Consider the following 142196-nt stretch of genomic DNA (forward strand, 5'->3'; position numbering starts at 1 on the left):
CTGGGTGACCTTGGACAACCCTTTCTGAGTCTCAGCTGGTCCTTGGCAAAAAATGGGTTGGAGGCCAGGCATGGTGGCTTACGCCTGTAATCCCAGCACTTTAGGAGGCCAAGGCAGGAAGATCACTTGAGCCCAGGAGTTTGAGACCAGCCGGGGCAACACTGCAAGACCCTGTCTCTACTAAAAAAAATTTTTTTTTTTTGAGACTCAGTCTCGCTCAGTCACCCAGGCTGCAGTGCAGTGGCGTGATCTCTGCTCACTGCAAGCTCGCCTCCCGGGTTCACGCCATTCTCCTGCCTCAGCCTCCCAAGTAGCTGGGACTACAGGCGCCCACCACCACGTCCGGCTAATTTAAAAAAAAAAATTTTTTTTAATTGGCCAGTGGCCTGCACCTGTAGTCCCAGCTACTCAGGAGGCTGAGGCAGGAGGATTGCTTGAGGAGGAGGTTGAGGCTGCAATGAGACTTGATCATGCCACTGCACCCCAGCCTGGGTGACAGAGTGAGACCCTGTCTCTAAATGATGAAATAATTAGTTGGGCGTGGTGGCGCCCACTTGTAGTCCCAGCTACCCGGGAGGCTGAGGAAGGAGAATCGCTTGAGGCCAGGAGTTGGAGGCTGCAGTGACCCGTGATCGCATCACTGCACTCCAGCCTGGGCGACAAGAGACCCTGTCGCAAAAAAAAAAAAAAAAAAGAAAGAAAGAAAGAAAGAAAAAGGGTTGGAAGCGCACTGGGGGAAAAAGCTTGCCCACTCCGCTTTGGGAGCCTCCAGCAGGCTCCCGCTGTGCCAAAGGCACACACCCAGATGCCTGGTGGTCCACCCCTGCCCCGGCGGTCACGCCTGTCCCCTCCTCCAGCCCCAGCCTCGGGTCGGCTGAGAGATGACGCGTGGCCCGGCCCAGCCGGAGCGTTGGTCCCTAGAGCGCTAGCGCCCTCTGCTGGCCCAGGGCGGGCGTGCAGGCCCGAGCCGGAACGGGGAAGCCGGGCGCCAGGAGAGCGGGGAGCTTCACTCTTCTGGTCGGTGAGATGGGGAAGAGCAATAGCGAATACATAAGCAGAATATACCGAAAGGAAAGGAAAGAACAATAGCGAAATAACATTTACGGAGGGGTGCTCCGTGCCGAGGACTGCAAGAAGCCCACACCATGTAAAACCACACGTAATCCTTAGAATAACCCGGCGAAATGGCAACGGAAACGCACAGAGAGGTTAAGGAGCCCTCCCGGGGCCACACAGCTGGTAGTGGAAACGGCTGACTCCTGGGCCTGCACTGGTATCCACCGAGGCGGAGAGAGGATGTGAAGGTGTCACCTCCGCTCATTCACTCACGCATGGCCTTCCAGCCAGCCACTCACCCATTCACAAGTATTCACTGAGCACCTACTGTATGCCCGACATTGTGTGAGATGGCAGGAACACAGCCGTGAACACAATTGGCCTCATCCCTACCCTCTTGAAGCTGACATTTTAGTGGGGGTGGGAGGGGGCAGATAATAAACATGAATATATCATTAACAGCTGGGCCAGAGGCCAAAGGATAAACCTGTATGCGCTCGCTGATGTTACTCAGGCTCCTACCCCAACATGATTTTTTGCTGCATCTGAGCCCTACCTGTACTTTTACTTGACATTTGCTCCTAGATAATTGGTTTTTACTTAAGTGTATATATATATGTGTATATCTATATCTATATATATGTATATGTTTATTTATTTATTGAGACAGAGTCTCGCCGTGTTGCCCAGGCTGGAGTGCAGTGGCACAATCACGGCCCACTGCAACCTCCACCTCTTGAGCTCAAGCGATCCTCCCACCTCAGCCTCCCGAGTAGCTGGGACTACAGGTGTGCAACACCATGCCCAGCTAATTTTTGTATTTTTTGTAGAGAGGGGGTTTTGCCGTGTTGCCCAGGCTGGTCTCAAACTCCTGGACTCAAGTGATCTGCCCACCTTGGCTTCCCAGAGTGCTGGGATTACAGGCATGAACCACTGTGCCAGGACAAAGTTGCTGGGTTTTTTTTGTTGTTTGTTTGTTTTTTGAGATGCAGTCTCACTCTGTCTCCCAGGCTGGAGTGCAGTGGCACAATCTCGGCTCACTGCAACCTCCGTCTTCCGGATTCAAGTGATTCTCCTGCCTCAGCCTCCCTAGTAGCTGGGATTACAGGCACGCACCACCATGGCCAGCTAATTTTTGTATTTTTAGTAGAGTCGGGGTTTCACCATGTTGGCCAGGCTGGTCTCAAACTCCTTGACCTCAAATGATCTGCCCACCTGGGCCTCCCTAAGTGCTGGGATTACAGGCATGAGCCACCGTGCCCGCCTGCCGAAGGGTATTTTTAAAAGGGAATTTTGGCATGGTGAAACTCTGTCTCTACTAAAAATATAAAAATTAGCCGGGCATGGTGTTGCGCACCTGTAGTCCCAGCTACTTGGGAGGCTGAGGTGGGAGAATCGCTTGAACATGGGAGGCAGAGGCTGCAGTGAGCCGAGATCGCGCCACTGCACTCTGGCCTGGGCCACAGAGCGAGACTCCATCTCAAAAAAAAAAAGGGGGGGTGGGAAATCTCATATCACCACACCTAGCCAACCAGTATCAGTTGTCACCTATCAGACAGCATCCTGGACTGAGGGTGAGGTATTGACATCATTGTTATATTAATCAATGTCCTTGGCATGCCACATCAGTTCCCCTGGTTCCTGGCAGGGGCACTAGAATCTCCCACTGGGAACCCCAAGATGAAGCCAGCCCCAGGGCCAGGCCTAGGGAATGAAGGTGCCATCAGCTTCTGAAGAAGGTGGGTGGCCTCTCCAGGATCCTCCAAGCCACTGTGGCCTGCACTTTCTCTGGATTCTGCTGGTGACCCTGAAGAATCTGAGGCTCAGGCCTTCCCTGGCCAATCAGAAAGCAGTGGCTTCCATCTTAGCTTCCTGCCCACCATGGACAACCCTGGGTCGTGGAACCCCCATCTGCTCCCTTTCATGGCTGGCAATGGGTGTAAGGGGGACTTGCTCAGATCTGATTCTCAAAATTCCTGCCAGGGAAGGCCAGGCTTCTGAGCCAGTCCATCTGTTGCCCCCTGACCCAGCCACCCAGCTTCCCTGCATGCAGGGCAGAGGGAACAGGAGGCCCCACGGGGCCACTGGGACCCCCTCCCTTGTCACTGCCAATGGCCTCACAGGTCCATGTGACCCACCAAGAGAGGAAGGCCAGGCCCAGCCCTGAGGAGTGATTCATTCATTCAGTTTACACAGTCAGACTTTGTGCTGGACACTGTTTTTTGTTGTTGTTTTTTTGTTCTTTGAGACAGGGTCTCACTCTGTCACCCAGGCTGGAGTGCAATGGTGTGATCTTGGCTCCCTGCAAACTCCGCCTCCCGAGTTCAAGTGATTCTCCTGCCTCAGCCTCCGGAGTAGCTGGTATTACAGGTGTGCACCACCACGCCTGGCTAATTTTTGTATTTTTAGTAGAGACGGGGTTTCACTATGTTGGCCAGGCTGGTCATGAACTCCTGGCTTCAGTGATCCTCCCACCTCACCTCCCAAAGTGTTGGGATTACGGACTTAAGCCACCGTGCCCGGCCTAGACACCATTTTTTATTTTATTTACTTATTTATTTATTATTATTATTATTATTTTGAGACAGAGTTTTGCTCTTGTCTCCCAGGCTGGAGTGCAATGGCGCGATCTCGGTTCACTGCAACGTCCGCCTCCTGTGTTCAAGTCATTCTCCTGCCTCAGCCTCCTGAGTAGCTGGGATTACAGGCACCTACCACCACACCCAGCTAATTTTTTGTATTTTTAGTAGAGACAGGGTTTCACCATGATGATCAGGCTGGTCTTGAACTCCTGACCTCAAGTGATGCACCCGCCTCTGCCTCCCAAAGTGCTGGGATTATAGGCGTAAGCCACCACGCCAGGCCTATTATTATTATATTTTGAGACAGAGTCTGGCTCTGTCACGCAGGCTGGTACAATGGCTTGATCTTGGCTCACTGCAACCTCCACTACCCAGGTTCAAGTGATTCTCCTGTCTCAGCCTCCCGAGTTGCTGGGATTACAAGCACGTGCCACTACGCCCAGCTAATTTTTGTATTGTTAGTAGAGATGGGGTTTCACCATGTTGGCCAGGCTGGTCTCGAACTCCTGATCTCAGGTGATCCACCCACCTTGGCCTCCCAAAATGCTGGGATTACAGGCGTGAGCCACTGTGCCCAGCCTTCAACACTATTTTTAACACTGGGTTCATGGCAGTGAAGAAGCCAGATGAGGCGCCCACCTGCAAGAGGGACAAAGGAATAACTACTGCAATGAATGAGATAGTTAAAATATACTGGGCATGGGAGTCCAAGGCGGGTGGATCATTTGAGGTCAGGAGTTCGAGACCAGCCTGGCCAACATGGTGAAACCCCGTCTACCAAAAATACAAAAATTAGCCGGGCGTGGTGGTGCACGCCTGTAATCCCCAGCTACTCGGTAGGCTGAGGCAGGAGAATCGCTTGAACCAGGGATGCAGAAGCTGCAGTGAGCTAGGATCACACCACTGCACTCCAGCCTGGGTGACAGAGTGAGATTCTATCTAAAAAAAGAAAAGAAAAAGAAAAAAAAAAGAGGCCAGCTGCAGTGGTTCACGTCTGTCATCCCAGCACTTTAGGAGTCCAAGGCAGGCAGATCGCCTGAGTTCAGGAATTTGAGACCAGTCTGACCAACATGATGAAACTCCATCTCTACTAAAAATACAAAAATTAGTCGGGCATGGTGGCAGGCGCCTGTAATCCCAGCTACTCGGGAGGCTGAGGCAGGAGAATCACTTGAACCCAGGAGGCGTAGGTTGCAGTGAGCCAGGATAGTGCCATTGCACTCCAGTCTGGGCAACAGAGTGAGACTCTGTCTCAAAAATAAAATAAATAAAATAAAATAATAAAATAAAATAAAATATAAAATAAATAAATAAAATTAAAATAAATAAAATAAAATAAAATAAAATATGCCTGTATCCTTGGATGGAGAAACCTGCTCCTAGAACCTCTACAGAGGTATGCAAATGCACACACATGCCCTGAGGCCAGCGGGCAGCAGAGCAGCGGAGACCACCTCAGGCCCAGCAGTCCAGGCCTGGCCACCGTGGTGGTGGCCCTTCATGTGCTGGGTGTGCTGCGCTTAACTACGGAGCGGATCCCCAAGGCTGCTCTGCAGGGCGCTGGGAAGAATATCCCGGGGAGGAGCTAAGTGGAGATCACATTCCCATTTGCGTAAAAAAGTGGGGGAAAGTGCATGAGGGGAGGGGGAAAGAATGCGGAGTGGTGCTGGCTGCACATGCGTTTGCTCGCGTGCTGCCTGTGCCATCTCAGAGGCTCACACACTGGTGCTTGCCTTGGGAGAACGGGGTCAGAGGTGAGACTTTGCCCTGCACTCTATTCCCTTTATTTTCTTTTTGAGACGGAGTCTCACTGTGTCACCCAGGCTGGAGTGCGGTGGTGCAAGCCCAGTTCACTGCAGCCTCCATCTCCCAGGTTCAAGCGATTCTCCTGCCTCAGCCTCCCGAGTAGCTGGGATTACAGGCGTCTGCCACCATGCCTGGCTAATTTTTGTATTTTTAGTAGAGACGGAGTTTCATCATATTGGTCAGACTGGTCTCGAACTCCTGAACTCAGGTGATCTGCCCGCCTCGGCCTCCTAAAGTGCTGGGATGACAGACGTGAACCACTGCACCCGGCCTCTTTTTTTGTTTGTTTTTCTTTTCTTTGTTTAGACGGAATCTCACTCTGTCACCCAGGCTGGAGTGCAGTGGTGTGATCCCAGCTCACTGCAGCTTCTGCATCCCTGGTTCAAGCAATTCTCCTGCCTCAGCCTACCGAGTAGCTGGGATTACAGGCGTGCACCACCATGCCCGGCTAATTTTTATATTTTTGGTAGATGGGGTTTCACCATGTTGCCCAGCCTGGTCTCAAACTTGTTGGCTCAACGGATCTGCCAGCCTTGGCCTCCGAAAGTGCTAAGATTATAGGCATGAGACACTGCCTCTGGCCAACTCTGTTAATTGACACATAAATGTAGGGAGACTTCATGTAAAAATCTGCCTTCACAGCTTCCTTGGAAAATCAGAAAGATCTGGCATTCACTCAGCCCATGTGCCCAGTACTTAGTAACACCTTCACACTCACCTGTCCCCACCCAGCTGCATAACATCAGACACATATCAGAACCCCAAGGATGTGGCCCGTGTCTTCTTCTCACAGTGACAGGGCCACCAGCAGCAATGAGGTGGCTCTAGCCTAAGGTCTCCTCTCTCCCAAGGTCACCTTGGCCTGTGTGTGACAGCTGACTGCATCTAGAAGGTGACCTTGCCCAGGTCTCACAAGGAAGTCTTTGAGGTTGATCTGTTATCTTCTGGAGCTCAGAGCTCTGTACAATCCACCCAACCCAGCAGCTTGTTTCTTGCAAACTGGAAAGAATGAAGCTTTCACAAGCTGCCTTTTTTTTTTTTTTTTGAGACTGAGTTTCACTCTTGTTGCCCAGACTGGAGTACAATGGCGTGATCTCGGCTTGCCACAACCTCCACCTCCTGGGTTCAAGTGATTCTCCTGCCTCAGCTTCCTGAGTAGCTGGGATTACAGGCATGTGCCACCACACCCAGCTAATTTTGTATTTTTAGTAGAGATGGGATTTCTCCGTGTTGGTCAGGCTGGTCTCAAACTCCCGACCTCAGGTGATCTGCCTGCCTTGGCCTCCCAAAGTGCTGGGATTACAGGCGTGAGCCACTGCGCCCAGCCAAGCTGCCTCTTCTTAAAGGAATTTCCTCCTCTGCCAAGTAAGGAAATCCCTAATGCTGTATCTTGAACTTTGTCATGAGGCTCCGTGATGAGGGAGTGACGTCAAGAAGGGACAGGCCAAGAGAGGGAATGTGACTGTCCCTGGGCTCCCTAAGGTCCTCTGAGGGGAGGTGCAAGAGGCCAGGCAGGGGCCGGGTGCGGTGGCTCATGCCTGCAATCCCAGCACTTTGGGAGGCCGAGGCGGGCGGATCACCTAAGGTTGGGAGTTCGAGACCAGCCTGACCAACATGGAGAAACCCCGTCTCTAATAAAAATACAAAATTAGCCAGGCATGGTGGTGCATGCCTGTAATCTCAGCTACTCGGGAGGCTGAGGCAGGAGAATATCTTGAACCCCGGAGGCTGAGGTTGCAGTGAGCCGAGATCATGCCATTGTACTCCAGCCTGGGCAACAAGATTGAAACTCCATCTAAAAAAAAAGGCCAAGCAGGGATCCACAGGCAGGGTGGAAAGGGGCACAGAGGCAGGGGCCGCTCCGTTTATGTGACACCATCCACATCGTTATGCAACACCACAGCTAAAGGTGCAGTACAGCCAACAGTGCTCCCACCCAGAGGGCCGGAGAACTTTCTCCAGTGGAGATGCAGTCCAATAAACTGGCTCTTGCCCCAAGACCAGAGTCAGTCAGAGATCCAGGGCAGTGGGGCCCCATGGCTGGCTTGCTGTTGGTCAGCCAGAAGGGGTGCTTTCTACACCCGCTGTCTCCCCGACCTTTGTCAGGTAACGACAGATGTTTCCCCACACCACAAGGTTCCACACAGTGAAAATTACCAGTGGATGCATCCCCTCCGGTACACAAACCTGGCAGGGGCTGGAGACCAGAGGTGTGACCCAGGGAAACCACCTGGCAAAAGTGGCAACATCTGGCCGGGCGCGGTGGCTCACAGCACTTTGGGAGGCTGAGGTGGGCAGATCATCTGAGGTCAGGAGTTCAAGACCAGCCTGGCCAACATGGTGAAACCCTGTCTCTACTAAAAATACAAAAAATTAGTTTGGCGTGGTGGCGCATGCCTGTAGTCCCAGCTACTCGGAAAGCTGAGGCAGAATTGCTTGAACCCAAGAGGTGGAGGTTGCAGTGAGCCAAGACCACTCCACTGCACTCCAACTTGGGCGACAGAGAGATTCCGTCTCGGAAAAAAACAAAAACAAAAACGTGGCAACATCTGAACCTCAGACAAGCACTTCCTGTGTGCCCTAGGCTTAAACTCTGTCCATAAACTTTAGACCATCTGTAAACCCACCACCAAGGAAGAGCAAATTACACAAACGTGGGACACAGTGCCCACAAGATCACATATCCAAACAACTGTCTCAGAGGGTTTTGAGTGTTGTTTCACAGGCCTTAAGCCCAGGTCCACCCAGCCCGCATCCCCTCTGGTATATAAACCTGGCAGGGGCTGGGGACCGGAGGTGTGACCCAGGGAAGCCAGGTAAAGTGCACACTCTAGGATTTGAGACAGGATTTGTTTTCCTCTTGGGGGTAACTCAGCACAAAAGAGGCCACCTTTAGATTTAACCACGAATTTGTTCTGGGGTTTTCCAGCAGCATTTTATTATTTATTTATTTTTTGAGACAGAGTCTCACTCTGTCGCCCAGGCTGGAGTGCAGTGGCGCGATCTTGGCTCACTGCAAGCTCCACCTCCCGGGTTCACGTCATTCTCCTGCCTCAGCCTCCCAAGTAGCTGGGACTACAGGTGCCCGCCACCACGCCCGGCTAATTTTTTGTATTTTTAGTAGAGATGGGGTTTCACTGTGTTAGCCAGGATGGTCTCGATCTCCTGACCTCGTGATCCACCCGCTTCAGCCTCCCAAAGTGCTGGGATTACAGGTGTGAGCCACCGCGCCCGGCCATTTTATTTTTTAGAGACAGGGTTTCCGTCTGTCGCCCAGGCTGGATGCAGTGGCACCATCATGGCTCACTGCAGCCTCGACCTCTCAGATTCAAGTGATCCTCCCACCTCAGCCTCCTGACTAGCAGGGACTACAGGCGTGCACTACTACCCTTTTTTTTTTTTTTTTTTTTGAGACAGAGTCTCGCTCTGTCGCCCAGGCTGGAGTGCAGTGGCGCAATCTCGGCTCACTGCAAACTCTGCCTCCCGGGTTCATGCCATTCTCCTGCCTCAGCACCTGCCACCACGCCCGGCTAATCTTTTATATTGTTAGTAGAGACAGGGTTTCACCGTGTTAGCCAAGATGGTCTCGATCTCCTGACCTCGTGATCTGCCCGCCTCGGCCTCCCAACATGCTGTGATTACAGGCATAAGCCACCGCGCCCGGCTACACTGGCTTATTTTTTAACTGTTTATAGCGACAGGGGTCTCACTATGTTGCTCAGGCTGGTCTCAAACTCCTGGGCTCAAGTGATCCTCCTGCCTTGGCCTCCCAGTGTTAGGATTACAGGTGTGGGCCACCATATCTGGCCTGAAATAATTTTGGAACCTCTCCTCTCCTCCCTTGGGAGGGCTGACTGAGGATGAAGAACCCACAGCTTTCCCTGGCCCAATGTATGTACTTTCAGAACTGAAGGGCACCAGTCCCTGCAGAGGACTCCAAAGACCATCCAAAGAAATCTGGGCAGGGCTTTCTGGAGGGTGGCCTGTTGGGAAGAACCTGGCCCTTTCCTTACAGCCAGCTCTTCTCACACCTGAGCTGGCCCCAACAGCCAGAGGGAATAGCCTGCTCCTGCCACAGGGCACCAAGATCGTACCTGTGTGTAGTTGGGACTACAGCAGGAAGTTCAAACTCTGGGTAAAAACTAGACACGTTCCCACTGCATATGCAGTAGATGGTAGACAAATAGTTAATCATCAGATCAAAAAAAATTTTTTTTAAACATCAGAAATACATGTGACAATCTGATGATTTTTTTTTTCTCTGAATAGACTACTAAGTCCAGCCAATAAATGGCTTCTAGTGAAGGCTTAATAGCTCAATACCTGTGAGGCTACTTAAATCAAAGGAAGAACGCTTTTTTAAACTACCATCTTGGGCTGGGCACGGTGGCTCACGCCTGTAATTCCAGCACTTTGGGAAGCCAAGGTGGGTGGATCACCTGAGGTCAGGAGTTCAAGACCAGCCTGGGCACCATAGTGAAACCCCATCTCTACCAAAACCACAAAAAATTAGCTGGGTGTGGTGGCGGGTGCCTGTAATCCCAGCTATTCGGGAGGCTAAAGCAGGAGAATTGCTTGAATCTGGGAAGTGGAGGTTGCAGTGAGCTGAGATCGCGCCATTGCACTCCAGCCTGGGCAACAAGAGCAAAACTCTGTCTCAAAACAAAACAAAACAAAAACCTACCATCTTTAGGACAGGGGTTGGCAAACTATGATCCATGGGCCAAATCTAGCCCACTGACTGATTCTGTATGGCTTTTAGCATGAAGAATTATTTTTACAGATGAACGTTTGCAAGAGGCTTGATGACAGGGAACACTAATGAGTCCCAATTAAACAACATGTTATCTCCTAAAAGAACTCCAGTCCTCACGTTAGTGGGCCAGTAGCATTATAAATAAACTGAATTCCACTTTGAATTTCACAATTAAAAATTTGGGAAATCTGTTTTCTCTCAGAATATAAGTACTTACACAATGTCCTTAGATTTTGCCTCTTGGCCTGCAAAGTCTATATATTTACTAATTTAGGCCCTTTTAGAAAGTTTGCCGACCCCTGCTTTAGGATGTCAATTTGAATCCCAAAGCATCTAAAACATTAAATTCTGTCCCTAATATGCCAAGAGGAAGAAAAGTACAGCCTGTTAAATATTAATGCACACTTTTTATTATATTAAAATCAGGCAATGGTCTGACAATAAAAAGGCTGCTTATGGAATACTGTTATGTTAAACTTCACTTACAGGATGTTAAATCCTTAGAACTAAGGTTTTCCCCCCAGAAAAAGATTAATGGAAACATCAGTTGCTTTTCAGACTTGATAGTTGCTGCTTCAAAAGGTGGTTTTACACAAATACTAAATTAAAAAAAAAAAAAAAAACCTTTAGTACACAATGAATTGCTTTTATTTCGGTATGCATCCACATTTCAGCATTTAGTGGTCCTGAACAGCAAGTGGAAAGACGCAGCAATTTGCCAGGAGGTCAAGCCCACCAATTTCGGGGATCTGCTGTGCACACCGGGTTCTTTCTTAATCCCTGCTGAGGATCTTGGGAAGCAGCAGCAGCACCAAAACCAAGGCATGCACCGGATTCAAGGTTCTTTTTGTTCCAGTTGTCAGATTCCAAACTAGACCCCAATGGATTGCAAGGATGACCAAATGAAAGCCCTGTTTAAAACTTCTTCAATTTTTAAAAGCAAAAGCAATTACAGGAAAGTAAAACAATTCAGAGGGATCATGTGTGCTTACAAGTATCTTCATGTGGTCTTTCTCCAAGTTCAACCACCAAGGACTCCGAGAGCTGGCAGGTCTGAGTAACCCTGGTGACTATTCGTTTCACCTTATCAAAACCTGAGCTAAAAACAATGCATCAGCTGATGACAGCAGAGGGTGGCAGGGCTGAGGACCCAATATTCATTTCCCAGGCTGGTGGAGAGTGAGTGAGTACGGTTCCAAAACTAAACAAGGGAGGTCAGAGGCTCTTTCCAACCTTACCTGATGGCTTCTGGCCAAAGCAAGGAAGTGTCATGGAAGGTGTTGGGTGGTGACGGTGCAAAAAGGAACTTGAGGAGGAGGGAGAAAAAGCAGCACCCCTCGATAAAGGTGGGGGAGAGAAGATATGGGGAAAGCCCTGAATTCCTCACCGAAGGCCAATCTCAGAGGGGAGTGGAGGGGTTACAATCTATGCTTCGGCCAAGGGCGGGAGTGGAGGAGCGTGGGGACAGGATGATGGTTTGGAAGGGGCATCACTTAAGACTTAAAGAAACCAGGGGTGCAGGCGAAACACCCCACACACCTAGCAGTAGTCCCACAGGCTGCGACCTGAAACCTTCACATCTACTCTAACAAGCCCCCCAGGCTAGAGGGCTGTTGTTGCAGGGAGGGTGGGAGGCGGGAGGGTAAGGGGAGAAGGCAGAGACCCCAGGCCGTGTAATCAGCAGCAAGGTGATTGTGTGATGTGTCTTTTCACAGTTGAGTTAGATGTGCCCCACCAGTTATGATGGGAATCAATTTAAACAGACTTTCTTGATCCCAGAAGTTCAACTACGTGGACAGTGGTTACACTTGACAGGATGATTTGTTATAGCACAACTTATATATTTCAAATGGACAAAAAATTAGTATCATTTACAGTATCTTAAGATAAATTTCCTTTGAATGGGAGCTTCCTTTCCAGTACTTTGAGGTCTACAAGACGTATCTAGAAAATTTACTACTGTGGAAAATGAAGACTGATTAAATCGAATTGGGGGGAAGGGGAAGGGCCTGTGGTTTTTCTTTTTGATTAATTGCTGTAACACTGTCCTTCGGGCGGCTGAGGGAGTTTCATATTTTCTTTAGACATCATTAGGCGCCGAAGCTCTTGCAGGACAACTTTGATGCTATATGAATTCTGCCATTTTGCTAGCACTGATATGGCTCTTGGGTCCACCTACAACAAGGCAAACAAAAGCAAATTACTCTCAGACTCTCAAACAAAATAGCTATATGCCGGGGTTAAGCTAAGGTGCAAACTGGAGTAAGATGTACTTTTTAAGCCGAACCTGCTGCTAATCCTAATACCTTACATGTGGAATACCTACCTGCTAGAGTCCCTCCCTCCAGTCGGCCTGCCTTTCCCTTTTGTGCCCTGAACCATTACTATCTGGGATAAGGAAACGGTGGTACTGACACTTGGGTGAGACTCAACCCAGCCCTACTTGGCTCTTCAATAATGGCCGCTGCTGGGCTGGCGGCTGCCGGGCTCAGGACCTGTCCTCTTCACTGCGCCCAGGTCAGGGGGACAGATGTGCATGCAGGGCAGTACGGACAGCCAAGGCAAAGGGTGGCCAGGACACCTGCTCTAGTGACAAGGGCGTGCCACAGAGCCAGCACCTCTCAGGTTAAGGCAGCATTTCCCAAAATAAATTCCCCAAAGCACAGGTTGAGCTCTGGGCTCAGGACTTTAGGTGGAACTCAGATTCAGGATTAAACACTAAACACACTGTAACAAAGCTCATCTCTTTTCAATTTTCCAGTCTTCTGAGTATCTCAAAGACGAAGGCTTGGCGTGACGTTAACATGTGTAGCATCCCTTCAACACTTGCTGATCTCCTCTTTGAACAGGAGAGCAGGCCTCAAAGGCTCAAAGCTTTTGGCAAATGACACATGGAGTCAAGATTTATTAACATTGCTCTGTTTTTGTAATATTTACTGTTGCCATTATTGCCCAGTTATGACAACTGAGACAGGTTTTTCATTTATGGTAGTAAAAATAAAAAAGCAAGGCCATTAAAGGAAAAAAATATTACATGCCAGTGGTTCACAAATAAGGCCCAGAGGGTAAAGGTGTAGCCCTGGGAAAGATCTTCCACGTCTGTGCCTCAGTTTCCTCATCTCTACCTCATCGGGGTGGCATGAGGAAAGAGCTCATATTTCAAAGCGACCAGCACAGAACTAGCCCAGGGTAAGTGCTATATGAGTGATCGCCAGATATAATTGGGAAACAGGCCCCATCCCAAATCTGTGCTCCTATGCACAGTGATACAGTTTATCAACAAATAACCAAAGAACCTAGGAATTGGGCCCAGTCTAAAAGCTCCTGATGTTAAGTACAAAGCAATTGTCAACTCCAAGGAACAAGTGGGGCAGAGAAAACAACTTACCACTCCATTAGAACTATTTACTCCATTCATATTAATTTTTGTTACAAATCTTACAAAGGGGGGTGCTTCTGGGTATTTAGGTCCACATTCTATTTTAAGGCTGTATATTCGGTTTTCATAAATTGTCTGGAAAAAAAGAGTACGGAGATGTCACACAATTACAAACAAAGCATTCAAAAAGGTAGAGCTTGTGAAACCCCATTTATCCCTGACTGTAGAACTGGTACATCTGCTTCCAGCATGGAGTCTACTTGTTCTGTGGTAGGTCACCAGTTCTATACTAGTTCCTACACTAGTTTATATGACTTCCGGGCCTTGGGGGAATACAAAGAAGATGGAGCATTTAAGCTAGTACCAGTGAAGTTTTTAGTATTAAGTCTAATCAGAGGGACCTGTTTTTATGTTAATTTCTCTACTTTGCAGTCCTTCTCTGGGGAATGGCAAGAGGCATTCTCTATTCTAGGAAGCCGAGTTAAATGTCCACTCACCAGGATCATCAGCCAATCAGTTAAATAACACTATGTGGTATTAAAGCACAGAACAGGTCACTGCTTTAGAGAACCTCAAAATTAAGACAAGACGAGGGAGGGGTGCAGACTCAGAGCTGCTTCCCCCTTCTCCATCACTCCGGGGTTAGGCACTGGGTAAGGGATTTCAACTGGGGTGTTCCATCCCTCCCTGCAGTCTTTTTTTTTTTTGGTAGTCTGACCTGAGAGATTACTGGCATTCAATGGGTGAGGCAGCACAGGGAAAAGCAGTCTTTTTTTTTTTTTTTTTTTGAGACGGAGTTTTGCTCTTGTTGCCCAGGCTGGAGTGCAATGGTGCGATCTCGGCTCACCGCAACCTCCGCCTCCCGGGTTCAAGTGACTCTCCTGTCTTCTAAGTAGCTGGGATTACAGGTATGTGCCACCATGGCCGGGTAATTTTGTATTTTTAGTAGAGACAGGGTTTCTCCATGTTGGTCAGGCTGGTCTCGAACTCCTGACCTCAGCTGATCTGCCCTCTTCGGCCTCCCAAAGTGCTGGGATTACAGGCATGAGCCACCACATGAGCACCGCAGCCAAAAACCGTCCTTCTTTAAAAGGCTAACTGTGCCTTTGTTGAGAAACACTGAAAAGTCCAACCCCTTATGCCAATAACCTCTTCACTGTACCATCTACCCCATAAGCAGGGAGATGTGCTCTGTTGCCTGGCTATTCCTTCTGCTTGGAGCGTCCTGCCCCCACCTGAAACGCCTTGCAACCCTGAAGACCCAGCTCAAACACTACCTAGTCCCTAGCTTTCTATCCCATATGAAGTCACACTGCTATCACATGTGTCTGAAGACCACACTGAAGGGTGATGTCTCCCAGTAAAGAGTAACCCCCTCAAAGGCAGGGGCTCCCCTCTCTGTGGGTTCCCCTGTCAGGCATCAGTGCCTTCTCTGGCATCAGTACCCTCTCCGGCATCCGTGCCCTCTCCTCAGGAAAGGAGTCTTGTACTGCATAATTGCTCCTGTGTAAACAGTGGCATCTAGTGGTCTTTGGGGAGAATAAATCAGAGGATGTGATTTAAACCCTTGATTCAGAAGGCATTCATAATATACCCATGGAAACTTTTCTTGTCCACAGGGATCCCAAACTACAACCAAACCAAAACTGTGAATTTCTACCTACCCTCAACCTGCCCTCTTCCTCCTCAGTGAATGACATCAGCATCTACCCAGTTAGCTAAAGCAAAAACTAGCAGGCAACCCAATTCCCCTCTCCCTTACCCTCTACCTGCCAGCGGTCAGAAGGTCCCACTGTTCTACCTCTGAAAGAGACCCCGTATCCATCCACTTTCCTCCACCCCCGTCACCTCTTCTGAACTCCCCCAAGTCTCTTTCTCTCTTGCTCCCGGCACAGCAGCCAGACCAACGTCTTAAAAACAGGAAGCTGTCTCTGCTGGCTTAACCCTCTGATGGCTCCTAGTGACCTGAAGAGGAAGCCAAAGTTCCCAGACTGACCCGGGCAGCCCTAACTGCCTCTTCTTTTACTCTTCTCCCTCCCCTGCCCACCATTCTTCTTCAACCTTGCCAAGTTCTCTCCACCTTGGGGCTCTCACCCCAGCTGCTTCCCCTTGGAAGTGCTCCCGATCCCCTCAGCCCCTCCCAACTGAGGCTCAGTTATGCATCAGACACCCTCACTAAACACAGAAAAAGGAGGGTGGGGGCCTTGACAGGGGCCCTCAACTGAATTGGTACTCAAATGTTTGTTGAATGTTTCTCTTCACACTTTTATATTATAAAATAAACACCTCATTGCAATTAAGGTGTTTCCTCAAAGAAAAAAAAAACCCAGTAAACAGAACAAGTAGGAAGCAAACAAAGGCATGACTCACATACAGATTTATGGAAAATATAACAGATCCATCCTCAGAACCTATCATAGTCTCCATCAACAACTATATACTCAGTGTTGACTGAATAGATCCTGAATGGAGCAAAAATCATGCTCCCTGGTTTTGTCACACAATTCAAGAATGAAATTCCTTACATTTTAAGGAATCAAATTTCTCACCACTGATATTCATCTGGTAATTTCACTGGAAGACAGTAAAAAAAAAGCCTCAAGTCAAGTTATCACAGACACACACCTGAAGGGTCATTTAAAAGCCCCGACCGAAGGCCGGGTGAGCTGGCTCACGCCTGTAATCCCAGCACTTCGGGAAGCCAAGACAGGCGGATCACAAGGTCAGTAGATCGAGACCATCCTGGCTAACACGGTGAAACCCTGTCTCTACTAAAAATACAAAACATTAGCCGGGTGTGGTGGTGGGCGCCTATAGTCCCAGCTACTTGTGAGGCTGAGGCAGGAGAATGGCACGAACTCGGGAGGTGGAGCTTGCAGTGAGCCGAGATTGCGCCACTGCACTCCAGCCTGGGCGACAGTGCGAGACTCCATCTCAAAAACAAAAAACAAAAAACCCCAAGCTAAGGCTGGGTGTGGTGGCTGACGCCTGTAATCTCGGCATCTGGGGGGGCCGAGGTGGGTGGATAACCTGAGGTCAGGAGTTCGAGACCCATCTGGCCAACATGATGAAACCCTGTCTCTACTAAAAATACAAAAATTAGCCAGGCATATTGGCAGGTGCCTGTAGTCCCAGCTAACCGGGGGCTGAGACAGGTGAACTGCTTAAACCTGGGAGGTGGAAGTTGCAGTGAGCCGAGACTGCACCACTGCACTCCAGCCTGGGTGACAGAGCGACACTTTGTCAAAAAAAAAAAAAAGCCCCAAGCTAGACTTTAATAGAAACCAGGGTTACAGGGTTTCTGGTTTTTTTATTTTGTTCATGAGTGCTCCAGGGACCTGCTAAAAAGGTTTCAGCAAAGGAAATGTGCCTGAAGGAGAATTGCTGGAACATTCTGTGTCTGTGAGAAATACTGCTCTTAAGATTCATTATTTGATCATGAAACAAACACTTTCCACTTTGTTGATATGGCTCATGCTTTGTGGAGCCGTTTGGCAGTGCTCATCAACATGTGAAATGGGCATGCTCAGACCAGCAGGCCCCTTCCTAGCAATTTCCTTCAGAGAGACGCAAACTTGTGCACAAAATGTGAAGCACTGTCTGCAATAGCAAAAATAACTACAATCTACATGTCTCCTTGCAAGGGACTATATGAACATGGCACATTCATATAACCCGGAGACTTCGTAGCCTTCTCAAAGGCCGAGGGACACTCCTTGGGCACACACACACATACGAAAGACTGGCAAAACATGGCACCAGGTACAGACGATACATTGTAGGATATGTATAGCCTATAAAAGCAGACATACACTTTCTTCCGATTCTGGGTATATTTGTGTGCACACAGGCTACTTTGTCCATTAGGCACTACAGGCCCAGAGCCTGGAGATTATAAATTTTTCCTGGGCCAAATGCATACATATGAGATAACTCCAGTCTAATCATTAAAAAAAAAAAAAAAAAAAAGACAAATTCCAATAGAGAGGCAGTCTACAAAATACCTGACCAGTACTCCTCAAAACAGCCAAGGACATCAAAAACAAGAAAAACCTGAGAAATGTCATTGCCACGAGGAGCCAGAGATATGATGACTAAGTGTAACGTGGTTATCTTGGATGGGATTCTGGAACAAAAACCAGATATAAGTAAAAACTAAGAACACCTAAATAAAGTATGGACTTTAGCTAATAATAATGTATCAACGTTGGTTTATTGGTTGTGACAAATGTACCATTATAACATAAGATGCTAGCAACAGGGAAAAGGTAGCACAGGAAGTACTACCTTTGCAACTTTTCTATAAGCCTGTAAGTATTAGAAAATAAAATTTGTTTTAAAAATGTATGAGCTAGGTTAGGCACGGTGGCCCACGCCTGTAATCTCAGCACTTTGGGAGGCCAAGACAGGAGGACTGCGTGAGCCCAGGAGTTCAAGACCAGCCTGGGCAACAAAGTGAGACCCTGTCTCTACAAAAAGTAAAAAAAATTAGCCAGGTGTGGTGGTGCGCCTGTGGTCTTGGCTACTTGGGAGGCTGAGGCAGGAGGATTACTTGATCCCAGGAGGTCAAGGCTACAGTGAGCTGTGATTGTGTCACTGCACTTCAGCCTGGGTGACAGAATGAGACCCTATCTCAAAAAAAAAAAAAAAAAAAAAAAGTATGAGGTATGAGAAAAGGAAAAAGGTATTAATTACAAAAATATGCAAGGAAAATTACAAAATCTAAACATACAAAAAGGAAACATTAGGTCAACCAGTCACCTGCTATTCAGTTCCAATCTTACATAGTTATATACAAATTACGTTTAATGTACAATGTGGGTACATGCTATGTTAGAATGCAGATCACAGTAACTGTTGGGGAGAAGAGTGGGGACATGGCAGTTAGGGATAAGTCAGGAAAAAAGACTCCACACTAGGTTTTATAACAGAATTTAATATAAGACATTGCTTAAACAGGCGTCAGTGGACTGAAAATTCAAAGGGAATCTAAGCTAACACAGATGTAATAACTGAAATGAAGCAGGATGGAAACTCTTAAGGGAGTGGGGGATAAGCTGGAGTTTACCAGGGTTGAGTTTACCAGGGTTGGAGGCTAAGGAAGAGGTCTGAAGAGTTGAACTCAGAACTCTGAGGAAGGGGTGCTGCCTGGCTGCTGCTAGAACCTCCAAGGAGGGGGCTTGGCGGGATGTGATGAGGCTGGTTTTGTGAATGTCCCCAGAAAGCTGGAGGCTGAAACACACTGCTGATGCCAGGATGAAGGGCTGTTACCAGGGTGGTACAGACAGAACAAACAGGCAAACTGGATACAGCAAATCCCTTTTCCCTTCCCCATGCCTTTCAGGCTCTCTCTTGTGTCCCTGACTGGTGGAACCTTCAGAGGAAGCCAGCTGACAAAGGAAAAGTGTAGTGTGCAGAGTCCCAGCCCCAGCATCCAAAGCAGAGTGGAGAGAAGTGGGCTTGGAGTTTCCTAGCCAGCAGCAGCAGGCACCTCTCTGCACAGCGACGAGACACAATTATCCTTTGTACAGAGACTCTCCCTCTTCCCACCATTCATGGCATCTTTCTGAGTGAGCACGGGGCCCATCTCTAGGCAATAGTAAGTTTTCACTTCTCTAGTTAGGTTGTAGAATATTTGGGTGGCACTCAAATATTCTTAAGGACTGAATGGTCAAATTAACCACATGATCCTAACAGAAAATAAAAAGTAGGAGGCATTTGCCCCTTCACATTTGCTTGCTGTTCCTTTAGGTATCACCCCAGTATGAGCCCCTCACCTCGGCAGCAAGAGCTGGTTCTGGGCTTCAGTGTCTTTTGCACTCCCCCAACCAGGCTTGCCCCTGCCCCGCAGGTGCCAGCAGCAGCAGAGGGGGCACCTTTTCCCCAAGTGCCAGGTTCTGACAGCCCAAGCTTCCTCTGCTGGCCTCCCAAACCCAGAGGGTGGTTACTGTTTCTGCAGCAGTATCTCTGTGTTCTCATATTGTGCCTTCTTTGATTTTTTAGTCCAACATCTATTTGATCAACTTCCTATATTAAATTATCTCTGTTGCCTAGTATTGGGTATCGATCCAAAGGAAATTAAATCAGTATCTCAAAGAGATCATCTGCACTTCCACACTCATTGCACAGTTATTCACAATAGCCAATATATGGAAACAACTTAAATGTCCTAGAGAAAATATGGCATATATCACACAATGAAATATTATTCAGCCATAAATAAGAAATCCTGCCAGTCGGAGAATTGCTTGAACCTGGGAGGCGGGGGCTGCAGTGAGCCGAGATGGCGCCACTGCACTCCAGCCTGGGCGACAGTGCGAGACTCTGTCTCAAAAAAAAAAAAAAAGAAAAAAAAAAAGAAATCTTGCTAGTCATGACAACAAGGATGAGCCTAAAGGACATTATGCTAAGTGAAATCAGCCAGACACAGAAAGACAAAAAGTGTATGATCTCAATTATACGTGGAATCTAAAAGTAGAACTCACAGAAGCAGAGAACAGAACAGTGGTTGACAGGGACCAGGGTGTAAGGGGAGACACTGGTCAAAGGGCACAAACTTTCAGTTATGAGTAAGTTCTGGGAATCTAATGTAAAGCATGGTGACTACAGTTAATAATACTGGATTGTTTACTTGAAATTTGGTAAAAGAGTAGATCTTAAGTGTCCTTACCACAGACACACAAGGTAGCTACACGTGGTGATGGATGCGTTGATTAATTTGGTTGTGGTAATCATTACACAATGTATATCAAATCATCACACTGTATACCTTGGATATATACAGCTTTTATTTATCAATTACATCTCAATAAAGCTGGGAAAAAAATTAGCTGGTATGATTTCTCTTTTCCTGACTGACACAGAGTTAAAGTGGGACTAAGTTAACTTCTTATTCTATATACTCTGTATTGTTGGAAAAAAAAATTTTTTTTTGAGACAAGAGTCTCACTCTGTCACCCAGGTTGGAGTCCAGTGGTATGATCTTGGCCCACTGAAACCTCTGCCTCCTGGGTTCAAGCGATTCTCCCCCCTCAGCCTCTTGAGTAGCTGGGACTACAGGCGCGCATCACTACGCCCAGCTAATTTTTGTATTTTTAGTAGAGATAGGGTTTCAACATGTTGGCCAGGCTGGTCTCGACTCCTGACCTCAAGTGATTCACCTGCCTCGGCCTCCCAAAGCGCTGGGATTACAGGCGTGAATCACCACACCTGGGCTTTTGTCATTAAAAATTTTTACAAGAATATATTCATATTCATTAATCAGTCATATAACTTAAGGCTTTTTTTTTTTTTTTTTTTTTGAGATGGAGTCTCGCTCTTGTTGCAAGCAGTGGCGCGATCTCGGCTTACTGCAACCTCTACCTCCCAGGTTCAAGTGATTCTCCTGCCTCAGCCTCCTGAGTCAGGCATCTGCCACCGCACCCAGCTAATTTTTATACTTTTTTAGTAGAGACCGGGTTTCGCCATATTGGCCAGGCTGGTCTTGAACTCCTGACCTCAGGTGATCTGCCCGCCTCGGCCTCCCAAAGTGCTGGAATTACAGGCGGGAGTTACCACGCCCCGCCTCAAAGCTTTTAAAAAAGAGATCAGTCAATATGCACTGATATAGAAAGATGTCCACCATCTATTAGGTGAAAAAAAATTAAGTTGTAAAACATTATGCATAGGAAGATCCCATTTTTCTTAAAAAGATATATATATTTACGTTTGCATACCCACAGCAAAAGTGGGTAGAACCACACCACACACCAACTTAAGTTTCATTCGATGGTGAGCATAATGAATCAGAGAAAGGATCACTTTTCTTTTACTTCCTACACCCCTGTAATTATGTTCAGTTCCTCTGAAGCATGGGTACCAGTACTCCAGGGTATAAACACACATCCAGGCTCTAATCCACACATAAAACACTTGGCCGGGTGTGGTGGCTCATGCCTGTAATCCCAGCACTTTGAGAGACCAAGGTGGGCGGGTCACCTGAGGTCAGGAGTCTGAGACCAGCCTGGCCAACATGGCAAAAACCTGTCTCTACTAAAAATATAAAAATTAGCCAGGTGTGGTGGTGTGTGCCTATAATCCCAGCGACTAGGGAGGCTGAGGCAGGAGAATCGCTTGAACCCGGGAGACAGAGACTGCCATGAGCTGAAATCACGCCACTGCACTCCACCCCGGGCAACAGAATAAGACTCCATCTCAAAAAAACAGAAAAAACACTATTTTGGAGAACCCCATAGGCACAACAGTGCTTCTCGATGAGGGCCATTTTTGCCCCTCTGCTGGGAAGGGGAAGGGAGGATCAAGCATTGCCTAGACACATTTATGGTTGTTGCAATGGAGACAGGGGGTACTGCTGGCATCTAGTGAGTAGAGGCCAGGGATGCTGCTAAACAGCCTACAATGCACATACCTAGCACTCTCATGACAAAGAAAAGAACCAGCCCTATATGCCGAGTCTGAGAAACTCTGCTCTATATAACTTGACTATTGTTAGTACTTCTGTGGTCAAAGTAGAAATATTCCATGTCTAATGCTGTGGACAGCTAGACATTTGCCAGAATTGTGCAAGGAGCAGTTGGCTCAGAAGCTTTGTTTTTAGGTTTGGAGGATTTGCTTTTCTTTAAATAAACAAACAAACAAAAAAGGTGGGGGCACTATTTAAACAGCACACACATATGACTAAAACATTCAAAGAGTACAGAAGGGTATATGGTAAAAAGTAAGTTTCCTTTCCACTCCAGCCCTAGCCAGCCAGCTCCCTTCTGAAGAAGACAACCACTGTCAGCAGCTTCTTTCCCATTCCTCCAGAGGTATTCTAAGCACACAGAAGCAGTGTATGCATGAGCTCTTCCTCTGCACCCAAGGCCCCCCACTCCAACTGGCAGCATACTCTGTCTCCTGTTTTATAATTTACTTTTTCACAATATCATGGAGATCATTCCATTTCAGCACACATAAATCTGTCTCATTGTTCAACAGCTAAACAGGACATAATATGGTATACTCAAAGACAATGATGTTGTTTCCAATATTTTGCTACTACTGACAATGCTGCATGAAATAATTTTGTATACTGCCTTTGGGCAATACATTCAAGAGAAATTGGAAAGTAAATTCCTAGAAGAATTCCTGGATCATATGGTATAAACCTTTGAAATTTTGATGGAAAATGTTCTTTTGAGTAAAACAATAACAAAAACCTAATAGGGAGATGAGTTACTCAAGTGCTCTATTCAGATGCTTTAATAATTATGTGGATATTCGAGTTACACAGCAAATAGCTCATGTGCTAATCATGAAAGATTGGTCACAGGAAGCATCTACACACAGATAGTTCCTTTTATGACTTAGTTTCTAACCTTGGGGAACCAGGATAATAAAAACTACAAGGGTGAAAAGACAATAACAAGTGTTGGTGAGAATGTGGAGAAATGGGAACTTTCGGGCATTGCTAGTCGGATGTAAAATGGTGCAGCCACTTTGGGAAACAGTTTGGCATTTCCTCCAAATGTTAAACACAGTTACCATATGATCCAGCAATTCCACTCCTAGGTATACACCCAGGGGAATTCAAAAATGTATCTCCGGCAGGGCGCGATGGCTCACACCTGTAATTCCAGCACTTTGGGAGGCCGAGGTGGGTAGATCATGAGGTCAGGAGTTCAAGACCAGCCTGGCTAAGATGGTGAAACCCCGTCTCTACTAAAAATACAAAATTAGCTGGGCGTGGTGGCGGGTACCTGTAATCCCAGCTACTCGGGAGGCTGAGGCAGAGAATTGCTTGAATCCGGGAGGTGGAGGTTGCAGTGAGCCAAGATTGCGCCACTGCACTCCAGCCTGGGAGACAGAGCGAGACTCCAACTCAGAAAAAAAAAAAAAAAAAAAAAAATATATATATATATATATATATATATATAAATAAAATATATTATGTATGTTATATATATATATAATATATTATGTATGTTATATATATAATATATTATGTATGTTATATATATAATATATATAGGCTTGGAGGATTTGCTTTTATTTAAATAAAAATATATTATATATTATAATTATATATCTTATAATTATATGTAATATATATTACATATCATATATGTTATATAAATATACTATATATAATATATATAACATATGCATTATATAATATATAATGCATTATATAATATATAATGCATTATATAATATATAATGCATTATATAATATATAATGCATTATATAATATATAATGCATTATATAATATATAATGCATTATATAATATATAATGCATTATATAATATATAATGCATTATATAATATATAATGCATTATATAATATATATGTCCATCTTCAAAGGAGGAAAAATTAGGTAGCCAAAAACAACTATGTCCATCTATTCCAGCAGGTGTAGGTAAAAAAATAAAAATATATGTCCACATACAAACCTGTATATAAATGTTCCTAGCAGCATTATTTATAATAGCCAAAAGGTAGAAACAACCCAAATGTTCATCAACAAATGGAAAAACAAAATATGGCATATCTGTACAATGGAATATTATTCAGCCATAAGAAGAATAAAAGTATTGATAGATGCTACAATATGCTTGAACCTTGAAAAAATTATGCTGAGTAAAGGAAGCCAGTCACAAAAGGCCACATACTGTAGAATTCCATTTATAATAGATGTTCAGAAAAGGCAAATTCATTGAGCTAGAAAGTAGACTGATGATTGTCAAAGATGGGAAATGGGGGATGTGGGAGGGAGAATGGGGGGTGCCTACCGATGGGTATGGGGTTCCTTTTTGAGGTGATGAAAACGTTCTGAAATTAGTGACGGATGCACAACTCTGAATGTAAGACCACCGAACTGTACATTTAAAAGGGTGAATTCTATCCCAATAAAGCTGTTACTAAAAACAAATACATGGAGGACTCCTGGCATACCGTAGCTACGCATTACAACTTCCAAAGCCTCTTTTGGAAAGAGATAAACTGAAATTCAGGGTAGCCCAAGCTGTTTTAGGCAGACAGAATATTTTCAGCAGAACTTACTGATTCATTGTTTTGTGTGTTTTTTTGAAAGTGTACAATTCAGTGGTATTTAGTGTATCGCAATGTTGTACATTGGTTCAATTCTCAGTATTTTAGAACCTGTAAATCAGTAAGTTGATTAACAAATCTACTGAGTACCCCATTCTGAGTCATTTCTAGGTATTCTGGGAAGTAAGGAGGGAAGCACAGTTCTCATCCTCAAGAAACCGAAATCATTCTTAGGAAGAGAAGACATGCAGTGAAGAAGACGTCAGCGTATGATGGACCTTCAGAGACAGCAAAGAAAATTATCTCCATGGAGAAACAGGATTTCTAGATTGGGTTTTCCCCGGTATTTAGCAGATGCAGAAAATTCTGGTTTTCATAGGAAAAAAAGGATAAAGAAATGAGTAAAAACAGATCAAATGTATATATTTTTAAAACTCCACAAAACTATAGGGTCACAAAATGACTTAAGAAGCAACATTAAATGGCAAAGCCAATCATTCACCATGAGTGTTGATGACCATCTGAAGTGAGCATTAGTGTCCTAACACTTAACGAACATGTCACTTGTCCCTGTTCCAGCCCGGGCCACGCCCTACATGTCTTTCTGCTCTCACAGTGCTAGTGCAGAGTCCTGCACACAATCAAAAGAATGAATGTCGTCATCATCCTTAAACACAAGCAGACACAGGACAGGTCTTGCTACATTCAGGCAGAGGCCCTTACTGCTTGTCTGAAGTGTGTGTCACAGTATGGAAACCAATTTCTTGACTCCTACATCAAGTTACTACTTGATTAGTGTCTTCTATAATGGTAACAGATGAAAACTCAAAATGTAAACAAAAGGGAGACACCACAGCACAGTGGTTAAGAGCACAGGCTCTGGAGTCAGATCTGGTTTGGGGGTTACCAGCTATGTGACTTTGGGCAAGAGACCTGACTCCTCTGAGTCTGTCTCCTCATCTGTGAAATGGAATGCAATTGCACCTAACAATAGGGTCTTGTGAGAGTTAAGAGACATTTCTTGAGGGTTTACTATGTGTCCTCAAAAAACGGTTGGCTGGCATTATGAAGACTGGGAACTCTGACAAATCAGGAAGGTCTGAAAGAGGCCACTTTTCCCCATCCTCATTGTCTTCGTCTTCTTTGCAAAGGCCTCTGGGTCTAGTAGTGCCTGGAATAGACCAGGAGCTGACAGGCTGGCCAGGGACCTTTGCTGAATGGCCCAAGGAACTAGGATACAGGTGCACGGCAGACCTGGGAGACAGTGAAGAAAAACCACAACTGGGAAGGCTTTCCAGAGTTAATTTGGAGACTGGCTTCAGGAATGCTGGCTATACCTAGGGCCTAGTTATTTGGTTAGCCCAGAGATTGTTCTGAACGACATCTGACGGTGCAATGACTTCACACCTCACTGTCTACATTGTCATATAAATTCACACTATGAGTCTAAACAGGTTTTTGCTTACCATTTAGAGGGGTTAAACAGCATCAGAGGAGGTTCAAATATATAAACTGAAACTGGTCAAAAAAGAATAGCCACATTTCAGAAAATATACCATTGGTGAGCTTTTTTTCCGTGATAAGGCTAATATTTTTTAAAAGGAGGCACAGTGAATTTAAGACATTGACATTTATAGCCGTAGCTCGACGCTTACTCTTGGAGGCCCAATTATCATCCCTGTCCATCTTGTAAGTGTCATGTCTTCGTCATCTTCTAGACCCCAGCTAACTGTGCCATCTCCTACTCCTTTCTGGCCTTCTTCGAGTTCTTCCAACAGTCGGAAATTGCGAGGGACTTTTACTCCTAAAATAAATGGAAAGAAATTCAAGATACCAGCAACTCCAGGGGAACTTGTAAGCCTAGAGCTAGCTGCTCATTATCTCTCCCTGGGAATCAAGATGCTAACATGCAAAAAAATCACGGAAAGTTATCACACCTCAAACTTGCTACTTATAAAGCTATCAGTATCAACCAGCACAACCAGAGGGAAGGGGCACATGGTTCTCTGACAGGTGAAGTGACTAGGGCTAGATAACCAAACTTAGAAAGATACCCCACCCCTACCCCTTGGACAAACCTCCTAAGGGGCTTACGTGTCTAAATGTCTATGAATTGGGGTCAACTAGTATGAGATGAAAACCATCAATATCAGGTGCTAACAAAAGTACCTTGGAAGACAAGAGGCTAAGACTATGCTTATTTGTTGGCATGACTCTCAAACAACCTTTAGGAGGAATAGTCACCATGGATATGGCAAATAAAAATGGTATCCTCTTAATCAACTAAGAGTCAACTGAAGGCACCAAGGATAAAATATTCTATTGTTTTTCAATTATTTAAGTGATAGTTTCTCTTTTAACTTACAAAAAAGCTAAAAGGGAATAGCTGGTTCTCAATTTTTTCCCAAAAATCCCAAAGCCTGGCAAGTAGCTCTTGAAAGCAACGCATGAAAACACCTCACAGGTTCAAGCCACAGTACCGGGTTCAGGCTGAGGCTTGAGCCATTTCTAGGTGTCTTCCAGAACAGAACCTAGGTACTGGTGCCAGACAAGGGATGGGGCTATGGGAGGAGAGAGAGATGGACTTTCCTTCTGTGCTTGGGGAACAAATCACCTCTCCTAGGGTTGCACTCCCAACCAATCCTGACTGTCTCTCCTTCCTCCCCCATTTTCCCTGGCATATGCACTATTTTCTCTGGAAAAAACTCAGGATCCAGTCAAGTTTCAAGTTCTCTGCCTTGAATGCTGAGCTCTCAATTGGCCAGACTCTCAGAGACAAACAGGACTAACCATGTGACTGTGAAGAGAGGCTCACTGGAGGGACCCCAGATTATGGGAGGTGTTGCCAGTATATGTATTTCCCAAAGTGTAGGACACATGCCATTAATTCAATTGGAATAAATATTTGAGCACTTAGTATACATCGGGGACTTTTCTAAGCACTGAAGAATAAGCAGTGAATAAAACAAAAATGCCTGCAGCTTACATTCTAGTAGAAGACATATAATGGACAAAAATGAATATGTAAATTATACAGTTTGACAGATCCTGGTGTTCCGGAGGAGGGAGTAATACGGGAGGGGCTATACTTTTCAATGGAGGGATAGAGGAAAAGTGTTATTGCAATCAGGTGTCATAACTAAAGACCTGAAGAAGGTGAGAGGGCATGATTTATGGATAGCTGAGGAGAAAGTCTTTGAGACAGAGCAAACAAGTGCAAAGGCCCTAAAATAGAGGCTGCTTAGGGTGTCAAAGGACAGCAAGGAGGCCAATTTAGCTCAACCCAAGTGAGGAAGATGAGAGAGCAAGAGGAGATTAAGGATGCCAACTGTTACTGAGTGACATGATCTGTCTTGTTTTTAATAGGATCCCTCAGACTGCTGTGTGAGGATGAGAGTGAAGGGAGCAAGGGCAGAAGCAGCTAGGAGGCTACTGCAATAATCCTAGCAAAAGATAATACCCGTTTGGACCAGGGTGATAGCAGGAAAGTAGTGAGGAGCGGCGTAATTCTAGGCATTTTAGAGGTCTGAGCTGTGGAGATTTGCTATCAGGTTGCCTGTGAGGTGTGAGAGACAAGAGTCAACTATAGCTCCCAGGTTTTTGGTCCAAGCAACTGAAGGACAGAGTTGGTAGTGGTATGTTAGAGGACTTTCGGTGGTATGTGATTGAACACTTCGTTTTACAGTCATGTATTTATGTTTAAGAATAACTTATTTAGGGTAAGTAATATACTAACTTCCCATTTATAATAATGGTAAAAGTTTCCTTTAAAATAAATGTAAGCAAAAGAGTCAGTTGATTACAAGAAAAATATTAAATAGTACTACATATGGTATTTGAAAGGAAACAGCAAAACCTGCAAGCATACTTGAACTGCTTGTTTGGAAAACACTGGCATTTTCATCTGCACAGCAGCCAACTGGATTATTCAGCTATACTGGATTAAGTCTCCTGTAGCAAACATAAAACTGAAAGATAGTGGTGACATTATAGGCAAAAAGCCAGACAACACAACTATTGTTCAGAAAGGGTTCAATCTAAATCTTTAATAATCCTAATTAGGCTAGAGGGAGAAAAGTCACTACATTACTACTGGTTAATTTACAAGCCTGCACTAATAAAAATGAACATCAAAAGAACCATATTGATAGGAAGGCTGATGACTGAGGTACTTGTTCACAGATCGTGCTATGGGCTGAACTGTGTTCCCCTCAAATTTATATACTTAAGTCCTAACTCCCAGTACCTCAGAATGTGACAAAACCTGCTGACACCTTGATCTTGGGCTTCTGGTCTCTAGAGCTGTGAGAAATTTGTTGTTTAAGCCCCACCCAGTCTATGGTATTTTGTTATGACAGCACTAGCAAACTCATATAGATGATAAGTGACATCTTAAGGAGCTTTATAGAGTTGGTAAGGATACAGAACAAGATGTTAACAGCTGTTATCTCTGGGTAAAAGAATTATGGATGATTCCCCCTACTTTCTCTATTTCCTGATTTTTTTACAACAATCCCATGTTATTTGCATAACAAAAAACCAATTAGGAACCATTTCAACTGCACCCCACGCAAGGACCTACCCAGGGCCTGTGCGACTGTCATTCCTGCTGTCCAGAAGGCTCCTTCCCCTAGGAATCCATAAGCCAAGCTCCCTCACCTTCTTTAGGGCTTTGGTTGTCCAGCACTTCATCTCAATAAGGATCAAGAGTTCTTCTCTGAGTAGGAATCTCACTTAACGGCATTCCTTAAGTGACTAACTTTTAATGGACAATGTTTTTAATGTTACTAAAACTTGATCAGCTGGGTATGGCGGCTCACACCTGTAATCCCAGCACTTTGAGAGGCCAAGACAATCGTCTGAGGCCAGGAGTTCGAGATCAGCCTGGGCAACATGGAGAAATCTCATGTCTACAAAAAAATACAAGAATTAGCTGGGCATGGTGGTGCCCACCTGTAGTCCTAGTTACTCAGGAGGCTGAGAGGGGAGGGTCACTTGAGGCAGGAAGGCGGGGAAGTTGCAGTGAGGCGAGACTGCACCACTGCACTCCAGCCTGGGCGACAGAGTGAGACCCTGTCTCAAAAAACAAAAATAAACAAAAAATAATAAATAAATTAGCTGGGTGTGGTGGTGCACACCTGTAGTCCCAGCTGCTTAGGAGGCTGAGACAGGAGGACTGCTTGGGCCTGGGAGGTCAAGTCTGTAGTGAGCTATGATCACGCCACTGCATTCCAGCCTGGGCAACAGAGCAAGAACCTGTCTCTATTAAAAAAAAAAAAAAAAAAAAAAGACGGGGCGCGGTGGCTCACACCTGTAATTCCAGCACTTTGGGAGGCCGAGGTGGGTGGATCATGAGGTCAAGAGTTCAAGATCAGCCTGGCTAGTATGATGAAACTCCGTCTCTACTAAAAATACAAAATTAGCCGGGCGTGGTGGTGTGCACCTGTAGTCCCAGCTACTCGGGAGGCTGAGGCAGAAAAATCGCTTGAACCCTGGAGGCAGAGGTTGCAGTGAGCTGAGGTTGCACCACTGCACTCCAGCCTGAGTGACAGAGCAAGACTCCATCTCCAAAAAAAAAAAAAGTGTTAAGACTGTCAAATAAATGGCAAAGTATAACAGCTTCTATAGTTAAGCCCTTCATTACTGAATGGAAGCTGTATTACACAAGTGACCTCTATTTTGAGTTGCTCTTTTTGGCAAGACAAAAAAATGTGTTAGTTTCTTATGTCAGGTATTTAAATGTCAGCTGGACTATTTATAGTAGGACTATTCCTCTTGTAAACTTAAGCAAAGAACTTCTCTATGGCTGAAAGGTTACCTTTTCACCTAACAATCAGATCTGATTAGGAAATCCTAACATTCAAATATCACAAGCTTGTTGCTATTAGTTTCAAAACAGTGAATTCAAGTTATAATTTTCTGATATTTAATTTTTACTTGTGAAGTAGGGCAAAATATATTAGTAATTAATCCTATACTTCCAACATACATTTCTATTGGATTAGATATTCGATTACTTAAAAACAAGTGTGCAAAGCCCACACATACAACTGAACCAAAGAAATAAGTCAGGTCAATTTATTTTAGGCTAGGATTTGGAACAGGAATTGAGACCCACAGAGGGAAAGGTCAGCTTTCTTTTGTTCCTGCATTATAGGACAATTTGATTCTGACTCAAGTTGTAAAGCCAGCACCAGAAACAGTTTAATAAATGAAAAACTTTGGACTGGCCAATATCTATCTGTATTGCAACTAGGAGTTGTGATATACATATAAATATCTATAACTGCTATCTACTGAACAATTACAATAAACATTTCATTTGAACAGCAGTTCTCAAACCTTTTGCTCTCAAGAATGCTTTATATTCTCAAAATCATTGAAGACCTCAAAGAACTTTTTTTTTTTTTTTTTTTTGAGACAAAGTCTCGCTCTTGTTCCCTAGGCTGGAGTGCAATGACGCAATCTCAGCTCACTGCAACCTCTGCCTCCTGGGTTCAAGCAATTCTCATGATGTTTAATGTGTATAGAACTGGACTTCACATTTATAAGCAAAAAAAAAAAAAAAATTTTTTTACACATTTCAGGACCACAGTGAAAAGAAGTTTGCTTGGCTTTTAACCTGCTTGTCAAAATTTCCCTATACATAAATTATCAGTAACATATAGGCACACACACCTTCTCTCAGTGTGATAGTTATTCCAATACCTATCCAGCACTTTGCTAGACAATCTAGGGGCTATGAACAAAATAAAAACTGGGGTCTCCCTAACACAGTCTAAGGTGTCAGTGTGGAAACAAGATATACACAAAGGGCAATGAAATAAAACCATATCAAAGCACGAGAAACAGAACCTACCAGAGGACACTGTTACTTAGCCTTTGAGGGCTCACAGCCTTCTCTGAAATTTGACAAAAGATGAAGAGGTTGGAGCCATGTTACTACTGGACTTTACCTTAAGGGTAATCGGGGGGAGCTGCAAAAGGCTCAGAGTAGGGCAAGAGATAAGGCATATCCAAGTCTCCTAGGTAATGATCAGCTTTGGGGTGTGCTACTGCTAATGTCTCAGGATATAGAGCCAGAAGCATTTGCCTAGAGCAAACACTGTGACCGAACATGTGGCATCAAACTTCTTATAGGCCTGCGTGATGGGAAGTAGAAGAGATGTAGAAGATAGGGTAATTAATTCAACAGCTCATATTCATTTGCATGACTGTGGTGGTAGTTCAAAAAACAACAACAACAACAAAAAACAAAAAAACTGGCCTGTACCCAGTACTTCAGATAAACACCTGTTGAAAATTTTTTAAATTGAGTAAAAAAGGACAAAAGGTCTGTAAACCTCATTTTCTAAAAAACAAACACAAAAGCAACCTTGTATGCATCCTTGCATGTTCATTGAACTCTCACCAATGATCTTGGGGTGTCATGACCCAGAATCACTAACGTAAGGATACCTGGTCTACCACTCTGTTTTTAAAAGACAGGTCAGAGTAATGGATATATTACCTCCCACATGTGCTACCATGCCTGACTAATTTTGTATTTTTAGTAGAGACGGGGTTTTTCCATGTTGGTCAGGCTGGTCTCGAACTCCCGACCTCAGGTGATCCGCTGGCCTCAGCTTCCCAAAGTGCTGGGATTACAGGTGTGAGCCACCGTGCTCGGCCGACGATCCTCTTAAAGGTAAACTAGGTGCCCTCGCTCTCCTACCAGAAGCCTACTCTTGGCCTCCCGTTGCACCCGCAATCCACCCAAACTTGTCACCTGGCCGAGAGAGCCCCACCTGCTTCGCCAACATCATTTTGTGCCACTCTGCCTTGCTCCCCCATCCTCCTCCAGCTACACCAGTCCTTCTCTAAGTTTCTGAAGAGGCATCCTTACATCCCGCCTTTGCATTTGTGAGTCCCTCACCCTGGAATTCTCTGTCCCAGAGCTGTGAATGGCTGACTGGTTCCCTTGTCCTCAACCAAGGGTCTAACTGTCCATTCCCTTATCTTGCCTTATTTTTCTTCATAGTACTCATTGCCACTCGACATTGTAAATATATTCATTTTCACTTTATTGGTTGTTTCTTGTCTGTCTCCCATCTGAACATAAGCTCCATGAGAGTAAAACTTCATCTGTTTTGTTCACTGCTGAATCTCCAATGTGTCAGGGTGTTTTGCCCTCTAGAGTAAGCACCCAAATACTTATTGAAAGAATTAACGAATGACTAGGTATTAGCTAGGAACAGTATTTCAGAATGAACAACGCTCAATGTCACAAAATTCTAATCTGGTTTATTTTTGAAAATACAAGAGAGAAACATTCACAGCACCATTATCTGGGAGTCTAACATTATAAGGATTATTAAAGGGGCTTAGTATGAATTTTAAAGCCTAAGAACAGTTATATATTAAGAGGCAGAGTCCCACTCTGTTACCCAGGCTGGAGTGCAGTGGTGTGATTTTGGCTCGCTGCAACCTCGGTCTCCTGTGTTGAAGTGTTTCTTGCACCTCAGCCTCCCAAGTAGCTGGGATTACAGGCGCCTGCCACCACGCCCAGCTAATTTTTGCATTTTCAGTAGAGACGGGGTTTTACCATGTTGGCTAGGCTGGTCTCAAACTCCTGGCCTCAAGTGATCTGCCTGCCTTGGCCTCCCAAGGTGCTGGGATTACAGGCATCAGCCATTGCACCCGGCCTGACTATAATAATTTTAAAAGCTATAAAGCTTAATTAGAAGCCAGGCAGTCAGGAGAGGCCCTCTCAGAGACCCCGGTCCCGGTCCCAAACACCTTTACTTCCACACAGGCCTGTGTGGTACGTTTTCTTTACATTTGATTTTCTTCCTTTTTTATTGTCTGACTCACTCTCTAAGTTTCTCAAGTCAGAGCTGTGACTCATTCAATCCCGCCTCCCCAGAATCTGGTATGCTGTCTGGCATATAATGATACTCAATATCAATAAATGTTTGCTGGTTGAAGAAATGGCAGTATCAGGCCAGGCGTGGTGGCTCATGCCTGTAATCCCAGCACTTTGGAAGGCTGAGACAGGCGGTTCACGAGGTCAGGAGATCGAGATCATCCTGGCCAACATGGTGAAACCCTGTCTCTACTAAAAATACAAAAATTAGCTGGGCGTGGTGGCGGGCGCCTGTAATCCCAGCTACTTGAGAGGCTGAGGCAGGAGAATTGCTTGAACCTGGGAGGCGGAGGTTACAGTGAGCCGAGATCGTGCCACTGCACTCCAGCCTGGCAATAGGGCTAGACTCCGTCTCAAAAAAAAAAAAAAAAAAAAAAAAAAAAGGCAGTATTTCCTATTGTAAACTCTAATCTACTGGGTCCAAAATATTGGACACTGTTGCCACATAATTAACATACCTGGCTGGGCGCGGTGGCTCACGCCTATAATCCCAGCACTTTGGGAGGCCGAGGCGGGCGGATCACGAGGTCAGGAGACCGAGACCATCCTGGCTAACACGGTGAAACCCCGTCTCTACTAAAAATATAAAAAATTAGCCGGGCGGATCACGAGGTCAGGAGACCGAGACCATCCTGGCTAACACGGTGAAACCCCGTCTCTACTAAAAATACAAAAAATTAGCCGGGCAAGGTGGCGGGTGCCTGTAGTCCCAGCTACTTGGGAGGCTGAGGCAAGAGAATGGCGTGAACCCCAGGGGGCGGAGCCTGCAGTGAGCAGAGATTGCACCACTGCACTCCAGCCAGGGCGACAGTGAGACTCCGGCACATAAAAAAAAATAAAAATAAAAATAAACATACCTAAGGTTTTTTATTTTGAGATAAGTAAAATTTGGTAACCATTTCTAATTTATTTTTAGAGATGGAGTCTCACTCTGTCACCCAGGCTGGAGTGCAATGGCGCAATCTCGGCTCACTTCAACCTTCACCTTCTGGGTTCAAGCGGTTCTCCTGCCTCAGCCTCCCGAGTGGCTGGGATTACAGGCACGCGCCACGACACCCAGTTAATTCTCATATGTTTAGTAGAGACGGGGTTTCACCATGTTGGCCAGGCTGGTCTCAGACTCCTGACCTCTAGTGATCCACCTGCCTCAGCCTCCCAAAGTGCTGGGATTACAGGCATGAGCCACCACACCCAGCTTAGTTTTACTTTTAATAAATGAGAATTTTAGGAAAACTTACCATTTTTTTTTTAAATAAGGGAAAACTAGTTTCTCACCCAAATCACATAAGTCAAAGAATTCTTCACTATAAAATGAACTTTGTTTCATAAAGTATGTATGAAAGCAAGTTACTAATATTTCAAACCATTTAAAAACTGCATACAAAGTTACATCAATATTTTCTACAAAACAAAAGAGCATTTAATTCCAAATGGCCTAATCACACCCTAGTTATAGAATTCAGGGTCTACTCCAGGGACATAAGTCCAAATATGGTTGGAATTCAGAGATCCTGCAGACTTCAGGATGTATCAGTGACAAGCGAAAAGCTCATCCTATCCTAAATAGAGTTTAAATTCAAAATCACGGTACATTAAACAAAACATTTTAGTGAATATATTAAAAAATTAAACGTACATATGCCAAAGAACAGAAGCACAACAGATGAGAAAACCCAAGAATACTCTAACATATGTTTTGGTCCTCTAGCACTTTAATCAATTGAATCAACATAAAATTTTAAGATTCCCAATATTTCTCTGTGAATCTGACACCAAAAAGGCAGCTGGAGAAATAGCATCAAGTGACAATATGGAAGACATAAAAATGGACTCTTATAGGCCAGGCGCAGTGGCTCACACCTGTAATCTCAGCACTTTGAGAGGCCGAGGTGGGAGTTTGAGACCAGCCTGGCCAACATGGTGAAACCCCATCTCTATTAAAAATACAAAAATTAGCCAGTTGTGGTGGCACATGCCTGCAATCCCAGCTAATTGGGAGGCTGAGGCATGACAATCACTTGAACCCGGGAGGTAGAGGTTTCAGTGAGCTGCGATCATGCCACTGCAGCCCAGCCTGGGCAACAGAGACTCGTCAAAAAAAACAAAAAACAAAAAAACAAAAAACAAACAAACAAACAAACAAACAAAAGGACTCTTATAATCTTGCAAAACCAAGAGAACTACAGGCTCTATAATAGCTAGGAAGTACACTAGGAAAATCTATAGCTAATGATAAGTATAATCAAATAGACTATGACTATTAAAAAGTGAATTATGAAAATGCTAAAAAAAAAACTTCATCAAGGTGCTAAAATATCACAGTAATCCAAGACTTTTTGAAGAAAATATTTGTTCCTATTATTTCAGAATTATTCTTTCCAGAAGGCTTTTTCCTGGATCTGTGTCAGTATCAAAAGTCAGCCGGTTATTCTCTTAGCTAAATATAAACTGAAAAGACAGCAGTTGCAGGATATTACAAAGAAAATATGGCAACCAGGTTGAAAAAGCATGAATATTTGATAGAGCTTTACACCATGCCACAGTAAAACATTTAATGCAGTAATCTGAAACACAGCAACATATTAAAATATTTGTGGTACAAAAAGGATTCTGAAGTCCTTTAAAACATCTTTTGGGAAAATCATGGCCACCAAGCAGCAGCTACCACAGCATGTCAATCTTGGAAAACCCTGGCCTAGGTCTTGAATTAAAATGGTAGAGCTGGCTGGGCGTGGTGGCTCACACCTGTAATCCCAACACTTTGGGAGGCAGAGATGGGTGGATCACCTGAGGTCGGGAGTTCGAGAACAGCCTGACCAAGATGGAGAAACCCCGTCTCCACTAAAAATACAAAATTAGCTGGGCGTGGTGGCGCATGCCTGTAATCCGAGCTACTCAGGAGGCTGAGGCAGGAGAATCACTTAAACCTGAACCTGGGAGGCAGAGGTTGCGGTGAGCCAAGACAGCACCATTGCACTCCAGCCTGGGCAACAAGAGTGAAACTCTGTTTCAAAACCAAAAACAACAACAACAACAACAACAAAAAAACAACAAAAAAAAAGGTAGAACCTCAGAGGTTTCTCCTGAAAAGAAAGCTGCTAGTTAAAAATGGTTTGGTTGCCCATTCAGGGAAGACAGTGAACTGAGCTAGGAATCTGATGCTGCTCCCACTTCAGAAAATGAGGAGGTATGGAAGGTGATGCACTGGGATTCAACGTCCCTGAAAACTGGACATAAAGCCATAAGCAAGTAACTTTTATTTCTGAGCAACCGCCCAAGTGTAGTCTGGCTGTCTAGTTAGCCTGCCCAGGAGATCTGTTCTTCTCCTTCTCTAGAGCAATGGTTCTCCAAGTTAGTCCCCAGACCTGCAGCCTGGACCTCATCGCGAACTCGCTAGAAATGTACATTCTCAGGTCTTCAGCCCAGAATTACTGAATCTGAAACTCCGAGGTTGGGCCTAAGAATCTGACAAGCCCTCCAGGACTCTGAGGTATACTAGTTTGAGATCCATTGCTCTAGGGGAATTCTAGGGAAAGAATTAGTAGCAAGCTGTCATTCTTTACAGTCCAGCCACGTGACAACAGCTAGTGACAGAATGCAAGACCCTGTGTTCTGCTGCTAGGGTCAGTGACCAAGACCAAGCATCAGATTTTCTTTGACAAAGGGGGAAACAAGATGTGGGAAATGAGTCAGGACAACTGGAGAAGGGGAGGATGGTTAATTCTACGATCAAGTACCTCTATAAATACCACCAAATAAGGATAAGAGTTTCAGTTTTTTGAAAGGCTGAATAGCCACTTTTGCGTCTGCCCTATCGGATAAATTGTTTCTCCACAAATTGTCAAATGTATCCATTTGGCTACATCAAAGAGATCCTGAATTAACTCACTGCAACATTCACAAATATTTACTGAGTACCTACTATTTTGTCCAGAACTGTGCTGGTGCTAGGGACACAACAGAAGTTGAGATAGAATCTTGCCTTAGTGAAAAGGCATAGAAAATATGCAACGAAACAACACTTCAGGTAAGGTTAAGTGCTTTAGAGAAACAGAACAAAACAAGAAGCTGTGACAATGACTAAAAAACTATTGAATGGAGTGCTCAGGGACGGCCTTTCTGGGTAGCTGCGACCTGAAGAACAGCAGTCAGGCCCATGAAGATCTGGGGACAGAGCAAGATCAGAGGTGTGTGATACCACATGAAGTCAAGGCGGCAGGGCCTTGTGGGCCATGGAAAAGGGATGGGTTATTCTGTAATAAGAGCAGTGGGAAGGGCTTGCTGAAGGGGAGTGGCAGTTTCTATTTTACGTCTGTGAAAGATCATTCTGTCTCCTGTATAGAAAATGGAAAGGGCAAGACTGAAAGCAAGAGGCTTTTTCCATCTTCCAGGCAAGAGAAAGATGGTTCTGGTTAGATTAGGATGACAAGAGTGGAGACAGAAAGGAGGATTTGGCATTTAGTTTGGGGTTACACCTACTGGACTTGTGACAGGGTGGATGTGAAGATGAGGAAAGACTACTACTTGAGAGGTCATTGCCGTCTACCCATGAATAAGCTAATCAGCCAAGGCAGAAATAACAGACATGCCAATGGCTGAAGATGCTTGCGAGGCCTACCTCAGAGAATAAGAAATGGGGGCTGGAAGAACGATCATCCGGCCAAGAGCACGTGTCCTGAAGCAACACCATCCCAGAGCACCCAGGCTCTGCACCTCAGGCTAGTCACTCCTCTCCTGGCCTGTTTCCTCACCTTCACAATCGATACCTGCCTCAATGGGCTGTTGTGACAAGTGAGATAATGTAGTTAATACAGTGTCTAGCACTTAGTAAACCCAAGAGTGCAACTTAAAAAGAAGTCTGATGGCTTGCATGTAAATAAGGATGAGGAACTACTTTGTACATGCCATGATGGGGCTCCAAGCCCAAGAGGTGTGAGTTATTCAGTATAAAATATAAGCAAGAGCTTCCTGAAAAAAGGACCTCACTCTCCTTGGACGCACATAACCCAGAAGAGGACAAACAGTGGCCAGAGATGCTATAAAAAGGGTTCCTGAAATGGGTAGCAGTAGACACTTCTTACTAAAGCCCTTTCTCTCTCCAAGATTAAACACTCCAAGACTTAGGAAGAACATATCCCTAAATCCATGCCTTTTCCATTTCCTTCCTAAGGTACTGGAGCAGGCTGGTGAGGGAACAGGAGTTAAAAATGCCTGGGCTCTAGTCCGAGCATCACCAGTCTCCCTTGGCTTTTGGCTCCTTCCTCAGTAATGTGGGTGGATACTGCCCCTGGCTGGTGACCAGGCTGTGGAGAGTTAGATGAGACAACATCACAGGTAAGTCGAAGTCTATGGGACACTCTAAAGCACTATCCACAATACAACAGTAATAGTATTCAAACATTTACTTTGCCAAATGTGCTGCTCTGAACTTCACTGTGCCCCTTCAAAATTAAGCAGAGGATTCCTGACTTCATATTTTGTATTCTACTTTTACCAAATTACTGCAGAGCTACAATTTGGGGGGAGGTGGGAGGGATAGAGATATGAAGAGAAAAGAGAATGTGGTGGGGGAAATACAGTGGTTTTCAGTTAACATGAAGGGGGAAAATCATGATCATCAAAATTAACCTTGGTAATCCCTTAAGAAAATAATAGCTTGCAGCCCGGCACGGTGACTTACGCCTGTAATCCCAGGACTTTGGGAGGCTGAGACGGGCGGATCATGAGGTCAGGAGTTTGAGACCAGACTGACCAACATGGTGAAACCCTGTCTCTACTAAAAATACAAAAATTAGCCAGGCGTGGTGGCGCGTGCCTGTGATCCCAGCTACTCAGGAGGCTGAGGCAGGAGAATCGCTTGAACCTGGGAAGCAGAGGTTACAGTGAGCCAAGATCACGCCACTGCACTCCAGCCAGGTGACAGGGCGAAACTCCGTCTCAAAAAAAAAAAAAAAAAAGCTTGCACTAGCCCAACAATGCCAGTTTCCCCTCCATCACTGGAGCAGGCTGCTATTTCTTTGGCTGAGCACAATATGAAGCTGTTCTTTGAATGTAGGGCCCATGTTGTACAAAAGGCACTTAATTACAATTGGCATAAGATGCTCACACAGTGAGACACACAGGAACTGAGAAGAACTAAGGGACTGTGAGTTTTCATCCATTTCCAGCTCTCTCTGGGGAAGACCCTTGAATGGAAGGGAACACTAATCTCTGCTGCCCACATGGTTAAGTTTTTATAAGCTGAATGTGCATATGAGGCCACTCCGATGTATGCAAATTTAAAGTCATGCCCCACCAGGGCTTATCCCTCTGGCACTCATTTTCTGATTAAATGTCAGGGAAGCTCGTGGGCTGCTGAGTGAGAGGAAGGGCCTGGCAACCAAGGGCCACTATTTGATGTGCTGCAATCCTGGCCAAGGCAGGAGGAAGTCACCCGTCATAACATGGGGATTCTGAGGATCTGTGGTGGACTTTTCACAGTTCCACCCTCTAAGACATATGTAGATATCACACATTGCAGAACCAAAGGAAGTGGGAAGGTGGTGTAGCCAAATGCTGAAAGCAGTGACCATAAAAAACTAAGTTCAGCCCTTACAGGAACTCAAAGGCTTCACAGCTGTTTCCTGGCAACCGGAGGCACAGATTAATCAAGAGCCTCACCCTAAACCTGGCTAAGGAAGGCCTCTGGGCCCTGACCACACCTGGAAGACTTCTCAGGGTTAGAAAGCAGAGAGGCCTGTACACTCATTTTAGTTTACCCCAAGTAAGGTCTGCTTTACTCTTAGCACCCTGCACTCTTTTCACTGCCTAGGGACGAAGGTCAGATCTTATCATACTCCTCTTTTTAAGACTCTTATTCATTCATTCAACAAATATTTACTGAATGCCTACTTCATACCAGACACTTGTTTGATGGCTTCCCCTCATACCATCTCAAATCCAAAGCCATGTCTCTCCAACTCATCTCCTTAACAAGCCTTGCTTGCACATGAAGGCCTTTTATCCTGTTATTTCAACATGCCAAGCAGAGTCCCACCACAGGGCCTTTGCACTCACAGCCCACTCTCTCTCCTGCCTGTGACACTGTAGGGTTGGCTCTTTCCATTATTTGACTCAGTTGAAATGTCACTTTCCTGACCACCTCTCCAGACACTATCACATCACACAATTTCCTCCATAGCACTTACTGCTATCTGAAATTGTCTTATTTACTCCTTAACAGCCTTCTCTCCCTGACTTGAATGGAAGCTCCTGAAGGACACAGACTATGTCCATTTTGTTTGCTATCCACGATGGGACATAATAGGCCCTCAGTAAATATCTGTTGAATAAACAGACAAAAGAATTTTGGGAAGTCCATTTTAGGGCACCTCAAAGCCTGTCCTATGTTATCTAAACCATGCCAAGTGCTCTTGTATTCCACTAGACAGCAGCTGACATTTTATCTGATCACCATAGCCATTTATGAAGCACTCACTTTTTAACTGTCAGGGTCTGGAGAAGTTAGAATCGGGCAGCTGTTAACCCAGATTGTAGGTAGCCAACCGAGTGACTGCAAGCAGGGCTGAGCTGCAACAGCACCTTATTGCTGGCTACCACCAGCACACTGGGCCCCTTCGTTTATTACGACCTGGTAGGAGTGTTATTCTGGTGAGAAGTTTTACCCAGCAGTCTGGCCTGACTCAGAATCTCTCTTCTGGGAGTGCCTGGGGCAGCGTCATGGTAAATGAATTGACTCAGCACTGTTCCAGCTGAAACCAAAATCGAGTAAAAGGATTCATGGTCTCCGCTATTCTGCAAGAAGACCCCACTGTTTTAAACTCAAAAGGCAGCAGCTTGTGGTGGGTCACTTCAGTCAGATCCCCCACATTCAATTTCTTTTATTCCCACCCCAACCATCAGGCAAGTATGGCTCCTTGAGACCGCAGAGTAGCAACATTTATAAAGAATTCCCCTCACCCTATTTCCCATGGATCACCAATTCCTTCCCAACACTGCCGCTGCTGTGGCCTTAAATATGCCAATGATTGCTGTACTCAGGCTGGTGTCCCTGCAGCCCCACAGTGGGGAACACTGTGGCCCCGTTTGCTTCCTCCATCAGAGAGGTAACCCATTTTCACCCCATCTGAGAGAACCTCCTTGGCCAACTTCACTGCCAGGCACCTGAGGGTGCAGCCTCACCCAAGAGTTCCCATTTCATCTATTCACCTCCCTACTCCCATCAGCCAGTGGGGAACTTCTGAGCTGAACCCACGTATCTGTCCCAATTATTAAAGGAGTCGATGAGAGTGAGCGTCTCCACAGAAGAGACACTTCTAGGATATGCTTCCCTCACTCAATTCAAAAAGAGGAGACTTTTCTCCTTTACAGGAAACATCTCCGGAACTCGACCTTTTCCACTCCCTCATTTCAGGGGCTTCCCTCAGTTGAATCCCCACTCCCAAAGAGACATCCTCGGGGCTCCCAATTCACCTGTTCTCCCTCATCCAATATCAGAGGCTTCCACCAACTGCCCCACTCGAACCTTCTCCCCTGAAACCTAACTTGAAGCAATCCATCTGTATCCTCGAACAGGTGACTGGTAATGATGGGGTCATTTCACTATCACCGCTATTAGGTCCCTCTGGCATCTGAATCCTTTTCCCTCCTCTCACTTATCATGCGGAGATCCCCTTCATTCTCCCCAAAAGCAGCTGCTCCAAGGCTCCTCCTTTCTAGTCAACATAGCTATTTCCTCAGCTAACCCCATCTCTAAAACTAACGCCGGAGCCGTTCCCTCAACCGATAGGGGATCCTCTCAAGTCACCCCCTCAGGATCCCGTTTCTTCCATCCAGCCTGAGGGGCTTCTCTGATGTCCCCTCCAGACATCCCAAGGCCCCTCTCAGCCGCACCCCTGGCACCCAATATGGGACTTCCATCCGCTGTGGGGCGCCTCCTCTAGGGGACCCCTAGATCGCCCCTTAAGAGTCGCCAGCCCCGGTATCCTCAGGAGTGCCTCGGAGCTCGCTCCTCGCCCACTCCGGCTCCCCCAGACAGCGCAGAGGGCCCTCACGCCTCCCGGGGGAGCCTCAGGGCCTCGCCGCGCCGCCCACAGGCCCCTCAGCCCCCCGCCCGTGCTTCCGGCCACCGCCTGCTCCTCCTCCCCCAGTCAGGCCGCGCCGGTGGCTGCCGCGGAGCCCAGCAGACAGAGGCGGCGCGGGGACCCTGGCTCCGCTGCAGGAGGCTTTGAGGGTCCCCGGCCCCCGGCCCAAGCCCATGCCCCCTCGGCCGGCCGGGACCGGCGCCCCCGCTCACCCGAGCCCGTGGTGGCTGCCATCTTGCGTCGCTGTTGCTTGAAGGCCGGCCCCTTCTTCACCCCGCCTTCACCCGTCCCCTGGCCCTGATGCGCAGGCGCGCGCGCACGCACATACGCCGCCGCTGACGCCCGCCCCGGAGACCTGCACGACCCGTGGCCTGGAAGGCTCTTTTCCTTCCCTTTTAGAGAAAGGAAATATCTGCGTGCTCGAGGGCCCAGCAACCTGCAAGTCCCCACACATCGGGTGCGAGGGAGGTTGTGATGTGCTTAGTGAGAAGGGCAGGGGTGATTAGGCTTGGGAAGGCGCGATTGTGAAAGAAAAAGAAAAGATAGCTTCAAACAAAAGCGCCGAATTCGCTTGGGGCTTTTTCCTGTCTAGTTCCTATCTAGATCCTCACCACATCTCCGCAAGGTCAGAATTAATGTGAAAAATGCAGCCGAGAGAGATCAAGCGATTTATCTAAACTCAGCTGTTAAGTGGCAGAGACAGGCAGAATTTTAACCTCCAGGTTCAAATTTTTTGAATCATCACCCTCCAGGTCAGATGATCTGGCTCCTAGGATTGATGCTCCCCGGCCAGAGAAGGCTTGGAGTGGGTGCAGCTAAATGATTTAGGGGCATTAAGGTGGCAGGGAAAGCATTTGCTAACCATCTACCCAATTCATTCATTCATTCATTCGTTCATTCATTCATTCAACCAAACAAACATTAAGCACCTACTATGTACCAGACACTGTGCTAGGCGCTGGGGATGGATAGACATCTCTGAAGAAGCAAATCCCTGCTTTCAGGGACTTACATTCTAGTCGTAGACAGCAAGTAAATAAACAGGAAACTATAATTCTGATAGGGTAGAGATAAACCAAGAAAAGAGCAGCAGAGGATGGTCAGGAAGGGCCTCCTAAGGTGGTCATATTTCAGCAGAGACCGTAACAATGAGGAGGTAGAGGGAACAGCTTGTGCAAAGGCCCTTGGGAAATATTTTTGCAAATAAATAAACCCAAGAAGGTACTCCTCCTTTATTATAAATTGTCTGAGAAGCCCTTATATGGATGTAGACACTGAGGCTGAGAGAGGTGAAGGGACTGGCTTAAGTTCACAGAGCAAAATACTGGCAGAAGGACCAGGACTCTAAACATAGAGGGACAAGGAAGCTGGAAGCCCTCACCCAGCACATCCAATTCATCACCTTTGTCTGACAGCAGTGCCTACTCTGCATCTCTCCACTCCATTCACTTCTCCACTCAGGGCAAGCTGCCTTTATCTCCCACTTGGAAGACCCCAGCAGCTTCCATTCTCTCCCCTATGGACCATTCTCCATATAGACCAACATCTGCTCAAAACAACCTCCAGCTAAAGCCTTCAGTGGCTCCCCATTCCCTCTGGATAAAATACAAACTTTACAAGTTGAGCGACCATAGAATTATCACCTAATGAGGACACACATCAGATTAAAAGGGGATTTATTATAATCTCACCAGGACAAGTGGAAACCAGGGCTCTCCAGGGCAAAGCAGGATGCCTGGACACCCTGTGCACAAGGCTCTGCACCCAGGGCAGGGACGAGGATGGGGTGGTCAGATTTAACGGGGCTTTCACTCAGGTCCTGACTCTGCACTTGCACAGCGCTGCAGGTGAGTGACTCCTTAAAATCTGCACCCTAGGGCAGGGCATGGTGGCTCACGCCTGTAATCCCAGCACTTTGGGAGGCCGAGGTGGGCGGATCACCTGAGGTCAGGAGTTCCAGACCAGCCTGGTCAACATGGTGAAACCTCGTCTCTACTAAAAATACAAAAATTAGCGGGGCGTGGTAGCACGCACCTGTAATCCCAGCTACTTGGGAGGCTGAGGCAGGAGAATCGAGCAAACCCGGGAGGCAGAGGTTGCAGTGAGCTGAGATTGCACCATTGCATTCCAGCCTGGGCAACAGAGAGAGATTCAGTCTCAAAAAAAAAAGAAAATCTGCACCCTAGGTACCCCACTTGCCTCACCATAGCCTTGGCACAGCCTGCGCCTCTGAGACTTTCTGTACCTCTGCGGCGACACTGGCCCTTTGCAAGCCCCCTGGAACACATGTCCTCTCCCACTTCAGGGGCTTTGCCTGTGCTGTTCCCACTCTTCAGTTCTCAGATCCAGCACCATCCCCTCAGGGAAGCCTTCCTCGATTCCTCCAACCACATCAAATTCAGCTATAATTAGCTCTCAAAGTGCCAGCACTGGCTACAGGTGAAGCAACTTGACTTTTCGTGTATCACGTGATACAAGTTTGCTTTGGGGAGCACAGAAAATACTTGCCCTGGACTTGGGGTCACTGTAAAGCATCAGTAGCAAGTGGAAGCATTTGGGTTCCTAAGGTGGACTCACCTTTGCAGTGAAATTTTCTAGGTTCAAGTCTTCCTTCATCACTCAGTTTGCTTTGTGACTTCAGGTAAGACGCTTGAACCTCTCCTGGCATCAGTTTCCCCTTCTATGAGGATAGTAGTATCAACCTCATAGGATTGCTGTGGAGATAAAATGCTTTCCTAAAACCCCTTGGCACAGGGAAGAGGAAGGGACACTAGAAGAGCTCATAATTACCAAGCCGTTACATCCAGCTTTTAATCCTCACAACTCGATGCAGCAACTCCTGTGAATATCCCCATTTTTAGAGATGAGAAAACTGAGACTCAGAGCTAACAGGTGGAGAGGATGAGGATTAAAACACAAGCCTTTTATCTATGGTGCCCGTAAATGTTTACTCGCATGGATTCCTTGGCTCTTGTAGGAAACTTCTTGCAAGTAAAATTGACAATAATAATTCCCGTGCAGAGCTCATCGCAGGAAGAGGTTAGGCGGGACAGCCCGAGGCATGCTGGTTGTTGTAGTCTAGCGTTGGCGCAGTGCCTGATGGGAGTTGTAGTACGTCCCGCGCACACGCTCCCTCGAAGAGTTTCTGCCTCATTCCTGGACGTCACAGCGGGTCCCCAGAGCAGGATTCCTTCCGGCGCCTGCGCCTGATCACCGCTCTGCGCTTGAGCTGATAAACTCAGCTGATGGGATAAGAGTCTTGTTTTATCGGATTTTGGGGAAGATTAAAATGGTTAATAGAACTAGAGAATTTAGAAGAGGGCTTGGCACTAAGTGCAATATAAGTATTAGCTGCTATTATTACCAAATCCTCAATGAACCTTGCAAAGTAGCTGTTACCATTTCCATTTGTGAGATGAGAAAACTGAGACTTAGAGGAGTTAGATGGCTTTTCCAAGGTCACACAACAAGGAAGGAGTAAAATCAGTTTTGGAATCCAGTTCTCTTTACCCTGTGTCACCCGCTGGCTCTCCCGTGATGAGGGAGGTGGAGCCTGGGAGGTTTTGAGCTAAATGTGGGCAGGTTTGCCTTTTTACAAAGGGCATCGTGCTGCCATGAGGAGACAGGGCGAGGACACCCAATTGGGCAGCAGCAATATTGGTAGCAGGGAACCCAGAGAGAAGGTGTATTGGGCATGTTTACTGCCATTCCAGTCGCCATGTCCCCACATGGCAAGGTGGGTGTTTGGAAACTTTCCCTCCCCTCATAAAAGCTGAAGAGAAGGTTGGGCGCCCTGGTTCACACCTGTAATCCCAACACTTTGGGAGGCCGAGGCGGGCGGATCACCTGAGGTCAAGAGTTCGAGACCACCCTGGCCAAAATGGCAAAACCCCGTCTCTACTGAAAATACAAAAATTAGCCGAGCTTGGTGGCTCAGGCCTGTAATACCAGCTACCCGGGAGGCTGAGGCACGAGAATCGCTTGAACCTGGGAGGCAGAGGTTGCAGTGAGCCAAGATCGTGCCATTGCACTCCAGTCTGAGCGACAGAGCGAGACTGTCTCAAACAAAAAAGCTGAAGAAAAAGCCTATTTTTGTCCCCTTTCCTCCTTCCTACAATATGAGGTTGTAATGGTTAGAATTAGAATCCTGGGTGATGTGGCTGAGCTGCTGAAGGAATTGCAGGGCTGCCCAACTGCAGACATCTGAAGACATGAGATAATGTGCCTGTTGCTTAAGTTGTTCTTAAAGGTAGGTTTTTGTTACCTACCACCAAAAAGCATACCTAATAGATACAGGAAGCTGACGCAGTGGTTTGGTTGAGAGGCATATAGACCTGACAGATCCACAATGTCTATTCGTGAACTCTCTTTTCAAGCGGGAAAACACCAGGGCTGGTTTGGAATCTCTGGGATGTAAAAGGCATGAGTAGTTTGAAAAAGTATATTCAAAAGGTGAAAAAACAAAAATTATATAATGTTATCCACAACCTTCAATTTCCTATTTATAGTTAAGGAACCCCCCCAACCTCGTGCTACAGTTTTTGTAGCATAAGCTGCAGAAAGTAAAGCTGACAAACTGTCGACAGGAAGGGCTGTGGACTTGCAGAAGACAGAGAGGAGAAGGGATGTGTGGTTAACAGAGTGTGTGATGAGGCCGGGCATGGTGGCTCACACCTGTAATCCCAGCACTTAGGGAGGCCAAGGCCAGTGGATCACCTGAGGTCAGGAATTCGAGACCAGCCTGGCCAACATGGTGAAATCCCATCTCTACTGAAAATAGAAAAATTAGCCGAGCATGGTGGCTCATGCCTGTAATCCCAGCTACCCGGGAGGCTGAGGCAGGAGAATCACTTGAACCTGGGAGGCAGAGGTTGCTGCAGCATTGCACTCCAGGCTGGGCAACAAAGCGAAACTCCATCTAAAAACAAACAAACAAACAAACAAACAAACAAACAGGATGTGTGATGCATTTGCTAGTGAAATTCTATGGCATTTATGTGGAGTCATGGCTCCCTGAGGTGTGTCTAGCCATGGCGCTGAGACATCTTATTTAATGTCTGATGTAGTTTCCGAAATATACAGTCAAAAAGCGGTGGGGATGGGTGGGCAGGGGGTCTTGGTGCACTTCATTAACTCACTCTATCAATGGACATCTAAGTTGTTTCCATTGGCTTCTTCTGATACAATTTTTGTAATGTCTTAATTTTGTATTATATGTTACTTCTGTGGTCAAGGAAAAAGGAATGAAAACCGGGGTTTGGGGCAGGGAGGTGGGGGGACAAAAAGGATGTTTCCTTAACGTATAAAGAGCCCTTGAAACTCATTAAGAAAAAATAACTCAAAGATGACAGTTACAGCAAATATTTATTGAGCATTTGCCATATTCCAGGAACATGGTATTTTGCATATAATAATGTATTTAATCTTCACACCTATCCTATGAGGTAGGTACCATTATTATTCCCATTTTGCAGGTGAGGAAACTGAGACACAGAACGGTTAAGTAACTTGCCCAAAGTCACAAGCTTGTAAGTGGCAGAACTGGGATTTGAACCCTACACTCTTAACCAATGCTACCCTCCCTTCCAAGAAAAATAGGAAAAGGACATGAACAGATGAGGAAATGCAAATGCATTTTAAACTCACAGTAAGATACCCAATCTCACAAAACATATTGTATTTCAGTGATTTGAAGCTATACGTTTTTACTTGGTTTTTTTTGTTTGTTTGTTTGTTTGTTTGAGACAGAGTCTCGCTGTGTCGCCCAGGCTGGAGTTCAGTGGCGCGATCTCAGTTCACTGCAACCTCCGCCTCCTGGATTCAAGCAATTCTCCTGCCTCAGCCTCCCAAGTAGCTGGGATTACAGGCACCCGCCACCACACCCAGCTAATTATTTTTTTTGTATTTTTGGTAGAGACGGGGTTTCGCTATGTTGGCCAGGCTGGTCTTGAATTCCTGACCTCGTGATCCACCCAAAGTGCTGGGATTACAGGCGTGAGCCACCACACCCAGCCACATTTTTACATGTGAACTTCTGAAATCAGGATGCATCTTAGAATCAGTGACATCTTAGAATCAATGAAATACAGTAAGAGGAATGCAAATTAAAACCACCTATCAGATCGGCAAAGAACAAAACATTTGATAACACGCTGTGTTGGCAAGGGTGTGAGGAAACAGGGACTCTGAAAACTTGTGAACTTAAACCGGCATGGCCTCTGGAAGACAATTTGGTATGCACTATCAAAATTTAAAACACACTCGTGGTTCAAGCCTGTAATCCCAGCACTTTGGGAGTCTGAGGCAGGAGGATTGCTTGAGCACAGGAGTTTGAGACGAGTCTGGGCAACAAAGCAAGACCCCTGTCTCTAAAAATAATAAAAAAAAATTAGCTCAGCATGGTGGCATGCACCTGTAGTCCCAACTACTTGGGATGGGAAGCTGAGAGAGGATAGCTTGAGCCCAGGAGGCAGAGGCTGTAGTGAGCTGGGATTGCACCACTGCACTCTAGCCCAGGTAATAGAGCAAGACTTTGTCTCAAAAAAAAAAAAAAAAAAAGTCAAGTCCATTCCATCCTGAAGGTGGAACACTATGCAGCTGTAAAAAATAATAACGGTTTGTGAACATTAACAATAACACTATCTCCAAAATATATTAAGTGAAAAAAGGCAAGGTGCAGAACTGTGTGCATAATATCCTATATATTGTGTGAAAAGGAGTGGGGCAGACATACCCCTCTACCTACATAAGGCATTGCAAGTGTCTTGTCAAAATGATGGCCTCTAAGGAGGGGAACTGAGTACCTGAGGGAACATGAATGGGGAGCAATTTACCCTTCATTCTAGACTAGGGAGAGGTTGGTAACTTTTCTCTGTAAAGGGCCAGATCGTAAATATTTTAGGCTGTGTGGACCACGTGGTCTCCGATGCAACGATTCAATTCTGCCGCTGCAGTGCAAAAGCAGCCTCGGACAATATGTAAATGAGGGGCATGGCTGTGTGCCAATTCAGCTTTACAAACTGGAATTTGAATTTTCTGTGTTAGGAAATATTGTTCCCCCTCCCCCAGCCATTTAAAAAATGCTCGTGGCTGACATGGTGGCTCACACCTGTAATCCCAGTGCTTCAGGAGGTTGAGGTGGGAGGATCACTTGAGGCCAGGAGTTTGAGACCACCCTGGGCAACATAGCGAGACCCCATCTCTAAAAAAAAAAAAAAAAAAAATTAGCTGGATGTGGTGGTGTCCATCTGTAGTCCTAGCTACTCAGGAGGCTGAGGTGGGAGGATCACTTGAGCCCAGGAGTTTGAGGTTACAGTGAGCTGTGATTGTGCCACTGCACTCCAGCCCGGACAACAGAGCAAGACCCTGTCTCTAAAAAACAAACAAACAAACAAACAAACATACAACCCACAAAAGCTTCTGAGCTATAGAAAAGCAAGTGGCTGGATTTGGCCCACTGTCCAGGGTCAGCTTATCCATACTCTAGCCCTGTTTATATTATTTGATATGAGCCACTGCACCCGGCGTGGTTCTTATCCTTTACCTATGCAAGCATTACCTATTGCTTATATAGCAATATATATATTGCTATATATATATATACCCATATATATATGTGGGTAGCTTGAAAAATATTTTTGGTTTATCAAAAGAGGGTTGGCTGGGCGCGGTGGTTCATGCCTGTAATCCCAACACTTAGGAAGGCTGAGGTGGGCCGATCGCTTGAGCTCAGGCGTTCGAGACCAGCCTGGGCAACATGGTGAAACCCCATCTCTACAAAAAATACAAAAAGAAACTAGCTGGGGGTGGTGGCACATGTCTGTCGTTCCCGCTATTCAAGAGGCTGAAATGGGAGGATTGCTTGAGCCTGGGAGGTTGAGTCTGCAGTGAGCGCAGATCATGCCACTGTGTTCCAGCCTGGGTGACAGAGCAAGACCCCGTCTCCAGGAAAAAAAAAAAGGCGGGGTGATGGAGTTTCAGTTGGGGGCAGGCGCCCTAAGGTATGTGCCCAGGCCCCTTCTAAAGAACAGTGAGCACACAGGGGTATGCAAGTTCACTACAGCTCCCCCGGTTGAGCTGGAAACCCATGTTTGCCCTGCATGCCACTACCCTGTGCCACCACCAGATAGCAGCACATGCCTACCCGAAACCAAGCCATCCCACAGCAGCTGGGAGGGAGGCTGCAGGCAGTTGGCCTATGCACTCATTTTGTTTTGCCCGCAGTACGTTTTAAACACGGAGCCTGCATTTTTAAATTTTAGATTTCTGGCTCCTGTTTAACCAGCTGCTGTGAGGAGCAGCTGCCCTTTAGGCCTGATGTCTCCAGGTCATCCCAGTCCCCAGCGTCAGCGGCCCTTTCTCAGGCATGCTGCAGTTGCCTCATAGTGGACACATTTCTCACGTGCCACCTGTCTCACCTCCCTCTCCACAATGGGAGCGTTAAAGCACAGGGGCTTTGGGTCAGACGCTGGCTCAAATCCTGATTCTGCCACCTACCAGCTGTGTGACCTTGGGCATATTACATGACCTCTGTGCCTCGGTTTCCCCATCTGCAAATGGTGCAAAGAGTACTCACTTCTCAGAGCTGCAGGGACTGCTTGACAGGACCCATGCCAGAGCTCTCTGCACAGTCTGGTGCAAAGTTAAGTGCTCAGTAATATTAAGTAGCATTTTTCCCTGTCTGGCCCTCATAGGCACTTGTTTGCAAGTCCCTGATCTCACAAGTGGCCCCAACACTCTCAGACCCAATGCAGCATACCTTCTGGTTTTGAGAAGGATTTTTTTCCAGCCCCCAGAATTCAGAAGTGAAATGGTCTGAGTCTGAGGCCTGCTCTACCCTTACTACCTGTGGGACCTTGGGGGAGTCACTTTACCTCTCTGGACTCAGGCTGAGGGTTTTTTTTTGTCGGCTCCAGGGGAACTGACACAGATTGGTGGGGCCTGGAAACCAACACCACAGTTGTGAGGCTACTCCTATGGCCTCTAAAGAATTTAGCTGCCTGTCCCATCCACCATTGACTTCTTTTTGTAGTAATGCCTTAGGAAGAGGTGATCACAACCCTGCAAATCCAGATGGACATTTTTCAGCCCTGGGCAACCAGAGCATTTCACCCCACTGGCCAATGTGATTGGTTTAGGGGTGGGCACGTGACCCAGTCCAGACCAATGAGAGCCTGCCCTGGGACTTCCACTGCAACTACTGGGAATGCACTTTCCACTGAGATTGCTGAGCTGGTCTAGTAAGTCTCAACTCAAAGAGAAAAACAGAGCTTAGAGAGACCACGTTTTGATGAATCATGTGAGCCCCTGGGTCCTGCCAAACCTTAATTCAGAACACCTGTAGACTTTTCCGTTTTATGAGCTAATACGATTATTTTAGCTGTTTGCTTTAAATTTCTGTCATTTATGAGTTGTCGAATTCTAACACCCTTCCTTGTGTGGTCCCCCTCAGGCATAGTCACAAATCAAAAGTCTAGTTGGCAAAGGAAAATGGCATTATGGGTCACGTTTTAAAAAATAAATGTCATGGCTGGGCGCAGTGGCTCATGCCTGTAATCCCAACACTTTGAGAGGCCAAGGTGGGTGGATCACCTGAAGTCAAGAGTTGGAGACCAGCCTGGCCAACATGCTGAAACCCCATCTCTACTAAAAATACGAAAATTAGCCGGGCATGGTGGTGGGCGCCTGTAATCCCAGCTACTCAGAAATGTCATTATCTGTGACTGCTCTGGAGTCCTTTAGGCATTTCCCTGTCCCCAACAGGCTTTCTTTTTTCTGGCTAATATTGCAGAAACTATCTAGCCTAGACTAGCTATTGACTATGTAGCGTTCACTACAGAATCGCAGTACCTAGTTCATAGGAGATGCCTTATAATTACTTATTCAACAAATAAACAAGTTACTAATTGGTCTATAATGTCCTGACCCGGTGCAGTGGCTCATACCTAAAATTCCAGCACTTTGGAAGGCCAAGGCGGATCACTTGAGGCCAGGAGTTCAAGACCAACCTGGACAACATAGTGAGACCCCATTTCTTTAAAAAAAAAAAAATAGCCAAGTCAGGTGTGGTGGCATGTGCTAGTCCCAGCCACTCATGAGGATCGTTTGTGTCCAGGAGTTCAAGGTTGCTGTGAGCTATTATACCTCTGCACTTTAGCCTGGGTGACAGAGCATGACCCTGTCTCTAAAAACATAGTAATAAATACAAATAAATAAAATGACCAGCAGGTCCCCACTCACCTCAGCCTATGAGTCTCTGTATACCAAATCCATGTTTTCCCAACCTTGTCTTCCATTTTTCCTTAGCTCACTCTAGTCCAGCCACAGTGGCTGCCTCACCATCTCTTAAAATCCCAAGTTTGTTCTTTTTTTTTTTTTTCTAAGCGAAGTCTCGCTCTTATCCCCCAGGTTTGAGTGCAATGGCTCGATCTCGGCTCACTGCAACCTTCACCTCCCGGGTTCAAATGATTCTCCTGCCTCTGCCTCCCAAGTAGCTGGGATAAAGTCGTCTGCCACCATGCCCGGCTAATTTTTGTAAATTTTAGTAGAGACAGGGTTTCACCATGTTGGCCAGGCTGGTCTAGAACTCCTGACCTCAGGTGATCTGTCTGCCTCAGCCTCCCAAAGTGCTGGGATTACTGGCGTGAGCCACTGCGTGCGGCCCCAAGCTTGTTCTTGCCTCAGGGCCTGTGTACTTGCTGTCCCATCAAGAGGCCTCTTCCCTCACTTCTTTCGTGTCTGACCTCCTCTCCTCCCCCAGGTCTCAGCTCAGAGGCCCTTCATGACCACCCTGCCAAAGCAGCACCGACCCTGCTTTTCTGCTGTGGTTCTGTCCTGTTTGATTTTCTTCACAAATCACCACCTGAATTTCCATGTGCATTTATTTGTTTATTGACTCTTTTCCCAGGAGGTCAGCTCCACCAGGATAGGTCTTTGTTGGTTCTTTCACCGCTGTACTTGTGTACAGGACAGAGCCTGGCACACACCAGGTGCCAGTGAATATTTGCTGAAGGAAGTCACAAATAGGGATCAGCCATCATTACTTTATCATCATGATCAACAGGAAAGACCACTGTCCTCACCCAATCCCCTCCAAAAGGCTTTGGAGCAGATGTCAACATTAATTCACTGTCTCAGGTGACAGCTCTCATCCTGAGGCCAGGGTTGGGGGGAGCTGGGAATGGGGCGAGAGTGGGGCCTCACGTCCCAGGCTCCTTGATACCCCCCACCCCACCCAGCCAGGAAACACCACGAGGCAGCCAAGGTTAAGTAGACTCTTGCTGCTTTGTTATAAATATATTATGTACATCCAAAACATGACATTAAAATATTACTCCGTGTTACAGAAAAGATATTAAGGCTTTCTATTATTTACATTAAACAAGCAAGCACCTTTAAAAAAAAACAAAACAAAAAAGCCCTACTCTTCCTTCTCTGACATACTCTGGCCAGAGGGGATACCGTGTCCTCTTCCAAATGACCAAGATGCTCTGCAGGGGCTGTGCCCTGTGAAGACATCCTGGTATTGGAAACATCAGCTCTGGCAGGGTGGGGGCAGCAGAGAAGTGGGGGTCTAGACTTGAGCAGGAGGTTCCAGCCTCTTCTGGCCGGCTACCCTCAGACCCCTGCTGAGCTTCACCATCCTTGGGGGACAGGCTAGGCTGAAGGTGGTGGCTGGGGCTGTCCACCTGCCCAGCCTCCCGGGGTCAGTATGCAGGGCTGTGGCAGAACAATGCTCCACGACGCTTAGGTGTGCCTGGGGGCTCCCCAGACCACTGGGGCCAGACAAGGAGGGAAAGAGGCAACTCACTGGCCCCAACGCCAGCCACACTGAAGGGCTGCCCAGCGGGGCAGGGACGGCAGGCGTGCAGGGAGTGGGTAAACCTCCTCTCTACCAGGGGAGGCTGGCAGAGTCAGGCTTGCAGAAAGAGCAGCTCAGGTGGCTGAGGAGGGGCCGAGGAAAAAAAAAAAAAAAGAAATGAAAAATCAGTGGCTCAAGTATTCTGTGTCATGAAGGGTGGGCTGGGGTACCTGGGCCCAGCCCAGGAGATGTCCTCTCCATCTGGAGGGGCCAGCTCAAAGAGGCTGGAATTTGGCAGATGGCTTCGGTTTGGGGGCTAGGGAAGGTTGGCAACCAGGTAGCAGGCTCGGAGAAGTTATTTGATCTTCTGGGCCCATTTCATGTCATCCGCCCGAGGCTTCTCGCCCGTCAGGCCCTGGATGAGGTCCTCCAGGCGTCGCCAGAAGCCTATCTTCTCCAGAGGGTAGTTGAGCCAGCCTGCAGTAGAAATGGCAGCGGGAGTTTGAATGGGAGAGAGTAGTCAAGGGGACATTGGGAGAGAGCTGACCTTCACTGGGCTGGAGGGGCCCAATGAGGAGTGAGTCAGTACAGGATAGGACACAGGGACCGGCCAAGGAACTGGAAGTGGGGGCCTCCCACCAATGGGCCTGGGGCCACTCAGGCCTCCAACCCCCATATTCCTCTACTTTCTTACTATATACCAGGCACTTACTTATATTTGAGCACTTATTATATACCAGGCACTGTGGTGGCCTTATCACTCAGCTCAAATGCTACCTCTGCCAGGAAGCCTTCCCTGATCATCCACTTAAGCAGCACCCCAGGTTTCTCACATTACCCTTTATCTATCTATTTATTTATTTTGAGACAGAGTCTCACTCTGTGGCCAGGCTGGAGTGCAGTGGGGCGATCTCAGCTCACTGCAACCTCCACCTCCTGGGTTCAAGCGACTCTCCTGCCTCAGCCTCCGAGTAGCTGAGACTACAGGTGCACACCACCATGCCCAGCTAAGTTTTGTATTTTTAGTAGAGACTGGGTTTCACCATGTTGGCCAGGATGGTCTCGATCTCTTGACCTCATGATCCACCCGCCTCGGCCTCCCAAAGTGCTGGGATTACAGGCATGAACCACTGCGCCTGGCTCTATTTACAATTTTTTTAATGCAGATGGGGTCTTATCTTATATAGGCTGGTCTTGAACTCCTGGGCTCAAGCAATCCTCTCGCCTTGGCTTCCTAAAGTGCTGGGATTACACGCGTGAACCACCATGACAGGCCACCCTCTTTCATTTCTTTATAGCCTTTATGATAACCTGTAACCATCTTCGTTAATTCTCTATTTTCCTGTTCTGTGTTTGTTTACCCCCCAATCCCCAACTGGAACATTATCCCCAAAATGCAAAACACCATGTTCTTTCACTGCTGATCCTCAGTGCTTAGAATACAGCCAGGCGCAGAGTAGGTGCTGAATAAATGTTGCTCACAATCTTACAGCCTTCCAGCTCACCATGAGGTAGATACTAATATCAGTCCCATTTTCCACATGAGCACACTGAGGCTTAGAGAAGAGTTTCCCAATTAGCAGGTGGCCAAACCAGGATTGGAACTCAGCCCTGCCTAAGTAGTTAACCCATCTCCTAAATAGCCTGAATTCTAATCCCTCCACCTGCCTTCCAAGGAGCACAAATTGAGGACATGAAAAAGAATGTTTTTTTGTGGTTCTCAGTTCTGTTTCCAGAAAGACCTAAAAAAAAAATAGTAGCTGTAATTTATCAAGTACCTACTATATGCCAAACACTGCATTTGCCATTCCCACTATGGCCCTAAGAAGGTGATATATGAAGGAGGCGGCTGCAGCCCTATTTTGTAAGGAGAAAAGCGGTCGCCAGGGAGGTTTGTGAGTTGCCTAAAGGCACATGTGGAGAAGCTGAGAGTTAGGCCTGAGTTAGACTTGACAGCACCTGATACACTTAACCTTGAAAGGAGGCCAGCTGGCTCCAGAGAAACTCCCAGTTCACCTCACCTCTTTCGCACTGGCTGCTAACTGAGCATGGCACGTGGGCCTCCTTTCCCTTCCTCCACTGCACTGGGCATGTTCCTGCCTCTGGCCTGCTGCTTCCTGTTACCTTTGCTCTAATCTGTGCTCATCTATCTTCAGGGCCCTCCCACACTTCTCTCCTCCCTCTTCAGTTGCTCTGCCCCCTTCTCTCCTCCCTCTTCCACTGCTCTGCCCGCTTCTCCCTCTTCCATTGCTCTGCCTCAACTCCAGTCAGGAGCCTCTTTGCCATTCCAGAAACACACCAAGCAAGCAAAGGCCAGCCTCAGGGCCTTCGCACCTACTGTTCCTGCTGCCTAGAGTGCCTCCCACAGAGGTCTGCACGGCTTTGTCCCTCAGCTCCTCGGGGTCTTTGTTCAAGTGTCACCTTCCCTGACCACCCGATTTAAGAGGCAAAGCCCCCACTTCCTTCTCCCACCCCTGCTTTATTTTCCTTCATAGCAGTTAGCACCATTAGCCACGCTACACATTTTATTCATTCGTTCCAGCTCCCTCACTAGATGGTGAGTGCCACAAGGGCAAGGATCCGTGTTTTCTGGTTTTTTTTGAGACAGTCTCTGTCACCTAGGCTGGAGTGCAGTGGTGCGATTTCAGCTTACTGCAACCTCCACCTCCCAGGTTCAAGCAATTCTCTTGCCTCAGCCTCCTGAGTAGCTGGGATTACAGGTGCCCGCCACCAAGCCCGATTAATTTTTTTTTGTATTTTTAGTAGAGATGGGGTTTCACCATGTTGGCCAGGCTGGTCTCCAACTCCTGACCTCAAGTGATCCACCCGCCTTGGCCTCCCAAAGTGCTGGGATTCCAGGCATGAGCCACTGCGCCCAGCTGATTCATGCTATTTTGTTTGCTGCAGGAGCCTACGCCCAAAGCACCATGGCATGTGGTAGGTGCTCAATAAATACGGGATGATGGGTGGCTGGAATCACAACGCCATGAAGTCGAGGGAGAGGGCTTTGTCTGTCTCATTTACTGTGTCCTCAGCACCTAGAATAGTGCCTGGCACACAGTAGGTGCTCAATAAATGCATGACCTGAGAGACTGTTCCCAGAGGGCAAGGACTGTGTGACCTCCTGCTGTGATCTCTGCCCTCCTGACCTCGAAGATGGTGCAGTGGCTGGGGTGGGGAAAGCCCATTCCACGCCACTGGTGGCCGCACCTGTGGTGATGCAGAAGTAGGTCTCGTGGGGTGAGACGTGGTGGATGCGATGGTGTTTACGTGGCAGGATGACATGCCAGTCCTGCAGGAGGGTGACCCAGCGTGGCAGCCCAAAGTACGTGTGCGACCACTTGTGGATCTGGTTGGTGAAGGTGCCGAAGATGATCAGGCAGAAGACGAAGCACTCCCAGGGGTATAGCTGCTCCAGGGCTTCTGCAGGTTGGGGAGATGGGGGGCCGGCACAGCTGTCACTTGGGACGGGGAACCCACCCCAACTGGCCCTCACCACCTGCTCCTGGGCGGCTCCTGAGCGGCTCCTGAGCTGGGCAAGCACCCAGGATTCTCTTCCACCCCCTGCAGGGCCGCAGGCAAGCTCAGGTGCTGCCCTGGGCTTCAGGCTTTCCTCCTGCTCAGGAAGCAGGCGTAATGGTGTAATAGGATAATGGCATAAGCATGGCAATGGCTGGGAATGTAGACCGGAGTCAGCTGGAGCTGGGTTCCGATTTCTGCCGACATTTCTTGGCAGTATGGGCTGGGTCGGTGACTCTGCCTCTTAGAAGCTTAACTTCCCCATCAGGAAAATGGGAATGATGCCTTCACCCAGGTTCCCTAGAAGCAGAGCCTGAAACAGGTTCTCGTGCATGTGACTTATCAAGGGAGCCTCTTCAGGAAAAAACCTTGAAGGGAGGGAGGGAAGCAAGACACGGCAGGGGAAGAGCAGAGCAAAGATGGGGTGGGTGGCGTCCTGTCTCAGTCTGTTCCTGCAAGGAGCTCTGAGGTGTTAACGGCTCTTTAGAATTAGACCCACTCAGAGGCAAAGGGACTAGCCTCGGAGGCGTTTCAGTCACTGGCTCCAGGCTTATCCCAAGGGGACAGGTGGGACCTCCCCTCCATCCCTGGAGAAGCTGGGAGCTGTCAGCAGCCACCACTCACAGAAGCAGGGGATGGGTGCACCCCCAGGGAAGGGGATGGGCAGGGTGCCATAGCACCCACTACACTACACGTCCTCACCACCTCTACCCACGGGAGGCTGCCTGAAGAACCAATGGGTGTTAAGGTGCTGGAACAGGACCGGGCCCCAACCTACCTCCACCGGACAGATAAGGCAACTGAGGCTCAGAGTGGTGAAATCACTTACTTTGGGACCAGTCCCTCTAAAAATAGGCAGGCCCTGTTTTCACAGCCTAGACATTTTCCACTAGGCCACGGTAGCAAAACCCCAGAAGCCCTGCCAGGCAGGTAACACAAATGAACAAGGTGGGTTGGGTGCAGGGAAGCAAGGAGTAGTGGGGACGGTGGTAAACTGGAAAGACGCGTCCTGTCAAAGGCAGTGGCTGCAGCTCAGCTCCCACCCAGTGAGGCCAGGTGGGAACATGGACCCAGGGGGGCCAGAGCAGATTGTGCAAGAGAAGCTGGAAACCTCCATCTTCATGTCAGGTTTCCTGATTTTACATGAAGACAATGAATGAAAACTCTTCTAAAATACCATAAGGAGCCAAACACATAAGCCCCAGAAGGCTCCTGGGGGTCGGCCTCTGCCCCCAAGGCCCCCTCCCAGCCCACCACTAGCTGGGTGTCTCACCAGGGCTGTGGGTGCGGAACTTGTAGGCCATGTTTAGCAGCGGCAGCAGTGTCACCAGGCAGTTGTCCCCGTTGGTCTCGATGAAGTCGTGCCGTGTGATAGCTGTCGGGTCAATGTGGTGCTCCCGGAAGGGTCGGATGAAAGCCTGGAGTTGAGGGGGACACAGCCCCAGCAGTCAGCCTAAGGTGGTCAGCTGCTCTCCACAGCCCCCTAAACACATTCACCCTGGGCTCACCTCCCGCCTTTGATCCTAAGTTCCCTCCACCCGGGATGCTTGAACATTCCCACCTGGCCCACTGCCAGACACAGACCCCATCCAGCCTTTGGGGAGATGAGCCGAAATGACCCTGGAAGGGCTTTGGGTTGGCACTGTCTGCCTCTGGGCCTCAGTCTCCCTACCTGTGCTGTAAGCGGGCTTGGAGACAACCTCCGCCCTTCCTCCCCACCCCAAGGCAGTTGAGGAGGTCCCTCTAAGTAAAAGGTGGGACCCTCCGGACCCCCTGCACCTGCTGGGGTAACAGCCTCCCCTCCTTAGTCCAGGCTCTTCTGACAAGGCTGACCTCGCCCTGGGCTGAGAAAGAACATGTGACCAGGCCTGGCCAATCATAGCATCTCCTCCCTCTGGCCAGTGACTGCCTGAGGGCCCAGCACGTGACCCAATCTGGGCCAATGGGAGTGAGCCGTGGGACTTCAGTTGGCGGAAACTACAGGGAAGGAGAAATGCTGTTCTCCTGGGAGGAGAAGGACAGTTCTCTTTTCTTGGGAGCTGGAAGGATGGATCTCTGGGCGGTGAGAAAGCACACTGGCCACCTTATGAGGGGAAAGTAGAGATAGAGATGGAAGAAGACTGGGCCTGAAGAATGTGGTCTGTCGGTCCTACTGGATGCAGCCATACCTTAATTTGGCTCTAACCCTGAAATCTTCAGTTACATGAATCAGTACCCTTGTTTGCCTAAGCCAGTTTAGATTTTCTGTCAAAACCAAAAAAGTGACTAATACAGGATAAAATGCAGTTAAAACAGCAAGAAGCAGCAGGGGAGACAATGGAAAAGCAAGACACCCCCAAATTCAGGGGTTCTGATGAGGCAGGCACATATCTAAACTCTTGGACCATCCCAAGCCTGATGCTTTTGCTTCCAAAATCCCAAGGGACTCCTGTTCTAGTCTTGCAGGACAGGGGTGAGGGACAGGCTGCAATGATGGTTCCCATCTTTCAGATAGGGAAACAGTCTTAGAGAAGAAAGGGGACTCACTCAAGGCCATACAGCCCAACCTCCTTCTTGAGGACATGGTTAGGTCAACATACTCACCTTCCCCACAATGGGCAGCTCCACAGAGCCCCATGTGTCAGCACCCCAGTGTACCAGGCCAGACAAGAAGTCAGCAATGAGAGCCCCTGCAACTGTGGACAAGAGGGTGAGTGAAGGGACATCCCTGCACCCCCCCAATCAGAATCACTCATTCATTTACTCACTTGCCCGCTCATTCATTTGTTAGGAGGGGAAGGTGTCGCTTCTTCTCTAGTTGGGATGTTTTCTTCCCTGAAGATGGAGCCTCAGGCTTAACACTCCTCCTGCCTGTTACTTGCTGTGCTCGGGAAGATGCCAAGACTCATGTGCTTGGAGAGTCTGGAGAGCATAAACTGGGCATGCTCAGATCAGCTCAACCTTTCCCTATTAGGAGCAGGCTGTGCCCTTCTCTCTGCCCCATATAAGGAAAGCCTGCTCTGCACCAGTGCTGCCTGGAACTGCAGCAATGTCCTTCTGGGTTTGGTGTTAGAAATAAAGTACCTTGGCCAGGTGCGGTGGCTCATGCTTTGTAATCCCAGCACTTTGGGAGGCTGAGGCAGGCTGATCACTTGAGGTCAGGAGTTCGAGAATAGCCTGACCAATATGGTGAAACCCCGTCTCTACTAAAATCACAAAAATTAGCCAGGTGTGGTGGCATGCGCCTGTAGTCTCAACTACTCGGGAGGCTGAGGCAGGAGAATCACTTGAACTCGGGAGGCGGAGGTTGCAGTGAGCTGAGATCGCACCACTGCACTCCAGCGTGGGCGACAGAGTGAGACTCCGTCTCAAAAAAAAAAAAAGAAAGTACCTTACCTGCAGATAGAAGCCTCGCTGCTCCACCCCCACCCCTCCAGCTTTTATCAGCAATAAACATGATTATTTGGTCTCCAGCAGCCTTTTCCTTGTTTCTGTTCTCAATCCGTTCGGAACTTGAGCAGGGTTCCCTCAGACTCCAACACCATTCACTCACTTGAGGGTTCAGTAGATTTGGACTCAAATTCCAGTGCTGGCACTCACTAGCTGTGATGCTGCACATGTTATTTAGCCTCTCTGTGCCCAGTTTCCTCTTGTAAAATGGGAATGATGCGACTGGGCGCCGTGGCTCACACCTGTAATCCCAGCACTTTGGGAGGCCGAGGTGGGCGGATCACCTGAGGTCAGGAGTTCGAGACTAGCCTGGCCAACATGGTGAAACCCCATCTGTACTAAAAATACAAAAATTAGCCAGGTGTGGTGGCACACACCTATAATCCCAGCTACTCAGGAGGCTGAAGCAGGAGAATTGCTTGAGCCCGGGAGATGGTGGTTGCAGTGAGTCGAGATCATGCACTGCACTCCTGCCTGGCCAACAGAGTGAGACTCTGTCTTGAAAAAATAAATAAATAAAAGGGAATGATGCTAACATTTATGAGCACTTTCTCAATGCCAAGCACAAATGCTTTACAGGCTAGATCTTGATGAATTCTCACCATTTGTTTTAAGTTGGTAGCTTTTTTATTCCCACTTTATAGAGGTGGAAACTGAGGCTTCCACCCCTGCTGCCTCCCATCACTCTCCTCTTTCGCTGCAGCCCAGGCCTACTTTATCTCCTTTCCCTTGTATGCCTCTGGGTCTTTGCATTTGCTGTTCCCTCTGCCTGGAACATTCTTTCCTAAGATGCAACACAGCTCACTCCCTCACCTCTTCAGATGTTTACTCAAATGTCCTCCCTGGACACCTGATGGAAAATTGCAACCACCTCATCTTCCAGCATTTCCGATCTCCTATGTATATTGTTCTCCAAGCACTCGGCACCTCTGACTGCTCTTTTGCTGGTTTATTTTCTCCCCCAACAAGGAGGTTGGCTCCACCATGGCCAGGGCTTTAGTCTCGCTTGTGGCTGCATCCCAGCTCTTGGCACCTATTCAGAACTCAGTAGAGCACTACTAAGTGCAGTGCTTGGCACATAGTAAGCCCTCAGGTCATATTACTGTTGCTGTCATTGAGTCAATCAACTAAGCCACACTCCACAAAGGCCTCCTGTGTGATAAGCTCTAGGGACAGAAACATGTCAGACACTGAACACATGTCTATGGGGAAACGCTGTAAAGTCCAGCAGAGGACAAAGGCAGCTGTGAGTGATGACACGTGCGGCCCCCTGGCTCATGGGGCTTCAGACAAACCCCTTCCCAGACTCGGTTTGTCTGTGTCAACTGGTTGTCCGAGATTCTGAGTTCTGCTGGTGCCCTCAACCCCTTGGTGACAGGGGACCAGGGTCTTGGGGGTACTGTGGAGACTGCAGAAAAGCCCCTGGATGCCTCCTGGGTGAGTGAGACTTGTGGTTGAAGGGACAAAAGTAAGCACGCAAGTCACTGTGAATGTGCAATCCTGACGTCCAGGCCCGGGGTGAGGGGCAGCCACTGGATGCAGACTTTCCAGAGGCCCTGTGGTATCCATCACAGGTGCCAAGCACAGGAGGGGTGGTGGGGGTGGGGGCAGCACAGCTTCATGCAGGCACCTGCAAGTTCCTAGGGATAAGGGCGGAAGGGCAGGTGGGGACAGGTGGCAGCTACACCTCCTGGCACACAGACGCCTAAGGACAGGCTGAAGGGTGTCACTGCACAGTGGCTGGGCTGAGGTAAAGGGGCTGGGACTCAGCAAGGCCCCAGAGCCTGTGCACCCAGTGGCCCTGCTCTGGTCTGGGCAGTCTTGCCCATTTGTGATGGGGAGGGTGGACCCAGGCCAGGGGCAGGGGTGGGGATGTAGAAGGCGAGGGAGGTGGAAGCCCGAGAAGGGCTTCTGGATTTTCTGTTCCTCTACCCAGCACCCCACCCCCACTCCAGATCCCCTGTGTTGGCTCCTCCTCGGCCTTCTTGCTCAGAGCGAAGGTCAGCCAACCCTTCTGGCTAAAGCCATCCTTCCGGGCAGTTGCTCTCGCTCACATCTCCCTGCTTCATTTCTTTCATGGCACTTGTCATCCCCTGAGATGGCCTCATTTGTCATCCCTTCTTGGATGAAGAAAGAGGCCTGGAGAAGTTGAACCACTGCCTCCCAGTCAAGTGGCCTGGAAATGGCAGCTGTGGGACGGGAAGGGGCCTGTCGACCTGCCTCCAAAACCAGCACCCTTTTGTGTCCTTCAACTGCACTGCAGCAGGTCCATGGCATTCTTAGAGCTCCTACTGCATACTTTGGGATGCTGTGTATGCACTGCCTCTGTCTACCAGCAGGGACAAAAGGCCATGTGGCCAAGAGCTATGACAGAACTAGATCAAGTGTTGGGGGCCTCAGCTCTTGCTACCATATTGCTGTGTGACACTGTGCCTACTCTAGGCCTCAGCATCTTTACTTGCTTAATGAGGTCAACTGAGGTATCTCGAGGTCCTGTCCCCATAGCTCAGACTAATGACATCTCTAAATGCTGCCTTCAGGCTGGGCTGGAGCGCAGTGCAGAGCTGCAGACCTGGCACCACTGCACTCCTCCCAGCACTTTGGGATGCCAAGGTGGGTGGATCACCTGAGGTCAGGAGTTTAAGACTAGCCTGGCCAACATGGTGAAACCTTGTCTCTACAAAAACCACAAAAAATTAGCCAGGGATGGTGGTGGGCACCTGTAATCCCAGCTACTCGGGAGGCTGAGGCAGGAGAATGGCTTGAACCTGGGAGGCGGAGGTTGCGGTGAGCCGAGATTTCGCCATTGCACTCCAGGCTAGGCAACAAGAGCAAAACTCTGTCTCAAAAATAAATGAATGAATGAATGCGGCCTTCATGAAAGAAATAGCTACAGAGGAGAAGTGACTGGATATCATAAGGGTGGGGCCTCGCAAGGGATTCAGAGTCCAGGTTCCTTGTTCCCCGAGTTCTGGGCTCCTGATGAGATGGGGACAAGCCCCTTCCCCTCTCTAAACCTCGGCTCATTTTATGTTATAATTGAATATAACCTACAAACAGTAAAGGCCATAGGCCTTACACAGCTCACAGCCTTTTGGGGTTTTGACCAACCCCCAGGTTAAGATAGAGATTCTATACCTACACAGAATATAAGAGGTTGGCAAACTTTCTTTAAAGGGTCAGGCAGGCCAGGCACGGTGGCTCACACCTGTAATCCCAGCACTTTGGGAGGCTGAGGCAGGCGGACCACTGGAGGTCAGGAGTTTGATACCAGTCTGGCCAACATGGTGAAACTCCGTCTTTACTAAAAACACAAAAAAATCAGCTGGGTGTGGTGGTGCGGACCTGTAGTCCCAGCTACTCAGGAGGCTGAGGCAGGAGAATCGCTTGAACCTGGGAGGCAGAGGCTACAGTGAGCAGAGCTCGTGCCACTGCACTCCGGCCTGGGCGACAGATGGAGACTCCATCTCATAAATAAATAAATACATAAATGGACAGTAAATATTTTGGGTTTTGCAGGCCATGCAGTCTCCATTGTGACAGACTGAGACTCCATCTCAGAAATAAATAAATAAACAAATAAATAGACAGTAAATATTTTGGGCTTTGCAGGCCAGGCAGTCTCCACTGCAGCTCCTCAACTCTGCAGCTGTAGTGTGAAGGCAGACATCAACAGCATTCCCAGAATACTTGTTTACAAGTGTTTTTGGTCCTCAGGCCATAGTGTGCTGACCCCTGATAGAAAGCATTTCCAGGCCGGGCACAGTGGCTCACATCTGTAATTCCAGCACTTTGGGAGGCTGAGGCAAGCGGATCGCCTGAGGTCAGGAGTTTGAGACCAGCCTGACCAACATGGAGAAACCCTGTCTCTACTAAAAATACAAAATTAGCCAGGTGTGGTGGCGCATGCCTGTAATCCCAGTTACTCGGGAGGCTGAGGCAGGAGAATCACTTGAACCCAGAAGGTAGAGGTTGCGGTGAGCTGAGATCACGCCATTGCACTCCAGCCTGGGCAACAAGAGCAAAACTCCATTTCAAAAAAAAAAAAAAAAAAAAAAAAAAGCATTTCCATCCCCACAGCTGGCTCCCCTGTCCCACTAAGCTCCCTTCTGACCCTGTTCCATGCAACCATAGAGCTGCCTCCTATCAGCAGAGACTGATTTTGCCTATTCTAGAACTTTATTTAAATGGATTCAGATGGTAGGTGCTCTTTGGAGCCTGGCTTCTTTTACTAGTGTAATGTTTCTAGCGTGGGCCATGCAGTCGTGCGGATCAGCAGTGGTTCACCATTTTTAGGGCTGAGTATCCCACCATCTGGATGTACAATGATGCATTTATCCACCTGGCCATGGTTGGCCATTTGGGCTGTTTCCAGTCTGGGGCTGTTTTGAATCTGCTGCAGTGAATATTGGTGTACAAGTCTATGTGTAGACATCCACCCTCATTTACTTTGGGTTAAGATGTCAACTACTTTTTTTAAAAAAAACAAACCTGATATTTATTGAGCACTTATAACTACCAGGCCCCGTGCCAACGCCTTAAATGTTTTATCTCCTTTAATCCCTGAATGGCATCAAGGCCCCGCTTAGGCCGAATCTTATCTCCTTAATCATTCTAAACACTTAATCCTCACAGATAATGAGAAAGATGAGCATAATAAAAATTATACAGATGAGAAAACAGTAGTTGGGTTAACACTGTGTACTGGGGCTTTGTGAAGTGTTAAAAAGTGCATCACTGGGAGCATAACTTCCCATTCCTTAAGTGTGGGCTGTGTACAGAGACCTCCTTCCAAAAAGAGCACAGTATGAATGAGGACGGAGGCTGGGCGCAGGGCTCACACCTGGAATCCCAGCACTTTAAGAGGCTGAGGCAGATGGATCACTTGAGTTCAGGAGTTCGAGACCAGCATGGCCAACATGATGAAACCCCATCTCTACTAAAAATTCAAAAATTAGCCGACCATGGTGGTGTAGGCCTATAATCTCAACTACTTGGGAGGCTGAGGCAGGAGAATCACTTGAACCTGGGAGGAAGAGGTAGCAGTGAGCCAAGATCGTGCCACTACACTCCAGCCTGGGTGACAGAGTGAGACTCTGTCTCAAAAAAAAAAAAAAAAAAAAAAAAAGAGGAGAGGAAGGCTGGGCTCATTGGCTCACGCCTATAATCCCAGCACTTTGGGAGGCCACGGTGGGAGGATTGCTTGAGTCCTGGAGTTCAGTACCAGCCTGGGCAACATAGCGAAACCCTGTCTGTATATAAAATAACAAAATTCGCCAGGTGTGGTGGCACGTGCCTGTGGTCCTACCGGAGGCTGAAGTGGGAGGACTGCTTGAGCCTGGGAGGTTGAGGCTGCAGTGAGTCGTGATCGAGTCACTGCACTCCAGCCTGGGTGACAGAGGAAGACTTCATCTCAAAAAAAAAGGCGGGGTGGGGGGAGCAGAGTAACTTTTGTTTGTTGTTTTTTTGAGACAGACTCTCCCACTGTGGCCCAGACTGGAGTGTGGCGGTGCCATTCACAGCTCATTACAGCCTTGAGCTCCCATGCTCAAGCGACCCTCCCACCTCAGACTCGCGAGGAGCTGGGACTACAGCTGTAGAGACAAGGGTCTCACCATGTTGTCCAGGCTGACCAGTGAACTCCTGAACTCAAGCGACCCACTCACAAATCCTAAAGTGCCTCCCAAAGTGCTGGGATGACAGGCGTGAGCCACCGCACCCAGCCGAGGGTAACTTAACTGTGGAGAACTCTGACATCTGCTACCTTAGCCATGGGATCAGAGTCATCACAGTGATAAGTCATGTTGACAGTCTGTACTTTTGCTATGATGTGATGAAAATGGCACTTCACCTCTGAACTCTTCCTCCTCATAACCCATAACCCCAGTCTAATCATGAGAAAAACATCAGACAGATACCAACAGAGGAGCAGCCTACAACACGCCTGACTAGCACTCCTCAAAACCGTCAAGGTCAGCCAGGCGCGGTGGCTCACTCCTATAATCCCAGCACTTTAGAAGGCCGAGGAGGGTGGATCACAAGGTCCGGAGATTGAGACCATCCTGGCCAACAGGGTGAAATTCCATCTCTACTAAAAACGCAAAAATTAGCCGGGCGTGCTGGCGCGCGCTTGTAGTCCCAGCTACTTGGGAGGCTGAGGCAGAAGAATCGCTTGAACCCGGGAGGCGGAGGTTGCAGTGGGCCGAGATTGCGCCACTGCACTCCAGCCTGGCAAGAGTGAGACTCCGTCTCAAAAAACAAACAAAAAAAACTGGACAAGAGGAGCCTAAAGGGACATGACAACTAAAGGCCATGTGATACCCTGGATGGGATCCAGGAACAGAAGAAGGACATTAGGGAAGAACTAAGGCAATCTGAATAAGCCATGGACTCCAGCTCATGATAATGTATCAACACTGGCACACACTGTAACAAATGTGCCCCACTGATGTAAGATTTAGGATGTGAATAATGGAGGAAACTGTGTGCCCCAGGCATATGGGGACTCTCTGTACTATCTGCCCCATCCTTCTGTAAGTTGAAAACTTGTTCTAAAAAATAAAGTCTGTTTTTCAAAAAGTGGACAATCTCACTTCATGTCCACAGTAACAGGCCCTACCCCATCCTGACCTTCCAGAGGAGGGTAAGAACTCCCCAAGGTCACACGGTGGCAGGGGCAAGGCAGGGCTGCTGGTGAGTAGCCAGAGACTCGCTAGAGTCATTCAGGATGATGCAACCTTAGGGTTAGGGTTAGGGAGACTTCGCACCCAGGTATGGAGAATGGGGACATTTACCTCCCTTAACTATGAGAAGTTAATAAAATGGGCTGCTGGGTAAAGGGCCCGGTGGGTCCCGCGACACAGCAAGCATCCCCCCAACGCAGCTCCTGTGAGCTCTCTGCTGAGCCTCAGTCTTGCCATCTGTCCAATGGCCAAGGCCTGGCGCCTGCAGGCTGCCCAGCAGGGAGGGATGTCTGCTTTGGACAGAAGTCAGGAATCATCTTAGGAGACCAGGAGCCCCCCCCTGGCTCCGTGATCTTGCGGCCTCTGCCGGTGGCAGTGACTCCAGGCTGCTGTCTGAGGCTGCTTTAATGGGGGCAGGGGTGGCAGACAGGCACACAGAAGCCTCTTTGTCCCAGCTTTGGGGTGGTGGCAGCTGGCAGCCGGCTCCCCCTGGGGGCAGCTTCGGCTTGGTTACCACCCTTCCCCACAGAACACTGGGACAAGGAGAGGGATGGGAGACGGCTCACCCCAGGCTACCCTGACTCACGGGGGAACTTGAGGTAGTCTCTGGGCCCGTGCGGGCTTCCATTTCCCCAGAGGTCACCCAGCTGGGACTTCCTCACCCCTCCCTGCCCACCTCAAAGGCCTGGCGTGGAGATGGAAGGCGTGGCTGAGGGGCCAAGTGAATGCACTGAGGGCAAATCCATGGGTTTTGGTCCTGGGTCCCAGTCCTGTCTCTACCGCCTTCCAGCTCAGTCAGATCCAGACTCCACTTCCACCCACAGGACGGGCCACGACCCGAGCCTGGGACTTCCCTGACCTCATCCCCGACCTCTGGACTCACTGTGCCCTCTGCCCGGAAGGCTTCTCCCAAGGTCCACGGAGGACTCTGCTCCTTTAAGGGCCAACTCACAACCCAAACACTTCCTCCCCCTTCTCCACGTGGAACAAAAGCTCAGGGCTCCTACGGCCTTCACTTGTTCACCCACTCACTCACAACAACGATGTGCGTGTCACAGTGGCTGATGACCTCCACGTGGCTAAATCCGAAGGTCCCTTTACTGGCCACCTTGCTGGTCCACTCGGTGGCTGTTCCCAGTCGACCCCCAAGACTCCTGGAAACACATTCTCCTCTTGGCCCCTGCAAGCCCTCCCTGGTTCTCCCCCGACCTCCCTGGTTCTCCCCCCACCTCCCTGGTTCTCCCCCCATCTCCCTGGCAGCGCCATCCCAGCCTCCCTTGCTGGCTCTTCCTCCTCCCCAGCCTGGAAACACGGGAGACTCAGCCCCTGGGGGTGCTCAGCCAGCCTAGGAGATAAGGAGCTTCATCTTGGCACAGATGACCCCCGGATTTCTTTCTTTCTTTTTTTTTTTTTCAGAGGAAGTCTCACTCTGTCGCCCAGGCGGGAGTGCAATGGGGCGATCTTGGCTCACTGCAACCTCTGCCTCCCGTGTTCAATCAATTCTCCTGTCTCAGCCTCCCCAGTAGCTGGGATTATAGGCGCCTACCACCATGCCCAGCTGATTTTTGTATTTTTAGTGGAGACAGGGTTTCACCGTCCCAAAGTGCTGGGATTACAGGTGTGAACCACCATGCCCGGCCGGACCCCCAGATTGCTATTTCCAGCTGCCTCTCCCTGCCTCCAGACCTAGATTTCCAGTTTCCTGCTCAACACCTCTCCTTAGCTCACCAGCGGCCATCTCAAGCATCTCCCTCAGGCCTGCTCTGCCGATGACCTCTCTCCATCTCTGTGAATGACAGCTTCATCCCTTCCATCTCTCAAGAGAGAAACCTTGGAGTCAAGCTAATTCTCTCTCACCTCCACAGCCAACCTGGAAGCACATTCTGGCAGCTCACCTTTCACAGCGCCTCCAGAATTTGACAACTCATCACCACCTCCACTGCTCCACCCAGGCCTGGGCCACCCTTAGGTCTGGGCTGCCATCTTCACGTGGCTGGACCATGGCAGGCGCCTCCTCCCTGGCTGTCCCCACCCCCAGCCATCTTCCCTGCAGCATCAGATGATGTCAACTCCCTGTGGGAAACTCACCAATGGCTTCTCATGACCCCATATCCAGACCACGGCCCTCACGGCCCCACAACATCTGCTTCCAGTGCCTTGCTGGGCTGCCACAATTTTCCTTTGATCAATTTCCTCCAGCCACAATGGCTTCGCTCTGTTCCCCAAACACACGAGGCACGTGCCAACCTCGGGGCCTTTGCATTTGCTCTTCCCTGTGCCTTGGATGCCCCTCCCCAAGATCTCTGCACGGCCCCTCCCTCACCTCCTTCAGGTCTCTGTGCAAATGTCATCTTTTCAGAGAGGCCTTTCCCGCCTACCCCCTTAGCTTGATTTTGCTTCCCAATGCTGCATCACGTGTGTCTGTGTTTATTAACTCGACATCTTTTCGTGCTTCTGCCTTCCTTGATTTCTGGGACCTGCCTGGGACAGTGGAAGCTCTGGGGAGATAGGGGTAGGGGGCAGGCTCTGCAGGCTGGCACAGTGCCCTTACTGCCTGCATGTTAACACACAAATCAGGGTGGCTATTTAAATCGATTAGGGACTGTGCAAACACCATTATCAGGGGATTGTCTGCTCTTATCAGCCCAGAGGGAAACGTGTGGGATGGGGAAGCTGGTGCTGTGCAGCCTCGAAAGCCAGAGATTTCCTGGGCTGTGGCTGGAAGATCAGATCCCAACCAGGGAAGGGAGATAGTGACCTACCTGGGACATCCACCCTCCCAGCCTGCACAGCACACACCTGGGCTCTGATCCAGCCCATCCTTTACCCCCGTAGAGGCCTGAAACAGCCTGGCCTCCCAATGTTAACTGGAGGCTATACAGGCCCTGGTGGGGAAGTCCTCAACTGAGAGCCAGGCAGGTCTGGATTTGCAATCTCAGACTCTGCTGCTGCCTGGGTGAGGACCCACTTAGCCTCTCAGATGGTGATGGGAACCTCCTCACTAGGGTAGCACAAAGAGTGAAAAGTGCCCAGCATGGGGCTTGGCACATAGTAGGTGCTCACAAAACATCCGTGATTAAACTGACCAGCGAGGCTGAAGTGAAAGCCTTGATCAGTGGTCTGGCAGGTGCTGTCCCCTCCCCGCCCCTGCTTAGTCACTGGTTTTCTCAGCACTTAGGCACACCTGCATTTTGCCTTCACAACAGCCCTAGGAGGCAGGTACTGCCAGCAGCCTCATTTACACTGTGGTAAATGAGGCTGAGAGATGCAATGTGGCCCAAGGCCACAGAGCCAGGAGGTGGTAGAGCTGGGACTTAAACCCAGGTTTGTAGAGGCCTGCTCGTAACCAACCCCAGATGAGGCTGCAAAGCTCAGACTGTCTGTATTCCTGCCCTTGAATATGGGGCTTGAGGCAGAGAGGCTGGGGGTGCAGGTCTCTCCCATCCCTGGGGGCAGGGGACATGCTTGGCTCCTGCCTGGGCTTCCCAGCAATGGATGGGTTCATCTCTCTCCCCTCCAGCTGGTCCGGCCCCCGTCCCCAGCATATACCAACCCCACCCCAGACCCAGATGGCTCAATTAGCTGGCCTGAGCACTATTGGCTTAGGTGGCTAGAACGCTTTTAATGAGATTGTGGGAGTTGAACCCTTAGGAAGGGCCAGGCAGGACCAAGGGCACAGCTGCCCCCTTCAGTCTTGGAGCCGGGGATGGGGAGGGGAAGGGTGGTGCATGGAGAGGAAGGAAACTGAGTCATCCAGGGCCTGGGAGTGGAGATAGTGTATTAACAACTATGTTGTACTCTGCCTTGAAGTGTGACTCTGGACTGGTCCCTTCTCTGAGCCTCAGTTCCCTCATCTGGAAAATGATGACAACCTTAGCGTAAGAAGTGACCGATGGAAAACACCAGGAGGTACTAATAAACAACAGCTCTCTCATTTATTCATTCATCAATTCAAAAAATACTGAGCACCGGCTGTGTGCCAGGCCTGAGGCTTGAGCTAGGGACACAGCGGTGAATGAAACAGACAAAAATCTCTGCTCTCAGAGAGCTGGCATTTGAGTTGGGAGAGATGTTGGGAGAGATAGATGATAAACAAATAAAGACACTGTGGACACAGTGTTAACAACAGAAAAGGGGGATGGTGTGTGACAGGGCTGCTATTTTGAGACGGAGTCTCGCTCTGCTGCCTGGGCTGAAGTGCTGTGGCGTGATCTTGGCTCACTGCAACCTCCGCCTCCTGGGTTCAAATGATTCTCCTGCCCCAGCCTCCCAAGTAGCTGGGACCTACAGGCGTCTGCCACCACGGCCGGCTAATTTTTGTAGACGGGGTTTCACCATGTTGGCCAGGCTGGTCTCGAACTCCTGACCTCAAGTCATCCGCACCCCCCCCCCCCCCCCGCCCCGCCGCCCCGCCACGGCCTCCCACAGTGCTGGGACTACAGGCATGAGCCACCACACCTGGCCGGGGCTGCTATGTTTTGTGGGGCAATCACACCTCCTCTGCTGAGAGCAGGTGACCTCTCAGCAGACACCTGGAGTGAGCCATGTAGGTGAGAGTTCTAGGCACAGAGAATGGCACATGCAAAAGCCCTGAAGTAGGAATGTATCTGAGAGCAGGTGACAGACGCACAGTCAGGGGGCCAGCGTGGCAGGTGCAGGGTGACCTAGCATGAGGGTGGCTAGAGGAAGCTGGGGCAGGTACACTGAGGAGCGGGTGTTCTATTCAGCTGCAGGTGTACGCAGATTAGAGTGGGGGAGTGGCATGATCTGCCTGGGGCTCTAGCAGGATCCAGCTAGCCGTGTGGATACTGGACAGTGCAGGGCAAAGGTGAAGGCAGGGAGACCAGGAAGAAGGCTCCTGAAACAGCCCAGGCGGGAGAGGATGGTGGCTGGACAAGCGTGGGGACCATGAAGGTACAGAGCCATGGCTGTACTCCTCATGCAGTTTGAAAGTAGAGTTAACAGCATTTGCTGATGGTTTGGATGTGCAATGCAAGAGGAAGAGAGGAACTGAGGATCATGTTTAGGTTTTGGGCCCAAGTGACAGGCTGCAGGGAGGTGCTGCTGACTGCAATAGGGAGGTGGGGTACTCAAGGCACATACTGGACTCAAGCACACACATCCACGCATGCGGACACACACGCGCCGTTACCCGGTGGGTCCCTGGCCCCTAGGGAAGTTGAGGCAGGCAGCAGTGCCTCGGGCACTCACCAACACCGAGTATGACGAGGGGCGTGTCCTCCCAGCGGGCCAGCAGCAGGAGATGGACCAGGTTGTGGGCGATGAGGCTGAAGCACAGGATCACAGAGCACCACTCCTGGAGGCGCTTGCCTGCAGGTAGCAGAGGCGAGAGGTAAGGGCTGGAAGGTCAAGGCCAGGCAGAGTGTGGCCCCATGGGAACTTTTCTTTTATTTTTTTTTTTCTGAGACAGAGTCTCACTCTATCACCCAGGCTGGAGTGCAGTGGTGCCATCTCGGCTCACTGCAACCTCCACCTCCCAGGTTCAATCGATTCTCCTGCCTCAGCCTCCCGAGTAGCTGGGATTATAGGCGCCCGCCACCATGCCCGGCTAATTTTTATATTTTTAGTACAGATGGGGTTTCACCATATTGGCCAGGCTGGTCTTGAACTCCTGACCTTGTGATCCGCCCACCTTGGCCTCCCAAAGTGCTGGGATTACAGGTGTGAGCCACCGCACCTGGCCAGGAGCTTTTCAACTTTGTTTAATGCATCTATATTGCCAACCCACAAGCTGAGCTTACTGACTCCCGCAAAGGAGTCTGTACCCATTTCACAGATGACGTCACTGAGGCCCTCACCAAGGTCAAACAGTCAGGGCTGGATGCATTAAACCAAGGATGGGGCCCTTCAGAGAGTGGCCCAATTCTCTGACAGACCAATTCTTTGACAGACAGGACCAGAACTCTGGTCTCCTGGGCCCCTCTGGGCTCTCTCTGGAGACACCTAAGGGAACTTTAATGAGCTTCTTTTTCTTTTTTTAAACTAGAATCTTTGTGGCTTCACTTGTCCCCTTTTGCAGGTAACTATTTGGAGGCAGAGGCTACAAACAACCTTTAATCCTGGTGGCTCACACCCTGCCCAGCCTCCCTCAAGCAGGCTCCAGACAATGAGTCAGGAATTCATGGACAAACAGGGCTCTGGGGCAGTGGGCTTCTAAAAGTACGGCGTGTGGACCAGGGAGGCAGAGCTTCTGATTCCCAAGAGGAGCCAGAAGTCAGGCTTTGGGTGTGCAATCTGTTTCAGTGTTGCCACATAGTTTTCACAGACACACAAGCCCAGACAAGCTGATTCACTCACTGCAGCTTTGTTTGTGGTGTCAAAACTTGGGAAATAACCTAAGTGGCCATTGCCTGGGGATTGGCCAAATGAATTCAGTCCACATCATCTCTGCAGCCAGGAAAACGCCTGGGCAGTTGTCTATAAGTGGACGTGGAGAGATGTCCAGGACATCTAGGTAAGTGCAAAAAGCAAAGTGCCAAATAGCAGCTATTTATGTTAAAAAAAAATCTATATAGTTAAGACCGGCTTTTCCCTTATTTCCTTTTAAAGTACTAGCATATTACATTGTTTTCTTTTAATTGTAAATTAAAATAAAAAAATAAAAGGGGGCCACGCATGGTGGCTCACACCTGTAATCCCAGCACTTTGGGAGGCCGAGGCAGGAGGATCATTTGAGACTAGGAGTTCGAGACCAGCCTGGCCAACATGGTGAAACCCCATCTCTACTAAAAATACAAAAATTAGCCAGGCATGTGGCGGGTACCTGTAATCCCAGCTATTCGGGAGGCTGAGGCAAGAGAATCACTTGAATCTGGGAGGCGGAGATTGCAGGGAGCTGAGATGGTACCACTGCACTCCAGCCTGGGCGGCAGAGTGAGACTCCATCTCAAAAAATAAAAACTAAAATAAAAATAAAAATAAAATAAATAAAAGGGGTTAGGCCCAGTGGCTTACTCCTGTAATCCAAGCACTCTGGGAAGCTGAGGCGAGAGGATTGCTTGAGCCCAGGAGTTCAAGACCAGCTTGGGCAACATAGCAAGACCCTGTCTCTATTAATAAACGAAACAAAACAAAAAATTTTAAACATTAAAGGAAATAAGGCCGGGTGCAGTGTTTCACACCTGTAATCCCAGCACCTTGGGAGGCCAAGGCAGGCAGATCACCTGAGGTCAGGAGTTTGAGACCAGCCAGGCCAACGTGGCGAAACCCCATCTCTACTAAAAATACAAAAACTAGCCAGATGTGGTGGCAGGCGCCTGTAGTCCCAGCTACTCGGGAGAGGCAGGAGAATCGCTTGAACCCAGAAGGCGGAGGTGACAGTGAGCTGAGATCATGCCATTGCACTCCAGCCTGGGTGACAAGAGTAAAACTCCATCTCAAGAAAAAAAAAAATTAGAGGTGGAGGGGTCAGCCCCCCGCCCGGCCAGCCACCCCGTCTGGGAGGGAGGTGGGGGGGTCAGCCCCCCGCCCGGCCAGCCGCCCCATCCGGGAGGTGAGGGGTGCCTCTGCCCGGCCGCCCCTACTGGGAAGTGAGGAGCCCCTCTGCCCGGCCAGCCACCCCGTCCGGGAGGGAGGTGGGGGGGTCAGCCCCCCGCCCGGCCAGCCGCCCTGTCCGGGAGGGAGGTGGGGGGGTCACCCCCCGCCCGGCCAGCCGCCCCGTCCGGGAGGTGAGGGGTGCCTCTGCCCGGCCACCCCTACTGGGAAGTGAGGAGCCCCTCTGCCCGGCCAGCCGCCCCGTCCGGGAGGGAGGTGGGGGGGTCAGCCCCCCGCCCGGCCAGCCGCCTCGTCCGGGAGGTGAGGGGCGCCTCTGCCCGGCCGCCCCTACTGGGAAGTGAGGAGCCCCTCTGCCCAGCCAGCCGCCCCGTCTGGGAGGGAGGTGGGGGGGTCAGCCCCCCGCCCGGCCAGCCGCCCCGTCCGGGAGGGAGGTAGGGGGAGGGTCAGCCCCCTGCCCGGCCAGCTGCCCCGTCCGGGAGGGAGGTGGGGGGGTCAGCCCCCCGCCCGGCCAGCCGCCTCGTCCGGGAGGTGAGGGGCACCTCTGCCCGGCCACCCCTACTGGGAAGTGAGGAGCCCCTCTGCCCGGCCACCACCCCGTCTGGGAGGTGTACCCAACAGCTCATTGAGAACGGGCCATGATGACAATGGCGGTTTTGTGGAATAGAAAGAGGGGAAAGGCGGGGAAAAGATTGAGAAATCGGATGGTTGCCGTGTCTGTGTAGAAAGAGGTAGACATGGGAGACTTTTCATTTTGTTCTGTACTAAGAAAAATTCTTCTGCCTTGGGATCCTGTTGATCTGTGACCTTACCCCCAACCCTGTGCCCTCTGAAACGTGCTGTGTCCACTCAGGGTTAAATGGATTAAGGGCGGTGCAAGATGTGCTTTGTTAAACAGATGCTTGAAGGCAGCATGCTCCTTAAGAGTCATCACCACTCCCTAATCTCAAGTACCCAGGGACACAAACACTGCGGAAGGCCACAGGGTCCTCTGCCTAGGAAAACCAGAGACCTTTGTTCACTTGTTTATCTGCTGACCTTCCCTCCACTATTGTCCTATGACCCTGCCAAATACCCCTCTGTGAGAAACACCCAAGAATGATCAATAAAAAAAAAAAAAAAAAAAAAAAAAAAGAAATGAATAAGTCAAAGGGGATAGAATGGGGTGAGAGAAGAAAGCCCCCCCCAACACTGCCACCAACTCCCCACCCCTCACCCGAGTGTCCTCTTGTGATCCCTTCTTTGGAAATCTATATATATCTGAAAGTTCTTCTGTTTAAATGATCAAAAGTGATAAAAATCTAAATGTGGGTTTTAATTTGATTAAAGTGTCTGCTGAGAAAAAAAAAAAAAAGAAAGAAAAAAAAATTAAAGGAAATAAAAACACCATGTGGGTGACATAGAACATGTGACTAGGGTATGCCCCAGGCAGCTGCTCCATAAGGCACAGAAGACCTTTAATGACAACAATTTTATCATGGGTGTTTAAAATATACTGAGCAGTTACTACATATCAGGCGCCTGCTGAAGTGATGTCCTTTTGCAGATGAGAAAACTGACCATCAGAGTGGTCAAGGAAGTAGCCCAAAGCCACCCAACTAGTCAGCAGAGACCAGAATTCCATGGCCAGAGGTCTGGCTCCTAAGATCCCGCTCTCGCCCCGCTCCATCCTGTTCCTGCTGCCCCTGGTCCCTCCCTCTATTCCCCATCACCCTATCACCTTGACGACATTCTGGGTCAGGAGCCCAGGCCCCTACTTAAGGAGCGGGGCCAGGCAGGTCCCTGTGAAGGGGTCAGGGCCAGAGCAGGTGAGAAGGGCTCCTCCTGTGTCCACCCTCTCTTCTTTTTAGGACTCTGTGCATGCTGTTCTCTTCACTCCCTGTGCACCTGACACTGTTCCTGCAGATCTCACCCTGGAAACCTCCATCTCCAGGAAGCCATCCATGATGCCTCCTCTGACCCCACACTCCCCTAACACGAGGCCCATTGCTCATGCCTGTGGCCTTGTCTACGTTTGTCTTTCCCTACCTAAATGTGAAGTCGGGAGGCCCAGAACCATGTCTAGCTCACTCACCAGGGCCCTGACACTCAGTAAATGCTTGCAGAATGAGCAAATTCCCAACCACAATCCTAACGGAAAACTCCATGGCTTTGTCTCTGGGTGCCGCTCACCGACATACCTTGGGAAGGAAGTACTGGGTTCCCCATTTGTCATGATAGGGAAACTGAGGCTCAGGGAGAGAGAAGGCCTTCTCCAGGTCACACAACAGCAAGCTGCTCCTGACCTACCCTGACCCAGAACCAGGAAAGCTGCCCTCCCCTGCCCCTTGAAAAGACCAAGGCTCAGAAGGGGAACGGAACACACCAGAGTTACATGCCCTTGGCTCCTTTTGTACAGAAGAAGACCGTGAAGCCCAGGAAGGAGAAGGACCTCAACAGAGGTCACATAGCAGAGGTCACAGGGGCCTAGATCTCCTGGTTCCCCAATTCTCAGGCGAGGGCTGTTTCTCTTGAGCCACGCAGCACCCCCACTGCCCCAGCAGCCGCCCCAGCCTGGGGATCACCATGATCAGGCCCAGCAAGGCCTTCCCCTTTCTGGTTCTTGTTTGTAGCCAAGGCCCAGGGCTCAGAAGCAGAAAACCCTGAGCGGGTGGGGTGGGAGGACACAGAGAGGCGGTGAGAAGGAAAGAACAAGTGAACCTTCCCGATCGACCTGCCTGCCTGCCCCAGAGCATGCAGGGACAGGAAGTGGGCAGAGCCAACTGCAACATGATCAAATAACAGTTACCCTAATAATGGCTGACACACACTGAAGCCTGTCATGCGCTGGGGTGTGGCCCATATCGGAGAGGTTGCAAACTGACTCCCTCTGACATGTTTTGCCCTCAGTTTTAAAAAGTGAGCTATATTTGAAAATCACGTAAAATTCCTAGTTTCCTGCTTCCCTCAACAACACAGGGCTCTGGCCACCCTAGGCCTAAACAATAAGTAATAGCTGCCCCCATCCAATGGGATATGAGCTCCAGGTTCACCCTGGTCCTCTCCCTTCCCTGGGGTCTCACACTGGGTGGCCAGATTTGGTGGCAGCCCTGGCTGGGCCCCTGCAGTCATCTGAGTTTTTGAGTCTGAGGCACAGTCTCTCATTCAAGTATCAGCCCCTCAAGGAAGGAACTGAGTGATCTCATTTCCTAGACAAGGAAACTGAGGTTCAGAGCTGGGTTTGGATCCCAGACACATCAATGAGACATGTTAGCCTGGACGTTCGGGGCAGTCCTGAAACCAAAGATGATCCAGCTCTCTCCCCATGCCATGGAGAACGTCCTCCAAATCTGAATATTTTTCCATCTAAACTCCATCTCTCTTTGGCCTCTGGAAGCTGGATCCTCCTGCAGACCAAATACCTTAATTCTCATCCATAAAAAATGCATACACAATGGCCGGGTGTGGTGGCTCATGCCTGTAATCCCAGCATTTTGGGAGGCCGAGGTGGGCAGATCACGAGGTCAAGAGTTCGAGATCAGCCTGGCTAACATGAACATGGTGAAACCCCGTCTCTACTAAGAATACAAAAATTAGCCAGGTGTGGTGGTGTGCACCTGTAATCTCCTAGCTACTCGGGAGGGTGCACCTGTAATCTAGCTACTCGGGAGGCTGAGGCAGGAGAATCGCGTGAACCCAGGAGGCAGAGGTTGCAGTGAGCCGAGATCGTGCCACTGTACTCCAGCCTGGGCGACAGAGCAAGACTCCGTCTCCAGGGGGAGAAAACATACACAACTTAAGTAGCTTTCACTGAGCAACTGGAACATGCCAGATACAGGGCTAAGATGATCTCAGCACCCCTCACCATCTCCTGGAGCTAGGGACCCTCTGTCCCATCCTTCAGAGAGAGAAGCTGGGCCTGGAGAGGTCAAGGCACTTGTCCAAAGTCACTTGAGGGTCACCAAAGTCACAGCATGGATCATCAGCCTGGCAGGGCCTGTGGGGTCAACTGGCCTAAACTGTATCACTTAACAGATGGGCAGACTGAGGTGGGGACAGGGAGGGTGGCTGCTCAGGACACAGGAGGCCCAGGCTGTCTTCTGGCTGTAGTGCTGAAGTCCTGCTTTCAGAGCCAGCCCCTGGCTTGGCAGGGGTTGAAGATCTGAGCCAAAAGCAGTAGCCACTTATTGGCCTGAGGAAGGGGCTGGCCTCGTGTGGTAGGTATGGAGAGCTAGGAAGAGCAGGGGAGGCCTGGGGTCATGCCTTTGTCATCCTGCTTTCCAGGGGATAGGCTGCAGTCAAAGGCTCGGTGGGCCCAACTCTTCTGGTTCCAGGCAGAGACAAGCCCCAAATAAGCTGGACTTGTGAGGGCCCCTGGCCTCCAGCAGACCCTCAGCCTCAGGGAGATGGGGGACAAGAGGTAGAGAGAAGGTGGGGATGAGAGATGGACAGAGGGACAAATAAGAGATGAGAGACAAATAAGGAATCAGAGCCATGGGAAGATGAGAAACAGGCTGAGTGCCGCGGCTCATGCCTGTAATCCCAGCACTTTAGGAGGCAAAGGTAGGAGGATCACTTGAGGTCAGGAGTTGGAGACCAGCCTGGGCAACATAACTAGATCCTGCCTCTACAAAAATAAAAATAAAAATTAGCTGGGCGTGGTGGCTCACACCTGCAATCTCGGCACTTTGGAGGCTCATTTGAGCTCAGAAGTTTTGGGTTGCAGTGAGCTGCAATCGCTCCATCACACTCCAGCCTAGGTAACAGAGCAAAACCTTGTCTCAAAAACAAACAAACAAAAAAACCGAAAGAAACAAAGATTAGAAACAGAGACAAAAGGAGCAAAAAACAGAAGGCCCATCTGGGGGACGGAACCCCTGGGTTCAGCTTTGGGAGTACAGGCCAGGACTCTCACCCAGTACTCCTGACACCCTCTACCTTTCCCTTCCCCCTGTGCCAAGAGCCTCTGTAATCCCCAGGGCAGGGGGCACCCACAGTTGGCCTGGGTGGGGTACAGGTGGATCAAGGACCGTGAGGCTGCACCCATGAAGCCTGGGGCACCTGAGAAGTAGCACACACATGGCCAGATTTCAGCTGGGACCTCCTGGGAAGCTGGACACCCGCCTCACCCTCTGGCCTGCCAAGCTGTCCAGGCCCTTCACAAACCCTGACATCTGGCATGAGGTGGGCTGCTGCTGGGAAACTCAGCCCAGAACAGGACAGAACGGCTCCTGGGTCCTGCAGGACCAGGGCTCAACCTCTGGGCCAGACACTTGGGGCCTGCGAAATCAGGCTGTGGCCGCCTCCCTGCTGCACCTGTCACCATTCCCTCAGCCCCATGCTGCTCTGGTCCAACTACTCACAGCTCCCTACACACAGAGGCCCATTCTCTGCCACCTGCCCTGCACACATGCTGTTCTGATGATCCGGAATACTCGCCCCCGCCTCCCACACACTCACCCCTGGCTGGCTGACTTCCATAGTGAAGAGTAAGAACACAGAACCTAGCGCACCCCCACCCGGCCCAGTCCCGGGTTCCAGGCCTAGCCCTACTGCTGCCCGGTGCCCTGCCGTATGACCTCAGGCAGCCTCTCCCATTTTCTAAGCCTCAGGAAATGTTCCAACAAAAGTGGACTGGGTGCTCATGAGGGGCCAAGCACTTTAATCAAACCAAATAGGTTCAGTCCCTGTCCTGCTGGCCTTCCCATCAGGTGAGGGCAGATGTGGGCCTAACCCCGATCAGGGTGAGCTTTAGGAAGAGCATGCCTGGGGTGGGGGTTGGGAGGGGTTGCAGCCTCCTCCTCTGTGAATGCAGTTAATATCAAGGTACAGCTCACACGGTTGTAGTGGGGATGCATGGAGAGCAGGTGAGGAAAATGCCAGCACAGTGAGGGCTCAATCACTTGGCTATGTTGATTGCCATGATTACGGCTGTCAACTGTCACAGTGCCAAACCACCTCCAGCCCCAGTAATCTCAAACATTCCGCTCCTAGAACCCAGGAACTTCTCCTACTCTTCCCTCCAGCCTACATGTGTCCTCCATATTCCCTAAACATGCCTGGCAAGCTCCCACCTCAGGGTCTCTGCATTTGTTGTTTCCCTGGTCTGGACCGACCCTTCTTCAAATATCCTCAGGGCTCCCTCCCTCCAGCCCTTCCTCCCTTCAGGCCTCGCTTCGAATGTCACCTGTTCAGGGAAGCCTTCACTGCCCCCTCCCTAAAATGTCATTCCCGTCCCCAACATTTCAGACCCCCTCTCCTGCTATGTATTTGCTCCACAGCGCTTGCCACCACTGGGCACGTGAGACAGTTATTTGTCAAGTTTATGGCCCGGCTATTTACTAAAATGCCAGCTCCGTTTTTTTCTTTTTCTTTTTTTTGAGACAGAGTCTCGCTCTGTCATCCAGGCTGGAATGCAGTGGTGTGGTATTGGCTCACTGCAACAACCTCCGCCTCCTGGGTTCAAGAGATTCTCCTGCCTCAGCCTCCTGAGTAGCTGGGATTACAGGGGCCTGCCACTATGCCCAGCTAATTTCTGTATATTTAGTAGAGTCGGGGTTTCGCCATGTTGGCCAGGCTGGTCTCGAACTCCTGACCTCAAGTGATCCACCCACCTCGGCCTCCCAAAGTGCTGGGATTACGGGTGTGAGCCACCGCGCCCGGACAGCTCCATTTTTTTCTGTCTTGTTCACCACTCTGCCCCGAGCCTAGAACATGGACTAGAACATAGGTGTTCAATATGCATTGAGCCTGGTCTCTCACTTTTTCAGGCCCAGAGAGGTCAAATACTTCCCCAAGATCACACAGTGAGCAGACAGAAGCAGAGAGGCCAGTGGAAAGGAAGTTGGAGAAACCAGTTTGGCAAGTCTCCTCCCCTACCTCCAGGTCTGGAGGAGATAAAGGGCCTTGATTGCAGATTTGGGGCACCAGGCTGTCTGCAGACTCTGATTCAGGCATGGCTGTTCTTCAGAGAGTGAAGGGCACTTGGGGAAACCAGAAATGGACAAATATGCAATTGATAGTGGTGGAGTGGGGAAACAGCAATCCCTGGGGAGGCTCAGAATGCCTGGGAATGATTTGGGCTGTCTGAAAGTAGGTAGGGTTCACAGGAGCAGGCAGAGCTGGACACTAAAGAGGAAGGCCCTTGAATCCTTATCCCCAATTCCCAGGTGGGGAGTTTGAGGACCAGAGAGGTGAGGCGGATCCCCCACAGCAAAGGTCAGACTACTGTTAACAACAGGGAGGCGCCAGGCACAGCGGCTCACGCCTGTAATCCCAGCACTGTGGGAGGCCGAGGTGGGCGGATCACAAGGTCAGGAGATCGAGACCATCCTGGCTAACACAGTGAAACCCCATCTCTACTGAAAATACAGAAAATTAGCCGGGCATGGTGGCGGGCGCCTGTAGTCCCAGCTACTCAGGAGGCTGAGGCAGGAGAATGGCGTGAACCCGGGAGGAGGAGCTTGCAGTGAGCAGAGATCACGCCACTGCACTCCAGCCTGGGCAATAGAGTGAGACTCTGTCTCAAAACAAAACAAAACAAACAACAACAACAACAACAAAAAACCACACAACAGGGAGTGCCTACTGAATGCCAGTGGACGATCTCATTTCCACTTCCTAACACAAAGGGGCAGATAAACTTTAACTTGCAAGGAAACCAAGAGGAAACAGAGACGGAAAGTGGCTTGGACCAGGTCATACAGCTGAATAACAGAGTCAGGATGTTAACCCTGGCCTACCCCCAGGAGAGCAGGAGGTTTTAAGTCCATAGGCTGGGTGTCTTGGGTATAGGCCTGAAGAAACCATAGCGGCATGGACCAGGTGCCCAAGTCAGGTGTGAAAAATCACATACAGAGAATGGAGTGGCCTAGGACCCAATGAGGAAATGCAAATGGTCCGTGGCCATGCCACCTTTTAAGGAAGAGACGGCATGGAACCCAGGCCAGTGAGGGCAGAAAGCTAAGGTGCTAGTGACCCCAGGCCCACTCCAGGCAAGGGCTGCATGTGGTGCTTGGTGGCTGCCCCACAGAAAAAGGAAGGATGTCAGGATATTTGACAAACAAAGCTTCATTCCATGGTGACACCCAGGTAGAGGTGCCTCCCAGTCACCTGAACCGGGAGTTCTCAAAGGCACTTCCTTAACTCCTGGGGATATAGGGCCCTCCTGAGGCCAAACAATAAAATTCCTAGGGCTCACATAGGAGTCACAAAAGTGGGTGTAGGGGGAGTGCTTGCTGGAGCATATACAGTGAGCAAAGCAGGAAGAAGCTAGGGAGAAACCGTGGCCTGAGGGAAAGGGACAGAGAGGGAGAGGTGAACTCCAACTTATGATCTGGTCTGGGGAATATGGGGGTTCCAGTCCCAAGTCCTAAGGAAGGGGCCAATACATGGATGTGAGGGAGGGGCAAGAGCTAGAGTTGGGGCTTATGTACAGGGGAGCTTACAGTGGGGTACATTCAGTCCCCTCACTGCCTGGGATCCAGGAATATGGGGCAAGGACTGATGCTCACCACTGGAGGGTTGGGGAGAGGATATCGGTCTGTAGCCACTGAAGCTATCACTAGGATGGGGTTTTGGGGGAAGGGTGTGGGGGGTACCGTGCAGCTGGAAGCCCCTGGGTTAGGGTTCCATGGGCAGAGGGGCTGACATTCCCAGGTTAGGGAGGTGAGGTCATTGTTTGCAGCCCAGGGCCTGGGCTAGGGCACAGAGGAGGTACTAGGATGTAGATTCCAGATCTGGGGAACCCAGGATGAGGTGTGACTTTTAGGGGCCTGAGGGCAGTGCTTACAGCTGAAGGGCAGCTTTGGGCTTGGACGGGGTCCTGGGGGGATGAAGGGGTGGGGTTCTAAGTCTGGGAGCACTCTTCACAACCGAGAATGCCCCGGGGCTAGGATTCCGTATCTGCGGGTCCGATGGGAGCTCCGTTTGTCGCCCAGGGAGCTTATGGTAATTTCTTGATCTGGGGAGTGTCTTTGCAGCCAGGAAACCCCGGGGCCAAGGTTCTGGCTTGGGTTCGGAAGGGACACTGGGGTGGGGTCCCCGAACTTGCTATTTGCAAGTTAGACACCCGGGCTGGAGTTCCGCATCTGGGCCCGAGGTTGGGACTCCAGTCTGGGGTCGCTGTCCGCAGCCGGGGCTGGTGACCGCAGGCCTGGAGGGGGGCCCAGAGGTCTTACCTGGCGAGTAGAGCGCAGCCAGCTCGCGGGCCCCGGCGTGCTGCGCGCCCCAGCGGCAACAAGACGCCTCGTCCTCGTCCAGCTCCAGCTGCTGGCCCGGCCCGTCCTCGGCGCCCGCCATGGCCACTCGCCCGATCGGCCCGGTGCGCTCTGCTGGCGGCGGCGGCGGCAGGGCCGCGGAACCGCGGCTTGATCACGCCGCCCAATGACCGCCCAGCGCCGGGCGCGGCGGCGGCGCGGGCGGGGTCCTCGCCCGGCGCGCGTCACAGCCAATCGGGGCTCGCGCCGGAGCCGCGCAGGCCAATCGGACGTCGATGAGCCGCAGCCAACCGCCGCGAGCCGGGGGCTGGGCCGCAGCTGGACGCAGCTGGGCGCGGAAGCTTGGGGCGGAGGCGCGTGCCCGCCTTCCCAGCTCAGCCCCGGCAGGGCTCCCGGCTCCAGCCCACTGGGAGCTCGCAGCGCGTCGCCGCCCAGCTAGGCTTCGGTTCACGGGCCCATGCAATGGGCCGAGGCTGGGCCCAGAAATGGGCATTTCTTGAGCCGGCAGCGTTAAGCGCCCACTGTGTGCAAGGAACGCGAGGGCAGGGCGCCGGGCTGGGGCCGAGGCCAGGAAGCATTTGGCGGGTGCTCTGTACGATGCTCCCTAGCGAGGCCGATGGACAGTGGGCTGGTTTATCAAGCCCTACTGTGTGCAGAGGTTTCGGGGGCCATGTGTTCATCAGCTGTGTGCCAGCTCTGTGCTGTGCGCCCAAAGAGGAGAAACGTCGAGCCTGCCCCGCATCCTCCCCAGCTCATGTTCTCCCGGTGGCGAGGACAGTAAACTAATGAAAATGACAACTAGGGTCACTATGAGATTTGCTGAGCGCTTAATATCTGTCAGGTGCTGGACCAAGAGCTAGACGAGCAACATTTATTTGACTCTTAAACACCAATGGTATTGCCTCCTCAGAGAGCCCCACCACCACCACCCTGCTCAAAGGTGCCCCCTCCTCCAGTCACTGTGACATCACCCTGTTTTGTCTTCACAGCGCTTCTGGTGGGGATTGAGCTTGCAGTCCCTGTCTCTCCTATCAGAGAGCAAGCTCCTGAGGGCAGAGAACAGCTTTGTTTACATCAGGGCCCCCGTGCCAGGATCGGGGCTGGAACATGGTAGAAGCTCAATAAATGCTTGATGAATGAATTAAGGCTCAGCCGGATGCGTCTAATACTTCGGCAGATAAATGACAGCAGCAGGGATTTACCCCAGGTCTAACCGACAACAAAGTATGCAATAATTTCTCATAGAAATTCCATACAGGCGGCCGGGCGCGGTGGCTCACGCCAGTAATCCCAGCACTTTGGGAGGCCGAGTCGGGCGGATCATGAGGTCAGGAGATCGAGACCATCCTGGCTAACACGGTGGAACCCCGTCTCTACTAAAAATACAAAAAAATTAGCTGGGCGCGGTGGCGGGCGCCTGTAGTCCCAGCTACTCGGGAGGCTGAGACAGGAGAATGGCGTGAACCCGGGAGGCGGAGCTTGCAGTGAGCCGAGATCGCGCCACTGCACTCCAGCCTGGGCGACAGAGCGAGACTCCGTTTCAAAAAAAAAAAAAAAATTCCATACAGGCTGGACGCGGTGGCTCACGCCTGTAATCCCAGCACTTTGGGAGGCCGAGGCCGGTGGATCACCAAAGGCCAGGAGTTTGAGACCAGCCTGGACAACATGGTGAAACCTTGTCTCTACTAAAAATACAAAAATTAGGCAAGCTACTTATCCCAGCTACTTGGGAGGCTGAGGCAGGAGAATCACTTGAACCTGGGAGGTGGAGGTTGCAGTGAGCCGAGATGGCGCCATTGCACTCCAACCTGGGTGACAAGAGTGAGACTTGGTCTCAAAAAAAAAAAAAAAAAAAAAATTCCATACAGTGAGATCACATAGGAGCCTCCCTAGAGGCTGTGGAAGGTCCTGAAAGGTGCTGGGGGAGCAGAGAGGGAAGGTAAGATCCCCTTCCAGAATCCAGGTTCTCTGAAGGTTTAAGTCCTGGATTCCTGCACTACCAGTCACCCCAGGGCTGTTTCCTGAGTGTTCCTACCATAGACAGCCACTGTCCCCACCCAGGCCTATGCTCCCTCCGTTTCTTTCCCACACCTCCTCCCAGGAAGGAAAAGCCACCTTCCAGTGGCAGGGATGGGTTGCAACCCAAGTCCTGGTGAATTCCGGTGAAGCTGGCTGGTTTTGCATCATGTATTAACAGCACAGTTAATCCAACAGTTGGATTTTTTAACCCAGGAGCTTAAGGCTTGGGCGGGGGGCGGCGGGGGTGGGGGGCGCGGTTGGTGGCTTTGGTGGGGGCTGGATGTCAGATTTCAGGTAAACACCTTCTAAAGCTCTCTGCTCGTATCCCACAGCCTCCAAACAGGGTAGGGTGGCTGGTTACTGCTGCTGTCCAGAGACCCTCACAGTGGCCAGCACCAGATGGCTGATGGACAGACTGCCTGAGATAACGCATTCCTTCATTCATTCACTGAACATGTTTATTAAACACCAACCTGTCCCAGGGAAACAGCAGGGAATGTGACAGAATCCCTGCTTTCTTGGGAGGTGGGGGTGAAGGTTAGGGAAGTCCTGTTTAAGAAGGTGACATTGGATCCAAGACCTAAAGGATATGGGGGAGACAGTTACTTAAAATGAGCTGGGAAGTCCCTTCCCTGTGGGGTTTTGAGTAGAGGAATGACATGATCTGACTTTTTTTTTTTTTTTTTGAGACGGAGTCTCACTCTGTCGCCAGGCTGGAGTGCAGTGGCACAATCTCGTCTCACTGCAACCTCTGCCTCCCGGGTTCAAGCGATCCTCCTGCCTCAGCATCCTGAGTAGCTGGGACTACAGGCACGCGCCACCACACCCAGCTAATTTTTGTATTTTTAGTAGAGACCAGGTTTCACCGTGTTGGCCAGGATGGTCTCGGTCTCTTGACCTCGTGATCGGCCCACCTCAGCCTTCCAAAGTGCTGGGATTACAGGCGTGAGCCACCACACCTGCCTTTTTTTTTTTTTTTTTTTTTTTGAGACAGGGTCTCACTCTGTCACCTGGGCTGGAGTGCAGTGGCACAATCTTGGCTCACGGCAGCCTTGACTTCCCAGGCTTAAGGGATTCTCCCACCTCAGTCTCCCAAGTAGCTGGGACTACAGGTGCTCGCCACCATGCCTGGCTAACTTTTGTATTGTTTGTAGAGATGGGGTTTTGCCATGTTGCCCAGGCTGGTCTCAAACTCCTGGGCTAAAGCCATCCTCCCACCTCACCTTCCCAAAGTGCTGGGATTATAGGCATGAGCCACTGTACCCAGCCTATATCTTTTGTTTCATGAGATATAAATTTCTTTTTTTTTTTTTTTTTGAGACAGAGTCTCGCTCTGTCACCCAGGCTGGAGTGCAGTGGCGTGATCTCGGCTCACTGCAAACTTTGCCTTACGGTTTCAAGCGATTCTCCTGCCTCAGCCTCCTGAGTAGCTGAAATTACAGGCGCCCACAATGCCTGGCTAATTTTGGTATTTTTAGTAGAGATGGGGTTTCACCATGTTGGCCAGGCTGGTCTCGAACTCCTGACCTCGTGATCCGTCCGTGTTGGCCTCCCAAAGTGCTGAGATTACAGGCATGAGCCACCATGCCCCACCAAGAGATATAAATTTCATACCTTTTAAAGTATAAAGTGAACCGTATTAAATTCCATGGTTTTTAGTATATTCACACAGTTGTGTAATCATCACGACTATTTAGTTCCAGAACATTGTAAGTACCCCCAAAAGAAACGCCATATCCATTAGCAGTTACTCCCTCACTTCCCTCTTTCCCCAGCCCCTGGTAACCATTAATCTACTTTCTGCTTCTAAGGACTTGCTTCTACTGGACATTTCAATATAATGGAATCATATAATCTATAATTATATGAAGCCTTTTGTGTCTGGCTTCTTTCACTTAGCATAATGTTTTCAAGGTTCATCCATGTTGTAGCACATGTCAGAACTGCACTTTTTTTTTCTTCCAGTAGCTCAGATTACAGGCATGCGCAATCACGCCCAGCTAATTTTTTTGTATTTAGTAGAGACGGGGTTTCACCATGTTAGTCAGGCTGACTGTGAACTCCTGACCTCAGGTGATACACCTGCCTTGGCCTCCCAAAGTGCTGGGATTACCGGCATGCGCCACCGCGCCCGGCCACGTATATCTTTTTTGGAGAAATATCTATTAAAATCCTTTGCCTTGGCCGGATGTGGTGGCTCATGCCTGTAATCCCAGCTACTTGGGAGACTGAGGCAGGAGAATCATTTGATCCTGGGAGGCGAGTGATCCGAGTGAGCTGAGACCACGCCATTGCACTCCAGCCTGGGCAGCAAGAGCGAAACTCCATATCAAAAACAAACAAACAAAAAATCAAATCCTTTGCCTTTTTTCAAATTCAGTTATTGGTATTTTTCTTGAATTGTAAGAGTTCTTGATATAGTATGGCTATTAATCCCTTATCAGATATAGGATTTACGACAATTTTCTCTCATTCTGTTGGTTGTCTTTTAACTTCCTTGATAATGTTCTTTGACATACACTTTTTTTTTTTTTTAAATAGGGTCTCATTCTTTTGTCCAGGCTGGAGTGCAGTGGTGTGATCATGGCTCACTAAAGCCTTGAACTCTTGGGTTCAGGTGATTCTCCCACCTCAGTCATCCAAGTAGCTGGGATTACAGGCAGATTACAGGCATGGGCCACCACACTCAGTTAATTTTTTGTATTTTTTTTTTTTTGAGTGGAGTCTTACTCTGTTGCCCTGGCTGGAGCGCAGTGGTGTGACCCCAGCTCACTACAACCTCCGCCTCTTGGGTTCAAGCGATTCTCCTGCCTCAGCCTCTCAAATAGCTGGGATTACAGATGTGCTCCACCACACCAGCTAATTTTTTATATTTTTAGTAGAGATGAGGTTTCAGCATGTTGGTCAGGCTAGTCTCGAACTCCTGACCTCATGTGATCCAACCACCTTGGCCTCCCAAAGTGCTGGGATTACAGGCGTGAGCCACGGCACCCAGCCCAGACTTCCTTTTTTAAAAAAATTTTTTCTTCCTCACAGGGTCTCTCTATTTGTCTCCCTGGCTGGAATGCAGTGGCACCATCACGGCTCACTGTAGCCTCAACCTCTTAGGCTCAAACAATCCTCCTACCTCAGCCTCCCAAGTAGCTTGGATCACAGGCACACACCACCATGCCTGGCTAATTTATTTTTTGTAGAGATGGGGTCTCACTATGTTGCCCAGGCTGGTCTTGAACTCCTGGGCTCAAGCAAACCTCCTACTTCAGCCTCCCAAAGTGCTGGGATTACAGGCGTGAGCCACTGCGCTTGGCCTCCGAGTGGTACATTTGTTAATTGATAAACCTATATTGACACTCCATTATCACCCAAAGTCAATAGTTGGCATTACGATTCACTCTTGGTGTACATTCTGTGGGCTTGGGCAAATGTGTAATGACATGGATCCACCATCACAGTTATCAGAGTAGTTTCACTGCCCTAAAAATCCTCCATTGCAGATGTATTTTAATGATTTGGCTGAATATGTGGGCTGCTAAGAAGTGGGCTTTGAGCCCACAGGAATTTTAAAAAACCCAGGCCATAGCCTGGCAGAAGGACCAGGGGGCCTCAGAGAGTGTACCAGGCTGCGAGAAGAGCCTCAGAGGCAAGCAGGGATGGCCATGTGGTCAGGATGTCGGGGGCTCCTGAGAGGCTGTGTGTGCCCAGCAGAGCCACCTGCCCCCTGATCCAGTCACTGAGCACATCTCCTCACCCCCAGCAGGGCTTCCTACCCAGCAGAAAGTGCCCCAGGCAGTGCTCTGGCCCTGTTGCGGGCTTTAGGCCAACACCCTCAGTGTGTCCACCTCCTGACAAGGGACAAGAGTGTGGACAGGAAGCCTTCCTTCCCTGGGGGTGGGGGGTGTCCTGGAGGGACTGACCAGAACCAGATGTTGCCTGTCTGGACTGTGGCACAGCTGTCCCCAAACTTCCTCTTTTCCACAAAAGGTTCTTTTCGAAACATGTGAGACATGGGCATGTGGATATCTGTTCCTGGCTGCCCACATCCATTCCTGCTCCTTCATAGAAATAATACCCTGAATTGGCTGGGTACGGTGGCTCACGCCTGTAATCCCAGCACTTTGGGAGGCCAAGGCAGGCGGATCATGAGGTCAGGACATCGAGACCATGCTGGCTAACATGGTGAAACCCCGTCTCTACTAAAAATACAAAAAAAGTAGCCGGGTGTGGTGGCACGTGCCTGTAGTCCCAGCTACTTGGGAGGCGGAGGCAGGAGAATCGCTTGAACCCGGGAGGTGTAGGTTGCAGTGAGCCAAGATCACACTCCAGCCTGGGTGACAGAGTGAGACTTCATCTCAAAAAAGTAAAAAAAAAAAAAAAAAAGCCCTGAATTTTTGGAGGAATCTCTCTTGCTGCCCCTGTTCTCAGCCCCTGAATTTAGCACAAGCCAAGCTACATTGTCCAGTCCCCTGGGATGCAGTGATTGGTTCAGGGATGAGCATGTGACTTCAGATGGTCTATGACAGTGGACTTCAGGATCCTGGTATGGAATTGGGATGTGAATAAGAAAGCAAGTCTCATCAGAATCTGCTGGCAGCCATGAGGGCATCATCCTCAGGGTGAGTCCAACATTAGAGGAAGCAAAAAGGAGAGACCAAGAGAAACCAGGTCCTTGCTGAGACCTTTAAGTGCCTGGATCAAGCTTCACCTGAAAGCAGCCCTACCTTTCCAGTCAGACAGACTTAGGTTAAGTCTCAGCTCCACCACTTGTGTGCTGTGTGACCATGGGCAAATTATTTACTCTCTCAGGATGTCAGTTTCCTCCTGTAAAAATGGGGATCCTAGCAGAGTGCCAGCTTCATAGGGTTGTTATGAAGATAAGTTAATACATACATAGTTGTTAGAAGAGTGCTTGGTATATTGTAAACCCTCAATAAATTTTATTTTATTTTATTTTTTTGAGACAGAGTCTCACTCTGTCATCCAGGCTGGAGTGCAATGGCTCGATCTCGGCTCACTGCAACCTCCGCCTCTGGGGTACAAGTGATTCTCCTGCCTCAGCCTCTCAAGTAGCTGGGATTACAGGTGCCTGTCACCACACCCGGCTAATTTTTGTATTCTTAGTAGAGATAGGGTTTTGCCATGTTGGCCAGGCTGGTCTCAAACTCCTGACCTCAAGTGACCCACCTGCCTCAGCCTCCCAAAGTGCTGGGATTATAGGTGTGAGCCACTACACCCGCCTTCAATAAATTTTAGCTATTACTGTTAGCACTGAGCCACTGGAACAAACCTTACCTGAACTGAAACTTTCCTTTGAACTTCACTGTTATAGGAATCCAGTGGATTCTGTTTTTGTTTGTTTGTTTGTTTGTTTTTTGAGATGGAGTTTTGCTCTTGTTGCTTAGGTTGGAGTGCAATGGCGTGATCTCGGCTCACCGCAACCTCTGCCTCCTGGGTTCAAGCGATTCTCCTGCCTCAGCCTCCTGACTAGCTGGGATTACAGGCATGCACCACCACGCCCAGCTAATTTTGTATTTTTTAGTAGAGACGGGGTTTCTCCATGTTGTTCAGGCTGGTCTTGAACTCCTGACCTCAGGTGATCCACCTGCCTTGGCCTCCCAAAGTGCTAGGATTACAGGCATGAGCCACCGCGCCTGGCCTGGATTCTGTTTTTATTTTGCTATATTTTTTCTTGCTTGCAGAGTGTGGGGCCTGAGATCAGGGAAGGATCAGCGAGAAAGGTGTGGGGAACTGTGTTTGAAGGTGGCTATTACTCTGTGGCAGGCAGTTTGCATACAACTTGCTATTTGGCCCCATTTTCCAGAAAAGGAAACTGAGGCTCAGAGAAGTTAAGTTGTCCAATGTTTCGGTTTTTTTTTTTCTTTTTTTTTTTTTTTTTGAGATGGAGTCTTGCTCTGCCACCCAGGCTGGAACGCAGTGGCGTGATCTTGGCTCACTGCAACCTCCACCTCTGGGGTTCATGCCATTCTCTTGTCTCAGCCTCCCAAGTAGCTGGGACGACAGGCGCGCGCCACCACACCCGGCTAATTTTTTTGTATGTTTAGTAGGGACGGGGTTTCACCGTGTTAGCCAGGATGGTCTCAATCTCCTGACCTCGTGATCCACCTGCCTCGGCCTCCCAAAGTGCTGGGATTACAGGTGTGAGCCACCGTGCCTGGCCAACTTCTCCAATGTTTTTACCAAGGAGAAAAGGTAAGGTAAGGTGCCAGGTGTGGTGGCTCACACCTGTAATCCCAGCACTTTGGGAGGCCGAGGTGGGCGGATTACTTGAGGCCAGGAGTTCGAGACCAGCCTGGCTAACATGGGAAACCCCATCTCTACTAAAAACACAAAAATTAGCTGGGCGTGGTGGCATGTGCCTGCGCCTGTAATCTCAACTACTGGGGAGGCTGTGGCAGGAGAATGGCTTGAACCCGGGAGGCGGAGGTTGCAATGAGCCGAGATCACACCACTGCACTCCAGCCTGGGCAACAGAGCAAGACTCCGTCTCAAAAAACAAAAGAAAACAAAGATAAGGGAGGGAAGCTGGACAGTGGGTATGGCAAGAGTAAATGCCAGGAGATGTGACTGTACCTGGTGTGCATGCAGGGAATGGGAGTCATTAGGAATCCAGAGGAATTAGCAGGGAATAAAAGGCCAGGAGGCCAGGAAGGGTGGAGTCCAGCTCCATGTTGGTGGTGGTTGAAGCTATCTTTGTGTTATGGCCACAACAGGGGTTCCCTTGCATCAATCTTCTTATCTGTGAGGGGGACATAGAGGTGCATTTGTTTGGATTAGATTTGACTATAAGCCACAGATATCCCAAAGTTATAGTGGCTTAAACATGGCAGACACACACACACACACACACACACACACTACACAGACACACACACACACACACACACAAACATGGCAGACATTTCTTTTCCTTTCACATAGGTATAGGGGACCAGAGGTAGTGTGGCAGAATCCACAATCACCAGGCCCCTTCTATCTGGTCACTCCACCATCTGGTCTGTCAACCAACAGGTGGCTTCCACCTCAGGGCCCAAGAAGGTTGCTCATGCTGCAGCCGTTTTGTCATATTCCAGCCAGCAGGAAGGGGCAAAGAAGGCAACACTTCCCTGCTTTGATCCCACTGGTTAGAACTTGGTCTTAGTCACATGGCACTCTCTGCTGTACAGGAGGCTGGAGAATGCAGTTGTCCTCTGCGGAGACCAACTTAAAAGCTGAGGTTCTATTAATAATAAGAAAGGAAAATGATATTATTAATAGTTGATACTTGGAAGCTTCTGCCACACACATGGCAGGCACGAGTCCTTCTTTTTGGCCTCCATTGTATGAACTGCTTTCCTAGGCTCTCTAGCCATCCTGGTGTTCCTGAGAGTTCCCCAATTATTTCCCTAGTAGATTACTTGTTTCTTGCCTGTCATCGTGAGCCCTCATAGTGAATGGCATAGGGGACAAGATCAGAAATGCATGATCAACAATAACGGTGAGCATTTATTGAGCACGTACTGCATGCCAGGCCATGTTATAACCTTACTGCAGCCTCCCGAGTAGCTGGGATTACAGGCATGCGCCACCACGCCTGCCTAACTTTGTATTTTTAATAGAGACGGGGTTTCTCCATGTTGGTCAGGCTGGTCTCGAACTCCCAACCTCAGGTGATCCGCTTGCTTCGGCCTCCCAAAGTGCTGGGATTACAGGCGTGAGAGCCACCGTGCCCGGCCGGGCCTGGTTCATTTAAAAATTGTTGTCTTAATCTTAGTTGCTTAAGAACACTGAGTTGTTACTGCTTGCTATTCTGTGTGTTGGCTGGTGGTTCCTCTGTGGGCTTCCCCTGGGCTCGTGCATGCGGCTGCTTCTGGCTTTCAGCTGTGCTGGCTGGGCTAAGGTGGCCTCATTCATGGTGACATGGGATTCAGATGGGATCCAGATGGGATCCAGATAGCAGCTGATTGTTGGCCGGGGCATCTCTGTGCTGCATCTGGGCTCTCATCATCCAGAAGGTTAGACTGGCTTCTGTACGTGGTGTTTTCAGCACAGCATCCAGGAGCCCTAGGCCCAGATGTCCCATAAAGTCTCTTTCTCCCATTTATTCTATCTCAAAGCAAGTCAAACACCAGCCCAGGGCTTCCAGGAAACTGCTCCTCGCTCCTTGTTGGCCCACAGACTTCATTTGTACTCACTAGCAGAGGGATAAGATTACTCTTTGACTCATCCGGCCCTCCAAGACAGGGCAGGGAATGGGGTCACTTCCCTAAGGCACCTGGGTTGCCTGGGGAAGGGGGCAAGTGCAGGGAGAGGGAGGTTACAGAGGGACACAATAGACAATAGGACCATCACCACCCACTGTTCATGTTCGGTGGAATTTCTTTCCAGGCATTTTACAAATATACGCAAGAGATCTTCCTGCCTGCCACACTTATACTGAAAACCTTTTTCTGGAAGCCTCTTGGGACTGTGCCCTAATTGTGCCTAGATCCTGGGCACAATCATACAATGATGTTTTTCCTTTTCCTGGGAGCAGGTGGGAATGACAGATTAAAACTTGCTTTAAAAACTAGAACAAAACATAGGTGAGTTTCTAAAAAAAAGCCTTTAAAAATAATAATTCAATTTTTTTTCAAATTTACAGAAAGTTGCAAGAATAGTACAATAAACTCTCAATACCCTAATTATCAACATTTTGCTACACGTGATTTATCCTTCTTTCTCTCCATGTGTACCATTTTTTCGGAACCATTTGAGAGTCAGTTACAGACATAATGCCTTTTTACCCTAAATTCTTCAGTGTGTATTTCTTAAGAACAAAGACATTCTCTTACAGGACATCTGTATAGTTTTTAAAATCAGAAAATGTCACATTGGTGCAATGCTATAATTTAACTTCTTTTCTTTCTTTCTTTTTTTTTTTTTTTGAGATGGAGTTTCGCTCTTGTTGCCCAGGCTAGAGTGCAATGGCATGATCTTGGCTCACCGCTACCTCTGCCTCCCAGGTTAAAGCAATTCTCCTGCCTCGGCCTTCCGAGTAGCTGGGACTACAGGCACACGCCACCACACCCACCTAATTTTTGTATTTTTTGTTTTAGTAGAGATGGGGTTCACCATGTTGGCCAGGATGGTCTCGATCTCCTGACCTCGTCATCTGCCTGCCTCAGCCTCCCAAAGCAGTGGGATTACAGGTGTGAGCCACTGCGCCTGGCCTATAATTTAATTTCTATCGTTCAGATTCAAATCTGGTTATTTATCCCAATTAGGAACTGAGACCCTTTTTTTTTTCTCTGAGTCTGCTTGCAAGGGACATCTCTTATTCTTAAACTAGTGACTATCAATGTCATTGCACCCCTTCTAAGGAGGTAAAATGTCCTTCTGCCCAAAGAGAAGAAAGTCAATAACACATAAAACCTGTTTAAAGAATCTGTGCTTAGAAATCCTCCTCGTAGGCCAGGCGCGGTGGCTCACGCCTGTAATCCCAGCACTTTGGGAGGCCGAGGCAGGTGGATCACCTGAGGTCAGGAGTTCAAGACTAGCCTGGGCAACATGGTGAAACCCCGTCTCTACTAAAAATACAAAAATTGGCTGGGCACGGTGGCGCGTGCCTATAATCCTGGCTACTCGGGAGGCTGAGGCAGGAGAATCACTTGAGCCCAGGAGGCAGAGGTTGCAGAGGGCTGAGACTGCGCCACTGCACTCCAGCTTGCGCGACACAGCGAGACTCTGTCTAAAAAAAAAAAGAAAAGAAAAAGAAATCCTCCTCATCCTCATAGGCTCTGTACAGTTACAGCAATGGTTCTCAGTTGGGGGTGATTTTGACTCTCAGGGGACATTAGGCAATGTCTGGAGAAATTTTTGGTTGTCACAACTGGGGGTGGTGATTTACTGGCATCTAGTGGGTAGAAGCCACGGATGCTGCTAAACATCCTACAGAGGACGGTTCCCCCGCTGCCTGACAACAAAGAATGACCCAGTCCAGGATGTCAATGGGGCCAAGGTTAGAAATCCTGACCTGTAAGTAAACTGAAGAGGCATGCCTTTTTCTGTTGCAATGGAGCTCCCGTGGATCTACAATTCACCCCAGCAATTCCATTTCCCCCCACCTATGTCACAAAATCCCACCTCTGTAGGCACAGGGAGGTCCAGCCAAGTGTGTTTAGGATCGCTGGAAACTGGAACCAACCTGCATGCCCATTAGGAGGAGACAGATCAAGCACGTAGTCACGCTGCGCTGTGTTGCTTCCCTCCGCTTCTTTTGCTCCTGGGTAAATAGGGCGGGGGAGGTGAGATTGGAAGGATGCCAGGAATCTTGGGCCCAGCTGCTGCTTTATGACTTAGGGATATAACTGCTTCTGACTCATGCGTGCTTGGCTCTTTGTGATTATGTGCTGAGACACGTCAGCGGGAGGCTGCCCCGGAATGTCTCCCCATGCGAATCGAGGGTGGGGCCTCTGCTGAGTCACCTCTGGCTCCTAGAAGCCTGGCTCGGGGTCAGCTCATTTTAAAAGCGGCTGCCTTTTCTTCTTTTCTCTTCTCTTCTCTTTTTTTTTTTTTCTCTCTCTCTTTCATTCACATTATAGCTTGAGTCAGAACTTCATTCCTTTTTAAGGCTGAAGGACCACATTTTGCTTGTTTGTTCATGCGATCGATGATGATGGGCACTTAGGTTGTTTCCACTTTTTAGCTATCGTAAATACTGTTGCTAATGAATATGGGTGTACAAATATTTCTTCAAGATCTTGCTTTCAATTCTTTTGGGTATATACCCAGAAGTGGAACTGCTGCATCATATGGTAATTTCTGTGTTTAATTTGTTGAAGAACTGCCATACTGTTTTCCAGGTTGGCTGTTCCATTTTTAAATTTTATTTATTTATTTATTGTTTATTTGTTTATTTTTTTGAGACGGAGTTTTGCTCTTGTTGTCCAGGCTGGAGTGCAGTGGCGTGATCTTGGCTTACTGCAACCTCCGCCTCCCAGGTTCAAGCCATTCTCCTGCCTCAGGTACCCAAGTAGCTGGGATTACAGGTGTGCGCCACCATGCCCAGCTAATTTTTGTATTCTAGTAGAGAAAAGGTTTCACCATGTTGGCCAGGCTGGTCTTGAACTCTTGACCTCAAGTGATCCACCTGCCTCAGCCTCCCAAAGTGCTAGGATTATAGGCGTGAGCCACCACGTCCGGCCTGGCTGTTCCATTTTATATTCCAACAGTGCACAAGGGTTCCAATTTCTCTACATCATCACCAACACTTATTATTATTATTATTATTTTGGAGATGGAGTTTTGCTTTGTCACCCAGGCTGGAGTGCGGTGGCGCTATCTCAGTTCACTGCAACCTCCGCCTCCCAGGTTCAAGCAAATCTCCTGCCTCAGCCACCCAAGTAGCTGGGACTACAGGCGAGTGCCACCACGCCCGGCTGATTTTTTGTATTTTTAGCAGAGGTGGGGTTTCACCTTGTTGGCCAGGCTGGTCTTGAACTCCTGACCTCAGGTGATCTGCCCACCTTGGCCTCCCAAAGTGCTGGGATTACAGGCAGGAGCCACCAAGCCTGGCCTGTTTTGTAGTTTTCATTGTACAAGTTTTTCACTGTTTGGATTAATTCCTAAGGATTTTCTTCTTTTTGATATTATTGTAAATGAAATTGTTTTTATAATTTTTGTTTCAGATCACTCACTGTCAGTGTAGAGAAAAGTAACTGATTTTTGTGTGCTGACTTTGTATCTTGCTACTTTGCTGCATTCATTTATTAATTCTAACAGTTTTTTCTTAGTTTGTGAAATCTTTAGGGTTTCTACATATAAGATCATATCATTGGAGAGCAGAGATCATTTTACTTCTTCCTTTCCGTTTGGATGCCTTTGATTTCTTTTTCTTTTCTTTTTTGAGATGGAGTCTCACTGTTTCGCCCAGGCTGGAGTGCAGTGGCTCGATCTCGGCTCACTGCAAGCTCCACCTCCCAGGTTCACGCCATTCTCCTGCCTCAGCCTCTCGAGTAGCTGGGACTACGCCACCGCGCCCAGCTAATTTTTTTGTATTTTTAGTAGAGACGGGGTTTCACCGTATTAGCCAGGATGGTCTCGATCTCCTGACCTCATGATCCACCCGCCTCGGCCTCCCAAAGTGCTGGGATTACAGGTGTGAGCCACCGCGCCCGGCCTGATTTCTTTTTCATTCCTAATTGCTCTGGCTAGAACTACCAGTACTATGTTGACTGGCTATAACTACCAGTACTATGTTGACTAGAAGTCAACATAGGGTTTTTTTTTTTGAGACAGGGTCTCACTCTGTCACCCAGGCTGGAGTGCAGTGGTGCGATCTCAGCTCACTGCAACCTCCACCTCCCGGGTTCAAGCGATCCACCCAGCCTCCCAAGTAGCTGGGACAACAGGCACCTGCCGCCACACTTGGTTAATTTTTTTTTGTAGAGATGAGGTTTCGCCATGTTGCCCAGGCTGGTCTTGAACTCTTGAGCTCAAGTGGTCTGCCCACCTTGGCCTCCCAAAGTGCTGGGATTACAGGCATGTGCCACCGTGTCCAGCCTTGGGCAGCCATTTTGGACCATAAGATGAAAACTGTCAGTTGTCTTCAACAAGAAAAAGAGCACAAGATAGCAAAAGACTGGGTTCCTGACACCATAAAGCAACTATGCAGCTCTGGATCACTTTCATTCAGATTAATATGAGAGAGGAAAACAAACTACTTTTTGACTAGGAGGCAGTTGTTATTTGAACCTTTCTTACAGCATGGAGCCTGTATCCCACCATTGTAGTTTGTCTAATGAATAAATGGATGATTGAATAACCAAAGAAGCAGTCAGATCCAGGCCCCCATACAGATTCATGCACAAAGACTCTGCCTTAGCCTAGGTGGGAGCAACGTCCAGGTGCAGTAGAAATATTCATGGCTGGAGGCTAGTTCTTTCTGACACAGGGTCTCGCTCTGTTGCCCAGGCTGGAGTGCAGTGGTGTGATCACGGCTCACTGCTGCCTTGACCTCTTGGGCTCCAGCAGTCCTCTCACCTCAGCCTCCTGAGTAGCTGGAACTACAAATGTGTGCCACCACAGCTGGAGATATATATATGTATTTTTTATAGAGACATGGTCTCACTATGTTGCCCAGGCTGATCTCAAACTCCAGGATTCAAGTGATCTGCCCACCTTGGTCTCCAAAAGTGCTAGGATTGCAGGCGTGTACCACCGTGCCTGGCTGATTTTTTTTCTGTATTTTTTTTAACGACAAGGTCTCACTCTACCAGGCTGGTCTCGAACTCTTAGGCTCAAGTGATTTGCCCACCTTGGCCTTCCAAAGTGCTGGGATTACAGGTGTAAGCCACCGTGCCTGGCCCAGAGGAGCTAGTACTACTAGTTCTAAATCTGGCCTTTCCACTAGCTAGCTGTGTGCCCCTGAGCCACCCATGTGCCCTCTCTGGGTCTCACATTTCTCAGTTGTAAACCCGGCTTAGCAAATCTTTAAATCTATGCAATTTAAAGATTATTTTTGCTCTTTTGCAATTGCATTTCTAGGAATCCATTCCCAGGGAAATTCTCACCACATAGCACATGAACACAGGTGCCAGGATGCAGCTGCGCCTTCCTTTGTGGAGCAAAAACTTGGAAATATCCTTAAAAGTGATTAAGTAAATCAGAGTATGATCTGTGCTCTGGAGTGCAAGACCGCGGGCTATGGCTTTCTGGATTCTCTGGTGACACCTGCTGGCACAAAGGGATACTGCAGCCCAGCTTGGTTACGTATTGGGAATTTCTAGAATAAGAGAGGTTCGGGGCAATTGTGTGAGGGTGGTTTGGGAAGGCACAGAGCAGGGAGAGATTTGGAAGGAAGGTCAAGGCAAGGAGGTGGCCTGGGTGTGGAGGTTGCAAGCATAGACTTGGGTTCAAATTCCAGCTTCACTACTTACTAGCTGGGTGAGCCTGGGTGGATTTGGGACTTTCTCTGAGCCTCACTTTCTTCTTCTGTAAAATAAGGATTCTGGGCCAGGTGTGGTGGCTCATGCCTTTAATCCCAGAACTTTGGGAGGCTGAGGCGGGCAGATCACAAGGTCAAGAGTTCGAGACCAGCCTGGCCAACATGGTGAAACCCCATCTCTACTAAGAATACAAAAATTAGCTGGGTGTGGTGGCGTGTGCCTGTAATCCCAGCTACTCGGGAGGCTGAGGCAAGAGAATCACTTGAACCTGGGAGGCAGAGGTTGCAGTGAGCTGAGATCACGCCACTGCACTCTAGCCTGGGAGACAGAGCAAGACTCCATCTCAAAAAAAATAAAATAAAATAAGGATCCTAAGGCCCGTGTTACAGATTATTGGTGAGGGCTGGGTGAAAGAATTAATTTATTTAATAATTTATTGAAACAACATTTCAATAAAGATGTCAGTGACTGACAATCTCATCTAGGTGCCAGGGATACAGCAGGGGATGAGGCCTGGGTCCTGCCCTCCTGGAGCTTACAGTCTAGTGCAGAGAACACAACAAACCAATAAGCATGCATGTGATATAATTTCAGGTATTATTTTTATTTATTTATTTATTTTGGAGACAGAGTCTCAGTTTGTCACCCAGGTTGGAGTGCACTGGTGCCATCTCAGTCACTGCAGCCTCCACCTCCTGGGTTCCAGTGATTCTCATGCCTTGGCCTGCCAAGTAGCTGGGACTACAGGTACACACCACCATGTCGGCTAACTTTTGTATTTTAGTAGTCAGCTGATTTTTGTATTTTAGTAGAGATGGGGTTTTTCCATGTCGCCCAGGCTAGTCTCGAACTCCTGGCCTCAAGTAATTTACCCACCTCGGCCTCCCAGTGGCGGGATTACAGGCGTGAACCACCGTATCCAGCCTAATTTCAGGTATTTATGACACTACAAGTGAAAATAAAGCAGGAGGCGTGCTGGTGTGGGTGCAGGCATTGTTACAAGTGGGGTGTGTGAGGAGGGCATCTCTGAGGAGGCTTGAGCAGAGCCAGAGGAGCCGTGTCGTGTGTGTGTATGGAATGCATGAGAAATGCTAGTGGAAGCGCCTCACACATAGGAAAGAGCCAATAAATGGTGGGTCATCATCTTATTACACACAGCAGAGGGAACGAAAGGAAGAGGGATTGGACTCCGTTTCCCAGGGTCTGCGGCAGTCACAGAGAGTGACAGAAGATTCCCTGGGCTGGCAGGTGGAGCAGCAGCCCTGCTCATGGTGTTGGGGGTGGGGAGCCCTGGACCTGAGGAGACCCAGCTCTGGGTGGCCTTGGGTGAGCCACTCTCTGGGCCTCAGTTTCCTCATTTGGAAAACAGGGCCGATAATGCCCACCTTGTGAAACTGGGGGGTGTCACAGGCTGAATGATGACCTTCAAATAATTATGTTGAGATTCTAACCCCCAGTACCTCAGAATGTTACTGTATTTGGAAATAAGGCCTTTAAAGGGGTAATTAAGTGGCCAGGCACAGTGGCTCGCGCCTGTAATCCCAGCACTTTGGGAGGTGGAGGTGGGCAGATTACTTGAGGTCAGGAATTCGAGACCAGCCTGGCCAACATGGTGAAACCCTTTCTCTATGAAAAATACAAAAATTAGCTGGGCATGGTGGTGAACATCTGTAATCCTAGCTACCCGGGAGGCTGAGGCAGGAGAATTGCTGGAACCCGGGAGGCGGGAGTTGCAGTGAGCCGAGATCCCGCCACTGCACCCCAGCCTGGGTCACAGAGTGAAGCTCCCTCTTGAAAAAAAAAATGGTAATTAAGTAAAAATGAGGTCATTAGGGTGGACCCTAATCCAATATAATCGTTGTCTTCATAGGAAGAGGAAATTTGGACACAAACAGAGGGAGGGCCATGTGAGCCCAGAGCAAGAAGGCGGCCATCTACAAGCCCCGCAGCGAGGCTGCGGGAGAAGCCAGCCCCGCTCACACCTTGACAACAATCTCTGTTGTTTAAACCACACAGTCTGCAGTCCTCTATTACGGTGAGCCCTGCCAACTGAGATGGGGTTGACGTGGGAATACAGCTGGGCACACAGGAGGCCCTCAGTGGAGGCTGGTTTCTTTGGCCCAGTGCCACATGGAGCCCGTCCACTGGCTGAGCTGGGGGCCTGATTGTGGCCACTCAATGTCTCTGTAAAGCTCAGGGTCTGCCTTGAGATCCTGCACTTACTACGGAGTGGCCCTGCCTTGGGGACCCATCTCACCTCACTTCTGCCCTCCTTTCTGGTTCATGACTCAGCCATCCACTAACCTCCCGTGGTAGCACTGTGGCCACTCTGTAAACGACAGCACCACTGGTGTCTCACTGGGGGCCAGTCTGGAAGAGGGAGACCACCCTAGGCATTTCAGACAGAAGGGATGGAATACAGGCATTGCTTACACAGAGGACGGACGAGCCGAGATGCAGAAAGGCCAGGTGAAGCATTGGCCACAGCTGGAGGCGCTCCACCCAGGCCAGCGGGACAGAAGGAAGCTGGGTCCGAGAAGCCAGGGCTGGAGCCACAGTGGGGGCTGCCTGGTAGGAGTTGACCAGGGAGGGAGGGTCTGTCGGGCGGGGGCGGGGGCTCTTTGCCTTCCGATCCAAGCTCCGCCCTCTGCAGCTCTGCTCTGTGTATCCCAGAGCTGACCCTGCGGCGCCTTTCCCAGGCTCGCGTCCGGTGAGTTCCTATTGGCCAACCGGAGGCCCCGGTCGGGGAGCGCCCCGGGACAGGCCCCTGTGCCTCCAGCTTTGCGGAGTGACGCAGGCCCTGGGCTACAGCAACCTTACCAGCCCCTCCAGCTTAGAGGTGGCAGTGGCTCTCTGCGGCTGCGATTTCTTTCTCGGAGCGTCCTCCCCATCCCGTTCGGCCTCTGCCTCCACCGTCGTCTCTGTAACCCGTTCCCTGTGGGAGAGTCCCTGTTGCGGCGTTCAGGGGTTTCGGTTTTCTGGCCGAGCAGTGATTAACGCGAGGGAAGGCGCTGACGGCAAGGTGGCAGGTGACCAGCCCAGCAGGCCGCCCAGCCCTTCCCTTCCTACAGACAGAAGCACTGAGGCCTGCGGAGGGGACAGGCAGGTGGGCGTGGGGGATCGGGGGCAGCCCTGGAGTCAGACAGGCCTTGTTTTGTCCCAGGAAGAAAATTCCAACACAGACCACAACACCTATGGACCTGGAAAACATTGTGCTCAGTGAAAGAAGCCAGACACAGAAGGACAATGTTGTATGAGGTACCTGGGATGGGCAGATTCTGAGAGATGGAAAATAGAATAGAGATTACCTGGAGAGAGGGGGGAATTGTTGAATGAGGACAGAGTTTGTGTTGGGGATGATGGAAAAGTTTTGGATACAGAGTTATGACGAGTATACAGCATTGTGAATTTTTTTTCTTTTCTTTTCTTTTGTGACAAGGTCTTACTCTGTTGCCCAGGCTGGACTGCAGTGGTGCAATCCTAGCTCACTGCAGCTTCGACTTCCCGTGCTCAAGTGATTTTCCCACCTCAGCCTCCCGAGTAGCTGGGACTACAGGTGCGTGCCATCACGCCTGGCTGATTTTTCTTGTATTTTTTTGTAGAGATGGGGGTATCGCTATGTTGCCCAGGCTGGTCTTGAACACTTGGGCTCAAGTAATTCTCCCGCCTTGGCCTCCCAAAGTGCTGGGATTACAGGTGTGAGCCACTGTGCCTAGTGTGAATGCATTTAATGCCACTGAATTGTACACTTAATAATGGAGAAAAATATAAATATTCTGTTAAATATTTTACCACAATAAAAAAATGTGTGACAGTTGTCAGAATCAAGATGGTGTCACTAATGTTTTTTGTTTTGTTTTTTTTTTTTTAGTTAGAGTCTTGCTCTGTTGCCCAGGCTGGAGTGCAGTGGTGCGATCTCAGCTCACCGCAAGCTCCGCCTCCCAGCTTCCCACCATTCTCCTGCCTCAGCCTCTCGGAGTAGCTGGGACTGCAGGCACCCGCCACCACGCGCAGCTAATTTTTTGCATTTTTAGTAAAGACGGGGTTTCATCGTGGTCTCGATCTCCTGACCTCGTAATCTGCCCTCCTCGGCCTCCCAAAGTGCTGGGATTACAAACGTGAGCCACCGCGCCTGGCCTGGTGTCACTAATGTTAAGAAAACCTTCACAAATAGAGGAAGACCATGAAGAGAGGGGTCTCATGCTTATATGCCTGATAAAGAAAGACTTTAAGAACTACAACCCTTGGCGGGGTGCAGTGGCTCATGTTTGTAATCCCAGCACTTTGGGAAGCTGAGGCAGGTGGAATACCTGGGGTCATGAGTTCGAGACCAGCCTGGCCAAAATGGTGTAACACTGTCTCTATTAAAAATACAAAAAAAATTAGCCAGGCGTGGTGGCGGGCGCCTGTAATCCCAGCTACTCGGGAGACTGAGTCAGGAGAATCGCTTGAACCTGGGAGGTGAAGGTTGCAGTGAGCAGAGATAGCACCACTGCATTCCAGCCTGGGCGACAGAGTGAGACTCTGTCTCAAAAAATTAAAAAAAAAAAAAAAAAAAAGAAGCCGGGTGTGGTGGCTCACGCCTGTAATCCCAGCACTTTGGGAGGCCGAGGTGGATGGATCACCTGAGGTCGAGAGTTTGAGACCAGCCTGACCAACATGGAGAAACCCCGCCTCTACTAAAAATACAAAATTAGCCAGGTGTGGTGGTGCATGCCTGTAATCCCAGCTACTCGGGAGGCTGAGACAGGAGAATCGCTTGAACCTGGGAGACGGAGGTTGCAATGAGCTGATAGTGTCATTGCACTCCAGCCCGGGCAACAAGAGCAGAACTCTGTCTCAAAAAAGAAAATATTTATTTTTAGAGACAAGGTCTTGCTCTGTCACCCAGGCTGGAGTGCAGTCATAGCTCAGTGGAGCCTTGAACTCCTGGGCTCAAGCAGTCCTCCTGCCTCACCTCCCAAGTATCTGAGACTACAGGCAGGCACCACTATGTCCAGTTAATTTTTAAATTTTTTCGTAGAGATGGGGTCTCACTATGTTGCACAGGCTGGTCAGTCTAGAAAATTTTAAATTAAATATGTAACTCACATTAACAGTTCACTTTATTTATTTATTTATTTATTTATTTATTTATTTATTGACACAGGGTCTCGCTCTGTTGTCCAAGCTGGAGTACAGTGGCACAATTTCGGCTCACGGCAACTGCTGCCTCCCAGGTTCAAGCGATTCCCCTGTCTCCGCCTCCCGAGTAGCTGGGATTACAGGCGCCCACCACCACACCCGGCTAATTTTTGTATTTTTAGTAGAGACAGGGTTTCACCATGTTGGCCAGGCTGGTCTTGAACTCCTGGCCTCGTGATCCACCCGCCTTGGCCTCTCAAAGTGCTGGGATTACAGGCATGAGCCACCATGCCCAACCGCAGACATCTTTTTGTTTTTTTTTTTTCTTTGGAGATGGCGTCTCGCTCTGTTGCCCAGGAGGGAGTGCAGTGGCATGATACCTGCTCACTGCAGCCTCGAACTCCTGGATTCAGGCGATCCTCCCACCTCAGCCTCCTGAGTAGCTGGGACTACAGATGTGCAACACCACGCCTGGCTAATTAAAAAGGTGACAGAGAGACCCTGTCTCAAAAAGCAAACAAACAAAAAATGACACATGTGCGTGTGTGTGTGTGTGTGTGTGTGTGTGTGTGTCTGTGGAGAGAGAGAGAGAGAGAAAAAGAAGGAGAATATGATACATCAAATGTAGTAAAATGAAAACATTTTGGAAATATTTGAAGTATTTCTAACTTTTCTCTAAGTTTGAAAGTATTTCAAAATTAAAAAAAAAATCATTTAAAAGGTGAATAGTGCCAGGTGTGTTGGTGCACGCTTGAAATCCCAGCACTTTGGGAGGCCAAGGCAGGTAGATCACCTGAGGTCAGGAGTTCGAGACCAGCCTGGCCAACATGGAGAAACTCCATGTCTACTAAAAATACAAAAATTAGCCAGGCATGGTGGTGGGCACTTGTAGTCCCAGTTATTCGGGAGGCTGAGGCACGAGAATTGCTTGAATCTAGGAGGTGGAGGTTGCAGTGAGCTGAGATTGCGCCACTGCACTCCAGTCTGGGCGACAGAGCAAGACTCTGTCTCAAAAAAAAAAAAAGGTGAATAGTACCAAGCGGTGGTGGAAGATATGGGATATAAAACCCTTGGGCACAGCTGGTGTGAGTGGAGACGGGACAGCCTTTCTGTAGAGCACCTGGTACTTAGTCAAATTAGTCCCCCCATCCCCTACAACCTACTCCCAAGCCAAAGTCCCAGAGACATCCTTGCACCAGCCCTAGAGGGTGCAAGGAGGTGGCAGCTCACCTTATCTGTGGTGGGGCAAGTTGGGGGTCACTTGGGTGTCTACCCCAGGGACTGGGCGGCTGAGACTGGGGACTGCTCATAGAAAGGACCGTGGATGAGCCACAGCTACAAAACCCTTCACACAAGTGTTCATGCCACAAAGTAGCCACATGTGTTTTGCAGGGACACATTCCAGCAAAAAGACACAAAGTGACAGAATGGCTGCCTTTGAGTGGGGGTGAGAAGAGGTGGATGGCAGGTACCAGAAGAGAAGGGAATAAATATATGAAGAAATACGACCCCCTCGGGCAGTGCCTGGCACAGCATAAATGCCCAGGAAAAAGAGGCCCAGTTGCTCACGTTCCCGGCGACAGGGCCGGGACCAGCGCCAGCTTCTTGGTGAAGGAGGCCACCCTTTCCTCTTGAGGGGTCTGAGTACACATGTCAGCACCCGGTGGGCACCCAGCACCCAGCTGACCAGGGGCCTTCACCTCTGTGGGGGTTACCGGCCTGGCCCTGAGAACTGGATGAAAGCTGGAATAATTCTTTCTGTAATAAAGCAAACGCGACCACGTTCAACCTTTCCCTTCATTTCAGAGGCTTCCCGCACCTGATGCCTCCCACAGCCTCAGGCTGAGTCCCCAGGTGCTCCAGTGGGGGTGGCAAAGCTGAGCACTGAGTTGGTTTCCATAGTTTTCATCATTAAAATGTTTAAATGACTAGGCCGGGCACAGTGGCTTCTCAGCATTTTGGGAAGCCGAGGTAGGCAGATCGCTTGAGCCCATGAGTTTGAGACCAGCCTGGGAAACATGGCAAAATCCTGTCTCTACAAAATGCAAAAAAATTAGCCAGGTGTGGTGGTGTGTGCCTGTAGTCCCAGCTACTTGGGAGGCTGAAATGTGAGGATTGCTTGAGCCTGGGGAGGCTGAGATTGCAGTGAGCCGTGATTGTGCCACTGCACTCTAGCCTGGGTGACAGAGTGACAGACCCTGTCTCCAAAAAAAAAAAAAAAAAAAAAAAAATTAGCCTGGCATGGTGGTGCGTGCCTGTGGTCCCAGCTACTTGGGAGGCAGAGGAGGGAAGGGCACCTGAGTCTGGGGGTGTTGAGGTTGCAGTGAGCTGTGATGGTGCCGATGTACTTGAGCCTGGGCTACAGAGATCTTATCTAAAGAAAAGCCTAAATGAATGTGTGGTGAGGAGCAGGCTTGAGTTATTTTCATGATGAGCTCCTCAGGATAGATTCTCAAAAGTGGCATTGGTGGGGCTCTACCTCTGTTTATTCATTAATCTGTTTTATTTTTATATTTATTTATTTATTTCATTTATTTTATTGAGATGGAGCTTCACTCTGTCACCCAGGCTGGAGTGCAGTGGCACGATCTCGGTTCACTGCAACATCCCTCTCCCAGGTTCAAGCAATTCTCCTACCTCAGCCTCACAAGTAACTGGGATTACAGGCGTGCGCCACCACATTCAGCTAATTTTTAGTAGAGACGGAGTTTCACCATGTTGGCCAGGCTGGTCTTGAACTTCTGACCTCAAGTGATCCACCCGCCTTGGCCTTCCAAAGTGCTGGGATTACAGGTGGCAGTCACCATGGCTGGCTTGTTTTATTTTTAACATTTAATTGGGTAAGCTGCAGATACCCCTCAAGATGTCAGTGTGCATGTCAAGATGTCAGTGTGCACGTCATTAACTAGAGTCAAATATTTGTTTCTCTGTCTGTAAAGCTTACATTTGGTGAACTGCACCTTTAGGTGTACTTTTGATTATTATTATTATTTTTTTGAGATGGAGTTTTGCTCTGTCACCAAGGCTGAGTCTAGTGTTGCGATCTCTGCTCACTGCAACCTCTGCCTCCAGGGTTCAAGCGATTCTTCTGCCTCAGCCTCCTGAGCAGTTGGGATTACAGGCGCCCGCCACTGCACCAGGCTAATTTTTGTATTTTTAGTAGAGATGGGGTTTCAGCATGTTGGCCAGGCTGGTCTTGAGCTCCTGACCTCAAGTGATTCACCCGCCCCAGCCTCCCAAAGTGCTGGGATTACAGGGGTGAGCCACTGCGCCCAGCCACTTTTGATTACTTTTGACAAATGCATCCACCTGCACTGCCCAAACTCCCTCCAAGATGTTAAACATGCAGTGGGTTGAATTGTGTCCCCCAAGAAGATATGTTCAAGTCCTAACCCCTGGGACCTGTGAATGTGACCTTATTTGGAAATAGGGGCTTGCAGATGTAACCCAACTTAAGATGAGATCATTTTGGATTGGGGGGGGCTCTAAATCCAATGACTGGTGTTTATATAAGAGAAAGGAGAGGGAGATTTGGAGGTGAATACACACAGAAGGAAGAAGGCACTGGAAGAAGGCCGTTGGAAGATGAAGGCAGAGATTGGGGTGAGGCAGCTAGAGCCAAGGAACATGGTGGATGGCGGGCAAGCACCAAGGAAGAGGCAAGGAGGGATTCTTCCCCAGAGCCTCCAGAGGGAGCAGGACCCTGGTTTCAGGGGAGAATAAATTTCTGTTGTTTTGGGTTTGTGGTATCTTATCATGGCGGCCTTAGGAAACTCACACGAAACACACACCATCACCCCAGCGAGCACCCTTGTCCCCTCCCCAGTTGTGCTCTCCCCCAACTGGCAACCACCGTGCTGGTATTTTCCTCATGGGTGAGTTCTGCCTGTTCTAGAGCTCTAAACAGATGGGATCACACAGGAAGTTCTTGGCATCTGGCATCTTTCACTCAAACAAGATTTCAGAGATTGTTGCAGCTATCAGTGCTGGCACGCCTATAATTAAAGTCCATTTACTTGAAGAGGAAGTAAATTTTGAATTTGAGGAGGGGAGTAGGCAGTAAGCTTTCTTTTTTTTTTTTTTTTTGAGACCGAGTTTCACTCTTTTTGCCCAGGCTGGAGTGCAATGGTGCGATCTCGGCTCACTGCAACCTCCGCCTCCCGGGTTCAAGCGATTCTCCTGCCTCAGCCTCCCAAGTAGCTGGGATTATAGGCATGCACCACCACACCGGGCTGATTTTTGTATTTTTAGTATTTTTGTATTTTGTATTTTTAGTAGAGACGGGGGTTTCACCATGTTGGTCAGGCTGGTCTCGAACTCCTGACCTCAGGTGATCTGCCCGCCTGGGCCTCCCAGAATGCTGGGATTACAGGCGTGAGCCACCGCGCCCGGCCTGTAAGCTTTCTCTTTAAAGCTGGGCTTGAGGCCCCCTCTCCCGGGGGTCTCTGGCCCTCAGGAACCCCAACCTGAAGCTGTTTCCCAGTTCAGAGGTTGCAGAGATCGGAGGTGGGGCTCCCCCGCCACCTTGTGGCCATTCTAGGCAGCGCAACCCATGATGCCTGTGGCGGGGCGTGGGGGTGGGGTGGGGTGGGTTGGGGAAGGTGGGTTGGGCAAATGTGTATTTTCCTGGTTTGGGCCCTCAAGTCACTGAGCACCTACTCAGCACCTGCATGATTCCACTGTATGTGTGTGTGGACAGAGATGACCAAGATTGGGCAGACCCTAGAGGGGTTCCCAGGAGAGGGAGACTACACAACACTAACTCCAGTAGGGTGGATGGAGTGAGGCCCAGAGGCCTGAAGTTCAGCTGGAGCCTGGAGGAGGGGAGAGTAACGGACTTGGGCATTCAGGGAACGTTTCCCTGGGCATCTCGACAGCTGGGGATGGAAAGGAAGACTGTTACAGGCAGGGGAACAGCACAACCAAGGTGTGGAAGCAGGACCGGGCAACATTCTGGACCCAACCAATCATAAGGTCATATGTGTCCATGGCAAACATTTTTTTTTTTTTTTCTTTTTAGAGACAAGGTCTTGCTCCGTCACCCAGGCTGGAGTGCAGTGACACAGTCATGGCTCACTGCAGCCTTGACCTCTCGGGCCCAAGAGATCCTCCTGCCTCAATCTCCTGAATGTCTGGGACTGCAGATGCGCACCACCATACCTGGCTAATTTTGGATTTTTTTTGTATAGACGGGGGTCTCGCTATGTTGACCGGCTTGTCTTGAACTCCTGGCCTCAAGTGATCCTCCTGCTTTGGCCTCTCAAAGTGCTGGGATTATAGGCGTGAGCCACCACACTAGGCCCCATGGTGAATTGAGTTTTTTTTTTTTTGAGACAGGGTCTTGTTCTGTTGCCCAGGCTGGAGTGCAGTGGCGCAATCTTGGCTCACTGCAGCCTCTGCTCCCCTTCCTGGGCTCAAGTGATTCTCCTGCCTCAGCCTCCTGAGTAGCTGGGATTACAGTGTCGTGCCACTGCGCCTGGCTAATTTTTGTATTTTTAGTAGAGATGGGGTTTCACCATTGTTGGCCAGGCCGGTCTTGAACTCCTGACCTCAAATGATCCACCCGCCTCAGCCTCCCAAAGTGCTGGGATTACAGGCGTGAGCCACCGCGCCTGGCTGGCTTAAGTCTTAAGCAGCAGCTTCCACTTTTGTGTTCTGGGGGAGGCCAGCAGCTGTGTAAGAAGTCTGTGCTGGTTGCAAAAAGTGCAAGGTTTAAAAAAAAAAAGACTGCTGAGGAAACCACATGGAAAGGCCGTGAGGCAAGAGAGGCCAGGAGGAGAGGCTACTTGAAGGGACAGCTTGCAGCATGTGCAGAGGCCACATGGGGAGAAAGAAACGGCCAGAGGGAGCACTGAGGAATGAACTAAGGCAGCAGACACATGGTCCAGCCAGCCATCCGCCACTCGGGCCAGCCGTGAGGTGCCACACGTGGAGCACAGAAGCCACTGTGGACGCTTGGAGCAGAGACGAGCCGTCCCCTCATGCTCCGTCCTAATTCCTCACCTACAGGATCGTGAGCAAATATATTGGTGGTTATTTTAAGCCCTTAAAAAACAGAATTACTGGCCGGGCGTGGTAGCTCACGCCTGTAATCCCAACACTTTGGGAGGCCGAGGTGGGTGGATCACTTGAGGTCAGGAGTTCAAGACTAGCCTGGCCTACATGGCAAAACCCTGTCTCTACTAAAAATACAAAATTTTTTTATTTTGTATTTTTAGGGCGTGGTGGCACACACCTGTAATCCAGCTATTTGGGAGGCTAAGGCATGAGGGCTGCTTGAACCTGGGAAGTGGAATTTGCAGTGAGCTGAGATCTGAGATCATGCCACTGCACTCCAGCCTGGGCAACAAAGTGAGACTCTGTTTTGAAAAAAAAAAAAAAAAAAAGGAATTACTATATAATCCAGTAACCCCACCACTGGGTATATATCCCATGGAAATGAATCTAGTGTGTTGAAGAAATATCTGTGCTTGCACATATCCCATGGAAATGAATCTAGTATGTTGAAGAAATATCTGCGCTTGCACATATCCCATGGAAATGAATCTAGTATGTTGAAGAAATATCTGCGCTTGCACGGTTATTGCAGCATTATTCACTAAGTTTTGAGGTGCAGTGTTACATGGTGGCAGCCAGAACCCCCGGCCCTGGGCTACTACTGTTGCTGGTTTCTTATGACCCTTCCAGCATGAGCCTCTGCATCCTCAAATACATGAAGCTGGGCGCGGTGGCGCACGTCTGCAGTCCCAGCTACTCAGGAGGCTGAGGTGGGAGGATCGCCAGACCCAGGAATTTGTGTGCTATGATCTCCCTCTGAACAGCCACTGCAGTCCAGCCTGGGCGATACAGTGAGACCCTGTTTCTAAACAGATAAACAAACCAAAAAGAACACGTGAGTACATTTCCACTCCTCCCCTCATTTATGTGGGGTTCGCACACCACACATCCGGCCTGCTCTTGGCTTTTATTTTTTTTCCAATTAATGATAGATCTTGGAGATGGTTCTAGATGTGTACTGTTCAATATAGTAGTCGCTAGTCCAGGAGGTGATTTAAATTTATTTTAAAAAATTAAATTTTTATGTATTTTTTAAAAGTAGAGCACTCCTCCTGCCTCAGCCTCCCAAGTAGCTGGGACTACAGGCACACACCACCATGCCCGGCTAATTTTTTTTTTTTTTTTTTTAAGATGGAGTCTCACTCTGTTGCCCAGGCTGGAGTGCAGTGGTGTGATCTCGGCTCACTGCAACCTCTGCTGCCCGGGTTCAAGTGATTCTCCTGCCTCAGCCTCCTGAGTAGCTGGGATTATAGGCACCTGCCACTGTGCCTGGCTAATTTTTGTGGGTTTTTTTTTTTAGTAGAGATGGGGTTTCACCATCTTGGCCAGGCTGGTCTTGAACTCCTGACCTCATGATCCACCCGCCTTGGCCTCCCAAAGTGCTGGGATTACAGGTGTGAGCCACTGCACCCAGCCTTAATTTTAAATACATTTCAATAAAATTAAAAATTCAGTTCCTCAAGTACACTAGCCACATTTCAGGAATTCAATAGACACACATGGCTGATAGCTGCCGTATGATACAACCCAGATAGTGAACATGTCCATCATTCTAGAAGGTTCTCTCGGACAGTGCTGGTCTAAGTCCTCTCCCATGGAGCTACCTCATTCTTCTTAGTGTTCTTTGGTAATGACAGCCACTGACGTTACCTCACAAGCTTTTGCTATTGCAAAGCATTTGCTGTTGTCCATTTGTCTTTAAGCAAGTGTGAGTGTCTTGGTGGCATAAATGCCTTGCATCTCTGGGTCCAGTGACATTTCCCATTTTGTTTTTTTCTTTTTTTTAATATTTTGTTTTATTTATTATTTTTTAAATTATACTTTAAGTTTTAGGGTACATGTGCACAACGTGGTTAGTTACATATGTATACATGTGCCATGTTGGTGTGCTGCACCCAGTAATTCGTCATTTAATATTAGGTATATCTCCAAATGCTGTCCCTACCCCCTTCCCCCACCCCACAACAGGCCCCGGTGTGTGATGTTCCCCTTCCTGTGTCCATGTGTTCTCATTGTTTAATTTCCACCTATGAGTGAGAATATGCCGTGTTTGGTTTTTTTGTCCTTGCGATAGTTTGCTGAGAATGATGGTTTCCAGCTTCATCCATGTCACTACAAAGGACATGAACTCTCATTTTTTATGGCTGCGACATTTCCCATTTTGATGGGCATGGCCAGATTAGAACTGGAGGTTACACCACTTCGCACAAAGACTGAAGCTGTAAGAGTGCCTGTTTTTCCACACCATCAACACTGCGTGTCATTCACATTTTAAAAACGTTTTAGCTAATGGCAAAGGTTTTCAAGACAAACGTGACTTTACCAGGCCCCTGCCCTGCCTGTTGCCTCTCAAGTCACAATGCCAGTGGACATCTTTCTCTGTCCACAGGTGAAGATCCATCTTTTGTTTGTTAGAAATGAGAGGCCGGGCGTGGTGGCTCATGCCTGTAATCCCAGCACTTTGGGAGGCTGAGGCGGGTGGATCAGGAGGTCAGGAGATCGAGACCACGGTGAAACTCCGTCTCTACTAAAAATACAAAAAATTAGCTGGGCGCAGTGGCGGGCGCCTGTAGTCCCAGCTACTTGGGAGGCTGAGGCAGAATGGCGTGAACCAGGAAGGCGGAGCTTGCAGTGAGCCGAGATCGCGCCACTGCACTCCAGCCTGGGCGACAGAGCGAGACTCCGTCTCAAAAAAAAAAAAAAGGGATCTTACTGTATTGCCCAGGCTGGTCTTGAACTCCTGGGGTCAAGGGATCCTCCTGCCTCGGCCTCCCAAAGTGCTGGGATTACAGGTGTGAACCACTGCGCCTGGCCCACGTTGGCCTTTTTTTTCAAATTGTGGTAAAATACGCAGAACATAAAACTTACCATATTAACCATTTTAAGTGCACAGTTTGGTGCCATTAAGGACATTCACGCTGTTGGGTAATCGTCACCACCATCCATCTCCAGAACTCTTTCCATCTTCCCAAAGATGGAACTCTATATCCATTAAACAAGAACTTCCTCCTACCTCAGCTCCTGGCAACCACTGTTCTATTTTCTGTCTTTATGAATCTGACTACTCAAGGCACTTCATGTAAGTGGCATCATGCAGTATTTGTCCTTTTGTGACTGGCTTATTTCACTTAGCACAATATCCTTAAGGTTCGTCCGTGTTGTAGCCTGTGTCCGAATCTCCTTACTTTTTAAGGCTAAATAACATTCTATTGTACAGACACACCACATTTTGTCCATTCATCCATCGATGGACACGGGTTGCTTCCACCTTTTTTTTTTTTTTTTTTAAGTCAGCGTCTTGCTCTGTCACCTAGGCTGGAGTGCAGTGGTGCGATCTCGGCTCACTGCAACCTCTACCTCCCGGGTTCAAGTGATTCTCCTGTCTCAGCCTCCCAAGTAGCAGGGATTACAGGCGCCCACCACCACACCCGGCTAATTGCTTCCACCATTTGGCTATTGTGAAGAAGGCTGCTATGAACGTGAGTATACAAATATCTCTTCAAGATCTTGCTTTCAATTTGTTTGGATATACACCCAGAAATAAAATTGCTGGGTCATTTGGTAATTCTATTTTTAATTTTTTGAGGAACAGCCATACCGTTTCCCACAGTAGCTACACAAGCATTCCAATTTCTACACATCCTTCCCAACGCAGCAGCCAGCCTAATGGGTGTAAGGTGGTATCTCATTGTGTTTTATTCCTTTTATTTTTAGTTGACACATAATTGTACATGTTCATGGGTTACAGAATGATATTTCAATACATGTATACAATGTGTAATAATCAAATCTGGGTAATTAGGATATCCATTACCTCAAGCATTTATCATTTCTTTGTGTCGGGAACATTCAAAATCCTCTCTTCTCATTGTGTTTTGTTTGTTTGTTTTTTAGATGGAGTCTCACTCTGTTGCCCAGGCTGGGGTGCAGTGGCGTGATCTTGGCTTGCTGCAACCTCCACCTCCCAGGTTCAAGTGATTCTCCTGCCTCAGCCTCCCAAGTAGCTGGGACTATACGCACATACCACCATGCCCAGCTAATTTTTGTATTTTTAGTAGAGACGGGGTTTCACCGTGTCAGCCAGGCTGGTCTCCAACTCTTGACCTCAGGTGATCCACCAAAGTGTTGGGCCTCATTGCAGTTTTGGTTTGTATTTCCTTAATGGTTAGTGATGTTGAGTATCTTATCATGTGATTATTAGCCATTCACAGTTTTCTCTGGAGAAATGTTTATTCAAGTCCTTTGCCCATTTTTAATTGAGTTGTTTTTATTGCTGTTGAGTTGTAAAAGTTCTTTATGTATTCTGGATATGAACCCCTTATCAGATATATGATTTGCAAATATTTTCTCCCATTCCATGTTTCCATGTTCCATTTTTTTTTTTTTTTTTTTTTTTTGGAGGCAGAGTCTTGCTTTGTCACCCAGGTTGGAGTGCAGAGGCACAATTTCGGCTCACTGCAACCTCCGCCTCCCAGGTTCAAGTGATTCTCATGTCTCAGCCTCCTGAATAGCTGGGATTACAGATGCATGCTACCATGCCTGGCCATTTTTTAAAAATTTTTAGTAGAGATGGGGTTTCACCATGTTGGCCAGGCTGGTCTCAGACTCCTGACCTCAAGTAATCCACCCACCTCGGCCTCCCAAAGTGCTAGGATTGCAGGCATGAGCCGCTGTGCCTGGCCAGCCCCCACTATTTCTATGACACAAATTCCTGCTACTCTCCGTCATCACCACAACTACGTGCTCCTACCTCAGGGCCTTTGCACTTGCTGTTCCCTTTGTGTGGTCCAAGGTCCCCCAGATACCTGCTTCACCACATTCAGGTTTTTGCTTAAATGTCACCTCAGTGAGGTCTTCCCTGACTACTCTAACATAAAGTTAAAATCAACTCCCCCAGCTTGGGCAATATAATGAGACCTGATCTCTACAAAACATTAAAAAATCAGCTGGGCGTGGTGGCATGCCCCTGTGGTCCCAGCTACTTGGGAGGTTGAGGTGGGAGGATCACCTGAGCCCAAGAAGCAGAGGCTGCAGTGAGCAGAGATCGTGCCACTGCACTCCAGCAGTGAGACCCTGTCTCAAAAAACAAACAAACAAAAAACCCCAGAAAACAAAAAATCAAATCTCCCAGAACTCCTGCTCTGCTCCCCTGCTGTATTTTCCTCCATAGTGCTGACCAGAATCTAACACAATCTATACTTTAATCATTGATCTTGTTTAGTGCTTGTCTTCCCCCAGGAGAATTTCAGCTCCACGAGAACAGGAATTCCTTGTCTTGTCCATGAATGTGTCTTTAGGGCTGGAATTACAGCATGTGCCAAGAACATTCGATAAATGTGAAGGTTGAGCACTGTTTTCTGTTCGTTGGACACTCTGGTTCCTCTCGGCAGCCTGCTGATGCCCTGTGTGCATCTATCACATCCATGGCACCGGCCTTTCCTGATCCCAGAGCAAGGGCGCCCAGCGGATCTTCACGCTAGTGAATGGCTCCTGCAGTCCCAGAATCTGCCACCTGGGGGCAGTATATACTCAGGCAAGTTTCACTACCAGTCCTGAGCACCTCCCGTCTCCAAAATCCTGGATCTCAGAACCTCGGAGCCTGGCAGCCCTTGGGGATCTATCTCTGCCAGCCCCATTTGGCAGATGGGGAAACTGAGGCCTCAGAGAGGAGGCATGATGGGGAAAATCTCAAACATTGGAATCAGGGAATCTGGCTTTTAAGTCTGGCTCTTGTACCCATTCACAAGGGTACAAGGGGGATTTGGAGGGGGAAGTAGGAAGTTCTAATCCTCTTCGGGCCTTGGTTTCCCCATCTGCCTGCTTTGTGGGGTGAAAGGGACATCTGATTAACTCTAATGTGTCGGGGAAGGCCAGCAGTGAGGGGTAACAGCAAGCCCAGAATCCCAGATAGAATATTATCACCCCATTTTATATACCAGGGACTGAGGCCCAGAGGGGACACCAGACACGGCCGGAGAGCCACAGCATGGAAGGCACAGGGCAGCATGAAAGGCCATCCCCCTGCCCCACGCCCACTAGAGACACCCCCCCATTCATGTTCTGATGGTTCACCTTTCCGCCATATTTTCCCACCTGCTGGCTGATTTCTAAGCCCTTTTGCAGAACACTCTCTATCAAAGCAGCCACGTGGATCTCCCCTTAGCAAGTCGCCTCAGTTTTCTCCTCTTGAAAATGGGATAGGGAAAAGCTGCAGAGATGGGGAGGAGGAATTGTGAAAAGCAGTTTGGGGGCAGAGGAGGACGTGTGTCCCAGGTAGGAAAGTGCCTGTTCCCTCCCCGCCCCCGCCTGGCTCCTGCCCACCACCATGTGGCCACGTGGGCCCAGCCCACAGCTTCAGGTTTTAAAAGAGGAGCTGGAAATTTGAATTTTGATGTGAAATCTCCTGATTTTTAAATGTTGGCAATAAATTCACTTAAACACACACACATCAAGCAAAACGCTATGGGGTCAAACTGAACACATCTGTGGTCTCGATTTGGCCACTGGCTGCCAGTTTGAGATCCTTTCCAGCTCTAGGTTCTGAGGGCAGGTGACTGGGAGAGGTGGCGCCAGGGGGATCCTGGTTTCCTGTGCCCACACAGCCACTCACGTACTCTGGGCCTCTGGGCCGTGGTGGTTCAAGCTCCCACCATCCCCACTTCTTGGGGAAAGGCTGAACAGTACTGGGGTGGGGGTGGGGGAGCAGCAGGCGGGGCCTGTTGAGCAAGAGCCTTGTAAAAACAAGGGCTTACGTCATCCTAGCTTGCAGCTTCCCTGCAGGACACCTGGGTCGGCACCGGGGTGGGACCTGCTCTGAGAAGGGATGGGTCATCCCCAGCAGGGGGTGGAGGGTGGGGAAGGGTGGCAAGCATGTTCCACCCCAGAGGCCAGAGGGCCTAGACCCCTGCTGGGGCTGAGTCTGGTCTTTGGGGGCTGGCCTGCAAGGTCCGAGTAACACCTTAACGCACTGTGTGACCCCAGGTCTACCCTTCTCTGGGCCTCAGTTCTTCTATCCAGAAGATGGGACTCACATTGCCAGGCCTGTTATGACAAACCCAAGAGGGAAAGTCGGACTGCAAAGATTTTATTCCTTCTCATCCTTTCATGTGACCTGGAGCAGACACACTTAGCTCTTCTGGGCCTCAGTTTCCTCATCTATAAAGTGGAGATAATGATAAGACTGTGGCCTGGCGCAGTGGCTCACATCTGTAATCTCAGCACTTTGGGAGGCTGAGGCAAGAGGGCCACTTGAGGCCAGGCGTTCGAGAAAAGCCTGAGCAACAGAGTGAGACATATCCATCTCTACAAAACATTGAAAAATAGGAAAAAAGAAGAAGAAAAAAGACCTGCCTCCTACAAATTATCAGTAGGATTAAATGAGTTAATACATGCAAAGAGCTTGGAATGTGGTTCAGAGAAGGTGGAAGTTTGGCCTAAGAACACACAGCAAATCCTCCAATTAGCTTCAGTTCCCCCAAATCTCCCTGTATCTCTTCAGAATCCAGAAGGGGAACGTGGGCGAGTGCTGTGGTTCAGAGAGGGGAGCCATTTTGCCTAAGGTCACACAGCCCAGCTAACGAGGAACCTCTCCTTCTTCTCAGCCTCCTCCATTTATTCACTCACCATTCATCGAGCACCTTCTATGTACCAGGCTCTGTTCTAGGCACCAGGGACACAGTAGAAGGCCGTGGGGACAGAAAGCAAGACGGGCAGGCAAGATAATTCTGACTATAATGAGAGCGGTGACGGAAATGAAGCAGGGGTGTGAGAGGAGTGACTGAGGGCCTAGACTTCCCATGGGAAGGTCAGGGAGGGTTTCCTGGAGGAGGCAGCTTTTGGGCTGAGACCTGAGGAGCTGCCTTGGGCAGAGGTGGGGTGACAGTGTTCTTGGTGCACAGGGAACAGCAAATGCATTCCTTCACTGGTAAATGTTGAGCGTGCTGTGCTCAGGAGTCCCTCGTGGGCCAGCCCTCCCCAAGTGGCAGCCTGCAGGGAGACTGAGGTAGACAGCTAGGATAATGGTGGCTGGCGATAGGGAAGGAAATCACTAGCAGGTGGGACAGGGAGGGCCTCTCAGAAGCCGTGGCCTCTAGCTCAGCCCTGAGTGTCCCATTTTGCAGTGAGGAAGGGCTGGTCGGGTGGCCCTGGGGAAGCTGCCGCACCCCTCTGGGCCTTGATCCCTCCCCAGCCCAGAGGCTGCTGGGAAGACCCAGAAAGCCAGCAGGCTGGGCCAGTGTTTTATCCCCTCCCTCCCTGCCTCCTACCCACCAAGGGTGCCCAGAGATGTCATTTCTCCAGCTCTTGGGGGCGGAGGTCACCCCAGCTCAGCAGATAACACCGAAGGTTGAGCAATGCCCGCCTGCCCGCTGGGGCCAGGGCTGGGGTCAGTGGGCTGGGGGTCAGCCCCGGGTAGGCTGGGAGCTCCTGCCTAGGTGGCCTGGGCTAGGAGTGGCAGAGAGGTGGGCCCAGGGAGCTGCCCCAATGGCCTAGGAATGGGTCCGGGAGGGCAAAGGGCCCTCTAACCTGAGCCTACCCAGCAGAGGCGGGCAAGTGGTCAGAAGGCCTTGGGCCTGTGTTCAAGTCCAGGCAGGCCGTTGTCGCTTTCCCATCTGTGAAATGGCAGCAACAAAAGCATCTTCCTGGTGGGGTGAAAAAAGTTGAACCTCGGGGTCCAGGCCCACCCTGAGCACAGGGCAGGGACTTGGTAAAAACTTATCTTTCTCTTTCCTTCTCTTTCCTGCATACCACCCCCCTCCCGTGAGGCCTCGCTTAAGTCCCTCCCTAGCAACTTCAGAAACAGAAGTTTTTGGCCTCTGGGACTGGCAATAGGTCTTAGGGCTCAGATGAGGGCATTTCGTTTGGGATGAACGGGGGACATGCGGCCATGTGACCTTGGTATGCCATGCCATGCTCCCTCTGGGCCTCCACTGGCACAATCCGTGGGGGTCCCTTTCTCTCTGATGTGCAGCCCACAACGTAAGCCTTAGTTTGGGAGTCTGGTGGGAACAATGCCACCACCACTAACAGTAGCGACACCCTTCATGGATTGCAGCTGGGAGAAGTGAAGTGACTCACCCAAGGTCACACAGTGTGGCAGGGCCGAGCACCCCCCGCCCCTGCCCCATCCCAGGGCCCAGGTCGGGTGGCGCGGCGCGGGGCAAGAGAAGACCCGGGCGTGTCCAAGCCTCGAGCAGGCGGCAGGTGTGGTGGGCGGGGCTAGGGGCGGGGCTCCGTGGACCAGGGTCCAGCCCCAAGCGGAGCGCGATCCTGCCCGGTCGCCCCGACCCCCGGGGTCCTCATATTGGCGGTGGCTTAAGAGGGGAGTCGTCACAGGCGTGGAGTCTTCTTTTTAAAGCCGGGGACCTGGGGAGGAGGTGGGAGTTTACGGGAGGAATGGCCACGGAGATGGGTAGCTTCTCCTGGAGCTAGAGCTGCGGGCTAGGGTCTCCAGGGTTCGGCCCGGGGAGCCGACCCTGGTCGGCCGTCGGGGCTCTGCTCGGCCCTCCTGAAACCTCCGCCTCCTCCAGCAGGGGGCGGGCCGGGGCCGCGTCTCGGGGGGAAGGCGATCAGGTCGCCCCCTCCTCCGATTCCCCCGCCTTCCAGGACAGCCTCCAGCCCAGAGGGGCGGTCCGGGGGCGGGGTCGCACCGCCCCCTCTCGCTCCCAATCCCGGGGCGGCCGGGCGGGGGTGGGCAGGGGGCGTGAGGCCGCCCCCTGCGTTCCGGGGGCCCCCCGAAAACGCGCTCCGGGTGCCCGGTCCCTCCGCTGCGCCCTGCCGCCGTCCTCCCGGGGGTCTCAGGCGGCCGCGGCCGTGTCCTTCGCGTCCCGGCGGCGCGGCGGGAGGGGCCGGCGTGACGCAGCGGTTGCTACGGGCCGCCCTTATAAATAACCGGGCTCAGGAGAAACTTTAGCGAGTCAGAGCCGCGCACGGGACTGGGAAGGGGACCCACCCGAGGGTCCAGCCACCAGCCCCCGCACTAATAGCGGCCACCCCAGCAGCGGCGGCAGCAGCAGCAGCGACGCAGCGGCGACAGCTCAGAGCAGGGAGGCCGCGCCACCTGCGGGCCGGCCGGAGCGGGCAGCCCCAGGCCCCCTCCCCGGGCACCCGCGTTCATGCAACGCCTGGTGGCCTGGGACCCAGCATGTCTCCCCCTGCCGCCGCCGCCGCCTGCCTTTAAATCCATGGAAGTGGCCAACTTCTACTACGAGGCGGACTGCTTGGCTGCTGCGTACGGCGGCAAGGCGGCCCCCGCGGCGCCCCCCGCGGCCAGACCCGGGCCGCGCCCCCCCGCCGGCGAGCTGGGCAGCATCGGCGACCACGAGCGCGCCATCGACTTCAGCCCGTACCTGGAGCCGCTGGGCGCGCCGCAGGCCCCGGCGCCCGCCACGGCCACGGACACCTTCGAGGCGGCTCCGCCCGCGCCCGCCCCCGCGCCCGCCTCCTCCGGGCAGCACCACGACTTCCTCTCCGACCTCTTCTCCGACGACTACGGGGGCAAGAACTGCAAGAAGCCGGCCGAGTACGGCTACGTGAGCCTGGGGCGCCTGGGGGCCGCCAAGGGCGCGCTGCACCCCGGCTGCTTCGCGCCCCTGCACCCACCGCCCCCGCCGCCGCCGCCGCCCGCCGAGCTCAAGGCGGAGCCGGGCTTCGAGCCCGCGGACTGCAAGCGGAAGGAGGAGGCCGGGGCGCCGGGCGGCGGCGCAGGCATGGCGGCGGGCTTCCCGTACGCGCTGCGCGCTTACCTCGGCTACCAGGCGGTGCCGAGCGGCAGCAGCGGGAGCCTCTCCACGTCCTCGTCGTCCAGCCCGCCCGGCACGCCGAGCCCCGCTGACGCCAAGGCGCCCCCGACCGCCTGCTACGCGGGGGCCGCGCCGGCGCCCTCGCAGGTCAAGAGCAAGGCCAAGAAGACCGTGGACAAGCACAGCGACGAGTACAAGATCCGGCGCGAGCGCAACAACATCGCGGTGCGCAAGAGCCGCGACAAGGCCAAGATGCGCAACCTGGAGACGCAGCACAAGGTCCTGGAGCTCACGGCCGAGAACGAGCGTCTGCAGAAGAAGGTGGAGCAGCTGTCGCGCGAGCTCAGCACCCTGCGGAACTTGTTCAAGCAGCTGCCCGAGCCCCTGCTCGCCTCCTCCGGCCACTGCTAGCGCGGCCCCCGCGCGCGTCCCCCTGCCGGCCGGGGCTGAGACTCCGGGGAGCGCCCGCGCCCGCGCCCGCGCCCTCGCCCCCGCCCCCGGCGGCGCCGGCAAAACTTTGGCACTGGGGCACTTGGCAGCGCGGGGAGCCCGTCGGTAATTTTAATATTTTATTATATATATATATCTATATTTTTGTCCAAACCAACCGCACATGCAGATGGGGCTCCCGCCCGTGGTGTTATTTAAAGAAGAAACGTCTATGTGTACAGATGAATGATAAACTCTCTGCTTCTCCCTCTGCCCCTCTCCAGGCGCCGGCGGGCGGGCCGGTTTCGAAGTTGATGCAATCGGTTTAAACATGGCTGAACGCGTGTGTACACGGGACTGACGCAACCCACGTGTAACTGTCAGCCGGGCCCTGAGTAATCGCTTAAAGATGTTCCTACGGGCTTGTTGCTGTTGATGTTTTGTTTTGTTTTGTTTTTTGGTCTTTTTTTTTTGTATTATAAAAAATAATCTATTTCTATGAGAAAAGAGGCGTCTGTATATTTTGGGAATCTTTTCCGTTTCAAGCATTAAATAAGAACACTTTTAATAAACTTTTTTTTGAGAATGGTTACAAAGCCTTTTGGGGGCAGTAATTGGCTTTTGTTTTTTTTTACTTTATTTTGGATTTGTAGGATTTTGTTTTTGCGTTTCTGGTGTGTAGGGGGTTGTGTGTGGGGGGCTGCTGTTATTTTTGGAGGTTTTGGTGGTTGGGTGGGGGTGTTGCAGCTGCTTTTTCTGCCTCCTCTGCTACTCCCCCTCCCACACACACAGGGTCTGCTTGAGATGGGGTTCCAGCCCCGGGGGAAAGGGGAGAAGAGTAATGGGTCAGGCATTCAGGCTGACTCAGAGCCCCTGGGCGCCGGGACGGGTGGCTGGGAACCCTGCTTGAGAAGAGATTCCGGAGCCTCTGGCTGGTCCCGAGTGTCAGGCTTGGGTTTGGAAGGGCTGGGAGGTCTGTGACCCCTGCCCTGTGTTTGGGGACTAGGTAGGCAGGCCTGTGACTGTAGGAGGAGGGGGTGGTTCAGGTCTTGGTCCTGCTGAGCCCGAGTCAGGGCAGATGCTTTTGGTCAGTGTAGTGGGGTGGGTTGTTTAAAACACAGTTTGTGTATACATGTGTATTTTAAAGAGGGGAGCCTGGGTGTGTGGGCGAGTCTGTGTTTGTGTGTCCCTGGCCAGCAGGAGGGGAGAGGCCAGGCCAGGTGGAGAGAGGTGGGGGAGGGGTTCCCACACTTTGATTACCTTTCCTGAGGATGGGAGGCTCATCACTTGCTCTCTTTGCCCAGACTTGGACACTGAGCCCACCTCACCTGCCTGCTCAATTTGGCTGAGCCCAAGCACAAACTTGGGGCTGCTAGCCCTGATTCCCTGGGACAGGCTCCTCTTCCCTGCCCACTGATCCCTTTGCCCCTTCCGGCTTCTCACTGCACCCCCTACTCCCATCCAGCCCTGGATGGCATTCCTGAGAGTTGAGGATGTAGATGGATGTGAGTGGATACATGTACAGCGTCCCACAGTGCCTGGCACGCAATAAGTGTTATATAAGCGCTTGCTCTTGTTATTATTTTTTGCTGGGAAGCTGCTGGCATTTGGCACCCCAGTCTCCAGTGCAGCGCCAGTGTGGCCAGTACTTGCCAGGGGCCGGCATCTGGTAAACACTGGACCTGCCCCATCCCATTTAGACCTCACAATAACCTTTGGGAAGGTGGGGACTGTTATGACGCCTGTTTTTAGAGATGGGGAGCAGCTTTGGGCTGTCCGATCCCTATGGGCAAGACACTGGTTGGGAGTTGCCCTGCCCTGAGGAATTCAGGGGCAGCAGGCATTGTAGCCTGGTTTGCCAAGGACCTGGGGCGGTCTGGGATCTCAGGAGCAGCTGCTGATACCATGGTTCGCGAATGGGAAATGCTTTGCCCCTCCTTTTCCTTTTGGGGGCCTGGTTGTGCTTTCCCTGTGGGAGCCTGGGATGTGGGGAACAGACAGTGACACTCATCCCCCACCGCCACAAAGCGGAGGATTCCTACAAGCTCCACCTCCCTAACGCCAGTGTCTCCTGATGGTGGCTCGAGGGCTATGCAGATTGCTGGACACAGATAACCTCGCTTCAACCTGGGACCTGCAGCGTGGCCCTGACCACGTCTCCTCCCAGCCCTGGGCAACTGGACAACTGGCCGGGCACGCCTTCGAAGCCTCGAAGTCAGTCCAGTCCCAAGCCCCACTGGTCTCGATGGTTTCTGTCAGTAGCAGCGACAGCAATGTGGGCTTGACCTCGAGGATTTACTTGCTGAAGGCAGAGGCTGAGGGGCTGGACCTAGGGAAGGAGGGCGGTGGAGAGGGTGGAAATTGAGGAACAAATCTCAAATCCCTGCTCCCTCCTTTGTCACCAAGAGTTGGCTGGTGGCCATTGCTCACCCAAATGAAGTGAGAGGGAAGCAGCCTGGCCAGACGGTGCCCCCCTTCCGCCCCCGTCTGCCCCACAGCTTTGCTTCTGTTTCCCCAGTGCTGTCCTGGAACCAGCGTTGAGTCAGTTCTTCACACACTCACATCTTGCTCTCATCCACAGTACCCCACAGAAGGTGCTAGACCCATTTCTAAAAGCACACATTGAGGTCCACAGAAGTGAGGTTTGTGCTCAAGGTGGGCTAGGTGGAGCAGGTTACAAAACCATCCGACTCCCAAGTCTATGGGGAAAGTTTGGGGCTGGGAGCTTGGTTTGTAATCCCAGTTCCTGTTTAAAATCCCAGGCTCTTCTTGGAGGGCTCCTTGCCTGCCCTCAAGTTCAGGCACTCCAAGCCCCAGAACTGCAAACATCAGTTTCACAGTTTGGAAGCAACAGAAAGTGAATTTGAACCTGAACCCCTTGGGCTGCCTCTGAAGAGGGCTGGGAGAAGGAGTTCACAGGTTGAGGGCTTTGACGGTGGCTTGGTGTGGGAGCACTGTGGACGGAGCTGTGCCCAAAGGACTTGGGGAGATGTCATAGTTAGGGCAACACCAACCCCACGGTTCACCAAGCTGCAAGGGTGAAGGGCTTGCAGGGAGGAACTAGTCCATTCCGACATCCAGAAACAGGAGGGGGTGGGATGGGGTGAGGCGAGCCCAGGAGGCCAGGGACGAGCCTTGAGGAATCATGATAATAGCAGGTGTGAGACAAGGGCTTAGATGTGCAAAGCACCACTCCAAGCCCTTGGCACAGAGGGAGGTGCTGGGTCCTTAGATATGTGGGAGAAAGCCGGTCATGTTAACCACAGACCCATTTAGTGTGTTTGACCACTGAGGCTAGCTGGGAGGTGGGAGCCTGGAACCCCAACTAATGTTTGCTCAGGACAAGAGAGTTCACAAAACAAGACACATTCACACCTCATAATCTTATGCAATTGTCCCACGGCCTGGTGATTTTAGCGAGGAGATAAGTGGATGTCAGAAATGAACGCTTGAGACACTGCTGGGTGCCAGTGCCACACTGACACTGTGCTCCTTGGTTTAATCAACTCATCAGCCTTTTGGAGGCTGGCTTTTGTTACTAGCATTTTGCTGCTGTGCAAACCAGCTTAGAGAGGTGAACTGACCTGTCTTAAGTTTGCACAGCTAAGAATGGCAGAAGCTGGAGTGGGAGTGAGAAGGGGAACTGCTCCTTCTGAACACCTGAAGAATATTCCCCTGCAGGCTGGGCGCGGTGGCTCACACCTGTAATTCCAACATTTTGGGAGGCTGAGGACGGCAGATAATTTGAGGTCAGGAGTTTGAGACCAGCCCGGGCAAAATGGTGAAACCCTGTCTCTACTAAAAAAATACAAAAATTAGCCTAGTGTGGCAGTGGGTGCCTGTAGTCCCAGCTACTCAGGAGGCTGAGACATGAGAATCACTTGAATCACAGAGGCAGAGGTTGCAGTGAGCCAAGGTCGCACCACTGCACTCCAATCTGGGCGACAGAGCGAGCGTGCCTCTGTCTCAAAAAAAAAAAAAGAATATTCCCCTGCCTTCCAAGTTTTGTCCAGACCTCTCTGAGACTGTTTTCTCGCAGTTTCTCAGTCGTTTTTTTGCCCAGTTATATTTTTCATTTATTTGACAAACATTTATTGAGCACCTGCTGTGTGCTAGGCCCCTTACTGGGTGTTGGGGACATGTGGCCAAGATGGAGGTGATAATTTTCAGGGAGACACAGATGCTAAGTATCCAGTGACTGGAACAAGATAATGGCAGGTGGAGTCAAGGGCTCTGCAGGAAGGAAAGTGGGGCAGAGGTGAGTGGGAGCGGTCCTGCGAGGCCCCTCCTAGGAAGTGGCATCTGAGCAGAGACCCCTGAGCCCAGGGAGTCAGGAGTATGGTGGGCTGCAGTTTACTGGGTGCTCACTTCGCACCTACTGGTGTCCTGCATGCCTTATTCTTAAAATCCCAATGATGTAGGTGCTACTTTTTTTTTTTTTGAAAGGAGTCTCACTCTGTCACCCAGGCTGTAGTGCAATGGCATGATCCCGGCTCACTGCAAGATCCGCCTCCTGGATTCAAGCACTTCTCCTGCTTCAGCTTCCCAAGTAGCTGGCATTACAGGCTTGTTCCACCATGCCCGGCTAATTTTTGTGTTTTTCATAAAGATGGGGTTTCACCATGTTGGCCAGGCTGGTCTCGAACTCCTGACCTCAAGTAATCTGCCCGCCTCAGTCTCCCAAAATGCTGGGATTACAGGCCTGAGCCACTGCACCCGGCCATGGGTGCTACTTATTACTCCCCTTCCCCAGATGGGGAAAATGAGGCACAGAAAGGTGAAGTCACCGGTCCAAGAGCTGGTGAGTGGCTGATGGGAGGTTTGAATTCTTGCCTTGCATTTGAACCTGAGAGGCCTTCTCTGCCTGTTTTCCCCCATGGCCCTGAGCCTCTCCTTTGCTGTTTTCCTGTCCTACCCTTCCACCCCCACCTGAGTTCTTTCTCAGCTTGGCCAATCTCCTGCGTGGCCTGTGATGGCATCCCAGCAGTCCCCGCTCCCTGTGGGATTTTTGACGGTGCATTGGCCGGGGCAGGGTAGTGAGGGAGGCCTGGGCTGGGCAGACCCAGGAGAGGCCAGAGTGGGCTGGGGAAGCCAGGGGCTTTCTGGGCTGGTGGCGTTAGCTCCTCCCAGGTGTCTTCTGAGACAGAAAGGAAAGAGTTCCATTTTACAGAGAGGAGACCCGAGGCTCTGAGAGGGGACAGTTCCTGTCCCAAGAGCAGCAAGGTTGGGATTTGAATCCAGGCCTGCCTGAGCCCCAAGCTCAGCCACTTTTCTGTCTGGTTGACTGCTCTGGGGAAGAGACACGGGCAGAACACAATTAGACACCTCTGAGGGGTAGGATGCTTGAGCAAAGGAGCTCTGGGCCTTGTCCCTTGGTTGCAGAGTGACCTTGGTTGAGGCACTTAGCCTTGCTGAACCTGGGCTTCCTCACCTGTGAGCACGGAGTACAGGTATCACCCAGTGTCGAGCAAGCACCCATTGTGAGCCCAAGATGGTCCCTGACCCCTGAAGCTGTCATTATGGTGGAGGAGACAATGTGTGGCTAGCAGATTGGCAAGCCCATTGCAGATTGTGATAAAGGCCCTGAAGAAAATAAGGTGGGGGAAGTGGAGGAGGGTGATTGGGGGGGAACGCGTAGGTAGCCTTCCAGGCTGGGGGAACAGCACACGCAAGGGCCCCGAGGCAGGGCCCAGCTCCGTGTGAGGAGAAGAGCCTGGAGCCAGCATGGCTGGAGCAGAGGCAGCAAGGGGAGGAGTGGGGAAGAAGAGGACAGGGGCGGGGCGGGGTGGGGGCACAGGGCTCCTCATGCAGGGGTGGAGTAGGGGAGGGGAGGATGGGGGCACAGGGTTCCTCATGCAGCGGTGGAGTGGGGGAGGGGAGGATGGGGGCACAGGGTTCCTCATGCAGGGGTGGAGTGGGGGAGGGGAGGATAGGGGCGCAGGGTTCCTCATGCAGGGGTGGAGTGGGGGAGGGAAGGATGGGGGGGCACAGGGTTCCTCATGCAGGGGTGGAGTGGGAGAGGGAAGGATGGGGGGGCACAGGGCTCCTCATGCAGGGGTGGAATGGGGGAGGGAAGGATGGGGAGGACACAGTGTTCCTCATGCAGGGGTGGAGTGGGGGAGGGGAGGATGGGGAAAGCGGGGAGGGGTAGGCCACATCTTTCATGCAGGGTGTTGGAGGCTGCGAGGGCTGTGAGGTGGCTTTGAGGATGAGAGAGTGGGTGTCCCTGCCAGGTGTGGCACCCAGAAAGGCCTTGACAAGCCTGTGGAGGGAATGAAATAGGCTCCTGGGCCTTCGGGATGAGGTAAAGTGCAGTGGGTGAAGGGCACAGGGAGGCCTGCCCGGGCCCAGGAGACCTCGTAGGCGAGGAGCCTGTGACCCAGGGCCTGGAGCCACGGGGAGCAGTTCATCGGGCAGGAATGAGGGGAGGGCTCACCAGGAGGGGCGCTGGAGGAGCCAAGGCCGGGAGCCAAGAGAGGGAGAGTTCTTTGGGAAGCCCTGACTGCAGGGGAGAGGGCAGCAACCCTTGTGGGGAGAGAGGCAAGGCTGGAGAGGGAGGGGTCTTCAGGGTGGGATTGATGAGGGACTGGGGACAGGCAGGAGACAGGACCTCTGCGGAGGTGTTTGCTTTTTATTTGATTTCCCAAGTAATGCATGATTGTGATGGGAGGATCAGAGACTGCAGAGTATAAATAAAAGAAGGAAATAAAGAGCACTACTCAGAAATAAACCCATTAACACTTGCTGTGTGGCCTTGGGCAAGTTACTTCACCTCTCTGTGCCTCCATTTTCTTGTTTATTAAGTGGAATAATTAATAGTACTTGCCTCATAAGGTTGTTGTGAAGCTTAAGTGAGATAACACAACAAATTTAAAGCAGTGCCACACACAGGTAGGTATTAGCTGTCATCATTATTCATATCATCATTACCATTTTGGTGGGTTAGGAGCTTAGATGCTAGAATTGGAATGCTGGTGTTCTGAATCCAACATTTTCTTTTTTTTTTTTTTCCCCTTGAGACGAAGTCTTGCTCTGTCATCCAGGCTGGAGTGCAGTTGCGTGATCTCAGCTCACCGCAATATCCGCCTCCTGGGTTCAAGCAATTCTTCTGCCTCAACCTCCTAAGTAGCTGGGATTACAGGTGCCCGCCACCACACCCGGCTAATTTTTGTATTTTTGGTAGAGATTGGGTTTCACCATGTTGTCCAGGCTGGTCTCGAACTGACCTCGTGATCTGCCCGCCTCAGCCTCCCAAAGTGCTGGGATTATAGGCGTGAGCCACCGCGCCTGGCCCAAATCCACCATTTTCTAGCTCTGTAGTTTGAGGCAAGTGAATGCGTCTTGCTGGACCTCAGTTCCCCCATCTGTAATAAGAAGATCATAAAATTCCTCATAGTGTTTTGCAAAGATTTGACAGGTTAACTCACGCAGGGTAAGTTGTTAACTTCCAGAATTTTCATTCCATGTGTATTTTTCCTCGTTGTGGCTAAAGTGGCCGATCCAATACTCATTCCTCTCCCTCTTCCTTACCAATGAGATCCTTCTATTTTGTGGGGGCAAGTACCCTACTAAGAGACTACGGTTTCCAGCTTCTCTTGCAGCTAGGGATGACCAGTGAGATTAAATAGAAGTTGTAGGTGGGACTTCTGGGAAAGCTCTTTAAAGGGGGTTGACTCGGCTGTGAGGCACATTCCCTTTTGTGTTCCTTCTCTGCCACCTCCCAGCCCCTGCTTCTTTCTACTTCCTGCCTGGAACTCAGATGTGATGGCCAGAGCTCCAGGGGCCATCCTGAATCATGAGGCAAACTCTGAAGCATGGAAGCCACATGCTGAGGATGGTGAATCCGAAAGACAAAAGGCACTGGGGTTCTTGATGGTGGTAGAACAGCCGCACCAGTCTTTACCTGCTTTGCTCTGGGCTTGTTTACATGAGAGAAAGAAATCTCTGCTTACTGAGGTCTCTGTCATTTGGGCTTCCTGTTACTGGCAGCTGAATCTATTTCTAACTGATATATTTGCCAGAACGGAATCAACCTGTGTGAGCTGTTTCACGACCTGCATTTTTTCGTCCTGCACCAGTGCATTCTTGTTACGGACACTATTGCACATGAGCACAGAAATGCACGCTTTGCTTAGGAAAAAGAATTTCCATCAGATGTGGTGGAAGGATTTCTTTTTATTCACTTTAATTACAGAAGTAATGCACAAAGACCTCCTGTCATGAAAATATCCTGCCTGTCCTCAAGTGTCTCTCTCTCGTGACTCTGAAATTTCAGTGTGCCTCAGCCCAGGCTTGAACCAAGCCCTTGAAATGGACAGAAATTTCTCTGCTGACCTCAGTGAGCTCCGCATTTTGTAGCCCTAGCCTGCATATGTGATCCACTAAGGGACTCCCCCGTTTGGAAACAGAGAGGGTCAGGTCCTGCTGCAGCTCACAGAGCCTGTTGGCAGCTGCGCTGGGACCAGATGCCCCATGCCACCCTGAATAACCCTTCTGACCCACGCTGCCCGCCACCACCTGCTCCACTGAGGCCTTGGCCTGCCAGGGCTGGGAGGCACCTTTGCCAGCCTTCCTGGGGCCAGCCCAGCTGAGATCTCTGGGAGGTGAGTCTGGAGGCCAGGGAGCCGGGCTGGGTGAACTTTTATTTTTATAGCTGTCATCAGATCCCTGCCCTAGCCCTGGAGCCCTGGCAGGGACAGGGGTGGCCAAGGAGGAGGAAGACTCCTCAGAGAGGCTGGTGGGTGGGAGTCAGCAGGCTGTGGAGGAGAGAGAACTGGGGTGGGGGTCAGGGCAGCCTGGGGCACCTGACTCCAGCCAGGCCTCAGTCCTCTCATGCCACATGGCACCAGTCATCAAGCTCGCCTGACTGACCCTCTTGTGGGGTGGTGCGGGACAAAGGGACAACAGGGACCCTTTCCTGCTTTTATTCTTGCAGGTCAGGTGCAGAGCTAATTATGCTTTCCAGTTCTTAGGACACGATTGTCATCAGTCCTCGCAAAGCCTGCATTGCGCTTTAGTCTGTTTTCCCGTGCATCACATTTTTTTCTCTTTCTTTCTTAGTGAAATATACACACACAACAATGTGCACATAACACAGATATACAGCTCTGTGAATTTTCCTGGTGTTGACCCACCAGTGTCCAGATCAAGAAGAGATCATTCCAGCACCCCTGAAGCCTTTTGTGTCCCTTCTAGCTACCCCTCTTCCACACCTAAGGGTAATCATTATTCTGATTTCTAACAGCAAACATTAATTTTGCCTGTTTCTATGCTTTTATAGAAATGAAATCACACAATAGATGCTGTTTATGTCTGGCTTCTTTTATTCAGTATTGTAACTAACATTCATTCAAGTTGTTGTGTGTATCAATATTTATGCCTTTTTATTACTGAGCAAAATGACATTACATGGACACACCACAGTGGATTTACCCATTTGATCCCTCATGGACATTCAGGTTGTTACCAGTTTTGAGCTCTTTAGAATTGGGCTGAGATGAATATTTGAGGGGACATGTCTTTTTTTTTTTTTTTTTCTTGAGACAGACTTGTGCTGTCTCCCAGGCTGGAGTGCAGTGGTGCAATATTGGCTCACTGCAGCCTCTGCCTCCCAGGTTCAAGTGATTCTCGTGCTCAGCCTCCTGAGTAGCTGGGATTACAGGGGCCCACCACCACACCTGGCTAATTTTTTGTAATTTTAGTAGAGATGGGCTTCCACCATGTTTGCCAGGCTGGTCTCGAACTCCTGACTTCAGGTGATCCACTCGCCTTGGCCTTTCAAACTGCTGGGATTACAGGTGTGAGCCACCGCGCCCAGCGAGGGGACATGTCTTTTAATGAACATATTCACATATTTCACTTAGAAGTGGCTTGCTAAGCCATCAGAAATCTAAAAATATATGTTTTAATTCCTGTTAATGGTATTGAAACTTAGCTCTCATTCTGTTTTTTACTTTTTTACTGTGTATTTTTAAAAAACTTTTTAGTTTGAGAAATGTCTCAAATTGGTTCTCTTGAATTATTTGAGAATAAATTGCCAACCTGTTGCCCTATCACCCCTTAATGTTTTGATACATAGTTTCTACAAACCAGGGCATTTTCCTAGATAGCTACAATATAACCATCATAATCAGGAAATTAACAGGATACACCATGACTGTCTAACAAGACCCATTCAGGTTTCACCAGTTGCCCTGATAACATCCAGTAAGGGAACCCAGTTTGGGATCATACTTTGTGTTTATTTTTAATTTTATTTTATTTTGAGACAGGGTCTCACTCTGTCACCCAGGCTGGAGTACAGTGGTGTGATCATAGCTCACTGCAGCCCCAACTACTTGGGCTCAAGCGATCCTCCCACTTCAGCCTCCTGAGTAGCTAGAGCTACAGGCATGTGCCACCCTGCCCGGCAAATTTTTGTATTTTTTGTAGACACAGGGTTTCACTATGTTGCCCAGACTGGTCTGGAACTCCTGGGCTCAAGCAATTCTCCCACCCTGGCCTCCCAGAATGTTGGGATTACAGGCATGAGCCACCGCGCCCGGCCACATGTTTTGTTTAGTTCCACATCTCTCTAGTTGCCTTGAAGGTAGAACAGTTCCTTAGTCTTTCCTTGACCTTCATGACCTTGACACTTTTGAGGATACAGGGCAGCTGTTGTACAGCATTACAGCATGTCTTTCCCTGTGGGTTTGTCTGATGCTTCATTGTGGTGAGATTCAGGTTCTGCAACTCTGGCAGAAAAATCAAAGAAGCGATGTTATGTTCTTCTCCTCGTCCCATTGCTGATGGTGCACTCTTTGATGACTTGATTGAGGAGATAGCTGCCAGACTTCGCATCTGTAGGGTTACTTTCCCCGCTCTTTGTAGTTAATCAGCATTTGAGAGGAGGCACGTTGAAACTTTGTGAATTTCTTGAATGTCATCAGACTTTCAATTATTCATTTATTTCTGTCAGTATAGATTCATAGTTTTCTATTTTATTCAGTGGGTTGTGGTATATCATCATCATTGTTAACTTATTTATATGCTTAAATTGTCCCAGATTTGGCTCCTGGGAGCCACTTTTAACTAGCTTCTGTGTCACCATCATTCTTTGAGCATTTTCTTACTTTCTGGCACAGTGAGGTACTATAAGCTCATCTGGTATTTTTTCTGCCCCCAGCTCTGGAATCAGCCACTTCTCCCAGGAGCCCTGGTTCCTTTTAGTAGAGAATGGAATTTAGAAGCCAAAATCTCAGGACAAAGTGCTCATTGCTGTTGGGGTGTCTCCACTCCCTGACTCTCTCAGTGGACAGAGTTAAGGACTGTATATATGTATATATAGAGACACATATTTACAGCTGTGTTATTTCTGTATCTAACTATTATCTGTCTATCATCTATCATCTATTTAGAAAAATATGAGTGTACACTGATAACTGCAGTTCCCATTCAGCATCACAGAGTTTATTCTAATTTTCTCTCTTTCCATATTTGAAACTCTCTTTTCCATCAGTGAGAAAATAGGCTTCCATTATTCTTAATATATTTGTTTATTTGACCCATCCCCTATATGTAACCAGTTTGCTGTCACTGTCCCCCCACCTCTGTTCCATGATTGGTCACCCTCCTTACCCTGTTCAGTCTCTGGCCCCACACTATGCCACCCTTCTTATGGATGGCCTCAGATCAACTTCACCATGGCCTCTATACATTTTTCCTTTCAATTTGAATACATAATATGTGCTCATTGTTCAAAATTCAAAAGGTGTGAATGGATTTGCAATGAAAAGTCTGTCTCCCTCCCACTCCTGCCCCCACATTCCCAGATCCCTCTCCCAGAGGTTACTGAAGTTTCCAGCAGCTTTTTCTTATTTCAAATGGTCTATGTGAGTGCACCCAAACACACACACACACACACACACACACGATATTTATGCACACTGTAGCACATTTTTTACACTGACCTGTGCTTTGCTTTTCTCACTCAACAATGTATCTTGGAGCTTGTTCATATCAGTACTATAGAGCTGCCACATTCCTTTTAATGGTTGTATAATATTCCATTGCATGGATGTACCATAATTATTTAACCAGTCTCTTTCTGATGGACATTTAGATTGTTTCCAGTCTTTTTCTATTTCACACAATGCTGCAACAGACAATTGTATCCAATAGGTCACATTTTACATGAGTGCAGCATATATTCCTGGAAGAATAGGCTTGAGAGATGCCTCCAGGTTGCTCTGTGTCCCTCTGATTCATTACTTTTTATGCTGATGCATAACATTCCTCTGTATGTATCTGCCACATTTTAAGGAACCACTGCCCTTGTGGTGGACAATGATTTTGCCTCTAAGTCCCCACAGCCATAAACACTGTTCTGACAAGCATTGTTGAATGTACCTCTGTCACAGGGCAGGTTGTGTGGATACTGAAATGGAGTTTGGAGTGCAAGATGTTTGTGGGGGTCAACACCTGAGAAATGGAGGGGGTGCAAGAAGGACTGGGCAGATGAAGTCATCCAGCAGCGATGCAGGCCTGCAGAGCCCTGAGCAGTCTTGGGAGCACCGGAGAGGAACTTGCTTGTTGGGTGCCCTGTGTTGGGCAAAATGGCCAGACCTTTACACCCTGCCTTGGTCTGTCTGGCTTTCGGGCTGCCCTGGGAAGGATGGCTGGGGCAAGATGGCTCTCTGCAGCTGGGGCAGCTGTTGGTGGCTGGAGTTCATCACCTCATCATACTCCCTGCAGCTGGTTCTCCCCTGAAGGAGACCTAGGTGGTACATCTTTGTGTTTATCAGCCCCCTAATGGTCTTCTCAGAGTGCCTCTGGTGTATTTACCCAGGAGCGGGATTGCAGAGTCTTAATGTCACTAATAGGGCCAGATATCCCTGGTCTCAGCCACCCCACAAGGATCAGAGATCTGCATTTTTGAGGTAGTGAGATTGTGATCAAGGAATGAACTGAGGCTGACTCTCTAAGGCCCCCTGCTCTATGCCGGGCCGTTCCTCCTCATCGTCCCTCGTTCCTTCGTGATCTCCCTATAGGGCTCATGAGTTGGATGGGTGTGAGTCTAAATCTCAGCTTTGTCACTTAGATGTTTGACCTGGAGTTAGTGACCTCTTCTTCCTGAGCCTCAGTTTCCTCATCTATGCAATAGGTCTTGTCACATCCTTGACTTTTGTGCATTGTGGGTCTTGGTGAAAAGTAAGCCCTCAGTACATGAGAGACCATATATCAGGAACACAGCATCACTTCTGCTGTATCCCTGCAAATATATATCAGACACAGAGACCGAATCTAATCACGGGAAACATCCGAGAGATCTGAAGTGAGGAGCACTTTGGGAGGCCAAGGTGGGTGGATCACAAGGATAAGAGATAGAGACCTGGCCAACATGGTGAAACCATCTCTACTAAAAATGCAAAAATTAGCCGGGCATGGTGGCCTGCACCTATAGTCCCAGCTACTTGGGAGGCTGAGGCAGGAGAATTGCTTGAACCTGGGAGGCGGAGGTTGCGGTGAGCTGAGCCTAGATTGCACCACAGCACTCCAGCCTGGCAACAGAGCGAGATTCCGTCTCAAAAAAAAAAAAAAAATAGCTGGCCTGCATCCTCAAACATGTCAAGGTCATGTGGGTCAAGGAGAGACTGAGAAAGGAACAGTTTCAGGCCAAAAGAGCCTATATACAACTAAAGGAAGCTACATGCGTGCGATCTTGGGACATGATAGGGTCCCCATCACATTAGGGCCCCAGGTCTTTGTGTTTCTAAGGCTGGAGCTCAGGCTACCTCAGGCTCAGGATTGGGGACACTTCCCATTAAGCAATGAGAAGGAGAGAGGCTGACTTGGAGAGAACAGGGAGTCAGGGAGCTTGGGCTGGGTTGTTATTCCCCAAGAAGAGTTGCAACTGGACTTTCGCTTCAGTAATGTTTAAAAGAAAAATGCTAATCTAGATAGGGACTGCCATTAATTAATTAATTAATTCATTCATTTATATTCCTCTTAACAACTTGTGACTTTGGGCATGTGGCTTAACTTCTCGGTTCCTCAGTTTCCTGTTTACAAAATAATGATGGTAATAATAGTACCTATCTCACAGGATGTGGAGAGGATTAATGGAGATGATAGGTGCAAAGTGCTTAGAATAGTGCCTGGCATATAGTAAATGCTCAATAAATATCAATTATCATCACAAGGAATTTATTCCACAATTCATTTATTGAGAATGTGCAACATGCCAGAGATAGTTGTCACTCTCCACCTGGAACTAGAACCACGGAAAACCTTAGATCCCATAAAACCAGAGCCTAGCAAAGATGACAGGATCTTGGCGTGTCACTACCCTGCCCATCAGTCTGGCTGCCAATGATGGTTTAAGATCCCACGCCCCCTACAATTTGAGCCCAAGGCCTCCTCCTGACAGCCCTGTGAATGCCCCACGCCTCAGTTCCCCAGATGTTGTGACAGCCTCAAACCCTCTCCAACGGCACTGATTTGAGCCCTTGTAAACTCAGAAAAAAACAAGTCTTAGGCGGCAAAACCCCATTTGTGCAATGTGGACTCCCTTCCTCAAGTCCTGGGTGATGCTGAAGGGTCTGAATCTGCCTTTTCTTTCCCGCCTGTTGGGCCCTGGTAGAAAGTGGCAGCTGGGCCAGGGTCGGTGGCTCACGCCTGTAATCCCAGCACTTTGAGAGGCCAAGGCAGGTGGATCACTGGAGGTCAGGAGTTTGAGACCAGACTGGCCAACATGGCAAAACCCCGTCTCTACTAAAAATACAAAAATTAGCTGGCTGTGGAGGCACGCACCTGTAATCCCAGCTACTTGGGAGGCTGAGGCAGGAGAATGGGTTGAACCCAGGAAGCGGAGGTTGCATGAGCCGAGATCACGCCACTGCACTCCAGCCTGGGTGACAGAGCAAGACTCTGTCCCAAAAAAAGAAAAGAAACTTCAGGATATCCTTCAGCTATATTGTTTATATTTTTCCCCACTTTGTCTTTTCCCCCATTTGTATTTTTTTCTTTTGCCTGAATTATTTGAGAGGCAGCTGTAGACATGACATCACTTTATCCCTAAACCCTCCAGGCATGAGCCACCGTGCCCAGCCCATGCACACTATAGATTAATGTTAAAAGCATTATGCTGAGGGAAAGAAGCCAGACACAAAAGACGACTTTCTGTGTGATTCCTCTGATATGAAGTTCAAGAACAGGTAAGATGAATCTAGAAGGCACAAAAGTGGTTCCTTCTGTGGGGTAGAGGAGTCATTGCCTGCAGTGGGACATGAGGAAGGCTTCTGGGATCTGCAAAATTCCCATGTTTTACCCCAGGTGGTAGTTCCATGAATTTATCCATATATAAGAATTCAGGCCGGGCATAGTGGCTCACACCTGTAACCCCAGCACTTTGGGAGGCCAAGGTGGGAGGATCACTTGAGCCCAGGAGTTCCAGACCAGCCTGGGCAATGTAGGGAGACACAGTCTCTACAAAAAATAAAAAATATTAGCTAGATATGGTGGTATACACCTGTAGTCCCAGTTACTCAGGAGGCTGAGGTGGGAGGATCGCTTGAACCCAGGAAGTCAAGGCTGTAGTGAGCCATGGTTGTGGCACTGTACTCCAGCCTGAGTGACAGAGCAAGACCCTGTCTCAACAACAACAACAACAAAGAAGAGTTCATTGAGCTGTCTGTTTATGCGCTTTACTGTACATATGTTAAACACCAGCATCAAAGTAGAAACCTAAAATCAATGAACTCATGCTACACATTGAACATAGGAGAGTCAGGTGGGCAGGGAGTAGGGATTGGGGTGAAAGGGAATAAATAAATACAACTAGAGGGCAGCCTGTGTGGGCAATCATGATAACATGTTGCGAATTGAGGCATCAGATAACTTCACCCTGCACACCTGAGGTTCAAAAAGAAAAGCCAAAAAAGACCCAGGAGCTCAGAGGGGGAGTGTACCTTGTCTGAGGTCACACAGCTGGTGGGTGGCAGAGGCAGGATTTGAACCTGGGTCTGAGGAACCCCAGAGTGTGCTCCTTACCCAGTGCTCTGGCCTGGACTCTCCAGGCTGGACAGCTCTGCTGTGCTCCCAGAGGTCCCTAGGGCCTGGCAGGAGATGGCGAAACCACGGCTTGGCAAAGACCATTGCAGCTCAGAGCTCACAGCTCCAAGTCGGGAGGGGAGTCAGTGGAGCAAAGGGCGGCTCCCATCCCTGGAGCCTTCCCTCCCTGGCCTAGGGTGGCTCTGCCACCCTCCGTCCACCTCCCGCCGGCCTTTGCCTTCCTTCCTGGGCCAGCGTGTGGACTCTGGAGCCCTGCAGGGTTGGGTGTGAATCCCAGTTCTTCTTCTTTCTGGCTCTGCAACCTGGGGTGAGTGGCCCACTTTGTACCTCCGTTTCCACTTTCAGAGCCTGCCTATGACAGCATTTACTTAATAGCATTGGTGAGCAGAGTCGAGGAGTCGAAAGTGCGCAGAACTCAACACCATGCCGGCATGTGCTAATTGTCCAATAATGGCAGCTGCTATTGCTGTTGTTGATGTTATTGCTCCTTGGGAGAGGGGAGCCCCTGTTGCTCTAAGGCCTTACAAACACCAACATGTGAAAACAGCTGGCATGGAATGGAAAGTTCTGGAGAAAGGAGCTTTCTGACTGCCTGAAGGTTATCAGAAAACTTACTTTCTATGCTGGTTTTTGTGAAAGCTCTTGGTAAGCTAGGGTAGAACCAGGGTGGCTTCATGGGAGTACCATCTAGGCAATTCCACAGAGCCCCTTGTTTGGAAGGGCCCCCACTTGGTTTACAGGTCTGCTATTGTCATCTTGAAATTCTCTCTCTCTTCTTTTTTTTAGATAGGGTCTTGCTCTGTTGTCCAGGCTGGAGTGCAGTGGTGTGATCATGACTCACTGCAGCCTCAACCTCCCAAGCTCAAGTGATCCTCCTGCCTCAGCCTCCTGATTATCTGGGATTACATGCACATGCCACCATGCCCGGGTAATTTTTATTTATTTTTATTTTTTATTTTTATTTTTTGAGACAGAGTCTCACTCTGTTGCTCAGGCTGGAGTGCAGTGGCGCCATCTCTGCTCACTGCAACCTCCGCCTCCTGGGCTCAAGCGATTCTCTTGCCTCCTGAATAGCTGGGATTTCAAACACCCACCACCACGCCTGGCTAATTATATATATAAATTTTTTTTTGTTTTTTTTTTGAGACAGAGTCTCACTCTGTCACCAGGCTGGAGTGCAGTGGCAAGATCTTGGCTCACTGCAACTTCCACCTCCCAGGTTCTAAGTGATTCTCCTGCCTCAGCCTCCTGAGTAGCTGGGACTACAGGTGAGTGCCACCATGCCCAGCTAATTTTTGTATTTTTAGTAGAGACAGGGTTTCACCATATTGGCCAGGATGGTCTTGATCTCTTGACCTTATGATCCACCTGCCTTGTCCTCCCAAAGTGCTGGGATTACAGGCGTGAGCCACCGCGCCTGGCCAATTTTTATATTTTTAGTATAGATGAGGTTTCACCATGTTGGCCAGGCTGCGTCTTGAACTCCTGACCTCAAATAATCTGCCCACCTCGGCCTCCCAAAGTGTTGGGTTACAGGCATGAGCCACTGTGTGCAGCAATTTTTATTTTTATTTATATTTATTTATTTATTTTGAGACGGAGTTTTGTTCTTGCCTAGGCTGGAGTGCAATGGCGTGGTCTTGGCTCACTGCAACCTCCGCCTCCTGGGTTCAAGTGATTCTCCTGTCTTAGCCTCCCAAGTAGCTGGGATTACAGGCGCCTGCCACCACGCCTGGCTAATTTTTTATACTTTTAGTAGAGACGGGGTTTCACCATGTTGGCCAGGCTGACCTCGAACTCCTGACCTCAGGCAGTCCGCCCGCCTCAGCTTCCCAAAGCTCAGGGGTTGGAGGCATGAGCCACTGCCCCCAGCCCTGGTAATTTTTAAAATTTTATTTTTTGTAGAGATTGGAGTAGGGAGGAGTCTCTCTATGTTGCTCTGGTTGGTCTTAAACTCTTGGGCTCAAACAACCCTCCTGCCTCAGTCTCCCACAGGGTTGGTATTACAAGCATGAGCTGCCGCACCTGGCCTTGAAATTCTTAATGATTTGTGAACGAGGGCCCTGCATCTTGATGTGGCCAGTCCTGGCAGTACTGTGGCATCCGGCATGGTCACCCAGCACTTTCACCTGAGTTGTCTCCTGAGTGTTCAGGAACACTCTTTGAGGGCAGTTGTCCTCGTCATTAACCTCACTGACCTCAGTTTCCTTACCTGGGAAATGGGAGGAAGTGCATTGTGCCAGGCCACAGAGAAACAATGGGTGAACCTTGGTCTTCTGGCCCTCAGATTCTATCAGTGGGAAACTTGGGCAAGTAAGGGCTAGGCATGCCTACGTGTGTGCCCCTGGAGCACAGAGGAGGTTCTCAGTAGCTACAACTTGCTCTTTGATTCCCTGGCTGGCCTCTCTTTTTGCCCTAAATTTTTTTTATTAAAAAATTTTTTTAAGACACAAGGAGACAGGGCATTAGAGGAAAGAGCTAATACATCCAACCCAGGTGATGGGTTGATGGGTGCAGCAAACCACCATGGCACATGTTTACCTATGTAACAAACCTGCACATCCTGCTCATGTACCCCGGAACTTAATAAATAAATAAATAAAGAGACTGAGTCTTGCTATGTTGCCCAGGCTGGAGTACAGTGGCACAATCATAGCTCTTTGCAGCCTCAAACTCCTGGGCTCAAGTGATCCTCCTGCTTGATCTCAAAGTGCTGGGATTATAGGCGTGAACCACCGTGGCTGGCTGTCTTTTTGCCTTTTTACTAAGAAATTTTGATTTAAATTGATAATAGTAATACAGGTATCCGTTCTCTTAACACATGATAACATTTCCAATCAAGCTGAAGTCAGTTCTGGACCATCTGGCCAGGGCTGGCTCCTTTTCACTCTGTCAGCGTGGTTTTATAATTTTGGGGTTTGAATTTCCAGATCTTTGTGTATGCATTTCTTTCATCTCTGTGTGAATGCGGCTTTTCCTTCCTTCCTTTCTTTCTGTTATACCTTTTAAAATGTGAACTTTTACAGAAGTCTAAGCAGGGTACAGAAGATACATTTTTACCACCTGAACACACCAGTGTGAGCAGCACTTGGATAAAAAAGCAGAACTGTTTTTTTT

At 49.6% G+C, this 142196-nt stretch overlaps 3 protein-coding genes and 1 long non-coding RNA gene across 11 annotated transcripts; 2 read left to right on the top strand and 2 right to left on the bottom strand.

Annotated features, from left to right (window-relative positions):
- Positions 1 to 10587: 10587 nt before the first annotated feature.
- On the bottom strand, positions 10588 to 45688 carry UBE2V1 (ubiquitin conjugating enzyme E2 V1). Of its 7 annotated transcripts, none has more exons than XM_014343092.3 (5): positions 45390 to 45688; positions 45177 to 45313; positions 26267 to 26415; positions 13589 to 13714; positions 10588 to 12375 (listed from the first exon to the last, which is right to left on the bottom strand). In XM_014343092.3, exons 2-5 carry the CDS (start codon positions 45265 to 45267, stop codon positions 12229 to 12231), a joined length of 513 nt encoding a protein of 170 aa, XP_014198578.1. In that variant the 5' UTR covers positions 45268 to 45313; positions 45390 to 45688; the 3' UTR covers positions 10588 to 12228. The 7 variants fall into 7 exon arrangements, with proteins under 7 accessions (XP_014198578.1, XP_054960957.1, XP_054960958.1 ...); XM_055104982.1 differs by lacking the exons at positions 45177 to 45313; positions 45390 to 45688 and adding exons at positions 41181 to 41267; positions 42812 to 42914; XM_055104983.1 differs by lacking the exon at positions 26267 to 26415.
- An 8175-nt stretch (positions 45689 to 53863) lies between these two features.
- Positions 53864 to 84949, bottom strand: PEDS1 (plasmanylethanolamine desaturase 1). 2 transcript variants are annotated; one of them, XM_003806554.5, is made up of 6 exons: positions 84701 to 84949; positions 73242 to 73361; positions 60502 to 60593; positions 59192 to 59336; positions 57610 to 57822; positions 53864 to 54876 (listed from the first exon to the last, which is right to left on the bottom strand). In XM_003806554.5, exons 1-6 carry the CDS (start codon positions 84819 to 84821, stop codon positions 54755 to 54757), a joined length of 813 nt encoding a protein of 270 aa, XP_003806602.1. In that variant the 5' UTR covers positions 84822 to 84949; the 3' UTR covers positions 53864 to 54754. The 2 variants fall into 2 exon arrangements, with proteins under 2 accessions (XP_003806602.1, XP_063457291.1); XM_063601221.1 differs by having other exon boundaries at positions 53864 to 57822; positions 84701 to 84915.
- Positions 84950 to 103396: 18447 nt separating this feature from the next.
- LOC129394856 (uncharacterized) lies at positions 103397 to 117621 on the top strand. Its single transcript, XR_008622233.2, has 4 exons — positions 103397 to 103709; positions 103844 to 103938; positions 104120 to 115340; positions 117252 to 117621. It is a non-coding gene; the product is annotated as an uncharacterized LOC129394856 (long non-coding RNA).
- Positions 117622 to 121520: 3899 nt separating this feature from the next.
- Positions 121521 to 123625, top strand: CEBPB (CCAAT enhancer binding protein beta). Its single transcript, XM_034946954.3, has one exon. It carries the CDS (start codon positions 121974 to 121976, stop codon positions 123009 to 123011), a length of 1038 nt encoding a protein of 345 aa, XP_034802845.2. The 5' UTR covers positions 121521 to 121973; the 3' UTR covers positions 123012 to 123625.
- Positions 123626 to 142196: the final 18571 nt, after the last annotated feature.

Source organism: Pan paniscus, chromosome 21, assembly GCF_029289425.2.
Source record: "Pan paniscus chromosome 21, NHGRI_mPanPan1-v2.0_pri, whole genome shotgun sequence".
NCBI lineage: Eukaryota > Metazoa > Chordata > Mammalia > Primates > Hominidae > Pan > Pan paniscus.

Excerpts from the sequence above, each read along its gene's own strand:
- UBE2V1 (XM_055104982.1), bottom strand. The coding sequence starts at position 42,833 with ATGGCAGCCACCACGGGCTCGG. Across the intron at positions 26,416-41,180 it reads GAGTCAGGCCAGACTGCTGG|GAGTAAAAGTCCCTCGCAAT; the intron begins GTAAAACTTCTC and ends CATTTATTTTAG. Across the intron at positions 12,376-13,588 it reads TAAATAGTTCTAATGGAGTG|GTGGACCCAAGAGCCATATC; the intron begins GTAAGTTGTTTT and ends GCCTTGTTGTAG.
- PEDS1 (XM_063601221.1), bottom strand. The coding sequence starts at position 84,821 with ATGGCGGGCGCCGAGGACGGGCCGGGCCAGCAGCTGGAGCTGGACGAG. Across the intron at positions 73,362-84,700 it reads GGCTGCGCTCTACTCGCCAG|GCAAGCGCCTCCAGGAGTGG; the intron begins GTAAGACCTCTG and ends TGCTACCTGCAG. Across the intron at positions 59,337-60,501 it reads AGCTGCCCATTGTGGGGAAG|GCTTTCATCCGACCCTTCCG; the intron begins GTGAGTATGTTG and ends CCTCAACTCCAG.
- CEBPB (XM_034946954.3), top strand. The coding sequence starts at position 121,974 with ATGCAACGCCTGGTGGCCTGGGACCCAGCATGTCTCCCCCTGCCGCCG.